General features: G+C 43.7%; 1 protein-coding gene across 1 annotated transcript; it reads right to left on the reverse strand.

The window, feature by feature from the left end:
* Positions 1 to 431: 431 nt before the first annotated feature.
* Positions 432 to 76605, reverse strand: carmil3 (capping protein regulator and myosin 1 linker 3). The gene is given in 41 exon segments (XM_041949602.1): positions 432 to 644; positions 2604 to 2723; positions 3038 to 3109; positions 3390 to 3603; positions 3694 to 3800; positions 5507 to 5873; positions 6890 to 7058; positions 8102 to 8221; positions 11458 to 11537; positions 11993 to 12043; positions 12312 to 12499; positions 13207 to 13273; positions 14382 to 14507; positions 16624 to 16717; positions 16829 to 17004; positions 17744 to 17857; positions 20603 to 20722; positions 20837 to 20935; positions 23479 to 23572; positions 24042 to 24110; positions 25118 to 25290; positions 27280 to 27334; positions 27423 to 27519; positions 30076 to 30157; positions 30268 to 30337; positions 33189 to 33293; positions 37045 to 37121; positions 41781 to 41858; positions 42955 to 43064; positions 45515 to 45601; positions 47078 to 47172; positions 49781 to 49869; positions 50810 to 50885; positions 56557 to 56630; positions 56813 to 56883; positions 57312 to 57406; positions 59846 to 59967; positions 60052 to 60111; positions 61579 to 61629; positions 72671 to 72765; positions 76548 to 76605. Coding segments are annotated over 41 exon segments (4308 nt in total). The 3' UTR covers positions 432 to 603.
* Between the last annotated feature and the right edge of the window lie 67574 nt (positions 76606 to 144179).

Genomic DNA, 144179 nt, shown 5'->3' on the forward strand with positions numbered 1-144179 from the left:
TGGGAGTGCTAAGTGCATGAAAACACATTTCTCAATCATCAACGTCAGCATACACCAAAAGCATACTTACAAACACAGTTATCAAATGGGAGATCATCACAAATAAAAACATGGTTGTTAACCGGTAGAGTACCACAAGGGTTAGTGCAGCTTTATATTCAGTATTTACATCTCCGTCGGAATAAATAGAGTACAAACTCACTTAAAGTGGTCACAGATTGTCAGACGGGGAGGGGATGAGAAGATAGAGTATTTTCATTATTAAATGATTCTGCACAAATGCATAAAACAACAGTTCATGATGGGCATACTGGAGAGACATTGAACTACCGTGTGTGCTTGTGTGAACGGTACTTGATGTACTGCAGGTCAGAGCTTCCCTTATGCCTGAGAAAAACCATAGCAAGTGCAACCAGCTAAAAACAGAAAGCATACAGTACATGCATTTTCAGCGACAAAGGTTTAAATGGGTTAAAAAGGAAAAACAGCTGCTGTTGAATCTTCGTCAGTTGAGTCCGCAAAGTTTTAAAAGCTCGTCTCTCTCCAGTCCTCCTTGTTCCAGTCTTCCCTTCCCAGCAAACTTCTTCTGCTCCACTGGTAACGTCATAACGCGTCTCTGTTACCAAGCTGGGGGCTTTCATAATCTGGAGAAGCAAATACAGTGTCAATGCAGGACTAATCAGCGTTATACGTCAGCAATGGTTCCAGTGATTATGTTTCCTGTAATCTGAACGGGGTCACAAGCAGTGACAAACCTACAGTAAATATCACCCAAACCTGCACTGCACTCGGAATCTCCAGAGCATTTTAGTGTCTTTTAGCTCATCGTTTTGGTTTTACAACCCCCAAACTCTACTTTCCAGCAGCAGCCGCAGCAGCAGCAGCATTTTTCGGTAAAAAGACTCCCTGCACTCTGCCTGATGCCTAAACATGGTGAGGCATTCAGAAGCTAAAGAGCCAGATATTTCCCTCGGGAGTTGGTGGAGAGAAAAACAGAGCTAAAAGGAGAGCGAATGTTGGACCAGCAACTAAACATGACTCCAAAGAATGCTAATGCCTCTGTTTATCCGTGTAAATAGGCAACTGTTTGCTAACAAGTTCACAATATCAACTTTTAAAAGTTTTTTACTGTTGACCGCAAGTGGCCACAAAAAAAAAAAATCAGTTCTTGCAGGTTAAAGCTGCACTACTAAATATTTAATATCAACAAAAGAACAAATGACTAAACCCACAGAGAACAATCACCAAACTATGCAGCTGCCCTCAGCTCTGCACAGCCTTTGGTCTATTTTGGATCACTGATTTTGGATTTCTGGCACGCAACCCAGCTCTCGGCAATCCTCTTTTCGACCATGGCAGACAGCTGTTTTCAGAAAAAAAAAACCCCAACAACCTCTAAATAAGTGAACCAACTGTACCTGCTCAGGATCAAACAGCAGAAAGACAACGTGACTAACAAGTAAGCAAAGTGGAGCATTAAGCTGCTAAATGGTAAAAAGAGAACGAAAACTGGATTAACATTCATCAGGTGGGAGGCGACTCTGGAAGAATACTAATGTTCTGAGCGTGCTGGATGTGTAAACAGTTTGCCAACACATTTGCCATATCAATTTGATGAGGTGATCATACTGTATGTCAGATGTGTAGCTTCCACTGCCCCCAAGCTGTCTGTCAAACTTGGAATGGATTTGCCACAAACGAAATGAATCCCTCCAGCAGAGACCCTTTCTATTTGCTCAGGAAACACATGTGACAATGTGCCTGCTGTCCGGATTCTGAGGTCTCTGCTTGATGCATCAGCCTCCCTAACAGGGCACAGAGGAGCACTTGGGTTTCACACTTGCTATATAACTGGTTTCTATGCCATCATTTGTGACGTGTGGAGCCTTTTATCATTCTCACAGTGATGATAACTGAGTCCCCTGCAGCAGGTTTTTATATACAGTTCTGTATTACAGAGGTAATTGGCAGTGGTTTTGCCATGTCATTTGTGGCCCTTGAATTGCACTGCCACAGGGTTTTCATCCTCAGTGCCAGCTCACTGTAGAAACTGATGATGAATCAGCTAGACATGGCTGCCAATTATTGCAATAACGGAACATAGTAGTTTCAAAAAAGAATTAGCTCCAACTAATGCAGGAATGATAAAAGGTCCTTATTTCAAGTTCTCGTCTAATAGCACACTTATCCAGGCAGTGTCCGATCCGGCTGCCAGCTGCAATGAGACGTTTCTGGAAAACAGCCAAGTGACATCTTCAGATTTTGTTTAATGATCTCTTTCTTTGGTCAGCCATTTACAAAATACTGGAACAAGCATGCATTCAACATGTAGGGTATGACTGATCCATGTGCAGTGCGATGAAAAGGCTACACAGAGGTTTTGCAAAAAATGTTATGAAATGAAGCAAAACTTTCGTTCGCATTCAATTAACTTCATAAAGATGAAGTGAAATTCTAGTAAAACTAAGACAAAAATGATTTGAAATGATTAATTATTAAATAATTGTATTTTTTGTAATGCAATAACCCTCCAGGGTGCAAACCTTTCCTGTTCCATGGTTGTCATACCACACATATTTGCAGGAGGGGAAACAGATACATACACCTGGTCCCAGCAGGGCAGTCCAGAGATCTGTTTCTGTACTGGGGGAAACAGGGTTTTTTCACAGGGAATCTGCGATCTGAAGGCCTCTCCAGATCGTAGGGGCTGTCCCGTTCCATGCCTGAGGGGAAATGGCATGAGACAGACACAGAGTGGGGTGTGGGAACTGAAAAGGGGGTTGCAGGACAAAGCAGTGACGCAGTACACAGCCGGCAAACTCCACAGGCTATGGAGCACATCAAATAAAGAGACTGCGTGCTGCGTTCATTTGATAAAAGATAACAAAGGTATTGCACCATTGTCATGAATTATGACCAAAAACAGCACGATGTGCCCTCAGACAGCCATGTTTATAACTGAACAGCATGCGTATTGTGCATGTCATGTGTGCACAACAGCAGGGGTGCTGGAGCCGCAGCGTCAGACAGACAGTACCTATGTCAAACGAGCTGGACTTCCTGGTGTGACGTGATGGCGCTGGAAATCCATTACGACCCTCTTCCTCGCCTGGTTGTAGGAATAATCACAACCATCATCATTATCATCATCATCTGCACAATCTCATTCTGCCCATATGGCCTTACTGACATCAAGGACATACGGTATTCTGTCTCCTACATGTCTGGAAGTTTAGTCACACTAGAAAAACGTATATATTAGCATTAGCAGCTACCAAGAAAATTACAATGAAGTGCCAAACACACTGTTTTATTATGAGCGATCTACCACATGACAATGTCTGACTACTGCCACTCTCCTGTGCTGTGATGCAACATTGTTAGAGTACCTTGACTGACAGGATCTCCTGCCTCTATCCCAGGCTTGGCAGAAACTGGTGAGCTTCTCCTCTCAGCGGCCCCCTCCTCTTCAATGATTGGCTGAGCAGGAGGCAGGCTCCTCTGGTCATTGGTTGGTTCTTCACTTGGACTGAGGGGTGAGGTTTTGGGAGAGGTCACGGCCTTTTCTGGAGAGGTCTTGTCTCTTGCAAGGTCGAGACAAGGCTGAGGGAGGAACACAGCATCTATCAGAGTCTGCTGTGTGAGAGTTACTATAAATTTTTTTTCTTTTTGTTTTACATGCTGTACACACACCTTATTGGGTACAAGGGGACGCTGCCCCTCTGGCCCTCGCGCTCTCTGCTTCTCCTCATGCTTTCTCTCACTCTGGTCTTCTTCCCCCATCAGCCTTCCTGCCTCTTCTGGCAAGACAAAAACCAGAGACAACACAGTCCTGACAACGATCCAGCAAAGCTCTGTTTGAGCATGAAAAGTAAAAACCCTCACAAGCAGCAGGAACACACATTCCATGCGCATTCTGTATGTGGTAAACTAAGTCTTAACTAGGCTGGGGCTGAAATCACTGCCAAACAGGAGAAAGTAAACAAGTAAACAGTATTGGAGCAGATTGCTGGTACATATGTGTGTTAAGTGCTTGCTACAACCTCAAGAGAGACGAAAAATGATATGCATAGTATGCTGGCCAGTTGTTTATATGCTAAACTCTCCAGTTAAGGGGGAAAAATAGCAGCAGCTCTTATTCATTTTTTTGCTGTCCACATACTGCAGCAAGATTTTCAATCAGAGGATAAGGGTGTACTTTTCTGTATCAGTTCTCCATTTTTAATGCCAATCTGCAGATTTTTAAAGGCCTGGAGCTTTTGTACTGACCTTTTAATTCCCTTTGAGCCAGAGTGCAGTCTATAGATACCCTTCTCACTGAGGTGGTTTGGCTCATTACAAAGTCTAGTCTTGAAACTAACAATAGCCCATAACAATGGCTCTCTCTCTCTGTGGAGGCCTCTACAGTTCAGAACAGCGTACCTTTGGGACTAAGCCAATCACATCTCTGTCCACTACTTTATCTCTCATTAAACTCACTTTGAGAGGCTTGTTTTGAACAAATGCTCTTTTAATGATGTTGACCTGTTTTTTTTTGTAACTGTTTTTACAGCATGGTGAGTGTTTATATGGCGTCCTCTGTGCTTTTCCCCATGAGTTTAAACTCTATAACAGAACAGTGAGGCAAATATGCATCAGCTGACATTTCTTTGTACTTGTAGATCTGATAAAGCGTCGATAATGTAATGTTACTGAAAAAGGTGCCATATGCTGCATTTCAATGTGTAATTACACAGAGCTTCATCATTTGTTTACAGCATTATACCAGAGGTATCACAATTTATCTGACTTCTTCTAAACAGGGTTAAGCAGGGTAAATCTGCTACACTATGTTCTAAACGCTGTTTACAGCACCTCGCTTATCTGAGCATCACAATATTATGCTTATCACAATTATGTTGCTGTAAATTTAAAATATTGTGGAATTCTTAATGAAATGGTGTTTATTAAATGATGCTGTCAAAAGTACAGTATATGATTGGCATCAACACTATGCAATGCAGTCTGCAAAGGTCATTTCCTCGAGATTATACAAATTAGCAATGGAAATATTCTGGAAATTTTCAAGGAAAAATTCTGCAATAATATTTGAAACAATACAAAGTAAGAATGTGCTTTGAAAATTTTCATTTTCTGTATTAAATATACTGTATTGATGCTCGTAATTGTAATCACTACATCACTTTACTGTTTGTCATTTTATCAAACCTGAGAAACTGAAATTACTTGCATGTTTAACCATCTACTGTTAAATACAGTGAGATACAATCATACTGTAAAGCAGGAAAACATATTAAATTAAAAATCAATCTACTCTGCTGCAACAGGTACTCAATACATTGCATTTCTTCTATGGCAGCAATAGTGAAGTACAGTATTTAACAATTAAAATAAGCAGGCATGCCTACATTTTATTCAGTTTTCTGCACGTTTTATAATAATATTGAAACTAATACGAGAAGATAATACTGCAATGAAACTTAAATTGCTGTCTACGTTGCAGTACCTAAACTCTCCTGCAGGTGTCTCTGCCTCATCGCAGCCAGACTGGGCTTGGTGCTCTGTGGAGGTGGCTCTGGCCTCGGTCCACAGGGGGCCACGCTTCCACCGCCGCTCTGTCTGTCCTCCTCTATCTCTGTCCGTGAGTCTGTCAGGGGTACGATCCTCTCCTGCCTGCCCGTCTCCATCTGTCTGTCCGTCTGTTGTTTGGAGGACACCACGTGGCCGTTACTCCGAGTATCTGCAGGGGCATCTGAGATGGTGGTTGATCTGTCAGTGTCGTCTGTCACTTTGATGTCACAGGTGCTGCTCCCATCTGAGTCCTCGATCTCTGCCCCGATGCAGCTGTACACCATGCTGACTAGGTCTGTGGACTGCACAAAGACAAGAAATAGATAAATTGAGTCCACAGCCCCTTAAAAAGTCAAATATTTGACTTCACATACCTTTGCATGAGACAATATACTGACCATGATTCCCTGTTGTTAATGATCTATTGAATCATTTAACTGTCTAGTCTGCTGGTAACAGTGAAGAGAGTGAAGGATATGATTAAAATGTGCAATTCTATTGAATTCAATTATACCAAATTTAAATTATCCCTCAATTTTGCTGAGGATGTCCTCAAATCCCCAGAGAGGATCCCTGGACTCTGCTTTAAGAGCCACAGGGATTTGGATAACTCAAACTCCAACTGCGTGTGTGCGTTTGGGCAGAGATTTGAAACAGGCTACAAAGTCCTCCACACCTCTGACGAGCTGCAGAAGCACAACACAGAAAAAGGCTGGGAATAGCAGGTGGTGGGCACAGCAGGCACTGTGATGTGCCATGTTAAACTATAGGAACTGGAAGCAGGATGCTCGCATTCTGGATACCTATTTACAAGTTAGACTGGAGGCAGACAGAAGAGATGGGATTGAAACAGTCACACACTTGCATTTACTTTAAACTGTTTGCTGTGCCAGATTGTACACTAGTCCACAAAGGGAATAATGCAATGTGTGCCACAATGTTTTGGCTATTTGGAAGCAAAGATGATCTTTAACAAAAGATGACTCATTACATGCTCCACCAATGGTAGGAAATGGTGCACACTTGCTGTCTCCTAAGTGGGTGCAGTTGCCTCTCGCCCCTCCCATCCCCACTTTTTAACACGAACGCATTGCTGATGGACTACTGCTTGTCCATGTCAAAACAATCCAACACCAGATACAGTACAAACTGAATGTTTGTGCTCGTTTTTATCAGCTAGCTTGATGTGCTCACTGCAGACCTCCAGAACTTGTGAGAATGTGTTGCTGAGACGGAGACAGGTCTCGAACAAAGTTCATTTTCTGCTGCTTGGATTTGGATTTCTAGTTGAGCAGTGGTCACACCACACTCTCTGTACCTGTCTTTGGATGAGGCAGGGGGGGCTGGCAGCCCTCATCCCGTGGACAGGTACACCCTGCGTTGGCCGAGGTGAAGGCATGTTCCCGTTCGCTCCAGGAACAGCGCTGTCTGGCCTCCCAGCGTCCTTAGGGTGCTGAATCATTGAGTACACGTTCTCTAAGGCGCTGCTGCAACAGACAGAAAAACATTGGAGAGGAGTGAGCCAAATGTACGTACATTTACGGGGTTTGAAGTGTGAGGGGCAGGATGTGAGGTAGGTGTTAGGTGACCTAACTTGCCCTTAAATTGACTTACTGGCTGTATTAATATATTGTGCATCAGCAATATGTATTCATTATTAATAAATAGATAAAATGCACAGAGTAGTACAAGCACATGTGTCCTATGTCTTCAATTTGAACACATCTTTGGTCCAGATGCTGTTACACTTCCCACACTCACCCACTGTGCTGTTATAGAAAGATCAAAAAAAGAAAGGATGCAGAGGGTAGCCAATTCTCCGACAATCTCTTTGATTGCTTAGCAACAATGTGCGGGTAAAACACAACAAAGCAGAGTAAATGTTTTTAAAAAGCTGCTTCTATCTATGGCTGGCGTTGCGATGAGTCATCTGTTCTTTTATGATCCTCTGTCAGACAGCTGTAGACTGCTGGCCGCCGTGTGAGAGTGTAACTCCTGCGCCGCGGCCAGGCTGTTAACCGGCAGAGGCGATTGCGTCACCCGTTTTTAGCTTTTCCACAGTTCCTTTAAGTTGAATTTGTAAGCGCCTCCGTCAGCTGAAACACACGCTGTAGCTCTCACTGAGTGCCCTTTTCTCCTCCATTTTGTGTAGCTTAATGGCGAAGTTTACACAGAGTGCCCACTGAGTGCTAGTTCCTTCCCTCAGCAATTAATCTGTGTAATTCATTTTTTTAAAATAGGTTTGCCACCTTGAACATTTTCCTCTTTGCAATGCTGCCGTCTACTTTTTAACTATGATGCCGTTATGTAACAGCAGCTTAAATGTATGCGACGTCAGGAATTCGGGGCAAAGGAAAACAGTTGGAGACAGCGAAATATTTTCTTCCATTAAAATATTTATGAAGCTATGAAGTGACATTAATGCCCTGTGCTGGATTAATGTAACAGCCATCTCATTCTCTGGGTCTGTGCACTTTAACGTTAACTTTCCTCCCCTCCTTCCACTCCGCCCCCCGTGCCGCATCCTTACTCCGAGTCCTGATTAGAGATGGTGGAGTTGCGGTTCTTGCGGAAGCCGGAGAAAATGGACAACACGCTGCGTCTTTTCTTTCTCCTCAGTGACTGGGCCTGATGGAGGGATGACAGCTGACTAAAGGGTTGAGAAAGAGGGGGAGAAATGCGGGAGGTTATTGGTGCAGACAACAAATGGGTGGATATAAAGAGAGGGATATACAGTAGGGTCAGAGGTACGTCATTTTGGTGAGGTTATACAAGTCATCATTGGCTAACGGAGTCCAATGTTAACAGCTGACTACAACATATGTGTTATAGGTTATGCTTAAGTTCAAGTTCTTTTTGTCATATGCTCAACAATTACAGTGCAGCAGTTGTTGGCAATGAAATTCCCGTTCATTCCTGCCATGCTAATGAAACATTTGACAATAACAGACTTCACTCTGGCTGGGTCTGTGCAGATGGTTTAATATATTTGACAGAAGGCATAGTTTCTGCTCCCTCAGTGAATCTTTTTTTAGCACACACTGTCAGCCTTACAACTGTTTGGGTCGTTTGGGTCGTCATACTTCATCATCAAAATTTCTGAGCCATGTGTTATTTTCTTATAATCTCACTTAATATTTTTAAGCAGTGATGTTCCCAAATTAAGTAAATTGCGATCTTAAAAACTGAGCTTATGTTGGTGACATGCTAAAAGCTTGCACGTGCAGTGTTGCTTTACACTGGCAGCGGCTGATTATTAGGGCAGTGGAAACAAGCTGGAAACACAACGTAAATGTTAACATGTAATTACCTTTCAAGTTGACACGGAAAGCTCGTTAGTTAACTGTTTATACATCCAGCATACACGCGGGCACAGTATTATTATTATTGGAGTTGTGTTTCTGTCCACTTAAAGAATGACAGTCTAATATATCCATTTTTGGTTTCCACAAACTCCCGAAAGGATTATCTGACTTTTTAAGCCGCTAAATACTTCAATATGTTCACAGCTTGTCACTGACTTTGTCTGCCTGCCATTTGGTGCTGAGCGTGCAGTGTACAGTGTGTTTTTATAGCTCATTCAGTGAAACTAGCCACCTGCTGGGGCCCTGAAAACCAAAACAATGAGCTAAACGATGCTAATTATCTGTGGATTCATCACTACAAGCGACCCCTTTTCACGTACAAGCAGTCATGTGACCCATTAGTTAGTTAAAAGCGTGGATTATAGCCACTTTAAAGTGACCCAAAAGGATAGAGCCATCACTGGACCACGCTATTAAATTAAACAGTGCTTTTATTGGAATTGCATTGATTATGTTTGCAGTTCACGATCACGTCTTGTGCCACCGACAACAAATACTAGCGTCTGGGTTAAATGAGTTGTTTTAATGAAAAATGTTTTAATGATCTGTATGTGCAGACAGATCAGAGAAAGCGCACAAACAATGCTGCGTGACCACCGTACAGGTTCAAAGAAAATGTGTCCGAGAGCAGGAGGCTGGGCTTTTACTGTAAACAAGATTATTTTCTACAACGGAACATGTTCTCATTATTTAACAATGGGAGCTACTAATGAGCCTTCAATTCAGCACAAACAGAACCTCGCCACTACATCTGTGCCCAAACACTTTCAGAGCACGCTGCTCATTCATCATTGATTGAGGAACAAAAACATTTCGGAGAAGGGCTTCTAATAATCCTGTTTTTAAAGTAGTATGAACTCTGAGTAGCATACAGGAGCAACACTTGTCTAATGAAGGATTTTTTTGGTAGTTTTTTCTTTTTTTGCAGCAGGTTGAGAGGTATTATTCTGTGTCCAGAGCAGTAAGACAAGTGCATCTCACCCACTGAAACCAATTTGATTCACATCTTCATACACAATTAATTTGATGCCTGTAGATACATGTTAAGCATCCACAGTTTTTCTATCATTCATGTCAGCGCTATCTGGTTGAAATGTATGAAATGATTCTGTCCAATTCAATACAACGCGATGGGCCACTGATAACATTTCCTTTCTAATTATACTGATAGAGCATTGAAGCACATCACATTCATGAAAGGGGAAAGAACCCTGAGAAGCATTTTCTCATCAGTATAGATTCTATTTCTCATGATTATGACTCAGCAACTCATGATTAGAATTTAGTGTCTTGCAATCATGAGGACACATTTTCATAATTAGGAAATCTTTAAGTGATAATTATGAGAAAACTATCCGATATAAATGACAACAGAGATCAGTCACCATTTGAGAAGATGGACTGTGAGGACAGTTGCTATTATTTACTTTTGGTTTTCTAGGAGACACAGATTCAGTCACTGACTAATCTTCATGGTAATATTCATAATGTATGTCAACCATGCCCATGAATCTTAAAGTTACTGGACTCGTTAAGGTGAGGAAAACATTATGATTTACTTCAGCCTGCATTAACATGGTTTTTTGCCTTCTTGGAGGCAGCAGTATGGTTGTATTGTCACCTTTCAACCTGACAAAGCTGTTAGCAAACACTTTCTTATTCACACACCTAGCAGATACTTAGCACTTGTTTTTTGTTGTTGCTTTGTGACGGCCACCTGGTGACTGTGAGTCTAATATTAACCCTCCTTTTAGCTCTGTTTTTAGTTTCCGCTCACTCTTGAGCAAAATCCCTGTGGGGTTTTCTTGTCGAAAACATTCAGTGTTACTCCAAACATGTGTATTGTGTAGCGTTTTTTGGCATGTTACTGCCTCCTGTATGTGCACATGTGTCCTTGTGTTTGAGCACAACAACAAACAAAATAGGGACCTAGTAAAACACAACAACAAACCTAGGGCCCACTAGTCCTACTAGTGGGCCACCTTTAAGAGCTGGGTGTACAGCAGCGTGTGGTGAGTTTTTACTTTTTCTACGGTTAAGCTGTGGGTCGTGAAACCAAAACAATGAGCTAAAAGAGGCTAAAATGAAAAAGAGCTGAGGGGAATTTCATGCCATAATCCATCGTGGGTTCACCACTACAGAGAACCCTTTCAATCATTACTCATTTGATCCATTTTTCATAGAAAAATATTGACCCTAGCTGCTTTAAGGTTGCTCTAGTAATCTACCAGTTCCAGTCACCAGCATTGTTTTGATTACAGTTACAATATGATCATCAGTAAGAGATAATTTAGACTAATGAGAACTGTCTAATATATTTAAAAGATCAAATTCTTACATTTCTGCTTGGATGTCTGTTTAAGATGCTCAAGAGTAAACTATCAGGTTTTACTGATCCACCTGTTTGGAGTGCAGGTCCCTTAATATTTGTGCTTTCACTCTTGTATTTGTGTCGTGCTCATTGGCCACTGTAGTAATGATGGCCTTCTCAAACTTAAATTAAACCGATTCTATGAGCTACCTGTCGGGTAGAACTCTCTTGCTGTAGAAATCAGGCAGTCCATCCTCCAGCATATTGACTCCTCCGTTCTCTGAGCAATGCTGCACACACACACAAACAACAGGAAAGAGATAGAATAACAGGATAACAAAGATCAATCCACCATGTCGACAAAAAGCTGAAAGGCTGACAAAAGGTATTATCATTTCAAATGGTTGGCTGGCTGGCACAACCGAATCCACTGCCAACAGAAGTCTGTTTGTAAAACAACTCCTCATCATGCTGCCCTAACTGAGTTTGTACCGATTTAGAAAAAGCTTTTACAGAGTCGCAAAACAAACACGTTGCTAAGTTAGAGGCTGCCCCGCAGCCCCTGGGAGACGGTTGCGCATGATTAACGTTTGAGTCACAAAGACACATGTGACAGCTTCCAACTTTAAAAAGGACCTTATTTTTGGAAAGTGCCACAGGCATGGAAAACAAGATAAATAACAAAAGTTCACACAAAGCAGTGAAAAGATAAAAAATCCCATGCATGTTGGGTCTACCGTCTCACCTCCACACCTTCCTGAGCTCTTTTGTGGAAACACATGGACTGAACTTAATGCTCAAAAATGGGGCAGTTAAACATGATGTCACTGGCACAATAAAAACTCCTTTACCTTCTAGGCGCCATAAAAAGGGGCCAGATTCCATTTTAAAAGTGGCAGCTGTGTTAGAATGAGGTGAGGATACAAATCTTATTCATCTGTTTATGGTGGAGCAACTTCGCTGCAGAGTTTTCCATCACAGGAAGCTTGAGGGAGAAGGTGATTCCTGCCTACTGAAGCTCATAATGAGGTCAATGGTCGGCGCCGTGCCATGCGCCAACTTACAGATTCTGGGGGAAGGTGCCCTGCTCTGTGTCTCCGTGGCGGGCGAGGCCTGACGTGGGTCACGTGACGCAAGGGCGAGCCATTGGTGGGGAGGGTGGACAGACACTCCCACGATGCCGAGTGGGCAAGAGGGGCCGAGTGTGGCGGAGCAGAGGGGGTGGGAGAGGGACTGGGCTCATCACCTAGACCTACAACAAGACGAGAAGGGTGTGTGTGAAACTTCTTTTCATGGCACTTCACAATTTGAGAGCACATTAACCAGTTTTAAGCTCCTGTTTGATTCATTTAGATGACTGAGGTGCAATCAAGTAATTACTTATGAAAGAGTTCTTATGTTCCATGTTTCTAAACTCAGACATTAGAACCTTTTACATGGCCTTTATTTTTGTGGAAAAAAATAAAAAATAAAATAAAAATAAAGACCAAAAGCCCCTAGCCACACTAGCTGCTCCGTGAGGCAGCAAATAAATGTAACGGAAAGGCGACTCCGCTCGTCTTGGACCACCAGCACTAATGGGGCAAAAAATGTCAAGTTTGGACTGAGGGTAATATCAGAGACGAGGCCGTGCTCTTAAAAAAAACAAAAACCAACTCACTAAAAGGTTTTAATCCTTCAATTCTAAAGAGCTGACGTGCTGGACTAAATACATTGACTAATAAAACAATTACAAAATAAATATATTTACTTAATAAAGTGCTATTAGCATTAGCATTAGCTGAGAAAGGTTAAAGCCAGCTTAAATACTGAAAGACTTAATGATTCATTCCATTATGGTAAGCTGCACACCACGTGTGCCTGAAGAAAGCACAGTACTACCCTGCGATTACATTACATCCATCATGCTATAGGAGCACTTCAGGGCAATTAGCTGCGAGCTGTGACACAAAAACTCACTCAGTCTGGTGGAGACGGGACGAATTCTTCTAGTTCTGGAGCTCCGCTTCTTAATAGCCATTGTGTCCTTTTGTTGAAAGAGATAAATGAATGATAAACGGTGTTTTTTTACATCCAGTGCCTTTTGAAGCATTAGCATAAAAGTCTTTAACAACCAACAATAATAAAATGCTGTGCCTTTATTTCACAGGAAATCACTTTGGTTGAATTACAACACAAAACAGGAAAGTGGAGAAAAGGGGAAATTTGGGACAAAGTGAAAAGCCGATGAGGAAATCACTCTCAACATGTCCGTCAAGGAAAGAACAAGTACAATGCACAACGGTGAAGAGGGAAAAATCAGCATCTTCTTTGAAGTGGGAAGCTAAAGGGATTATGGGAAAAGTGGTCTTCATTTTGAGAAAGACTGACACTAAAAGCACAACAAAAAGAGTTTGGGGACAGAGGATGGTAATCTTATTGACCATGGTCTATCTTTATAGGCACTACAGCATACCATGCACTGGTGAACAACAATAACAAGTTAATGTGAATAGATGTGGCTCAGGAGGTAGAGTGGTCATCCACTCATCAGAAGGCCGCTGGTTTGATCCCTGGCCCCTGCAGTATCTTAGGGCAAGATACTGAATCCCAGTGTGTGTGAATGGTTATTGTTCATGGTGAGCAGGTGGCACCTTGCCACCAGTTTGTGAATGCTGGCTGGTTGTTGTGAAGCGCTTTGAGTGCTCGTTGAGACAAGAAAAGCACTATATAAACACAGTCCATTTATCCATTTTAATGTTGGACTGCAACAAATGATCATTTTCAGATAATGCATTAGTCTTTGTTTTGATTGATGATAGATTGAAAAATGTCCATGTCAAGTTCTAAGATGCCGAGGGGACATTTTCAAACAGCTCAACATCTAATAGTATTCAATTATAGAGTTTGCTGCAGAGGGAAAGTAGCAAATTCTCACATTTCAGAGGCTGAAAATGATTTTCACCTTTGCCTTGAGAAGTGAATTAAACCATCAACTGATTTTCTAAATTGTTATTAATTTGCTGCAAATCAACTAATTGATTTAACTGTATCAGTTCTATATTTGGGATCAATAATCATACATGTGTACCTTGGAATAAAAAGTCACTTTCCAAGCACACACACACAGTATTGGCATGTGCTCAGACACTTACTATTCCCAGGTTGACGCCGAGGTCCTCATCGGGAAATTCTAGAGACTCGATTATCCTGGACTGTCTGACAGTGCGTCTGCCCGTCCCGACGTCATCCCAACGCTTCGCCTGAGACACTTGCCGCAGCTGATGCAACACACACACACACACACACACACACACACACACACACACACACACACACACACACACACACACACACACACACACACACACACACACACACACACACACACACACACACACACACACACAGTGATGACACCTGGAACAATCTCCTTCAACGCAGTCTCAGAGGAGACTCTGAGCGTCTGCCCTTGTAGCCAAGAAGCTCACAAACAAAGCAAAGGGTGCTTTGCTGTAGTTTGCAAAGACCATGAAAACTATGAATAAAATACAGTAGCTTGGTTATCAAAGTGGAGTGAGGCATGATAGAGGACAAACTGGCACTGCAGTGAAACAGAGATAGGAAAATGAAATGTAACAGTAGAGGCGGTGAATGGAATGCAAAACAGAGCAGGGCAGGCAGTGTTATTGCCAGAAGTCTATTTTTGCCTCCTTTTCCACTGGCTTCATTTTAAACAATTTAATTTTATGTAGAGGAGAATCTGCAGGGTCTAATCATGACTTTAACAGCCTCAAATCGAGCTGTTATGTTGTTTCTAAGTGCAATAATCTCCTAAAAAAGCTGCTCCATACTTACAAAGCTTCATCCTGATATGCTAATGACACACAGCAGCTCAAATACGGTGCCTACTTCGATACTACAAATCAAAGATACACAGATTTTAATAGGTCCTCCAAGTCTTCAGTAAGAGCCCATAGAGTAATAATGAGCTTCTGCACTTGAATCTAATTTCACTACGACTGTTTCTTTACAAAATGATAACATTCATAACATTTACTAAGAGTGTAATCTGGAGGCGTTTCTGAGCTGGCTCTACAGCACTCTCTGCTCTGCATTCATGTGTCTGTAGGTCGAGTTTACATTCTATCAATAATATGTGCGAACTGTAAAAAAGAGAGTCTTTCTGGTGCACTGGTGTGTTAGAGAAAGGCTGGAGGACATGCTTAAAAAATTCATTTTTGAATGTTCAGATGAATCTATGACTCATCTTATTACAGAAAAATATTGACTCACAAACTGAAACCATATTGTACACACACACACAGACACACACAGACAGACAGACACACACGCACTGCACAAATCAGTAAATGTAGATGGTAGAGAATGCTGCTGCACTTGGTTACTCGTTGATGATTATTATTTATGTAAAAGCAATAAAAAAAATTTGTTTTTGTGAGCAGCAAGAAAATATATTAGGTTAGCTAACACACAGCCTTTTCAAAGCATGGAAACAATCCAACCAATGAGGAGAGGTCTGAGGCAGAGCGCGTGCAGCATCGCTTCTATCCTACCTCAGGGGTGGAGCTTAGATCAACAGAAGTGTGTCATTCTTTCATTTTGATTAAAGTGCTACGCTTTCCTCACACATTTACATTGAGATTGCAGGTTTTTGTCAACCAGCTTAAAGAAATAGTTTGACATTTTATGCTTATTCACTTTTCTGCTGAGTCCTGTCGTCACTGTGAGGTTGCCAGGTAACCAGCGGAGTTCTCCAGGAAGTCATTGCTCTCCACAAAGAAATTTTCCACCACAACACATTTTTAAACTTGAGTTTTGTTAATTATGTGCTTCGCAGGTGCTGGCACGCAGATAACCTTTTGACAGAGATGGTCTGTATGCTAAGCTACCATCTCCTTGCTCAGCTACATATTTAGTGGACAGACAGAAATGAGGTATCGTTCTATCTAACTCTCAGCAAAAGGCAAATAACTATATTCCTAAAATGTTAAACTATTCCTTTTACAAAATCATTTCAATTTCTGAATTTAAAGCTGAAACCTGAAGTGTTCTGTGATTAACATACTGTCATGATCCACTGTTACTGTAAAGCATCATAGAACAAAAATAAATGGAGCATTTTCTGTGGTTTGTACCACACTCCACTCTTCAATTTGTTGAGAAATGTGGATCATGTTTGTTCGGGAACAGAGCAATATTACCACCACTAAATTTCATCATGTCCTTAAGTAATAAATCAAAATTAAGGTGAAGCAATTTTGTAACCCCCCATACTTCATCATCTCTGCAGTGAAGTTATAGATTTCAGCTTTAAACATGGAAACATTCTTTTCTACATATCTACAAAGAAGTCATGCAGTGAGGTGATATTACCAGTACCAGGGTTTTATGAGTGGTATAGAGCTCTTGCAGAATCTGATCCACTATGGAGTTGGTTAGATAGGAGACCACAGACAACTTCACCTCCCTGGAGAGAGGAGAGCAAAGGGAAACAGGAGGGAATACCAATTAAATCAGTATGTTAGCATCTGCTAGATCTCGGCTTGACCTGAACTGTTTCACCAGCTCCCTTTCTTACTCCAGGGCCCTGTTAATATCCTCGGCTGCTCTCTCCATGAGGGCGTTGCGGATGGCGGAGCGAGGGATGGAAACTTGTTCGGAGATGGAAGAGAGGGGCGGGCTGAGTCTCTCGGCGGCGGAGCAGGACATCGGACACAACTCGCGGCACAAAGACACCATCGAGTCCACTACCACCTGAGCACAGTTGACCCGGGACATGCATCAGCACACATACATTACATACATTCTTTCTAAATTCTCAACACGTCCAGAGATATGTTTCCAAAGCATTTCATTATTCATGCACAGTGTTTCTTTTTTATCTGCTTGCTTAGATTTTCATCCAGCGTCTTTACTCTGGTTGTCATCTTTTATTTACATGCATTGCAGCAGTCCATTCATCCATGTCTCAGCCAGTAACGATTCATATGATCATTCATTCGTTCACAACTTCCTCCAGATCTTTAATTTTAACAGTTCACACCAAAGCCAGACATTTGTCATGAACACGTTCCCCAGCTGATATTTTTACAACTTAATTGATCTTGAGCTAAGCAAATTAGAAATGTAGCCTTGTGCAATTGGAAGACACAAACAGAAATGTAAATTATGCTCAAGTAAGTTGAAATTCAATACAACATATCCCAGATTTGTCCTGAGGGTGTGCTGCTTTTTTATCGTTCGACTGCACCGTGCTACTGAATCCCAAAGGGAACGGAACGGAACTAAAAAAAATGTTAAACTGTTCCTTCCCTGTGAATTTAAATGCTACATTTCTTTTGAAGTCAGCATACCTGCGCCGCACACACAGCTACATGCTATTAATGGGCAATTTAAATGCAACTAGTCCAGAACTCCACTACTGTTTAAAATACGAGCGCATCAGGGAATGGCCGTTTGTGCAATTATGTCCACAATTCCACCTCCAACCTACCTGCAGTTCTTTGTCTGCAGCCTTGGCAAGTTCTCCAGCAAGAGTGTCCAGTCGCTGTTTGACGGGGCCGTCCACTGACAACACATGGGCCAACTCACACAGAGAGGGATACAGCTAATACACCCACACAGACAGACACACAGGAGGAGGCCGGGAGTGAGAAGATGTTAAAATCATTTTCCAAAGGAAAAGTAGCTTAATAAAGTCTTATCTTATCTTATGTAGCTATTAAGCAGAATATCCATTTTCTTAAAGTTTTAACGTTATATATATCCAAATAGGTACCCAGTTATTTTAAATCATAAAAAAATGTATCTAAAAGCCATTAAAAACAACATAGTTTGTGTTGCCAGGTTGTGGAAAAGGTCCTATTTGCTGTTGGCTTTTCGGAAAGAGAGAAAATTGTGACCCTTATTATGACGTAGGTACAGGAAACTGGAAATGTTGAATTTGTGGCTTCAGGGGTGATAATAATGTATGCTGTCTTCATTTCCTGGTTCAGACGCTGGGTTTGAAGTCTGACCGGCTCTGTTTTATCACAGAGAAAAAGCAGGTCCAAAAAGGAAACACTGCTCCACCTGGGCTTCTCCTTTGATGTGGGATTGACAGTCATTAGCCTAGTGAGAGCTGACAGGAGGTGGCTTCTCCTCTTCTGTGAAGTGTTGGACAGCTCAGGACTATTACGTGTGAAACATGTACATTTGGAGGATTTTTCACTACAAAACTTCCAAGGAGTTTAATTCAAGCGACAAAGAGAAAGGAGGTTTGTGCTCAGTGTGAATTTCAACATGAACTGGATACAAAACAGCCATAAACTATTTAGTTCAGGAGGGGGTACTGCTCAGCAATTCTCTGATGAGTTTTTCTCTAATTAATAGTGAAATGGCAGCAATATATATTTGTTACATCCACATGTTTTACTGTTTCAGCTGTTGGGATGCAACATTAAACAGCTTGTCACTTTGTTAACTCGTCTCTCTCTCTCTCTCTGTCGCAATGCAGAACTTGTTTTGTTATTTTTGGGGTTGTTGAGTGGATCTGTGTTCTGATCCTCAGGTGTATTGGTACTCTCTTTGTGTTCAGCATAAACACATTTTTCATTTGGTTTCTGGTTGGGCTGAACCTGGTGAAGCTGCTCTGTCGTCTTTTCAGTTCTATTTGCCGAGGGGCTCGTACTGGTCTAACATGCGGTTTATGGCAGTGAGAGTTCTCCGTTACTATACGTCCAGATTATAGTTTGCCATGTGTCCATGTTTCCATAGCAACCTATGCCACATGGGTTTCTAGTTTTGAGGGTTGTCACTGATCTTATTATTTCTCGCTGAAGCGCTCATACCCGGAATTCTAGACCTCATCATGACAGTCATTGGTGATTTTTAGATGTTGTTTGATGTGTTGTGTAACTTCAAATACTTCACCCAGTATGCCACATCTTCTCCTACATTAAAGATATGGCAGAAACACAACTCAAGTCTCTTTTCAACCAACCTGATGCGTTTTTGCAAAACGCAGTGGTTATAACTTATTAACCCTTAATGAAGGGTGCCTCAATTTAAAGTGTAAAAAACCTGCAAATAAATATGACTGCGTATTAGGGCATTTGTAGATAAGAAAATACATAATTTAATATAAAAATTGGGGAGACAGAGGATTTAAAATGGTAAATTAACGAGAAGAAAGTCAGAAAAAAATTAGTGAGTTAGGATATGGCTTCATTTTGCAAGTTTGGATCAACCTCACAAACCACAGAGGCCGCTGCTGGCCGTGTATTATACCTACTTTGCAATCGGATGTAACAATAAGGAAATCTCTTGATTTTAGCCCAGAATTAGCATATCATCATAAACCTTCAGATTTTGAAGCGACACTGCTGTAACCTGGGCCTATTCAGAAGAAGGTAGAGCAGCTGTCCACTTATCAGAGGGTCAGTGGTTCGATCCCTGGCCTCGGCAGTCTACATGTCCAAGTATACTTGTGCAAGATACTGAACCCCAAGTTGCTCCTGATGCTGTGCATCGGTGTGTGAATGTTTTAAGGCTCGTAATGAGCAGGTGGCCTAGCTACCACGTGTAAATGGGTGAAGGCAGGCTTGTGTTGTAAAAGCGATTTGAGTGGTTGGCAGACTAGAAAAGCTCTATATCAATACAGTCCATCTAAATTTTATCACATTTTCAGTTGATATGGTGAACTTTACATGTATTCACCCTCCATTTAGATGTTTGTAGACTCTACCGAATCCTGAGAATTAAAATATTTCAGCAAGCTGCAAACTTGGTATGTCTGTCATTTGATGCTTCATCGGGTGAAGCAACTGTCAATCAAACTGACAGAAGCGTTGTGTGTGTGTGATGCTGGCGTAGCGAAAAAAGAAAACAAAGAAAAACGGCTGTGGATGCGCTATAATATTAAAAGCAAATGCAAGAGGCACTGAAAACTTCAGCCCATTCAGTCATTACTTATACATCTTCTCGCCAGGCTGCCAAGTGCTTGCAACAAACATTTCCTGTCTTTCGCTGTCCCACCAGACAGCAGCAACCTCAGCATCCCTCCTCCTCTTTGCCATGGTGACTGCGCTGTGGAGAGAGCACCTGATTGGTAAACGTTTAGGAAGATGTTGTGGGAGACGTCGCACTAGCCGTGACATGGCATGACATGCTAGATTTTTTGTTAGGGAGTCGTGGGCCATCCCAGACGCTGCACGACAGGTCGTCTAGTATGTCACCCAAGACAGGTATAGACACATGATTGTCGTTCACGATTGGCCACGACGCTGGTGATTGGCTGGCCACGACAAAATTGCCTCAAAATCGGGCTAGATTCGTATAGTCTGAGCCTGGTTTAAGGCGTTATTCTACTCACAGCTCTCGAGTCCTTGGCTTCTTTGAGGATTTGTCTGGCCGTCTGGACCTCCTCTCCTTCCTCGCAGCCTTTCAGGACACACACCTGCTGCTGCACGCGGACACACAGCCGCTCCATCACCTGCACGCACATGAAACACATTCAAACAAACACATGAATGCACATTATTATACACAATAAGATGTCAGTAAAATACACTTGCTCACCATCATGTGCACAAATACAAACACACACCTGTTCGGCAGTGCTGGTGACAAGGCCTTGGTGCAGCCGGAGAGCCTGTTTCTGAGAGAAACGCTGAGTCTGGTTGTTTCTAAGCAGGGCACGTTGGATCTGTCTCACACACAAGCACGCACACACGAGCACGCAAGCACACACACACACAAACACACGGAAAACAAACAAGGAGGGAGAGAGGAGTGGAGATGACAGGTGTTTACAAAGCACAGTGTGCAGGAGACAGGAGACAAGTCCATTTGCATGGTAATAAGGAGACTGGAGAGAGAGTTTTGATCGCTAGAAATAAACGGGATGCCTTTGATTTATTTTCTTGACTCAGCAGGTGGGAGTGTTCACTGCTTAATCAGTTTATGTTAAAAAAAAAAAAAGTGGAGGAAAGGGTTCCTCAAGGACAGACAATGCGCGGGGACCCCAACCTAAGTTTCAGCTTTGTACACTACATACACACTCCAGATATGATGCATTTGGCTAGTTCCACAGCGGATCCATAGCTGATGCTGGAACGAATCCACAGTCAAAATATCACATTAAACTGAGCAAATATACAGTGGGTATGGGGTTTTTTTTGTGCTAGTGGAAACGACTCAGAAACGGTCCTTTAGCCTCCAGGCCTCTGGGGAGGAAAGATGCTGGTCGGGTTTGACTGACAGCTGAGGCGGCAGGGAGACGGAGTTTGACATGCGATGTAAACAGACTTGCTCTGTTAACTGCAGCTTACAAGCCAAGTGACAAACAGCATTCAGTTAGTGGTGGCACAGAGGAGAAATGACCACACCATTCAGTATCTAAAACGACAGATCTTTATATTTAGCTACAACCAGCTCTCCTGTCTGCTCAGCCCACCTTTCCCCTTACGGGTATCTGTTTGTGGATTTGAACAAGGCAAGGTGCAAGATAAGATATGTGTCCAGACAAATATGGAGACAATATGGCCAAAGAGCTGTTGTTTGCGGACAGTGTGTCTCTTTTGTGTTTTCGTCATAAGCTGCTGTCTGGCTGGCAGTAATTGTCACTGTCATGCCACTGAGAGAAGGTTATTGCTTCATGTAAATGTGGCTTGTAAGTAAAGGTTTTCATTGTCTGTATGAAAAAAAGTCTCCAATTACATAGCCAGATAAATGCACATGGACAGATACATGAAAAGACAGTTGTAGTATAGTCGAACCACTTTACATTAAGGTACACATACTCACCATTAACTAGTTGCTTATTAGCATGCATGATAATAGCAAATTGGCTCTTCATTAGTCATTATAAAGCACTTAAGCAGTGAGTAAGGAAGCTGTTGTACCTGATCTTAATAACATAACACTAACCTCCAGCATAAGGCATTTATAAGTGCGTTATAATGATAAATAAACAATATGCTACTAATATGCGTGCTAAGAAGCAACTAATTAATGGTGAACATGTGTTCGGAGGACAAGAAATAATGTAATTACTCTCATTACTGTCTTTAAACCATGTAACCACATCAATAACTGCAAAGGCAACCACACAAATCAGTATTAAAAAGCAGCATGTTAGCTGTAAAACAGACCCATCACTTGCCAGGGTGAGTTTTTACAGGATTCACAACAAGTTATAAAAAGGCAGAATAGCTGATATCTGAATCACAGATGCAGTGTTTGGAAAAAATCATCGACTGACAAACTTCTCGGCAGTCTTGACAACATATCGTATGGCAAACAGTGACGCATCGCGCTGACAAAGAGGAGCACTTGTTGCCTGTTGTCGTCCACTGACTAACATACGGCTGTTGTTACAAAAGCAGCATAAATGGACCCAGGATTGAAAAACTTGTTTTACCAAGGACCTAACCAGGTTCTCAACATGGAGCTGACCTCCACTTTGATACTCAAGCTGATAGTGAACATGGGCCTTCCAGCGTGTGTAGAGCTACAACAAACACCTTTTTTCTTTTTTTGATTCATTTTCATTTTTGATTAAATTTCTTTCTCTCATCTTAAATCCCAAGGTGCACATCTTCTTTCATTTGTTTGCTGTTGAACCAACAGTCCACAATACATTCAATTCATTATGCCATAGCAGCAAATGCTGCATGTTTGAAAATATTGATTTAGGAAATATTTGCCATATTTCTTATTTTAGGATGGGTGCACATGAATGTACTGTCAATCCACTCTTTTCATTCATCTCCAAGAATTTTGCATAAATTGGGGGTCATTATAGGTTGTGTCATTTGTACTATTAATAACAGCTTTTTTCCCCAAGGAAAGTCAACCTATCTTTCTTAATTAAAGTAGGTCTTCCTTATCTTTTAAATTGGAGGAGAATGAAATACTATAAACTGAATCACTATGACAGGTATTTAGTGGTTCAGTTTATATAAAGGCGTTTGTAACCTGTTCTGTATTGTTACATATTGCAACTTGTTCAGAAGGCATGAGAAATTGCCATACAGTGTGCAGGGTTTCCACAACAGCAAAAATAATCATTTCAAAAAACGTTTATCATCACCTCTAATGCACATGCAAATGAAATCCATTCATCAAACCCATGAATCACTCTGACCCTAATCATCAGGTAATGCTGTTATTCACCATCTGCATTTTTATAACATGATGCAGCAAATTTAGACATCACAAGGCGGGGGAACAGAGGTCCTTTCTCACCTTGGTCAGGGCCTGGTCCGTCTTCTCTGGGGCGCTGCGGTACGCCTGCGTGACATCGCTGAGGGGGAGGGGCATGTACTGCAGGGTGAAGTTGCTAGAAGTGGCGGGAGAAAGAAAAGAACGAGGGAAGAAGAGATAATATTACCCTTGCAATAATAAACTGGAAGATGTGTTATGATGTTAACAAGAACAAACAGGAAACACCAGGAGCACTTTTAACAGTTGTCTCCAATTCCCTAATACGCAAATGCACCCACACACCCTTGTTCACAGACACACACACAGACACACGAACACAAACTTCACACCCACACACAAGGAAAAAAAAAAAAAGAGTTTGACTGGCACGCACGTCAGAGGACTGATGAAACGCCGTGTAATAGTAAACATTGTACAGAGATGGTTATCTGCCTTTCATATGGGTGGGTGTGTGTGTGTGTGTGTGTGTGCGTGCGTGCAACTGATCTATCTTATGTGTGTATCCCTTCTTCAAACGTTTTTTTTTTTTTTTTTCAGAGTGTGAGTGTGCGTGTGTGTGCATGCGTGCGTTGTGTTCGTCTTACTGCTCCAGCGCTCTCGCCACATCTTGGAAGCCTGTCGCTGTGGTGTTGTTGCGATCCCACGTCACACTCCTGAGAGGGATCAAACCGGCAGGAAATAGGGGAGGACAGGCACAGAGAGGAAGAGGAAGAAGATCAGTCACTTTCTAAAGCTCCTAGCACACACACACACACACGGGACACAGTATCATAGATACAGCACTTATCTGACCATGCAGCTGCACAAACACATCACAGACGGATTAACAAGACATCTGTAAGGACTTCTTTCTGCTACATGCACAGAGTGAGACCACATCACAACATTAGGAATGCCTGAACAACCGCCATGCAGCTAATGAGCTTCTGTTATTTCACAGCGAAGGTACTCCACCTACACTCCACACTGTCTAACTCCTGTTTTTAATATATCAGTCATTTTCAGCCCCACTTTCCTTTCATCCATCCTCCTCCTCCACCTCTCCTTCCCCCGACTCACTCTGCCCCAGAAATTCAATCAGCTAAACCCAAATCTCACTCCTTAGGTGGTCTCCCTCTCCAATCCCTTCATAACTTTCTCCCTCTCTTGCCCACATCCAACCGCTACTCATGCTAATACTTGCATCCTACCACCTGCCTCGCTTCTGTCCTCCTTTCCCCTCACTTTCTCTGCGCATCTCAGGAGTTTCCATCTACTCCTTCCAAACCTCCACCTACAACACACCTATAAAACACACGTGCACACACATCTTCACTCAGTCCCTTCTTGTCTCTAACATTGTATGCCTGAAGGCCATTTTCCCTCCCTCCACCGAATCTCCTCCCTATCCCTCCAACCCCTCAGTCTTCCCTTCTTATCTCCTACACGGTTCACTTTGAAGCGCTGCATTGAACTCACTGTTCTGCCTCTCAGCAGCCTCGGTATATCCTCTCCTCAAACCATGCCAAACATATTAATTCTCTCTCTGACCCTATTCTTTCATCTGTCCTCCAACACCTCTCTCATTCTTGTCTTATCCTCCTTTCCTCTTCCGTAATGATGCGCTCTGATCTGCGAGGAAAACCCTTCTGCCGAGTGCTGTTTTAAAACGCGTGCGCACCTGAGGGTTGTGTTGATCTGCAGGGCTTTGCTGAGCATCTTGGCCCCGGAGTCCTCCAGGAGGTTGCCGCTCAGGTCTACCTTGCGCAGGCAGGCGTTGGAGCCCAGAGCGTTGACCAGCACAGTGCCCCGCTGGCGAAGCCTCGAGTCGGCCAGGGAGAGGGACTGAAGGGCCTGGGGGAGGGAGGAGGAAAAGATGGAAGATGATTTAAAAATAATAACTGTCAGTGAGGAAGGGTTTTCCCTGCCGACTTATCTCAAATACTTTGTACCATTGGCCACCAAATTGAAATTCTGACAAAAACACAAAGGCTTTTTTGTTAATGACAAAACACTTGTGGCTTTTAAGGAACTGCTTTGATTAACTTACGCCAAACACGCTAACATTAGGTGCAGTACTCGACTGTGCAGGCAACGGGAAAGATTTCTGCAGGATTGAGATAATTGATGAATTGCTGCTAGTTGTGAGGTTAACAAATATGGACTTTCACTCCAGATCCATCAGCATCTTCTGACTCAGTTCCACCCAGTGTTGGCAGTAAGAGGGCGGTCAGCTCTCCTCTGAGCCCTCGCTCTGAACCACAGTGGTTTCACAATCAATAAATTCACATTTGAATGACAAAAAAAACAACCTCCTTTTTGTTTTGGATGTTAATGCATCCTTCATTTTATATTATTATTTTTTTTTTAGGTTTTCTATCACGTGACCCACCTCTTGATATCTGTTCACTGGTCACATTGCAAAACTCTTTTCCTTCTTCATTCTTGTCTTCACTTTTTCCCTCAGGCTCTGTGCCCGTTTGTCCTTTTCTGTCCCTTCACCTTGTCTGGCCTCACGTTGGTAGGAAAAAGTGAAATTGTGATTTTTTTCCCACTGAAATGCGCGGCACTCTAAAGGTGTGCGCACAAACTGTGTAAATCGATAGAATATCACTACAAGACCCTGGATGAAAATCTAATTAAAAAAACACATTTTCAGCTCAAAGCCTCTGCAGTTGAATCATTAGTTTGCTTACTTAGAGCCACATAGTGCATAATAATCAACTGCTTACTTGAAATTCCTCCCAATTGTTTGTCGACTGACTTTTATCAGAAGTGCTTTTTTCCTGAGGGCCTCATATTCTAGAAACTGTGGTGAATTTTTGAGAACATGGGGAAATCATTTCAGTGTTGGTTAAAGCCAACTAAAAAATAAATTAAAAAAATGCTATTCAGTGAAAAAGTCAAATTTTTGAATCCATGATATTTTAGATCTGAACCAACATATTGATCTGCAAAGCAATTCTCCCATTACGAATTATGTCAAATTCTTATGGATTCACTTTACAGGCAAAACCAATCTCAAGTCTGTAAGCTCAGGTTGGCATACAGCCTGGAGGAGAAACTTTTTTGAACACCTTAGAGAAACAAGATATAAAAAGTTGGATGAAAGGTGGATTTGTTACCTTTGGGCAGAGCCAGGCTAGCTGTTTCTCCTGCTTCCACTCTTTTTGCTAAGCTAAGTGAACCGTCTCCATGTTTGATTTTATTTCTCACTTTTTAAGCTCGCAGCCTTCTGTGACTCATACGCTGAAGTGTTAGCATGGGGCACTGGACCAAAGCCGTGCAGGGGACACACATATTGTGATGTTTATGTTGCCGTGGCTTGCTGGGCGAGATGACTAACAGGCCAACCTCTGACAAACTCGGTGTACTTCCTTTGAACTTGCGTACTTACAACTGTCTGTGACTCTGTCAGTGGGCTTGCACTGCATGCATCAGATCGTACTCGGTGCGAGAGATAGTTGTGAGCTATCACCATCAACAGTGGTAAATAATTGAGTAAGCTACTTGTCATGCTGGATTTGCAGAGCGGAGAGCAGAGAGAGCCCCAGGAGCCCCGCAAATAAACTGAGACCAAATGAATCATTCGAGCCCACAGACAACATGACTTGTGCGCATGTTTGCACCTTGTGTGTATGGCAGGTGGGAGACTGCGCTTAAATGCACATGAATTAGGACACAAGAATTTAAACGTGACAAGGGTGTGTACGTGCGTGCACAAGATGTGTGTGTGGCTACAAATCTGTGAGGCATGTGTAGGCGTGCATCTGTGCAGAACGCTACAGAGGATTTGTGTGTGTGTGTGTGTGTATACACAATATGTTACATAATCCAACTCACACACTCTTCCTCTTGCACCAAATGAACCAGTTTCTGCAGAATTTCATCCAGCACCCTGAGGAGGCAGAGAGAAGGGGAAAACATTCATCATCAGCATCATCTTCACCACCATCTGCACAGCTGGTTTCCCGCGCGGTCCGTACCTGCCCTTGATGTTGAAGTTCTTCCCCAGCATCAGGTGTTTGAGGGAGGGGTGCCTGGAGAACGCTGGGATGACAGCCAGCATGTCAGCATCCAAACCTGCACGCAACACAACACACACATCACTGGAGTACAAGTGCAACGCCAGCAATACTACACTCTGCGGAGCCCTTTGTGAAAACTCACCTACGAGAAGATTTTTAATTACATCCTTTTAAGTACCAATCAAATAAGACAGCAGGTATGAAATTTAAGGGAGTTTATCTTTAGCACAAAAAAGACAAGACGTCAACTGAAAAAGTCATATTTTTACTACAGAAATTTTTTCTGGGCTGTCACACCAGTGACTCATCATTTACTCTGCTGGGTGCTACCATCTCTGGCTTTCAAAGCTCAGTTTTTGTCTCCTGGTCTGTTTTGGAAGAAAATCTCACTGCCCACTGAAATTCCAAAATACTCCCAATTAAAACCCCCCCCCCCCCCACACACACACACACACACACACACACACCCACTCGCATTTTCAAAAGCTCAAGGATGGATGCTGCTGCTAAGAGGAAGTCGTTACCATGGCAAGATATTCCAGCAATGAAGACTAAAATGCTTCATCCAGACAGCAAAAATATCTGTGATTAAATAAGCTTAACTGTCTCTAATATGAAGGGGCTTTATTCTTGTGACAATAACAGGACACTATGACACTACACAGCAGGAGGGGGGAGACCTTTTGTTAGAGGAGACACATTAATGTTTCCTCTAACAATACCGGTTCTATTAAACTAATGAGATGCTAAATGGCGACTTAAGAATTAAGGTAGAGGTCATCTGCTGTTTCAGTCAGTGGGAAGTGGTTGGACGTATAAACGGCTAAGACATGACACCGTTAGGAATGTATGGATTTGGTTTTACCATCTGCAGTGTTCGGGAATAAACTTGGTTAAACGGTGGTTAAGTGCACACTGAATGTTAGCCAGCAGTAGCTTTAAGGGGAAGAGAGCTCCAACAGAATTTTTCAACTGATTCAGGTTTCAACATTCACATTCAGCACAGAGACCGCACACGTCAAGTCACATTTGGCATGACGCGATCCCTGGCTCATTCATCATCAGCTGCTTGGCCACCAGCTGACAAGTGACGTTCGATCACATTCAAGCGGCTGTGCAGCTGTGACAGTTCTCACTATTCCTCTGCTGATACACTAGTGTTAACACTGTTTGCTGTTATGTTGATTTAACTAAGCTTTAATGTTCATGTATGTTCACTAAGGGGGATTTGCTCTCCCAGCAGAACCCCCGGATTCTTCCAAGCTTCCTCACAGAGCAGAGCCTTCACAGACAGATCTAACAGTACACGCATTGCCTATAAATGATCAATTCCTTGGCATAGTGAGTGTCTCTCACTTAATTCTTGTTGCTGTGTTAGTAAAAACATTTCACAAATTAATTCGAAAAGTTAAAGACCTTTTAAGTTTCTCTCTTGGCATTGATTAAACCTCTAAAACTCACTTGGTTCCCCTTCATGCCTTACAATGGCTTGAATGTAACTCTACACCTTTGCCTTTGTTTAGTGTGTCTGATCTTGAAATATACAGATAGTCCTCACCTTTATCTCCATCCACCCCTCCGCCACTCGCCTGCAGCTCGAGTATACGTGCTCACCTTCTACACTGCTCATCAAACGCACAAACGGCGCTTTCTGGCGGAAAGCCCTGAAGGAAAACTTCTCCCACGTACCATATGCACTTGAATTACCTAACTTTACCTGGCTAACACTACACCAACAGCGTATGAGAACAGCCTTTATCAGGACATGCTTTCTTCATGAACGACTCAAAGTTTTAATATAGCCAGTTAATTAATATTGCCATCCTGTAATTCAGTAGCATAGCTTAGCCATAACTTTCTCTCATTTTCATCTTTCATTCATTAATTATCATGGAATATGGCAAGCTAACGTAGGCACACTGCAGATTTGTTGGACACAGTCAACTGATAAAAAACAAGAAAAAATAAACTTAGCAAAGTACCAAAGTATGTCTAAATGCTTTGTGGCACTGGTAGGCAGGCCCATCCTGTCCCATACCTTTAGAGCTGTCCTTTAAAGGGATATTCCAACAATTTGGTATTACACAGCAGTTTGTGGTAAAAAAAAGAAACATCAAAATTTGTGCAGCAGAGGCCAAAATATCCTTAATTGTGGAGTCCAGCATGGGTCAAGCTCCAAAATGCTGCAGTTCCCACAGTGCAACTTAATAGCATCTTTCATTAGACACCTGCTGAGATAACCCTGATGACATCACTATGATACCATCAGGGTTAATTTTTTCAAATTTTGGAAAGCTCCTGCCAGAACTGCAGAAGATAGCAGAATGAGTAGAACTTCACATGAGGCGTAAACTGAACCTCGTGTGAAGACTTTAATTCGAACTATTGTACCGTAAAAGTTACAGGTAATGTCGAGATCGATACTGATTCATAAGTTCCACTTTAAAGTGATTCATTCCAGATGAACATGCTGGATTCTAGACCACGGTGGCCAGGATCAAAAGGGTCTCAAATATTTGACATCAGTTAAATATGAAATGTGTCCTTATCTGAAAACTACAGACCATCTCAGTCAATCCCTTGTGGGTGAGTGTGCCGGCGTGTCTCTTACCATTATCAGTGATGTCTAAAGTCCCCACGCATGAAACTCTGGGAAACAGCTCCTGAATCACCCCGGCACCTGCTGACCTCAACTGTGGGAGGAAGACAGAGAGGAGTGGGACATGATGGGATAGCCACGAGCACTAATCTATGAAGAAGATGACTGAATATACCTAGAGCAGCACAGACTGACAGAGCGTACCTCACAGCTGCTGATGTCCAGGTGTAAATCAGTGATATGAGGGTTATTGGACAGACCTAGGAACAGAGCCCTGAAGGGAAACACAGGAAGGGTTGGATGGGAAAAGAGAGACAGGACAGAAAAAGGGGGAGAGATTAGTGGAAAAGCAGATAAGGGAAGAGTGGAGTGAACACAATGATAGGTACATAGGTAGAAATGGGAGAGAAAAAAAAGGTAATTAATGGACAATGTCAAGGCAAAAATGAAGTGGTGAAAAAAGAGAGAAAGAAAGATCAGTCCCACATAAATCCAGTTGCTTCTTTTCCTCCTTCTAACAACCTGAACAGATCATGCGACCCCTTCCCGCTGCCCCATCCTGCCCCACCTTCTCCTCTGCACACCTAAAAGTTTTAGAGCCATCCTAAAGGATTTAGCGAAAAGTAGCTTAAAAAGAAAATTCATAGCTTACTAACACCCCACCAGAAATCACCTTAAAAACCTTCAACATTTATTCAGGAGAAGTAGCCAATTGTTGCTCATGCGCACGCATACACACAAGCCCAGCTGGGTGCAGAAAGAAAACTGCATTTGCACATCAAGGCTCGGCTGGAGGCTGTCCTTGTGCACTGAACACACATTTAAGAGTTATGCACAATGAGGAGGTAATGAGGAGGAGTGCTAAGTGGGGAGTCCGCTCCGTCCATTCTGGCTGAGATCCATCATGCAGCACACAATCATCTCAACTGTTGGCAGTTTGCTTTGTTTACTCTGCTATTGATTGTGTTCTTTGGCTATGAGAAGCTAACAGCAGGCTACACATCTAACAGAGAACCTGTAGTTTACCAGTATTCCATCCATCCCCGAAGGGAAACACGCTTTTTGCTTGGCCGCTCTCTGAGCCGGTTTAGCTACAGATCTCCCGAAGCTTGTGAGGATAGAGTCCTGCACAAAGACACGTCAGCACAGTGGACATCAGCCAATACGGGGGCTTCAATCTATCCGTGTCCTCTGATTGAAGGCCAGTCTACTAACCTAATAGAAAATGACTCCACTGTCGAGGAAAAGCGTTTGAAACCTAGCGCAAGCCTTGATGATTAAATCTCACTGACGTTTGGGATGAAAACGACACTCCGTATGGTACAAGCTATTTTAGTTTTTCTGACACACTAAAAAACAGAAAGAGTAGTTGTGCTTCTACTGATGCTAGAATACACCAGCGTCCTCTCAAAGCCGCTGGGCATTAGCGGTGCATTAAGGAGCTTCAGCTGTTTTGCTGAAAAAAGGTTGAATATAAAATTTAAAAGCCTTGGGTGTCATTTAAACAGCACCTTAAAGCATCACGAGTGGACGCATTTTAGCCCAAGTGGCCCCAGTGGACATTCATCCGTCACAAAACATCGGTCAAAACAGCTAGTAACACACCACAAGAGGTGGAGAGGCAGAAGTAGTGGGCTGCATGACTCATGCCATTCAACCTGCGTCCATCATAACCATTATTTCTCCACCAGTCTCCACATTTATTGGAGCATACAGCTGCCTGCTGGACAGTCATCTGAGAAGGAACACTGGCTCCAGTATTAGATTTAGGGAAACATGTCTCCCACTGTACCACCTCCATACTGGCTCATTTAGAGGATTTCATTTAATTGGATTATTTTATGGATTTCATTTACTCCTACTCTGTGTGAAATTCATTATAGAAATGCTGGGAGACGTATTGTAATAATTCAACAAAAGATTTTTCTTAAGCAATACATTCATTTGTTCAATGATTTCAAGCCCTGTATAATATTCATATAATATTCCAATTCTTTTAACACATCATATAGTAACATAGTATATGATGTGTTATATTTCTCACATAATATCAGCATAATACTACAAGACTGTTTGCATATTAGTACATCCTCCTGGCTTTTACGGCACTTTATTTTGCCAGCTCAGTGTGTGCATCCTGTCCAGAGGTTCTGCGAATGAAGGGGAAGTCATTGTTTGCCAGTTGGCTGTCACAGGTGGTGATGCGCTAGTCTAAGCTGATCACTGTCAGTGGAATATTCATGACATAACCACATCGAGGACACCATGCTGCAGTAAATACAAACACAAACAGAAGATTTGGTAACCAAATGAGTGAGTGCTGGGGTATCATCCACTCATTATACTAGTCTAACATTGCCAATAGGAATGGACCGATCCAACTTTTTGTCCCTGAATGCTGACTTCTACTTTATTTTAGGGTGTTTGCCAATACTGAGTACTGATCTGATACCATTGCTCTGTCTTGCCAAATTGTACATCTGTAAACCTAACATATTTTAAACCTCAGGGAAGTGCACCTTTTATTATGTATTGCCATCTCAGCCAATCTGGGCGTAAACCTAATGATTCCTGAGGACAACATACTGTATGTGTGCATATTCCTTATTTATAACTTGAATACATCCTTTGAACCCCTTTATATGTGGACTTAACATGCTATTTGGATTTCCAGGGGGCCTTGGTACCTTTATTATAATCGCACTTGACACTCAAATTGCTTTTAAGAAAATGCATTTTTAAATGTTTGTTTTGATGCACTTCTTGGACTTTATTTTGCATTTCTATCTGATTTAAAGAGATGGATTTTGTAAGCAGCATGACCAGATGCACCTGTTATCACCTCCCAAGGTTGTTTGGTGATCACGTCTTTATTGCGGCTTGGGTGCATTTACATATTCATTTCATTCTTTCTTGCTGCATCAAATTAGAATCCGATTAGTCTACATATATATAAATAATGTCACATGCAAAAGGAGTCGAACTGAACGAGGTTACTGTGAGATGAGCAGCTGCTCCTTCTTCATCTGCTTGCAGTTCAGACTTTTCAAGTGATTTGCATCTTGCTTAAGGCGGTTCAGAGTTTCAAAGGTCCCTTTAAATCCTTGCCTGTGACAGTGACTCACCTCAGTGAATCAGGAGGGACCTTCATAGAAGCCAGGCTGACATGGGTCAGGCTGAATGCTGAGCTGAAGAACTGGCGGAAAGTTGGCAGAGAATCTCTCGCTTTCCTGGAAAACGAACAGCGAAGAAAAGACAGCTGTTGAAATGTGCAAGAGCGGGAGAGAAGAGCAAAACACAGGGCGAGCATTAAAGATGGATCCCAATCAGTTCGACAAGCTGTAAATGAAAGGAGGTGAGAGAAAGGCGAGCACGGATAAGAGAGTGATCAAGGCAAGACAGAGGATGACAGAAGGGCTGGACATGTTGATAGAACGTGACACGAGATGAATGGAACAACATGAGCGAGAGAGAAAGGAGGCAAAAGCAGACAGATGCCAGCTGTGACATTAAGGTCAGTTTTATATCAGCGAGACACCCTGAAAAGGTGAAGTTGGCATTAATTACTGTCACCAGTTAAAAAGGTAACACTGACCAATTATCCAACCATCTGCTTGGCATACACAGTACATTAGCCTGTCATCAGGGGAAGGACAAAGAATGCATCTGTGTGTATGTACAACATCCCCCTGAGTCATAATACATAAGGACTGCATTCACAGGATGGATGTACTACACTGCCACAGATCTGTTTAGAACTTGTCAAAGCAGCCAATCTGCCATCATAGCCTGCACTGCACAAATAATTCACCACAGGGGAGGCTGAGGAGGGGGTCTGCAGACAGCAGAAGAAAGTGATGAGAGGCAGGGGAGGGGAGAGAGAGAGAGAGAGACAGGGAGGATGAATTCATCTTCCAGAAACACGAGGATTGTTTTTCAGGAAAAGATTACGTGCTACCTCTCCAGGCAGCTGATATGTTGTTTATTTGTGCAGTGCAGAAGCTTTTTTTTTTTTTTTTCCTTTACAGCTCTATTTTTTCACTCTCATCCTGATAAACAATGAGAATTGTTTCAGTGATGACGCACTTTCAGTAGCTAGTTAATCTGACATTCATCATTTTAGCTCCTCAGAAATAGCAATGCGAAAGTCACTCTCATCAATAAATCCATGACTAGCGAAAAAGAGAGAGAACCATGATGTGTTCATCTGATATTTCCTGATTACTGTGCTACACTTTGACTCATCATAGCAGGAAAGCACAGGTGTAGCTCATTTTGTTAATGAGCGTTCAGTTCTATAACTGGAATGCAGTCACTAATGTTATTCACTGCAGCTGTGTTCTCTGCTATGACATGCCAAAGTGTTCTCTTTACTTTTTAATTAACTTTTTTCATTGTACTAAACTTGCTTTTGCTAACCAATCAGATTTGTTGTTCATTTGTCTCCAGCTATGCTAGCGGCTCTGTGAGGCCATACTTTAGCACAACAGTGCTTTGAGCTAATTGCCATCATCAGCATGCTAAAACTCTCGCAACGACAATGCAAAATACTGATCGTATTTTCAAGTTCAGCTGCGAGCACTCAGAAAATGTTGCCTTTTGTAGTTGCACTAATTTATTATTTATTTATTAGTGACAGAAATAGTGAATTTCACATGGTAGGGCTGCATACATTTTTTCCACAACAAAACTCTACGTCCTTACACATAAAAATATCTCCACTAATGCAAATTCAGCCTAAAGCATACAGTATCACCTGCATCCAGCAGCATATTGGTAGCACATCTGAACGTCTAGGACATCAGTACTGAAATGCTGCTCTGCTCTTTGAATACCGAGCCAACTTTGTCATGTGCCCATGTGGTTTGCACAGCTGCTTAATACGTAGCAGTAAAGTGACAGGCCTCCAATTCTCTATTCCGCCTCACCAATTTCCTTTGTGCATAGTGCACCGTGAGTATGCTTCGGCCTTATTGTCCTGGTGCACATGGGCAAATGTTTCATTCTGATTGTTAGGATCATATTGTTAAAATTAGAAGGACCAGAGTTTGAGACTTGCATGGTTGTCTTATAACTTATAATAACAGCCACAATTTGGTTGCTCTACATTTCTGGCTCTGTGCACACACACACACACACATACACACACAGGCAAAATAAATAAGTAAAGTACAACAATTATTTCCTTGAAATACAGCAAATAATGCAAATGCAAATACATGGTTGACTGAGTCACATCTTTCATAATGCCCTGACATTCATCCTACACAGATAAAACCATGTTAAACTGGTTAAAGGATAAAACTGCAAGCAGCAAAGAGGAATAATGAATAATTTAAAAAAGTGAGATAAAGAAGGGGGGAAAAAAGTGAGTTATGAGGGGTAAAAAATGGAAACGGCCATAAGGGTGTGAAGGATTGAAGATGAAGAGATCAGGACAGTAGTTAGGGGAAACCAGGCAGCTGCATTACCAGCCCCTGTCATTGCTATTTTGATAACCTCCCAGTGTGTGGAACACCAGCTCTTCTTTGACCCATTTGTAATGATTAGCATACAGCCTGTCAGGACTGTGCGGATACAGAATGGCTTCTGTCGCATAAGCAGATACTGTGTCACTGTCTCTCTCGCAAAACACCCTCCAGAGAGCTGTATCAGCAACTTGTAACCACACGTGTGTGTGTGTGTGTGTAACAGTATCTACACGGACCGTTCATTGTTTCTCCAAATCTGTGCGCGTGTCACTCTGGTGTGTGTCTGTGATGGACGAAGGTGTCTGAGGCAGTCGGTTCCATATTCATGAGCGGCAGCCGGGCGGTTCTTATCAGCTCGGTTCAGCTTTGTGGCTCTGTGTTGTCACCGTAACACGGCAGCCGTCTGACCGGCAGCACTGAGCCAGCGTGCTTTTAATACCAGGGGGCCCATGACCGGCAGGAGGTGTGGTGAACTATGAACAGGGGGAGGGAGGGGAGGAGGGGGATGACATGAGGAGAGTGAGTGGTGGTAAAGGGGATGAAGGCTGGAGGATATGGAGAGAGAGGGATAAAGAGAGAGGAAGAGAAGAAGGGAGCACGAGGAGAGAACGAGGAGGAAGAAAAGAGGAGAGGAAAGAAAGAGGATGACGCCTTGAAGGAGGCAGTTAGCAAGAAGAGATGGAGAAGAGAGGAGAAAACAGCCACGGAGAGAGGAAGATAAAAAGCAGACGAAGAGGACGGATGGAGCGTGAGAAATCACAGAGCTGTGTGTTGAAGAGCTCCACCAAGAGCAAGAATTCCCATCATAAAAATAAAGGATGAAAGAGGTGAATGAGAGGTGCGGCCAGACAGATGCAAAGAGTAAAAGATGGATTGAGAGATGCAGCAGATAGACAGAAAGAGACAGATCGCGAGAAAAAAAAATGCAAGCGAGGGAGCCTGGGGATTGGAACGATAATTCCCGTCTAAAATTAGTCTCATTTTTCACCAACTTCTTTCTCTGTAATTCTGTAATGTAATATGCTGAGCAGGGAAGCTCCTGGGCTCCTGGGAGACACGACATGATGAGAGCCGGAGCTGCTTCTGCCTGCTAGCTAGGTAAACACAGACGAACGCATACACCCACGCACACATACGTATTGTAACTCGCAGAAAAAGACTTATGGGCATGGAAACAAGTGCTTGACAGATGGGAAACTTGTTTGCAAACAGAGACATGTTAGATAAAGACGAGAACACACATACACACACAAACACACACGCGCGCGCAGTGAGCCAGAACAAATGAGGGGGCAAGCTGAGCGCGCACGCTAATTCAGTCATTGAGGTCCTGGGCTAAACACTAATCTACAGCAGAAAATAAATGATGATGCTCTGCTCAGCACCTCCTGACTGGAATTCCTCTTGAGTTGTTTGGCTGAGTCAGAAGGAGAGAAGAGATGTGGGTTTGTTTTTCCCTTTTGAGAAAAAAAATCATTAGGAGGGATTTACACTCAAGGTGAACGCCCACCTGTGAGAGAAGGAGTTCTTGGACAGGTTCAGGTAGGAGAGGTCAGCACAGCAGCCTCGCAGCAAGGCCCCGAACAACTGGCAGAGAAACAGAGAGACACAGGTGTGGTTGTGTTATGTTCACTACAGCGAATGTGACCGTTCTGTCTAACAGTTATTTTGGCTCTTGAACGCTGCAGAAATGGTTATAGCACAGATTAAAGCTGACACAAATGTAATCTGAAAGCACTAAAAAAAACAGGCTACTGTATTCGTTTCTTGGATGGAGCATCGTCAATAAAAATGTCCCTAAATATATCATGCGAGCATTATAGATGGCCTTCACAGAATTTCACAGAAGCCTGACTCAGCAGATTGCTGCGTGTGAAAATGGACCACAGCAAAATGAGAATACTGGGGGTCAAATGAGGACAATCAGAATAGTTTCTGCAATTTGTTTTAGGATTTATTTGATCCTTTTTTGTGCCATATGGTCAGGGTTTGTACACGATAATACGACGTCTGTCATTTAGTTTGTACGACCACACACAAGCGTATAGAGCATCTACATACAGTATGTAACTGCCAAGGGACATGGAATCATCTGAGGTGGAGGACAGTATATTCTCTGAAATGGCACTTTCGTACAGGTTAAGACAGACACATATCCATTGTAACTACTTGCTCATGGTGTGCTGAGTACTAGATAAGATGCTACATTATTACTGTCAGCACTTGAGCAAGGCATATAACCCCAACGTGTTCTTTCGTCTGAGAGTCTGAATCATGATGTCTCAGTTGGTGCCTATAGTTTGGGATTAGCTGTATGCTGTGGTGCAAAGTAACATGTGGTGTCCTGTTCTCTACTTCCATTCCATTTTATGTTACATTAAACTCAGACTCCACTACATTTCAGAAGGAAAATATTGTAGTTTTTACCCCACTACATTTATCTGACAGGTAGTTATTTTCAGATTCATATTTAATATGAAACAACAGAAAACCGAATGATTTAAACCAGTAACATTGTTGGCTTCAGTGTTTAGTAAGCATGCAATTCAGAAAGGTCGATGCAGGGTGCTGTTCGATGACCGGACCCCCATCAAGAGAATATGTGTAAAGGTGTAGTTGGGCTTCACGTCGTCATTGGACGACATTGGACCTTCCACTGCCAGTAAGATCCTGAGGGTTGGGGGTTTTCCTCTATTGATGGCCACACAACATGTTTAGTTATACAAATTTTAAACTGTTCTCCTTGAATGGAGTGTTAAGCAAGACAGACGTATATGGCCATGCTAGAAGCTCTGTGAGGCTGCACTGAGGCACAGCAATGTCAGCATGTTAACACGCCCGTGTTAATGACAACGTTTATGTGCTGATGCTAGGCAGTTACGTTTACCGTGGTCACCATCTTAGCTTAGCATGCCAGCATGCTAAAATTTACCAAAAAGTACACCTGAGGTTGATGGGAATGTCACTGCAGGCATATGATCATTAAGTATTGGACAAAGTGAGCAGCTAATGGTGCTACAGAAGAGCTACAGGAAAAGGGATCACCAAAGTGTTTACACTTCATCCTGATGAAACCATGAACGTGTGAACCAAATTTCATAGCTATATAGACCAACGAGTTGTTGAGACTATTCAATTAGAACCACAACTGTCAAACCTCATGGTTGCAGCTAGAGCATAGGACTAACAGTCCGACATTGCCATCTATGGAGCTGTGCTGCTCACACCAAAAACATGGATTTAATTATTTCAAAGTTGCTATATGCACTTTTTTTAACGTATCTTCTTAATGGGCAATGATGAAATGAAAAATAAATACATATTTGATTTCACAGGAAACCATTATTCAGGCACTGATAGCTTGAACAGAACAGGGACTCATTTTTTAATTATTGCCAATTTTAGGGTTAACGGCTCCAGCAGCTGAGTGAAATAAAGCAGACAGCGTTTCTACCAATCTTTCAAAGTGTGTACGGAAAGTGCTCATCTGTCAGAGAAAGTCTACCAGTTCCCGATAGCAGGACCAAATGGGCAATAAGAAGTGTAATTGTATTACACTGAATCAAAGTAAAGCTGAAACCATACCAAGGAAAAATGAATGACTTACATTCTTCAATTTGTTATATGGAATATCCATCAAATGTCAAGTTTCACATTAAATATGAAAAAAAGTCACTAAAAACTTGTGTAGGCAATTAAGTATGCTGTGTCACCTACAGTTTCCCTGCTATAATGATCAATGTAACATTATGCAGCAACACAGCCATTCATCTACCATCCATCAAAGCGCATATCCAATCAAGCTCTCATCTTGTGAAGATATGGCTCATTTTCAAACTATGGGGCTTTGAAAAGTACCAAAGTGAATGGACAGGAATCCGTGACCCAATTAATCTTGAAATAAAGATGATATATGTGTGTTTGTTAGACAGGAGAGAGCGCTCCAGGCAAATATGATCGGCATGAAAACCCAATTTCTTGTAAGAGTTGAAGTAGCATCTCATCGCTTGTGAGAGGTTAAACTATCGGACAAATCCATTTTTCCCTGGCAGCGCGATCCATCACGCAAACTGACTAATCGACCGGTGTCGGTACATTGACGCAGATTAAAACAGGAACTTATTAATAATTCAATCCAAGGGGCCAACACTAAAAAAGACAAATTCTCCCTCAGACAGTTCCTCTCTAAAGGATAAATGACAATTAGCAAAACAGGACAGGACATGAAGCAGCTATCACAGAGAGCACTCTTTTAGTCTCAAGGGGAGTTTTAAAGAGAAATAGGGGAGACAAAGTTTGAGTACTTGCAAATAAAGCAGAACAGATGCAATGACTTCCATTCATGCACATAATTTAATACAAAATTCATGGCCCACATTTATGGGAAGGGAGGAGGATTAGTTTCACAGAGTGGACTATTCCTTCCTGAAACAGATACCTGCTTGACATGCTGCCTGCCTCCTAAGGGTTTAAAACTGCTCGAGTGAAGTACAGCAAGGAAAGAAAGCAAACACGGGCACGCCAAAGTGCGATGCACTGTGGTGAGGAGAAGCAATAAATTAAATATTATATGCATATACATGCATTACAGTATTATCACTGTTGTTTTGGTCGAGGTGGAGCTGTTTTTAACAACTTCAAGAAGTATTAAAGGTTTAATCCCTTTAATTTTCATTAAACAAAACCCTGTTTTTTTAATACTAGTTATATTCTGAATTTTTCCAAAATAGCCATTCAATGTATTTACATTCTATGATTCTCTGTATACAACAGTTTCATTGTGAGCGGCAGAGTTCGTTGTTGCCACACTGGATTAAAATTGCCTTCACGTGTACAAAGGGACTCAAAGGTAATGATGCATGTAAGCAATCCTTGTTGTGTAGGTCTTTGTCCGGTTAGTAATTTTATCTTGCTGATATCAGCCTCTCTGCTCCACTACTCATGCTGCTACAGCTGTATCAGAGCGGGATTAGATTACTGCTAATGCAAACTGAACAACTCAAACTTTAAGAAGGACTCAATACCAGAGTGAAATGATTTGCTGAGAGAGAGAGATTTCTTTTCAGTGAACAATGCATCCTGTCCTAGAAAAGTAATCTCCAAAATATGCAAAGTAAGTAGTAAGTAGGGAAATGTACTGGAGTAAAAAGCACAAAAATGTAGTGGAGTACAAGAATAAAGGAGCATAAAGTGGAAGTACTTGAAACTGAGCACAGTACTTGAGTAAGCGTTCATAAATTACATTCCCCTGCTGGGAGGACCACTGTACTGAATTAGCAATGGGATTAAATCAAGCAGATGAAAGTGTTGGTGTAAGACCTGCAGAGCAGCAAATATGCTTGATCTGGAATATGACGAGGCGTAATGGCAACACAGGGAGTTCAGACACCACTCTCCATGTCAGCAAGCACCCGCCCTGCAGAGGTGACACTGAGCGAGAGCCGAGCTTAGAGTACATCTCTAGTGGCCTGTGACCTCTGACCTTCCAGCAACAGAGCATTTATGACTGTTCTATCCAACCTTGTACATCCCTACTGCTCGTTATCCTGCCAGCAGTAATACAGTCCTGACAAAGCGGCGGCGACTGGACATAAACAATAAATGTGACCTCCCATTCTGCCAGCACTTCTCACAAACCTCTACATCTTCCAGAGGGAGACAGACACTAAAAACATCCTGAGCACAGCTGTAACTTTGAACGGTTTTCCACTGAGTCTTGTATAGTCACAATGAACCAGGAAGAACTGCCATCTCAGCAGCAGCCAGCAGGGGCAGACACAATCGAGCGTGGTCACTGAACTCTTTCAGAGGAAGCTCTGTCATCCTTACAGCTGTTAGCTGCTAATGCGGCAAGACACCGTTTTGTCACACTGGCAGACATGCTAAATTTAGACACAGCAACAACACAGACAAAGTCATTCCTCTGAAGTGACTGATGTGTACAAACGCATGAAACACAAGGCTCCTGAATGCTATTCATACAACGTATCTTTTGTATAATTCATAAGCAGCTATACATTTCCACTGTGGTGCCTTACGAGAGCTTTTACCATCACTCAGAGCATTATGCGCACAGGAGCTCTAGGAATGCCTGCGAGTCAAGTGATCTAACATTGTTTTTCTGTCGTGTGCGATTCGTATTCAGGGCGCAACCCCTTTCCATTTCTTGGCCTGAATCCCAACCTGGAGATGAGATCAGACAACGATGGGTGGATAGCGACTCTAACAGAGATGGTGATTACAAACCGAGTCCACGGTGCAGTCTGTCCCAGACAGGTCCAGATGCACCAGGCAGTTGGGCTGGGCCAGGAACAGGTACAGGTTCTGCATAGAAAGAAAGAGTGTCTTTTGGAGAATTAATATGAAAAACATACATACATACATACATGCGTACAATATATATACAAAAATATACAGTGCTCATAAAAATATTCACCCCCTCCTGGAAGTTTTTGTGTTTTACTGTTTTATAACACTGAATCAAAGTAGATTGAATGTGGTGGTTTTGACACTGCCCAACAGAAAAAGACCACAACATGAAGACAAAGAAATAGTCCAAGCAATGCCACAAAAATGTGGTTGAAAAGCACAAGTCAGGAAACATTTCCAAGTGACTCAACATCCCTTGGACTACAGTTCAGTTAAGTCAATCGTTAAGAACTGGGAAGAATATGGCAGAGCTGTAAATCTGCCTAGAGTATGCAAAATGGAGTCCACTAGGAGACCTCTGCCAACCCTGAAGGAGTGCCAGGTCTCAGAGGCTCAGGCGGACGGTGTAGGAGGCAACAGTTGGCCAGGTGCTTTACCTGTTGCAGGTTTATGGGAGGGTGGCAAAGAGGAAGTCACTCAAAAAAACTTAAGTGTGAAACTGTCATGTCTGCTGTGATCTGCCGAGAATAAAGATTTTTATCCATCACATCAACATAAACATGCTGTAGCATCACCAGTGTGAAGCATGAGTGTGGCAGAATCCCGCTGTGGGGATATTTCCCTGCAGGAGCCTGTATCTATTTTACTGTAAGTAAAATGAACGCACAACAATACAGACAGATCCTGGATGAAAACCTGATGCAGTCTGCATAAAAAATAGATAATTGGGACGATATTTGAGTAGTTTTGCAAAGAAGAAATCAATATTTATGCAGCTATGTATTATCTATTTGATTAATTTAGAATACTTTGTAGCAATGTTTTCACTCTAATTCTAAAGGGTCTTTTTCTGTTGCCACATTAACCTTCCCTTAGTCAGGTTTCCATCCAGCTGTGCAAATTTTAGCAGACTTTCCAAAAAATCTGCAAAAGAAAATGAACCATTGTGTGTTTGCATCCACTGCCGTTAGGTTAGGCCATTGAGATAAATGGTTGGTGGTGCAAAGTCCCCAGTCAAGTGTGTATGTGTGTCTGTAGGTGTGTCCCTCACGGTGGCGTCCTCTCCAGACAGAACCCCGGGGTTTTTGCTGAGGTCCAGATGCAGAAGGGAATTGGAGTAGTCGTCACTTGAACACAACGCCTGGGACAGAGAAACCACACCTAATGGAGGGGCGGGGATAGAGGGGAGGAAATGGAGGAGAAGGCATAGAAAGTTTGGATAAACAAGTTCTATGCATCCTTGAGTCATTTAATCATCTCATAATGATCCTTTTTTTCAGTTGGCCAATTTAATGCTCTGGACGTGACTTATTAGCAATTGATGAATACAGCTACATAATGGAAGATGGTGAGCAAGCTCGGTGGCAAAAAAATAATTGAGCACAGACTTGGGAGCTCATATGGCAGGCTAGTATGAAAGGAGCTTTTGGAGGAAGCCAGCCATGTTTTTTCCCCTATCCCAGTATCCAAGTGTATCCTGAAAGCCAAAACAAAAGATCATTCTCTCAAATAAGATCACTACAAAATTACACCCACAGGCCCGATGGAGCCCCTCATTAAAATCCTCATCCTGAAACACTGATGCAAAGCACAGCACGCTGTGGCAAGCTGAGGATTAAATATAGACACAATAACAACACGGGAACAAATATCTAGCTGCAGCACAAAAAAAGTTGTCTACAAGCATGGTTATTCTGCATGCTATTCACTCTACCATATATCATTGATTACAGCCAGCAGTAACAGGACCTGTTTTTCTCCTGTTCTCTAGTATTGGGGAGTGCGTGTGGAAGAAGCCGGCTACTACATGTGCTGCTCTGAAGGCGCTAAGCTCTTCATCCCTAATTTGTAGCGATTAGGAGGGAAATGAGGGGAAGAGGGGACAGGGCGTCTAATCCCCCCTCCATCCATCCATCAACTGCTTGATTCAGCTGGAAGTGGAGACTTTTAGAAGCCATCCGGTCCGTGTGACGATGTCAAGTGTGCGTGGGAGGAAGGGTGTGACAGCCCGCGTGATATAGCTGCCTATTTGCATGTCTGATCACATCTAAGAGATGGGGTATGAATGTGTGTGTGTGTGTGTGTGTCGGCATATGTTGTGTAGGTGTTTTAGAGACAGACAGAAGGAGGGGGAGAGGGAGAGAGATCTATAAATATTCAACAAAAAATGCTCAGCCCCTGCAAAGTCATACCAACACCCTCTATTCAAGGTCAGTGCCATCACTGTATCCCCCCTGAATCACTGTGTCAACCCACTGCCTTTCAAAATCGCACCTCGTGTGGTTCACAACGTACACCAACAGAGTATCGAGGTCGCCGTTTGTGGCATGTATATAAAACACTCCGCTTTCAGCCTTATAATTACATTCAGCACCTCCTCAGCTATGCTGCCCTACAAAGGCAGAGAGCAGTAACGGCCGAGGCAGAGCTGTTGATAAAAAGGGCTTCGTTTTCAAGCTGGCCAGCTAACTGTGGAACAGACAGAGAGGTAATGATACATCCATTTCATGCCTTTTGGGCTGGTTATTTAAGATCCCAAAATAATGCCGCCGAACCTAAGAAATTGGCTTAATGACATTCTTTTAGCATGTTTGTCTTGTTCTTAGGAAAAGAAACTTTTCTGTCTATAATCAATATAACAAATTTTTTTTTGCGATTTCTTTTCCCGTCACAATGAGTGGTTTCAGCTACAATCTCATTTAGATGGCTGATGGTTCACACAATAACAGTCAGCTAAAATGAATCCAGTAAAAGTATTTTAAGTTTCAGTAAAGGCTAGCCGTGGCTATCTCAGCAGCCAGATTCCACCTCTTTAGCTAGCTGTCTCTCTGCGGCAGGCTTTTTTCTGTTTGTTTGTGCAGTTCAACATCTCTTTCCAGAATCAGTGCACAATACAATGGAGGTGAATAGATAATCCCTTGCATTGTGAAGGCAGAAATCTCCCTTGTCTGACATAGGCTAGGCTCACCTCCCCTCTACGGTAAAATAGACGCTCAAAAGTCAGATTGTTTTCTTAAGATGGTTTTGAACAAATCTGTAGTTTGTGGTTGTAGGGCAGCTCCTCTTCTACAATACAAGACTAAATAACTAAACTAACTAAATTCTGTCAAGATCAGGCTATTAATGTATAGGTTTACATCCGTATCAATATGAAACTCTTGAATCTGCTGTTATACTAGTGGATAGTTGTATTGTCTGGGATAAAAGCAATAGAATTGGGACACTGCACTAATTCCTGCGTAGGATTTTAGAGGAAAAAAAAACAGATCAACTACTTATGATTCTGACCTGATTATCATTTGGTAGATGGATCATAATGTACATGCACGGGTCTGTTTATCTATGAGAGTAAATGCCAGCCCAAATAAAACTGCATTTGGGGCAGCGCTGTGGTTTGAGAGAGTGTTTCATGAATAGAAAAACATGGGCTCAAACCCAGATTTAGCAGAAAGCTTCCGCTCTGCGAAAGTGTCTTTCAGGGAGGCACGCCATTTTTGTACCAGCTCCAAAATTTAATGGGACAGTCATTTACTTTTAATAACAGTAAAAATGTGTGTTCGTGTGCAGGGCCAACCACTAGAGGCTGCTGGAATTTGGAGGAGCCCTCCTACCCTTGGAGGAGAGGGAGGTCTTGGAGAGATTGAGGAGGCGCAGTCCCTTGTTGAGGCGACACACTTGTTGAATCAGGTTGGAGACTCCTGGTATGAGGGGAAGGTGGAGAGGGGGAGACAAAGAGAGGAGAGAAGATAAAGGCCTCATTTAAAATCCTAAAAACAAACAGAGCCAAAACATTTCACTGATGACTTTACTGACAGCAAAAACATCAGCAACTCTGGACTATCTATTAAATGCTCGAGTTGTTTTTTTAATTAAAAATGGCAGAGATTGAGTTCCTCCAGAATGTCAATGTGAATATTTGCTGGCTTTCTGAGCTATTTCTGATAAGTCAATTGCAAATTGTTGCTTGGACAAAACAAGACCAAACGATTAATCAATTAATTGAGAAAATAGCTGACTAATGAAAATAATCTTTACTCCCAGCCCTCCACCTATCCGCTCTTGAAGAGTAATGAGCCCACACAGAGCTTTTTCACATAACATCAAGCTAAAATGCAGCCTCTCTCAACACACCCCCTCCAAAACATACACACATGTACCCACAAGTGCACTACAGCTAGATAAAAAAAAACATCACACCAACATACTTTACAATCTCACTTTCTCCCACATACCCAGTGCAGAGACAAACTCATACGAACACCATATGCCAAGCTGGATTACATAACAGCTAGTTTCAGCTCTGCAGTTTGATTAAACACATTACAGCCATGATGATAATAATATGAACCGCTCAGCTTTATTAAAAATGGAATTCATTATAGTGCCAAACCTCGTTTCCTGGTCCCTACAGCTGCCTGACTTTTGTATGTATGGAACTCTTACTTTGAAAGGCATAAAACTACACATTGTAGCTGCTGCAAACAGGCAAGGCACAGAAGGTCATCCTTTAGTGAGACATTATTATTATTGTGATGACTGTGAAGGCTGCAGCACATTCATGGCTGTAATCACAATAAAGTAAGTCTGCACACTGTCAATACACACACAAAGAGAGGGCGGTAAGTGTGAGCACAAAGAATTTATTGAAGTGAGTGGAAGTGACACGTGTCAGACAGGAGGACAGAAATTAGCTAAAGAGTGATACTGGCATGCGTGCAAACCCTCACTCTGGCATACAAACACATGTACACACACTCTCCCTGTGCACTCGCACTCATGCAACAAAGCAGAAAGGTGCACAGTGGTTAACATGCTACACCAGCAAGGCAGACGGAATTAAAATGTACGTTTCTCTATATGTGCGTGTACGGACAAGCATGAGAGGTTACAAGAGTTTGTGCGGCGGGTTGTGGGCGAGATCGAAAAATACAAGCTTTCTCTAAGGAGAAGGCCCACTCATAGACGTATAGCATGAAAGACAGATGAGAGAGGAAAAGGAGAAATACAAAGAGAGACAGAAAATAAGGGTTCTGTGAAGACAGAAATTGATTTTGAATTCTTTGAGGGTAAACAAAAGCCGCAGCAAAGCAAAAGCCAAAGAACAATCAGGGTTGTCCAGAGAGAGAGAGAGAGCAGGAGCAGGGAGAAAGAGTTCACACAGTCCAGGCCGCTACCTTGGTTGTCCAGCGTGTTATGAGCCAGGTTGAGAGAGTGAATCACAGAGGCTGGGTTCTCTGACAGCGCCGACGCCATCTTCTGTGGAAAATCCCTAGAGACAAAATGTTTAAAAGGAAAATTAACTTCTCTGTGAAAACCGGTAGCTCAATACTGGTGTTAAAGACTGAGAAATCTGCTGGAGAGGTTTCCCTAATTCAGTCGAATGAACCTGAAAGTTTCACCATTGCACCTCTCGGTAATGATCTCTGACTCAGGCTGCTTTTTTGTGACTTTGCAGAAATGTTAATGGAATTGAAGTACGTTTGTGCTGTGAATGTAGAACGTAAAGGAAGCTGATTTGAAATGCACACGTATAGTAAAAGATGACTTAGCTTTTAAAAATGCACAATAAAGTCACTGTCTTTTTGACCTGGGGTGGGAACACATGGTGGAGCTGGGAATCAGCACCGACAGAGTCTTAAGCAACAAATATCGCAAACGTACCGAAAAAGTTAAAGTATTGAAAGACTGGTGAAAGATTGGTCTTCTATGACAAGACATTTCCGAATTTAAGCAACAATTTTGCTAAGTTGCTAACATTTGCAATAGCAATTACATTGTGAACTAATTTATTTGAGGTGTTCAAAAGCAAGGTGTTCAAGCAAAATCATAAAATCAGCCTGAAAATCCATGATGATAAGTAGCTGGCTACCAATAAGCATTGCAATAGTAAACATTGCTAAAGATGGTGGCTTTAAAAGCAATCAACTTAGGACAAGACCGACATGCCGCTCATTAGTGAGGCAGACGGCGAGGGATTCAAAGAGCTAGTTCAGTACCTCGAGCCCAAGTATATTATCGGCCATCAAGAGCTACTGTGACTAAACGCATTGAAAAACACTTTGAGAAGGGTGATCTTAAAGTCAAGCTAGTCAGGGCAGACGAGCTAGCTCTGTCCACCGACTGCCAGACATCTCCAACAAAAAGCTACATCACAACTACCTGTCACTTCATCAACGCTGACTGGGAGCAGAGTGTCCTTTATGTGGTAATTAGCGTTTTATACTAAGAAATCTGTTGAAGTCCAACATATTTAAGTCTCTCTAGTCATAATGTCTGGTAAAAAATTCTTGAGTTACAAGTGAAAATATTCTGGCTCTACATGTTGTTTCCCCCCGCCGCTGCTTCTCTGATGTTTGCCCTCTGTCTCACTTCTCTACTAAATCAGTGAATTGAGAGTTTATTTCAATAGAGTTGGTGGTGATTGATGGAACAGTGAAAGAACAACAAAGAAGGTTCGGGTGAGTTATATTCTGGTTCTGTCAAGTTTGAATGGAGCGTGTTTTACAATGAAAAAAACAGTTTCTGTAAATGAAGTTTGGTGGCTTTGTTTCTGGTTAAACAAAATGGACTTTACTTTGTAAGAAAAAGGGACCTCTGTAGGGATTTTTTCCATAATGCTGTCAGACACTTAGATTAACAATCCGAGCCTGTCAGTGACAAAAACAAACACTTTTAGTGGACGTATGGAGGGATTACATCGCAGAGCGTTTCATGCCTGCCAGGTGCAGTACTCTCGCTCAATACTGGACCAATTTAAAAAACTGCTGTCTCCATCCACCCTGCTGCGCTGGGCTGACGTGCAGAGTCAAACCGAGTCAAGCCAAGCCAGCACGTATGGAGAAGAGCTGGACTTAAAATACTTTGTGGACAGAAATATGATGCTAATGTTGCTGTGCGTCTGCCGGATGTGTAATGGGAAACTGTTTGCTAACATGTTACTGACAACACCTCCATGAGATTATTATTATTGCTTTAAGTAACGCAGGTTAGTCACGTTAAAACCATAATTTAGTGTAGTTCACATGGATGTATTTTGGTCTGATTCCCCTTCAGTTTGAGAAAAATCTCCTCCAAGCAAGAGCAGGTAATGCTTATGAATCCAAGACTCGCATTTTCTCTTACCGTGCTGTACTTTCATATTTGTGCTTGCAAATTCCTTTGAAATCTTTTCAATCAGATATTTCAAATCACACATCAGAAACGGTTTTTCAGTGGGAGTCAGTCATATGCAGGACTATTTGAGTATCCTACTTACTCACTTGGTATAAGGTATTTGGGTATTATTTTCACATCACTGTCGGGTTTTGGTGCAGTGCTTGCGGAGAGCCTTGAATAAAAAGTGCCCTCTCTATTGGAAGAAATTTAGCACAGAGAAAGTACAAAAACTTGGTAACTTTATCTTTATGCTGCAGTAAATCATCTTGCCCTGAGGCGGCCAATTTATCTCAATTAATGCTCAATAAGGAAACTAGCTTTGCTAAATGACACAAGCAGTGCGTAGAAGGTGAAACGTCTTGCCAGGTGAAGCCCAAAATTTCACTAATGGTTCAGTGGAAAAACAATAAACCCCGCCACAGGCAAACAGGAGGGAGCTTTATTGGAGCATTATTGAATGAAAGAGCAGAGGTTAAGAGAGGTGAGAGGCAGAGAAAAGGGAGGAGAGACAGAATTGGAAATGTCAAGCCAGAAGAGGAGGGGAGGGTGAGGAGCAGTGGAGAGGTGAGATGAGTTAGGGTGAAGAGGTGAGATGAAAGAGATGGAAGTGAGAAGAGAAGATACAAGCAAAGGAGAAGCAAAGAAAGGACCGGAGCGAATGGAAAGGACTAAAGAGGAGAGGTGGAGTGTTTGAGAGGGGGCTGACGACAGAGGAAACCTACGATTTGAGTCCTGCATTCTCCAGAGTGAGCTCCTCCAGACTGTTGGACTTGCTGACTGTGTGCAGAACCTGGTCCACCACCTCCGACCCCTGCAGACAAACAAAACAACACAGACTTGGTGACTAGAGGCTTCCATCTCAAACGGAACAAGAATCAACATACTGCATTTGTTTTCCCACTGGTTTGACGTGGGCGGATAAAAAAATCTGACACCACTTGTCGGCTTTTTGAGCGCTAAACTCTTAGAAATCTTGAGGACCGCCAGCAAGTAAAGCTAGACGTTAACAATGCTGCTGCAGCTTTACAGATGTTTTATAGGGAAGGAAAGGCATTTGACAAGTCGGTTGACCTTAGGGATCCACACATTTGTTTTTGTGAGTGACACTGAATATGAACAGAACTTTTGTTTGTTTACAAGAAACTTCCACAAGGCATCTTTTAAATTCAAAACCAAGTTCTGAGGAGCTTTCATACATGGATACATTCAATACCTTTCAAATATTTATTTGTTTAACTTTTTGAACAGACAATTTTCATGTGGTTCACCTCAGATGGATACCACTTACTCTAATGCATATTCTGAATATTTAATGAAGATCGACATCATCTTAAATAGATACATAAAACTATGTCGAAGGTAACTTGACTCTGTCCTCTTTCAGTCTTGCTTTCTTAACTTGTTTTTCATGTAGGATTTAATCTCAACATGTTAACTGACATTGCAGTGAGGATTTATGTGCATGCATTGGTAATAAACCAACAGCAAAATGATTAAAGTTGACTTAGAAAGTGCTAACAAATCCCAGAACCATCATTTGACAGATTTCTTTCTACACATTTGGACTGCAGTCTGCCAACTGAGCAGCTGAAACCAATGCAACCAGTCTGAACCAACAAAACCAATCTGATCCAAAACATGTAATCTGATAACACACAGCAGCAGAGAGACAGAAGAGAAGAAAAATGATTGAGAGTCTACATCTGGCAAGAAGTTTTAAAAGTGAGGAAGATTAAAAAGAAGATAGTTACTATGCGCATGTCTTTGCAGTACAGCTTGGTGAACCAGGTGTTGTATGCGATGGATGCCACGATCACCGCCAAGTCCCTGGAATGGACACACACACACACACACACACACACACACACACACACACACACACACACACACACACACACACACACACACACACACACACACACACACACACACACACACACACACACATTAGAGATAAAATTCCAAACTTTAAATTAGCGAACTCCATCTGCTCAAAACCATTTGATGTCATTGATCCATAAATTCACATTATCGTGGGCCAAACTTTTTCTTTGCTCGCTGTTTGGTAAAAAGCAGTTTATCATTGTGACAAGGAGAACACTATGGGCAGGGCCGCTTTCTAACAGATGACTGATACTGCAGCCCCGCTGAGGAGAAGCAGAGAAAAAAGAAAGAAAGAGAGAGAGAGAGAGAGAGAGAGAGAGAGAGATGTAAAGATCGATGGCTGGGTCAGTGGATTATTCAATAAAGCCACAGTTTGATCCCGGCTACAGACCTCAAACACTGGTACATCCACTGCTACATAAACAGACCCAGAGCCCACAGACCATCCTTTGTGGGTTTGTGACGGAGAAAGAAAGAGGGAGGAGAGAGAGTTTTAGAATCCTCCGAGGTCCAACTAAAGCCACACTGCTGCCTACCTGCTATACATCATCTGACAAACAGGCAGCAACACAGAGAGACGGAAGGCACGGAGGAAGAGAATAAGCCCAGAGAGAGGGAGAAAGAAAGGAAGAAAGATATAGGGAAAATACAAAGTGGAGAGAGGAAGAAAGAGGGTAATCTAGCCAGGAAGGGTCCCCTTGCCAGTAACTGCAATAGCCAGGACATTACAGTGTATCTCAGAGGAGTAAAATGGCTACAGGCTGTGTTCCTTTTTCACTACCATGCCAGCCGTCAGACCAGTCTATTCTGACTAACGCAGCTGAGTCTGTGTGTGTGTGTGTGTGGATGATGCACGTGTCAAAATTCATCATCGACACTGACTGTTGATTCAGGTTTTGACAGCAGGACATGTAATTGACCTCTGTGATGTGTCACTCAGTCATGCAGTGTGTGTTGGCGTTCATGTGTCGACTTGAGGACGAGGACGCGGTGGCACAGCGGGACAATCTGTCGCTGTTTACTCCTTCGCGCAGATCAATTTAGGTTTAGGTGACGACAAGACTCCAGGAAGTACTTCTTGAGCTTTAGAGGTGCTGCTAGGTGGATTACGTCACCGTGGACAGAGTCAGGCTAGCGGTTTCTCCCCTTTTCCACTCTTCATGCTAAGATAAGCTAACCCGTTGAGCCTTCATATTGACTGTCCAGAAACAATGAAACCTGCCCATGAAAAAAAAACTGCATTCAGCCAAAATGTTAGGACCACGCAGACTACATGCTTGGACTGTGCATGTGTGAGCGTGTCCACCTAAGCAGACACCAGATGAGGTAGTGAAGAAAAAGAAAAAAAAACAGCTCGAGCGTGCATTGCTCACATCCATCCATTTTGGCTGGGTAATTCAATAATTATGCATAGCATAAAGATAACTATATTACGATCTAAATAAGACTTTCTAGAAAAGCCTAAAGGCTCCAACATTTGCTACAGCTTCCAATATGCACAGCTTAGGCCTATTTCTGGTGAGGTCTAAGAATATCAAAATCAGAGATGAGAGATGGGAGTTTGTCCTGAGGTGGTACTGGAGAAAAGGTCACGGGGTCATTCAACTCAAAGTCTCCCTGGGAGCATGAGAGTGCTCAGAAAATTTCATGGCAATAAGTCTATTAGATTATTAAATAGCTTGTGGGTAAAGTTGAGGGAAGGTCATGAAGTGTCCACTGGGGAGCATGAATATGCTCAGTAAATTTCATGGCTATACGCCCATTAGATTCTCATATTTCTTGTGTACGAGTGAGATATTCAAAAACATTATTCACCCTGTGGGGACGATGAATATTTATAGCACTTTGCGAGAATATCCTAGCCATGGAAATGAGATATTCTGACCTGATTGGTGGCACAAGAGTGAAAGGTCAGGCGACACTAAAATCAGGAATCATCCCTCTGGGGATGTGTTGCTGTGCAGTAATAAATCAATGCCACAGTCTAACCCTGTACGGACCAAGACTCAGGTCCTGTAATAGTGACAGGTGAGGCAGATGGTAGCAGCGAGCTGTGGAGCTGCTGTCCTGCTTCAGTAACAAACACAACTACGCAGACAGAATGTGGAAGAAAAGTTGGACACTGCATCCAGACTGCTGTTTATTAGTGAGTGTGTGTGTGTGGAGTGACTGTCAAGCCAAAGAGGTGCCCATAGAAGTTCTTGGGGCAATAAGACATTACAATTCCTCTCTCACACACTAAACAAACAAAATGTATGCCAGCAGAAAATCTCTAGACTTCAGCCTGCAGAGTGTGTGTGTGTGTGTGTGTCGTGTGTGGGGGGGGGGGGGGGGGTCAGAGAAAGAGAGACGGAACAAGAGAACTGAGGAAAATGAAATTGTAGGAAATGCAGGAAGCGGATAACAGGAGGAGGAGACAGGGCCAGAGAAAAAGGTGTCTGCTTTCAGTCTGGAGGAATGAGTGGAGGCGATGTTGGAATGGACAGCCGTCAGCAGAAAAAGCATGGCCCTGTCGCTCGCGGTAACAGTAGATGGGCTCTATCGGGGGAGATCGAGGGGATGGAAATGTGGAAGGACAAGGAGGAGAGGAAGAGAGCAATGCCCCACAAATAGTAACTGGCCCACGATCATGGAAAGACCGATTCTTAGATTCTTTCTTCGGTCAGTTGCACCCTTTCTTGATTTGTTTCCCCTGCGCTGTTTTTTTTTTTTTTAGATTCCAAGTGTATTTCTGCAAAATCCTTGCTTCCTCTATCAATTTTGACTTGATACAACCTCTGCAGAAGAGCCGCAAGTGAGTCTTTAGCGTTGGATTGTGGGCTCAAGGGAACAATATGTTAAAAAACAGCATGGGCAGACAGCTTCCCCTGCAACGGCTTTCTCTTTATCACACGCTATATAAAACCAGGAGGAAAAACAACAGCCATGCAGTGATTTTGGCTCTCAATATGAAAGACATTAATATATTCATGAGTTGCTGCTGCAATCATTCTTCTATGAATGGCTATTTGATTTACCAGCATAGCAAGGCTTCGCTCCTACAATGAGATATGCATTTTTAAGTGCGAATGTAGCCTCTCCAGTCGAAACTGTTGTTCCTACATCGAAAAGTAGAAAGAATTCCAAAGGCCTTGGGGTGTTCTGAGGACAAAACATTCCTCAAACAAAAGACAAGTCAGCCAGGTTGAATTCTCCATTTGCCTGTCAGCCGTCAAATCTGTTGTGATTGGCAGCACTCGAGCGATATGTACACTCTTCCTCAATATGTCTGGGATGGGAAACTGGGGACGTAAAAAAAGATACCGGCAGGGAGTTACAGGAGAAGACATGTGGCATCTTACAGCTGTTTCCAAGCCCTGGATTCTGCCTCTGACAAGCGTATCATTCTCCTCCTCTATGATCTTCCCAGACTTCTAACAAAACTGAACAGAGACATAGGACAGCAAGTAAGCCAGAGAGAGAGAATGAAAGACTAACACACTCAATATTTCATCCAGGGAGGGTCTTGTTAGACAAACAGCCACTCTAATTTCAGATAAGACCAGGGCTGACAGATGATGGTCTGGGAAACATTTTTGCAAACCATCGTGATGCAGAATGAGCAGGAAAACTCTTTCAAAAGTACCGCATAGTCAGAAAGTATTAGAACAAAGATATGTTTTTATTGCTTTGGGTCTGTACACCAACACAGTGGATTTGAAATGAAACAACATTTCAAATGTTGGTTACAGGTCCCACGACATGTGCATCAGCCACCGGGGGCAGCAAACACACCTTAAGCACTGTAAGAAATGGAACAGAGCAACAACTTTTGAATAGGAAAATGCACCCAAACAAACTGAATTGGCAGGATGAAGCACATCACATTGCTTTAATGAAGAAGGCTAAAGAGAACAGTCAATAATTTAGTGCGACACTGACTGAATTCATGATCAAGTTACACCAGCATTCTGCTACACGTCCTTGTGCACCTCTCCTGCCAATGCCTTGTGCGTAAGGGTGGGGGGAAAAATCTATTCAGATAAAATCTCTTATCTCCTACAATTCTAAATCAAATTTCCAGATTACAAAAATGTATTTTTGTACATTGTTTGTGACATTATGGGTTTCCCTCAGTATGCTGATGGACTGGAAAAGACAGAACTGTTCCACAAGAGCAAAGTGTAGCTCCATGACTGTGTATTACGTTTACACACTGTAGTGAAGCCTTTGGGCACATTCTGAACGTAATAATTCCTGGGGTAGAATTAGTGACTTGTGCAATATCCAAGCCTTGTAAAAGATGTAGGTGAAGTGTTTTGGTGTGTTGCGAACTTGATGGGTTCACATACACCAACACCCAGAGACCACCGCTAGCAAACTGGAGAGCTTAACTCCAGAAAACTTTCCACCAGCATTTTTGTTATACTGTATACATTCGATCCAGTTAGTTTTGGTTTCACATTGTGAGCGCTCTACACGACAAACTTCCATTCTGTCTTCATCACTTATGCGGGCTGCGTCTCCCTATTCTCAACATCGATTGGTTTGTAGACGGGCGCGTGTCTGGCGTTGGCATGTTGTCAATTTAATTCCCCTCGCTCTCATCCAGATTTGGTCTCCTCCTCTCCCCGTGTGCTACTGTGGAACTTTCCCTTTTCAGATTCTGATGATATAATGCCAGAACTTCCTGTAATTGGTCAGAATGTCCAAACCATCCAGAAAAAAAAAGTTTTCACACTACGAAGGAACCAAACCACGTTGCCAATTGATCTGGACCAGGGCCCCCTCTTTTTCTTCAAACCGTGCTTCGGCTGTTTGGTCTGAACCATGGTACGGGGGGAGATTTCACACCTCTACTTTTGGTTTGGATCAAACTGAAAAGTCTTAAAGTTCAGACCAAACAGGGAAGGTGTGTACGTACCCGCAGGGTTTTGTGTCTAATATGCAACTTAGACAAGCATGATGGAGAAACTTGAAACCTCCGGCACTCATACATTGAGAGTGTCCTTGTGTACGACATCTTGTGTCCAGCATTTAACCTTTTAAAAACATTTGCATATTTATACCCATCATTAAACTGAGCTATACCACACTGAGCCATCCAGTGGAATGCTCTTGACTGGCAAAGTCAGGCACCAAAAAAACCCCAATGCAAAGTATGTGTTTCACTTTCTGAAGACCAGACTGAAGGAAAAAAGCCCCTAAAAACAGAAAAAAAAAATTAAAGATGGCTGCAGTACAGCTCTGGCAAAGCATCACAAAGGAGTATGCCAAATGTCTGCTGATGCTTGTGGGTTACAGCCAGACACTGACTGCAACAGAACAAATATCAAATCTAATGACTTTGTGTTAACTTGTCCAATTACTTTCTGTCCTATAAATGCCCCCTGATGCAGATGTAAACACCCTTAAATGAATGCTGAAAGTCAGCACTTTACTCTCATTTTCATTGCTTCATTTCAAATCCAATGTGCTGGAGTCCAGAGTCAATACACACACTCTGGCTGCACTGTGTGTACCGCTGCTGTCCAAGTCTGACATACATGTGATTAGATTGTGCCGTTCCAATCAGTGCATGCAAGCATACTGTAATCAGCCTGGGTGTGGTTAAGATGGCAGTAAACTATGTCACCTGCTGTCGAGATGGCTGAAATCCAGTAAATTGAATTCTCTGTTGTCCTGAGAGTGGTAGATGGTGTCAACATCCTGGAGGAAAGAAAGAGAGAAAGAGAAGAAAGATGAGAGAAAAAGAAACAAACTGTAACAGAGAGAGAGATGTGGGACAACTACATAAAAAAGATCCCATTATTTCCACAATTGTACATAAGACAGAAGTATATTAAAGAACCCAAAAAAGTACTTTTCTACAGCCTGAACAGTGTCCTCACCCACTGCACTTCTTCTTTGCAGCCAATTCCGTTGTAGTCACAAAGAGCTGCATAGGTCTCAGAAAAACCTCCTGATAGATGGAGAGAACAAGACAACAAATCAATCAAAACCAGTGCATTACTGATAAGAAATGACAAGGATAGAATAAAGATATGCAGAGGACATATGAAGGAGTGAAAAGGAGAAAGAGTGCAGGCCAGAGATGAAAGAGGAAGTCAGTAAGAGCGAGACCCAGATAGTCAGAAGAGAGGGAGAGAGATTGGCTGTAAATATTGAGGTGAGATGAAAGTATTGCAGCTCTTCTTGTAGATTAATAGGATTACCAGGAGAAGGGGAAGTGCATCCAGCAACTTTGGGTCCTCTGACCCACTTAAAGATGTGTCTCCAACATGATTTGGTGTGAGTCGGTGAGTCAGCGAGTGGATGGACTGAAGTGCAACTGCGTATATGTCTCTACAGTTGTGTGTTTGGTGCGAAATAAACAGAAATGTAGCTCACCGCAGGTTTTCTGGGGCTCTAACGACGATTCAGAGTTTGGTGAAAACTTGCGACTTCCATCAGTCAGGTCTCCCTCTGCTCGACAAATAGGAGGACTGAAAGACAAAGGGGGAAGAGGTTCAGACAAGACAAGAGTCTACAGTCAGAAGATCTGAAGCTGGGCACGGAGGGTGAGACGTGAGGCAAAGACGTTGCGAACAGCTTGAAGTTACTGTAGTTTGGCCTGCTGATTTGGCCCACTTACAAACACAATCAGCCTTTGCAGAAGTGGCTGTGAGACAAAGCTCATTGAGGCAATAAAGGTATGTGAGGTAGGAAATGAATACAATTTTTGAAGGTCACTGCAGTCTGAAACTGCAGGAGCCAAAGCAAAACAGGAGTCAGAAAAGACCATGAAGAGTTCCTCCAGCTGGGTTTATCTGGGCTGGCTCAAGTGACACAACTCAGTGTGTGATTTGTAAAGGAGGGCTAGCTAATGATAGCATGCAACCTGTGCCACAAACAGAGAGAAGAGGGGTGGTGGAGTTTAGCAATGTGTGCATGGGAGGGGAACTATGGTCTCGAGGAACGAGTTGCACCACAGACACAGCAAAGGTGTTTGTCCAAGGGGATGCCCACAGTGCCAGGATTTGAAAACAGCTGTTCATCATCACCTGGGCACCATGAATGTCTGTACAAAACGCAATCTGGGCAATCCATCAGATCGCTATTGGGATATTTCAGTCTGGGCAAAATTGGTGGACGAACCAACAAACAGACTAGCATCCATTCATCTGCTAGCATGGATGAATATATTATCTTCATCATCAGTATTTTCATTATCCATATTTGAACCTTGATTTTAGATAGAGGCAATGTCGTGATTAGGAAGCCTCTGCTCCCAATTACAGGTTGGGGGAAAAATGGCTGGTAAATATTACTGAACTCCCAGCTGCATAAGTGGAGCACTTCAGTGCCCAAGAGACAGAGACGCTAGTTTAAGGCTGGTCATAACCCTCCTGCTACCTGCGAGCACTCTTCCTGCGAGACACATAAATAAAAATAAAGTCTCAGACAACTTCGTAAAATAAGGCTACCAAAAGGGTATTTGACTTACAGAGATTCAGAACCAAATTTAGCTTATGCCTACTAAACGAAACACATAATAATATGCATAATGTCTTCAAAATGGTAATATGGTCTTATTTGCATTGGCAAGCTGCTAATTTGCAGCAGACTTGTTTTTCATTGATTATAGCTGCTCCAGTCTGAATTAAGATGGAAAGTGAACGTCTCCAATGCCGAAAATGCTTATGACACGGCTTTGGTCGTGAATAAATAACACATTAACTGTAAAATCGGATCCCTGGGATGCTGTTTGAAGCTACCGCTGCAATTATGTGAAAAGAAGGGACAAGAAGCAGATTCCTTGGCTTACTGACTATTTTCTTTCAAATATTTCTTGAACAAAAAGCATCCAGAAAGAGTAAGGACTGCAATCACAAAGTAAATACTGTGTTCGCATATAATACTGTGCTGTACCTGCTTTGGCTTTTTGATGGGATTACACCACGATACTGTTGCATTCAACACACACCACCCTTAATCCCATTTGTCAACAAATAACACACAACACCTAACCACATTCGTGACCTTAATCCCCACCTTATCTCCACAATCATCATCCGCCCCTGGAGTGTGCATGTATGTGCCCGTTATCTTGGCACTATCTGCATTATGTGCTTCAATGCAGCGGCACCAATCAGTTACAAGGCTGCACAATCAAACCCACAACAGCATCCCTCCCTCTGTCCTCCCGTCTCTCTTTATTCTCTTTAAATGTTCTCACTGGAAGCAATCATCTGGCGTGGCCCTAATGGAAAAGAGCCATTCTGAAAGATGATAGAGTGCGGAGATAGCCTTGTGCAGGTCAATAGTCAGAGCACAGTCAATCCCATTGCTCTTAGAAATTTCAGATGAGACGCAAGAGAGTGGGAATACACTCTGCCTTGCTTGCCTGCTCACCCATACGTTCACGTGACCGTGGGACAAGACATTTTACAACTTGAATTCTTGCCTGTCTTTTCTTGTGTGTGCCCTCTGCACTTCCCTCTCCGGAAGGTGCAGAGGACATAGAACTGTGTAAGACAGACCTTTTGAACGAAGGCACAAGTCAATTGCTCCATCAGTGACTGTGTGTTCTGCTACTCACTGCTTATACTAAATAAGCTGATTTAAAAAGAAAAAAGAGCCAACACAATGCCTTCAGGTAACAGCCTACTCAGTGTCAGCTGGCTGATTTAATCCTAGTGGATTGCTGGGTTTTATAGTCTACCGTGACATAGAAATGGGTTGGATGCAAACTACACCGATACAAGAATGCATTTGGCTGCTGAAGAGGAAAGCTGCCCGAAAAGTGAAGCTGCCAACTTGCCAACGCACTGTCGAGTGCTGTTAACGTCGGCCAACTTGTCTTCGCTCCTCAGCACATACAACATAAAAAGAGAGAGAGACTTGTCTCTCCGCTCGAGGCGAGGATGCTCGGAGATGCTTACGCGTAAATGGAGTTGTTGAAGACTCGGGAGAGGGCGTAGTTGATGTGGCTGACCATGTGATCCAGCTGGTCCTGGGACTGTAGTCTCAGCGAGTATGTAGTCTTGTCTGTATCGATAACAACCTGTGTATGGACATGGCAGTTTTTCAATACAATACTTTATACTGCTATGAAACAGCAGGAAAGCAGTTAACTTAAGTGTGTCACCTGGTGTTCTGGATAGGTGTTCATTGCTCGGATTTCCAAGAAGTTGAAGGTGACCTCCATCTGAAAAAAAGCAGAAAAACATCACTGTGGTCCACATTGATGAGCTGTTTTTATACAATAATCACATTGTCTTAGAACTTGGGTTTTTACTTTCTTGGTCTGACCCTCACTTATTTTGCACTCAACAAATAATATACTGAGATGGGGGAATGCAGCAATATCACTTAAAGAATGTTAGTTGGGGCAAGACATTCATGTTTTAATCAAACCCCAAAGTTAGGCGAACAGCAGTAAACTTTAATCTCAGGGTACAGACTAACTTGTGGTTAAACATAGACCTACTGTACTTAACTATAGTTGCGCACACAACTGTGCAAAGAGGGATTATTAACATTTTGGGTGCGCTCAGCTTCAGTTTCAACGACTGACAGGATTGACAGGATTGGCGACAACTCTATAAATCCTGGCCAAAGCAAAAGTCAGATACACCTATGGCAGTTTTGTGCAACAGATCACTTGCAACCAAACATTTGTGTCGAGGACAAACAACCTAATGTTATACAAGTTAATGTTGCACATGCCTCCAGAGACACCTTAAATCTGGCCGACACGGAGAAACTACTGCTGGGTCTGGAAAAGAAAAGCATTTCCAAATTTTCAAAACAAACTCTCCATGCCATGATAGATGCCATGATAGATCAACTGGAATCCACATGACACTTTAAACAAAGAAAATGGACTTGAACTGCTGAATTATTTACAGCCTGTCACTCGTGTTGCTTGCCCTTGCGGACTTCGTTGAAGTGATGTACCCAATGTCCCAGATACCAGAAATTATTCTGGTGTGTACAATGCTAGCATGAAAATTAAAAAATGATGGCAAAGACCACATAAATAAGACCCAAGTTAAAATAAACCTGAATTATCCTTTAAGAAGTGGTTTATCATTTTAAAAATATGCTTATTCGCTTTCTTGGTGAGAGGTAGATGAGAGGATTGTTACCACTCCTGTGATTGTATGGTAAGTATAAATCTACAGCCAGCAGACAGTTAGCTTAGCTTAGCAAAAAGGCTGGAAACAGGGAGGAACATCCACCAATCAGCACCTCTAAAACTCACTAATTAACATGTTCTGTTCATGTATCTTGTTTGTTCTGTGCAAATACCAAAGTGTAAAAATACCAAGAGCTAAGCTAACAACTGCTGTCTGCAGCTTCTTATTAAAATATGACAGTGGTATTGATCTTCTCGTCCAATTGGGAGCAAGAAAACAAATAAGCGTATTTTCCAAAATGTCACACTATTGCTTTAAGCCACTGACTTCACGCCACCTGCCGCCTTATCATTTTCACTCTGAGCGTGTCATAGCTCCTATCATTCTAAAACATCATCACCACAGTCATCATCGCTATCTGTTCTCTCCTGCTCTGAAAGCTGCTTTTTTGTCACATCTCTTGCGAATTACCATGAGATCAAGGCTGGCAAGCGAAAGCCATAAAATTCCACTGAGAGTGGGGGAACATTTACCTTGGTGGGCACTTTGACAGCAAAGAGATACAGCCTCCATGTTGCCAGGACCTGAGGGGAGAACACATTCATTTTTCTGTCACAGAGCAGGAAATGCAAAATGCTAATCGCAGCAAAAAATAGCACGGCACAAACACCCCATAAAGAGAGAAATCATCTCTGCAGCTCATCCCAATGGCTCGTAAGTCATGCTAAGCACTCTAGACATTAGCAAGCTAATGATGATAGCGTGTGTGAGTGTGTGTGTGGAAGAAATATTATGGCGAGACTGAGAGTCATATGACAGTGCGATTCATCGCGCTAAGTTGTGTTGATGGAGCTAAGTAGCACAAATTCAACAGATGCTTCATTGCGTCAGGGAGAAAAGCGATGGAAAGATAAGAGTGAGAAAGAGAGGAAGGAGGAGAACGACGACAAATGAGATGGGAAGAGAAAGAAGATGGGAAGAGTAAGCAGAAAGAGAGGTGTGCTATTGGCAAAAGAAAGGCATTACCATTTAAAAGTGTCTGGGGTGAAGTAAGAGAAGGGAAAAGTGAATAAATTCACATCTGCCTATGTAATTAATCTCATTCATAATTCAAAAATCTGCAATTAGCATACCCCATGCATGCACCGTGCATCCCTATCCCTCCCTAGCTCTTTCTCCAATTCTTGGCCACGCTTTCGTTTTGCTCTTTTTTCTGCTGGCTCAAATTCCACTCTTGTCTTGTCCATAATTCTCTCCCTTGCATCCCGTCATTCCTCTGATTTCTCACGTCATCTCCATGGAAATCTGTTCATTTTCCCCATCTTCTTCCTTAATCCCTAATCCCTCCATCCCCCTGTGTGCCACAGTGTCCTGTCTGGTTTGCTCCCGCCTTAACACCTCACTCCGTCCCCTCCTCCTGCCCTCACCCCCTCCCTTCTCGCAACTCCCATGTCTCCTTCCCGTTTCAGTTTTTCTATTCTTTTTCTGCTCTGTCGCTTTCAATTCCTCAAGGCCTCTCTGTGCTGAATGGCTAATGGCGCCCTGCTGAGTGGCAGTGAGAGGAAGAAAGAAAATGAAACATACAAAGAGAGAGAGAGAGGAAGAGGGAGATACAGAGGAGGGGACAGAAGGACAGAGACACTAGATTTTCTCCTGATAATGAAGTCTTCGTATACTACACCAACTCCCGGCTGGCCTCACAGATCAGCCCTGTGCCTTAACTATATAGACATCCATAACAGACTCCCACAGCGAGGAGGCCGAGGACAGGGAGAGGAATGAAAACAAGGGACTGAAAAGGAGGAGACAGAATGACCCAACCAAGAAAAAAAAAACTCGCACTAAGCTGGTGGAGACACAGAAGATTGTTAGTCCAATCATTGCTCCTTGACAAGTTTGAAAACTCTGTTATATAAATGGAGCAAGGAGCGAGGGAAGTGTAATGGGACCTTGAGGCAGACAGAAAGAAGAAAAAGAGAGGTGAGAGAGATAGATATGGTGAGAAAATGAAAGACAGAAGCATCTTCTCCCTTCAAAAGCCCTGCGAGATGACAGAAGGTCTCATCATGTAAACAGAGGCATCAATAATGCAGGCTCTCTGACGGTTGCTGATTTGATCCTCAGATTCTGAACAGGCCCTGTTGTGTGTGGTTTCTTCTCTCTTGATACATCATTTAAAGCCAATTGAAGTATCAATACTTAAGATGGTTATTTTTTGCCTATTTGGATAGGGAATGTGCAGCAGTGGTCAAAAAATTCTGAGGGATATTTAGTCAATATATGACATATACCAGATACGTGGTTTCAGCCTGAGTGCAACTGCAACAGCTACTTAAAATGTCCCTTCACTGCAACCTCCCTGAACCCAGCTGTCCCTCATAATACCAAGGGCAGGATCTATTCTGTTAGGAGGCTTCTCGTTTTTACAGCGTGTCAACACAGTGCAGGTCAGTGCCATCCATCTCACGCAAGTCTGACTTCCATTTTAATTGTGCGTTTGACTCTGACCGCTGTCAAAAACGCTGGTGGCCTACACTCGGCAATGTGACCGAATGCATCCTGTGAGGACGCAGACAGAGGATGGAACGGGCTGCTGTTTTCATACATGGGCTGTTGTAGACAGAGTTACAACCCCAATTCTGAAAAGGTTGGGACGCTGTGTATAAGATAAATACAACAGAATGTGGTAATCCTTTTTGACATATACTCAATTTAAAACACAACAAAGACAATATATTTAATGTTTCACCTCATTAACTTCATTGAGCATACACTCAAACAGCAGTCATCACTAATAGCCACCTTTTTTCATCCATAAAATGCAGCTTTCACAGTCACCAAAATAAAATGTTTTTAAAAGTATTGTCCAATATCAATGCTAATACAACTTTAACATTTTAATGCTGGATGGAGCGTTAACCCCCCAAAAAAAATCCTGATCATTCTCTGTAGATAAATGAACCATCTGAACCAGGTTGGTTTTGCAAAAGTAACAAAAAATTGTTCCTCTCTCTCTAGCCTTCTAAAGTCAAGCCCCACTAGCCACAACCAAGACTTCTTCTTCTCATGTGGCATTCTGGCAACCTTCTCCACAGATCAATCATAAATCCTAAAAGCTGCACACAGATTCGTTTTCCTCCAAGGAAATCCTCCAAGATGAGATGGTTGACTTTTCTGACCTGGTCAGCCAAGGACACAGCAGGTGACAATCTCAAAAAGTGATGAGGAAGTGGCGAGAGAGAAAGACTGGTAGGTGAAGATGATGGGTTGGGGGGTACAGAGGTGCCCTTGCTGTGACAGCACAGTGTCAGAAGCACTAGTTCAAAGAGCCTGCCAAGCCAGCCGGCCCCTGAAGCAGGCTGCGAGGGCAGGGTGGGAGTGTGTGTCATACAGAGGGAGTGCGTGTACCGTACGTGCACGAAAACAACAAATTTATCTCTTTCTGGATGCACGCGTTTGCATGCACACGCAACCAAGAGGGCAGAGGGCGGGGGCTTATATTAATCATAAGCTGTCAGGCTCTGGGTCTTGCACTTCAAACGAGATGGTGCAAATCAAAGTGTGTCTCTGGGTCGTGTGTGTGTGTGTTGCAGCGCTGCCTCTGAGGGAACAGGCTGAGGATCAGTGCCAGATTTGGCCGCCTGCGGTATTTCTGGCTCGGCCACAAGGGCATTTTAAACACACACACAAACAGCGTAAAATCAGAAACATTCCGATACAGACATTAGCATAAGTCCGACATGCTAGAACAGCACACACACTTCTTTTTGACTGGTATGAACGTATAATGATGCACAATAGCTTGCTAAGCTGACTTTGGACTACACTCGTGTGTCTCTCACACACACACACACACACACACAGAGTCAGCTACCATCACTCAAGTGAACTGGGTATCACAAAAACACAACCCTGCCATCAGTCAATCTGTCAGCTTACGTGCGTGTGTGTGTGTGTGTGTGTAAGTGACGGGGGTTTGAAAGCACAGATGCCCCAGGTCCAGCTTTATAAGTGGACTTTAGAGTGGTTGAGAGAGAGAGAGCGAGAGACAGCGAGAGCGAGAGAGACAGAGAGAAAGCACCAAATGAGAGGAAAGAAATGCAAAGCTCAAAAACACATCTTGTTCCAGATTCTCTCATAAAAAGACCAATGCGTCTGAATCAAAGAGAGAGCAAAGCGAGCGCTGTGAAACCCAAAGGACCTCTTAAAATAAGAAAAAAAGACGGGGAAAGGGAGACGGATAATGGGAAGGGGTTGCAAGGTTGTACCGTAGATGGGAGAAAGAGATGGGACAGAGTGTCTATAGAGGAGAAATAAGAGCTGAAGACAGGTCATGATTGGGTGAACGGGCTGAGAGGAAAAAAGGGGAGGGGAAAATTAAAAATGTGAGCAAATGTGAGAATGTTGGATGAGACGGATGCAAGCAGTGAGTGTAGCAGAGGCCAAAAGGATGGACGAAAGAAGGGAAAGAGAAGAGGGGTGGATACAGGAGCATGAGGACAATGAGAGTGAGGGAGTAGAAGAGAGAAAGAGAAATGAATAGGATGGACAGATAAAATAGAGGTAAAGATACCCTGAGCTGCCTCTCAGCACTGACGATGCGCACACACACACTCATTCAGATGTTCTCGCCTTCTCGTGGGGGAAAAGAGAAGGTCAGCAGTCACACTTTACAGCCTCTCCGCCACAGGCTACTAACATGTGTAATGATAATCAAAAGAAAGCACAGTCCTAATTACAGCACAGAGCGCTCGCCACGCACCGTCAGATGGTAAATCCCGGACGCTCGCAGAGAAAATGACTCCACGCTGAGCAGCTCGCAGCGAAAAGCCATGAAAAGAAGATTGTGGATGACGCAGTGGTAATGTTCGCCATCACGCAAGCATATTACACAAACAAATGGAAGTGTTGTTGAGAGTCTGAAGGAGTAGAAGATTCTGCAGCCACCACGGGCCGTCTCTGCTTTACTGCTTTGTACGCTTTGTTTCACCGTTCAATGCAGTTTAAGTCCCTCTGCAACAGAGAGGCATCTGAGCTGAAGGCAAGGCCCAGTCTCACGATTCAAAATGCTGATTATTTATTAGTATTTTATGACTTTCAATTTGACTTCGTTTACCACCCACAGGTTTTTGATAAAAATCAAGTATTCCAAAAGAGGGTTAAAAATTGGCTCAAGTTTAGCCCCAGTGATCATCTTCTCACTGTCCTGCAGGCTCAACTGTCTTTTTAATTTTAATTAAACCCTGACACACACATACAACCCTGAATCCAAATGTAAGTTCTATAAAAACAGAATGCAGTGATTTGCAAATGAACTGTGTTTACCATCTATTACCCAAGCTTATGCAGTAACATCCTTTTCACAATCATGTGCTCACAAAGTGGTGAACCTCGCTTGTGAACGACTGAGTCTTTCCAGGATGCTCCTTTCACACCCAATCATGATACTATCACCTGTTACCAATCAACCTGTTTACCTGTGGAATGATCCAAACAGGTGTTTTTGGAGCGTTCCACAACTTTCACCCTTTTGCAGCCCCTATCAAAACCATCAAATTCAGAATAAGCAGATATTTACAAAAATCAATTAAGTTGATGAGGTCAAACATTAAATATATTTCCTTTGTACTTTTGTGTCCCAACTTTTCTGGAATCGAAGTTGTAGAGCACAAAATGAATCTGGACCTGGACCTTAAAAGTCAAAAATACTCTCCGTCCTCGAATCTCATCTCCCTGGTTGCATTATGTTGAGTCATAAATGCCCAGAAAGAAAAGAGCCTTTGGAAATCTTCCACGTTATTTGAAGCAGTTTTGTTGCTTGGCAGTGTGCCATCTTTCTCTATTCACCTACAAATTTAAGATGCTCAGACACATTCTCTCAGAGTTCTCAAAAGGTATTCTGGGAAATGCAGCGAATCAGTAATTGAATACATGAGAAAAGATCCTGGAGAGTAGTTCACTGAGAAAGTAAATTACAATATGACAACAATCTAACGCAATGACCACAAATTGATTAAGACTAATATCGCAAGTAGAGATGTGGAGGTATGCAGTGTGGTAGCGCCAACTTCTATTGCCATTACTACCATGATTATTGACGTTTTCAGAGGGCACAGTGTGCACAGCACGGTTCTCCTGTCTTTATTAGCAGTTTGATTTTAATTAACCACAAGGGAGTACCTTTCATTTGGTCAAACGGAGGCAGAGCAACAAAAAGGAACAGCAGGGCCCAAGAATACATCTCCTGCGCATCTACCTCTAGCTATTCTGGCCATGAGTTGCTATGCTACCATTAGCTAGTCCACCTACTGAAGTGATGCTAGAAATGTGAATTGAGAGCGAGCATGCATTTTACATGACTGACGGGAGATTTCCATCCCGTCAAAAACATGTGATCATATACTAGTGCTGACCAACAAATCCTAATTTCATTGTCATTGCTGTATGAACGTGAGCGATAAACACATTGCAAAAGACTGTCTGAACGAGATGAAAAGAAAGAATAATTTTAATTTATATGCACTAATGCTCCCAAAATTACCACCTGCCAAGAGCCAAATGCAGTTAGACTTTCCATTTGGCGAGCAAATCTCGATAGGCTATACACAATGGCAGGTAAATAGTCATGTATTAAAAAACTACGTTGAGAGTCTCTACAGTGTTTTGGTGTCGTTCATGGTTGCACTGCTTCAGTCCTCTGCTGGAGTTTGACACACATGCAAACAAAGGGGGAGGGACTTCAAGGTGCATTCAGGCACATCTTGTAAATTCTCCACTCTACATTGCTACATTACAGCAAACGTATGGGTACCAACCAGAACTTCACGATGCATTCAAGGGCAGAAATCTATTATGAATCTTTGAATTCATGGACCTAAATCTGTCATTACTATCTTGTTCTTTCACTAGAACATTTTTTTTATTAAATGCTAAAATAATAGCAACATCACATTCATTTCTACATACCAAGTTTTACAACGATACCAAAACAAACAATCTTTATCGAATTGTTATCAGCAATATAAAACATATTGTAATCTGCACACTTCAAAATGTATTCATCGGAAGTCACATCGTCATTACAATGTTGACCAGTGTTATTGCACAGATTTTCCTCACATCATACAGGCCTATCAGATACTCACTGATGGAAAAAGTGGCCATTTACAAAAGGCAACATCATCTGTCATATCATACAGGGCTGTCAAAATTGGCCCAACATGACATTCAATTATTCCTTTAAAAAAAAAAAAAAAAAAAAAACACACACACACATTGGTTCCAATCATTTGAATATCTTTTTTGTGCCCAGAAGAGGGAAAAACCAATACAACAAGAGACATAGTACTGGCATATTATTTCAACAAAGATGTGTCTTATCAAAGATCTGCATACCTACAAATTGCAAAATAAACAAATAAAATAATGTCCTATACTGTGGTTTTGAATTATTTGCATATTTCAGCTTGACCTACATTTCATTTCCGTTGGCGTCGGTCCCCAGACAAACGGCAGGAATTCCGGTCAAATATTATCTAATCATGGACCCTATATTACCATGTTTCAGTGTGTAATTGACTAATGGAGACAACAATTTTTGAAATTGGTCCAGTATTGAAGCAGAGTGCTGTAGCCGAAACGGGCTGAAATGTAATCCTTCTGGGTGTTTGTGCACCATCAATGCACATCCATTAAAAGTGTTTGGTTTTACCACTGACAGGCTCAGATTGTTATAATAGTAACATTATGGAAAGAATTCCTTATTGTTAAAGAGTAAGATCCTTTTTATGTAACCAGAAACAGATGAAATATTTCTCTCACCAAAGCCACTACACTCCATTTACAGACACACTTGATTTAAACTCGACACAAACAAAGTAAAACTTACCAAAACCTTCTTGGTTCATTCTTTCCACTGTTCAAATAATCACAACCGACTCTGGTCTGGTCAAAATAAAGTGTTAATTCACCGAATCAGGAGAGGAGCAAGAGAGAGGGCAGGCATCAGAGAGGCAGTCGAGTCGGAATACTTTCAGATCTGACTCGGGAATTATTTTCACCGGATATTCTGACCAAGAGACAAAAATATATCAGACATTAAGAAGATTTTTCCCAGTTAAAAAAAAAAGGATTACTGGACAATGTAAACACATAATGTAACCAATAGTGTATATTCATGGACCATCTCTGCCCGATAAATGTCTGTCTTTCAAACTGTATGCCTCTGTTTGAAAAGCATCTTAAAATAATGACCATGATGACATCACCATCAAACTTTGGAGAAAATCATTAAACGCCACTTCAATGTCAGTTCTCTTATATAAGAATCCTGACTATGCAGACTTGAATTTAGCACTACTGAATGACCTCAGGATCTGGACAAGTCAGGTAAGCACAAGTCAGTGATGTGGTTTACACGGGACGGAGCGCTGACGAACAGAAGAAATTTAACAATTCCAAAGAGCGATAAAATTCAATAATTAAAAAGATGCAGAGAGAGAAGATTGAGAGCACTAATTCATGCAGATGAGATTACAGATCCCCAAGGACTAAAAGAAACATAGAAGCATAGCAACAATAAAAAATGAAAAAATAAAACCAACAGCGACAAAATTACATTAACAAGCAACGACAACTCAGTTACAGAAAATGAGAGAAATCTCAGAGAAAGATGCTGATGATGCATGAGGCAGATATTGAAACCAGTGAGCTTTCCACTACTTTTATTTACTTATATTTATTTAGTCCCAAAACACTGAGTGAGCCAAGCATACACATTTGGCAATGGTATTAACTGCTACAAATTTAAAGTCAAATTGATTAGATTTACAGTAATGACCACATAAGCACAAGTTTACCTCATGGGGCTTTATAATCTGTCAATTCTTTAAACCCTCTCCTGAGACAAGGAAGAGCTAAAATAAAAAAAAAAAGAATAAAATACAGGAAGGATGTCTCTTCCATGTACAGAGTAGACAAAAGTAGCAGTCACTAAATTTTAAAATGCTGAAAGGGCTTAGGAAAGTATGTTAGTAAGTAAGTAAGTAAGTAAATAAAGAGGAATGAGCATAATTGATTTTTGTGCAGAATAAAAGGTCTTTAAAAGTGATTGCTGACCGTAAATCATTATCATACACTGCTTCCACCAACTTTCTAAAGAACAGTCCTGCTGTGAACATCCCAAAGAGGACACAGCCACCGAGCATGCAACGACGACTAAATCTGGAAATGCTGCACCACCGACTCGAGCTCAAACCTCAGTCCTACTGGAGTCTCATGAGGGGGACGTCCACACAACCACAGAACCTAAGTGGAAATAACCGTCTGAAGCACCCGAGTGTGCTCAGGACTGTCAAACAGTGGCAGTCTCAGCCAGTAATAGGCCCATTATTAGATCGGAGTGAGGGAACCGCAGAGTCAACAGAGGATAACACAGAGCGACTGATCAGGATAAATAAGTGGCGGAAGAACCAAATCGGCAACTGGGGCATCACAGCACATCAGAGATTCCTTCCCCCTCTTCCCCCTCACTCCTTCCTCCATTCCTTTTCCCCTTGTGGGGTGCCCTCCCCTCCTCTACCATCACACCCACCCACTCCTCCCCCTCCCTGTCTCTCTCCTCCTCTCTGCCTTTGAAGATGCTTTGTTTTCTGAGTTGCCTCTAATCTTCAAATGGGGTGATCTAATAATGGCTGTAAGAGTGTGTGCGCAGGCAAGTCCTGATGCACTGAACCATGTGTGTCTGCGTAGATGCCTCCCGCACATGTCAGACTGTCCGCATGAGTGTGTGTGAGTGCATGTGTGCGTGTTTGTGCGTGCAGGCCCCGTGATAGAAACATGAATGTTGACGCTCCCCAACGCATTGCCCTGGGTGCCGTTTGGATGTCATGCCGAGCCCTCCATGTGTCTGTCTGAGATGGGTGGGGGGAGTCAACCCTGTGTTTGTGTGTTTGTGTGTGTGTGTGTGTGTGTGTGTGTAGCAGCATGATGGCTGGTACAGTCAACACGCACAGACAGCTGGATACCAGCAGTCTCTGGAGGGAAAAGGGGGCAAAAAGAAATCGCAGGATGTAGAACAAAGACTTTGATACAGTACGTACAAACTTGATGGATGACAGAATACAAACTTCTTCCCACAAACTTAAAGAATCTAGATGAAAACGATGATGCTGTTCAGATTTGACCTGCTTAAGCTACTTCAGCCGTGAAGCAGGGATCCACATGAAAGGGAGGATGAAGGTAGAAGAAGGCCTCACCTAAGCCTTCAGGCTCAGAAAAATTATTTTCAAGACTAAGTCTGATAGAAAGCAATCCTAAAATATTCCACTTTCTCCAGCTACCATGTATGACATTTTCAAGCATGAGTGAATATTTTGTTCACAATACCCAGCGAGACTGAAACAGTCTATTTACAAACTCCCTCATCTGTTCACCCTTCATACATCCAAACAAATTTATCCATTAGAGTGAAAAGATTGCCTTTTAGAGGGGGAGACCTTGACAACGAGCTAGAATGAATGCTTATATCCATCTCCCCCCTTGTATGCCTTCCCCTGAAAGAATTTGGAGCAGTGGCAGCAGCAGCAGCCAAGGCCCATTTGGATAGTAAAAAAATTCTCATAAGGCAGAGACCTAATTGAATTGCTTCTGATGGAAAGAGGAGCTCAATACCCTTTTACAGGTTTGAGTAAAGATGGAGGGAAGAGGGAAGGGCATAAAGGGGAGAGACAGAGAGAGAGTGCGAGAGAGGCGACTGGCGTGGTGGTGGTAGAGGGGAGGAGGGGGGGTGATGACGGGGAGGAGAATAATTGAGATGGACAGATAAGGAGGGAGGGAGAGAGGAAACAAAGAAAGGAGATGACAAAAATAGAGGGGTGTGTGGTTACAATGGAGATAGATGGAGCGGGAGGGAAGATTGGAAAGAAATAATGGAGATGGAAAACTGAGAGAAGTACTGATTAATAGTTTAGATTCGCTTATCAGCTTGTCTTTTTTGTCGCCTTCAGGAGAGCAAATGAGCTCACCCTCGCACGCAGCAATTGCGTGTGAGTAACTGATCAGTCAGTAATGTGGCTGACTAGTTGACAATTTCTCATAACAGAGGTGGCCTTGGCTCGCACTGGCTCTTTGAACACATCACAGGCTGCCCACACACCCTCTGGCATACAGTCACAGAGGCTTCTTCTTCAGGGGAAAAAAAAAGAAACAATAAATGATGCCCCTGTTGGTACACCATGTCAGGCTTACACACACATACACTCACAGCAAACTCTTGCCTGTGGCATTAAGGCCATCCTGCCACATCTAATAAACTCTGAGGATGGACTCAGTAGGCCATGGCATGGTGTCCACTTCGCTGTGCTTAGGCAGCATCTGTCTTAAGCCTGATTTTCAACGCGTCTGTTGTGTGTCCCAGGATGCGTAATCTGTGACTTCTTATGACTCTTTCAATTTGCCACAATTAACTTCCATTGATTTCCACTTTGTCTGTAAGGAGTCAGTGCCATTCTGTTCCATATTCAACGGCTCACGCTTTCACTGTAACAATGAATATCTCTTTCAGGTGACCTGGTGTGACAGCAGACGGGGGTGGCGGTTGGGTGTGAGGGTGTTGGCGTCTCTCACCAGAATCCTGTCCTCTGTTTTGCCGCTCCTGGTGTCCTGCTTGATGGCTCGCACAAACTTAATGGCCTGCTTATCCAGCACCTTCCTGATGCTCTCTGGAGAGAAGAGCAGAGAAAAGGAGGGTAAACTGGGAGAGCTAATTAAATGATGTAAACACATAAGAGAATGAAAAGCACTATCCTGAGATGCACTTAGAAACACTGTAAAAAGCTTTTATGGGGGAAATCTATAAATTCAAATACACAGCTGGGTGATAAATGAAAGGAAAAACCTGAATAAATGAGTGGAAACATTAGGGGTGAACAGATTTTGTCCCCCAATACCATTTCTGATACCTTACCTGGCTCATTCCACTATGTGTAAGCTAACATGAGGATATAACTACATATGATTTTTAACTATAACAGGAGCCTGAAGATTACAGAACAGAAAACAATAGAGCAGAACAGAAAACAATGGAGCTCCTGCTGTGACAATACAGTTTAAGTGACAAGGGTGAATGCTAGCAAATATGAATATATGTAAGACAATACTGTGCACAAGGGTTTGCTGTAGTGCTAAAAATTCTGTCAACAGTCTAGTGCAACTGTGTATGAGTGGATTCATTGAATGGTATGATGGCAGTGACTAAAAAGTAGATTTTAATGCCAATACCTGATTCGCTTTATATACTGGATGCATACATAACACTGATGGACATACACCTATGGGAGATTTTGGAGTGAAGCTTCAATCAGTGCACTCTCCACCACCACTATCAAACTCAAAGAACTCTGATACATGGTCTTCATCTCATCAGCAGATAAAATTTACTCAAGGTCAAGAATGCCAGATCAACATTTAAGCCAACATGCATGACAAGTCTTGTAGTAAAAGCCTTCAGAAATAAGGAAGGTTTTAATGTATCGAGTTCCATGACAAAAGAAATTTCTGCTGCTGATGAAGACCATGTGATGCAGTCAAAAGTACAGCTGAAACTGTCAATCAATCATTTAGTCAATAGACAGCAAATTAATCAGCAACTATCAGGATAAATTGACTTCAAGGATTAATCAATTAAGCTTTCTTACTCTTATATGAGAGATAAATATCTTTAAATATCCTTGGATTTCTGAGAGTTGATTGGAAAAAACAAGCAACGTGAATACAGATCTGGAATATTTTCACTGTTTCCGAATGTTTAACAAACCAAATGATTCACTGAGAAAATAATCCAGACCTACTCAAAAGCAAGTAAGTGGCCCCTGAGTTGAGATTGTTTCGTCAACCAATAATATTGTTCATCCCTCTAGTAGAGTTCCAAACACTTAAAGGGGAACACCACCAATTTTACACACCTAAGTGTATTACTGAATATATATATATAAGGTTGTATCAGCCTTTAGTGGCGACAGAGAGAGCCGCAAGTCTAATGAATTGCCTCAAATGATATCACATGAGTCAGCATTGGTTGGGGCTGAAGACTACAAGTTGGAAAATGAAACAAAATCTGGGGATGTGGAGCTTGAAAGAAGTGAGCTCACCGGACCTCTGCAGCCCGCTGCTCATCTCTGCTTGAGGCTAGCGGCTTGAAACTAAATTTGCTGGTGCTAACACATTGCACAATAGCACACATTGTATATAACATGACATTCCCCAAGGAACAATCAGTGGTTGAGTTGCACCGTGGGTAACGTAGGCGCCAGATTTTGAGAAGGAAGAAGAATGCATGGAGTAAAAAAGATGCTATCGAAGGTTCTTCTGCACTGATTTTTATCCTTTTCCCCCACTAAACCAGTGGAGTGCTCTTAAACAAGCTACGCCAATGAGCAATGAAGCCGTTTTATGGCCAAAAACCTCACTAAGACACTTTGTGTTGGGTTTTCTTTTCATTTGTCACCCACCTGTACTTTGTGCACTTTGTGCTACAGTGATTTTCAATAGTTAAGTAAGCTTCGGAATATTAGGGCACTGACAGGGAGACTTTCTGGACATGTCCGCATGGACATAATTTTGTGACTCTGTTATCTGTGAGCTCTTGTTTGAAATCTTCCATCCAAATTAGTTCTACAGTACCTGAATATAGCTGTGTATCAGAAAATGTGCCCATCTCCCAGTAAAACCACCATATTGATGCTGATGATGCAGTCATCATGTTTTGTCTTTCATTTCCAGCTTAGGGATAAACTGGTGGCTTATTCCTTTAAAGACAGCCACACAGGGGTGAACAGTCACAGAGACAAGTAGACAGCTACAAAGACACAAACATGAGGACAGGCAGACAGGCAGACACACACACACACACACACACCCTCCATGTGAAGAGGACTCATAACTGGGCTATTTTTAGCCTCAGAGAAAGAAAGAAAGAAGCAGCCTGGCTCATCTCAATGGAACCGACCACAAGACCCAGAGCTGCAATCTTTAGGGGCCTCTACACCACCACACACGACCCTGCTGAAGCTCACTGAACCGCACCGGAGGCCTCCTCCATTTACACGTCCTCCACAACAGCCGAAGCATCCTGCTCTTCACAAACACAATGTCAACCTATACCGTCGGACTGCAAATGAGCACATATGCCTGCAAGCTGTGCGATATTCACATTTCAAGCGGGGCCACCCATGCTACATATGAGCCCACCAGATGGAGATACAGCACGTCATGCTGTGTCATGATGCTCCACTGTGTCACAATCTCCCAACTCTCACTACCGCACACTCATGATTCTCACTTTCCACATCCAGCAACAACCATGAAGTTGGCTCTCACACTTGAGTGAGCAGCAGCAGATGCGGAGAGGACGAGGCGGGTATGGGATGGGGGTGGGGGTGGGGGAAACCGCACCGGCAGATCGAAGGAAGGATCAGCCGTAGACAAACAGAGAGTTATTGACATTAAGCTGGGTAAGACCCAATCACTTAAACCTTTTAACACACTCTGTGGCCCCCACAAGGCCTGCTAATGACCTCAGCATCTGTTCCCAAAGGGGTGAGGGGGAACAGGAGGAGGAGGATGAACAGCCAGGATGGGTCATTCTCCCCTTTTCCCCTTCAATTGCCTCTCATATCCCCACTGCCTTTTTGACACTTTGATGGATCTTCTCACTCACCTCCCCCCATCATGAACCCCCCGCCTCCACCTCTTGTCCTCAACTGGCAGGTGTGTGGCCTAATGCCGCCTGGCTCTTATCACCAGGCCAGACAGACGGGGCTTGACCAGGTTGAGCTGGTGCACAGCGGGATTTAACTCGCCGCGCCAGGATAATTAGCAACGAGAGAGACACCTTCTACCTGATCATCCAAACATGCTGGTGTGTGTGTGTGTGTGTGTGTGTGTGTGTGTGCGCGCGCGCGTAATGCACTGTACTGTCCAATCTCCCCGGCAGAGAGTCTCAGTCTGCGTGCAGCTGTACCCATGCTGCCTGCTGCACGCGACGCGCTCCAAGTCGCGCAGTAACTCCCACGCGTGCACACGCAGAGAGAAAAGAAAGAGGTGAAAACTCTTAGTGAACGCACGCCAATGCCGCGACGCGCACGCATGCACAGCAACACTTAAACAACTCTGAGTGCACTACAGGACCCCCGTGCGCGATAAATGTCACGGCACATCTTCGTGCCAAATCAATACGAAACCGAACGCTTCCGCTGCGTGATCGACGGGATCGCAGTCTTCACAAGCTCCAACAGCCATTAACTCTGCTTTTGCCTTGGGAGACATTTCCTGCGCTTGCCTGCGGTAATAACTCCACTCAAATGAAACGCGCTGAGATGTAAAGAGCAGCTGAGTGGAGACAAACTAATCCCCAACGCGTCCTAAAGCGGGTCCTACATCTCCGCTCCCGTTCTCTAAGATTAAAACATACTTCCTTAAAAAAAAAACTCGTGTTCGAGCTCACCTGTGATTTCTCTGCTGACGTTGGCGAAGCCCGCCGCTGTAGTCTCCTTTGAGGCCATGGTGCGCTCCTGCCGCCGGTCCGGCCCCTTCTCCTTCCTCTCCTCGCCTTCCTCCGCTCTCTAATGTCCCCGCGGCGCACTACTTCTTCGCCCTGTTCTCGCCTGCAGGTGCTCCGAGCGCAGCAACAGTCCGTGCGGCGTGATGTGGAGCGATGGTGTGGTGCGCACTGGCAAAAACCCGAGGAGCGCGCCTCCGACTTCAGCACATGAGAGAGAGAGAGAGAGAGAGAGAGAGAGAGAGAGAGAGAGAGAGAGAGACGGGGGGATCATACAGTATGGGATTGAATACAAAGGGCTGAGCGGTCCAGATTTAGTTGTCATTCACTTGGCTCAGCTTGGATACAAAATTTGATCTGTGGTACTGGTCAATGCTTGAATATGTGCAAATTACTACTGGATGACCCCAAGTTGACTAAAGGGGAGCGGAGATTACATAATAAACATAACACCCACTGATTACCACTGTCAGCAATGAAGCTCTGAAAGATCCAGTCAGCACGGCCACCACAAAAAATCTCAAAATGACACTGATCAGTCGATAAATCATCAGTCAGACACAAGCGAGGTTCATCTGCAAGAACTGCTACCCCAGGAGATGCTTTATAATCCCTGATTAACAAGATACAGCACTGACAACATTTAGTACAGGTAAGTAAATCTGTCCAAACTTTACTCATTTTAAGAGCTGTTTGTAATTGATGTTGATATGGAGCCCCAAAATATTAAATGTTTAGGATTAAATAAGTAAACTAGAATTACTGCCTGGCAGGTGTATGCCTCCGCCAACCACTCAAGCTGTAGTTTACATCCCTGTCTGTCCAGACAGATATAAAGTAGTGATGGCTTTTAAGGAATTTAATTAAAAGTATTAAGTGTATTTTTGGTGAAATGGAAGTCATCACTATATTGACACTGATTCCAGTGAATTATTTCCAGTGATAAACATGCTGTCTTTACTTAGAGACTAGTTTTCCAGAGGAGCACAGAGGCCTGATAGAGAGCTTCATCACATGGTGCAACAACAATCACCTGAAGTCCAATATCGGCAGAAGTAAGGAGCTTATGGTGGACTACAATGACTCAAATATTGATGTTGCTGCAAAGAAGCTACAAATTATAAAACATGGATGTTTCACACACACATCTTCAAGCAGTCAGCACAGAAGATCTCAACAATCAGCACAGTTTCAGGGGGGAGATTTGTGTGAAATTTTGTCATAATTAGCATTGAATTAATGAGTTGTGGCCAAAACTGTGTTTTATGAGGTCACAACTGGACTTGAGTCCAAATGGACGTTTGTGGCAAATTTGAAAAAGATCCCCTCAAGGCCTGAGATATATAGATATACAGTATATATTCATGAGAATGGGCAAAAGAAAATACAACCCGAAAACATAATGCCTCCAGCAACAGCTGCCACCTGCAAGGAGGCATAAATACATAAATGAACCAATTAGTTGTGAAATATGTGACTGTTTTAATTACTAAAAAATGTTTATTTTCGTTTCTTTTTTTATTTTAAAGAGTCTTTTTCAAAAGTTCTCAAAAAGTTTGTTCACATTTCATTCATTTTTCCTAGTGCCTCTTTTCAGATGTCACCCGCCCCCCTCATATCAGCCAATCCCTCTGCCAGCTTGCTCTCTGTTGCTAGAGCAACAACTGCAAAGTAAGCTATTCTGAACTACAGGGTGCTTCTCTCAGTAAACAAAGTCCACAGTTACAGTTCAATAACCAACCTCTCCTTTTATCTGTCTTAACAAGGCCACACACGCTACCTCGCTAACTAATGATAGCCAGCTAACTAGCTGTCAGCTAGTACTCAGCGTTATGTCTCAACATTAAAGTAAAGATCCAGTGTTAGCAACAGAAGCTAGCTGGCTAACTTAGCGTTACCTCGGCAGTGCTGCGGTCCTAAAGATGTTCTCAAATCAAGACAACAACTGAGCAAAAACACACAGAGGCTATCTAAAATCACTCCCTTGTTAACTCATCATTACTCCGTATTTGGGAATTATTTCTGACGTCTTTTCTTCGGTGGTAGTCGCCAAAAACAAGTAAATTGACTAGTTTGCTGGTGGTGTGTTAGCTGGCTGGCAAGGCTGATGGTAGTTGTGATTGGCTGAAAGGTGAAGGGGGCGGTCACCAATGGCACCTGCGCTGTCATGACGTTAAACAGACTATCGAAAAAGAGCATATTGAAATAGAAGTGAACTCCAGTAACACTGATAAAATGAAAATAAGAATGCTGAAATAACATTTCATATATATAGTTTTTTTGTTTTCTTATTGCCTATATTTTACTTCATGTATTCACGTGATTAGTCTATTTATTTCGTAATTTTGTTTTACTTATCTAGCTAATATTGAACACTTAAAGACCACATATTGTTTATTTGTTGTTTGTTTGTTTTTTTCTTACTCTGGACATCCTAATTGAGGTAACAAAAAAAAGTGAAAAAGAGAGGTTCAGACAAAAAGGCAGAAACAGATAATTATATGCAACAAATTTTTTCTGAAAGACACCACATTTTGCAATTTTAGATCCAACCGCAGAAGGTTCCAGGCAGAGGGAGCAGCATACATATGAAGCTCTTTTCTGTAATGGAGCTGTAAGTCTGATCACCAAATGGACCACTGATGACAATCTGGCCATGATGGCCCAAAATTCTTCTGCCAGATGAATAGAAAGGTACACATGTACTGTCTGGATGAGAAGAATCCAAAAACATAATCTTTAAACAATCCAGGATGAGATTTGAAAGGCATTCATGTGTTGGCATTCAGGTAGATTCTTGTATTTCTGTGACAGAAAATAAGTAATTATTTATTTGAAACATGTTTAAACTATAGCTCTTCACAGGAATGTAGTGGCTTTGTTGTGTCAGAGCAGAAAGCTGATTTGATGCTGTTGATAAATGTGTTTTCATGGCAATATTTCTGTAATGATGTGAGGACACTGCAGGAATAGAGCCATATATCAAACAGTTTCATTCAGTGCCTTTCTCATCGGAGCTGCGAGATCACCACTCATGGCTTTGATAGGATTTGGGATGGAGAACTGGGAGGCCAGGTTGAAGCTCAAGCTGTAAGTAACAATGATATATGATTCACCCACTCATCTGAATGGCTGCTACTTGTCAATGTCATCACTTATGCAACACAGTTCAGCTGTTTTTCATAGATGCAGCCAAAATTAGACCAGGATTTTTAACCCTTTTAATCCCATATATCACTTTCTAATATGACAAATGTTCTCATAAAGACACAAATGAATAAGCTGTGGAGGCTGCAGCTGTGTCTGGTGTCATTTCCAAAAATTGGCCCTCACAGCAACACAACAAAAGTGCAGCATCTGCTACATTATATGCATACATGCCTCTGTGTATGCGCATGTGCGCGAGACACCTTTGTGTCTGCGTCGAACTGATACTTCACTCTGATGAAAAGAAGACTCAGTGGGGGGCATCATGCCAGCGAGAGAGGGGGTGGGGATGTTGTAGGAGAAAGGCAGAGGGCCAAGGCAGCTAGAATAAGGGGTTTATAGTCTGGGGCACTGTAGCTGTCTCCAGGTTTCATGGGGTTAAAAACTTCAGCACTGTTCAAAGATGCACTTGAAAAGACGTTTCATTACTTATTCATCAATGCAGCATCTCATAGACAGGAGGCGAGATGCTCAATATGCCTTCAATTACTTGTCTGTCTAGGTACTGTGTGTGCATGAATCTGCTTACATAAAACAATGCCGGAATAAAAGGTTTTTGCAAAGGCGCTGCTATCCAGACAGCAATGTGTTTGAAGGAGACAAAGCTCATGTGCAAAAAAAGAGGAAACACTCATTTGTTGAAAATCTGTTGTCTGCTCCTACTTCTGCAGACATTTGGAAGTCATTTGGCTGGCAATAACACAAGACAACACAACATGTGTGCACAGAAGAAGTGAGACAATCCACACACCACACAAACACTTGAGGCAGTGAGGGGGAGAGCGGGCGAGAGAAGAGAAGACAAGAGGAGGGAGTCACAGATAATACGCTGCCAACCACACGCAGTCTGCAACAGCCAGCGGATGTAAAAGCGTTAACACTCGCCATCTCAATGTTGTTCCTGATGTCAGTAATAACTCAAGATGATGCTTCAAAGCAGGCTTCAGATCTGATCCCAGTATCCACCACAGGCTGGGATCTCCTCATTGTGGAGAACGTGCTGGAGACACGCGTAACGTTCAGGCTGTGCAGCAGAGCTGTGATGCACTGCCCTCGTCTGGTTGAACACAGTAAACATCAAACCACGGACAGAAGTTTCTACTTCATGTAAGCAGGAGGATGAAATGCAAAGTAGCATGGGTCAATCTGGATGGCTGTAGCAAAATGTAGAAAAAATGGCTCTAGTAATTCTGCTATTTCATTTATGACTTTTTCACATTGTTGCTGATGCATCAATGCTAGTAATTCACTTTTGTAGCTGGTTGAGGTGGAGCTAGTTTTAACTAATTAATGTGCCTTTATGTTGTTTAGTCCAGTTGTTCCTGATCTAAAGATTTGACTGAGACCAGGTCGCCTAAAATCTTTCCCTCAAACCCACCCAATTATCCTAAAAATGTGTTTAAAGAGCAATAGAAACACCTATGAAAATAAGGAACTGCACAAAATTCTGCAATGTTTAGAATCTCCTCAGATGTGTATTGAAATGATCTGAAGTTTAAGATTTAGTGTTGTGTTGCATTTCCTCCAATTTCTCTCTTTGTAGAGGAAAAAGTGGAATATAGCCTAATTTTGCATGAATGAAGCTGGTCAAATTGTACAAAAAGTGGTCAAATTATTGTTATTGATAATAATAATTGGAATGAACCTTATTTGTATATCACCTTTCATAAAATAATGCACCAAAATTCGAGGTTTGCGTCTGACAAGTTCTGTAACTTTCCAAAGCCAACAATCGACATTCACATCCACTTCACACTGTGCCTGGTCAGCTGTGCGGAGGTGAGGTCTGAACTGCACTCTCGACCTCTTTTTTTTCATGGCTACGCAACTATTTGCGGTAATTTCCATTATGCAGGACCAAGTGCAACACTACGAATGCCTTCCAGGAGGGCAGACTGTATGACAGACTGCACTATTATAATTCCAGTCCTCATATTTAAACAATATCATGCCCTGCCTCCATAATCTGACCCAAACAACTCAGACAGTGTGGTTTTTTTAATCGGCCTCCATCCAAAAAGTTAACTCAAATGGTAGAAAGTAGCCTCTGGTTTACAACACAATGCATTGTATTGTATAAGCTCATTGTGCTTTTTTGTGTAAAATCTTAAGATGAAGGTAACAAGTCAAAAAAATGATTATTCCATCCAAGTTGAGTTGCTCAAAATACAGTGAGTGAATGTACTTGGTTACTAACCACCACTGCTATCCCAGCAGCATTTTCACAAATGTGCTTTAGGGTTTAACTCCCATCTATTTTTGGGGGGCTTCCCAGGAGCATAAATTTTAGTTGACCTTCACAGCAATGACTCTGCTTGAGAAAACTGAATCCACGGCAGCCAGTTGCTAAATGAGCCTGCATACAGATTAAGAGGGAGTGTAAAACAGCTGGCTACACAGAGACAGCTTGACTGCCTGCATGTGCTGCACTCCACCAGAGGCTACACACTCTGCTTTGTCAGGGCTCCTGCTGTTACGAGGCTTTATTTTGTCTGATTCCTCTCTTTACTGCATTGGCGCCTCAAGAAGAAAATATAGATGGTGAGTCAGTGACTTATTGTAAGTAATGCGGAAGGTCCCTTTTAAGACCGGAGAGTGGATAACAGCATGGGCTGAACTCTCTGGCTTTCTATTTCATGGCTTCACTGATCTGTTAATGTCACACACCAAAGCTGAAAAGAGTATTGATTGGACATGATGCCTAAAGGGCTTCACTGTCCTTTTCCAGACATCTTTTAGGTCTTAGATGTCTCATAACAGACAGAATTTGACATCATGCCAGAATGAGAGGAGGGATGAGACCTTCACTTGAATAATTTTCAGCCGAGACACTCACATCAAGGTTTTAACCATTTATTGCAGCCATCATTTTGAGTTTGGCGGTGCAGCTCTGCCCCCTGAAAAGAAGGCTCGACACAGACTATCTCTGAGCTCACAGGCAGACCCTCCGGCACAGCCTTAGATACAGCACAAAGCATCTGAATGAACACGAACCCATGGAGAAAAACATCCGGAAATCACACAAATCTAAATGCTAATGCAGGAGGAGGCTGAGGAGGCGGAGGGAGCGCGAAGAGGTGGCGTAGCAGCAAGGATCAGTGCTGAGCAATGGAGTATGCAGAAGGAAGGAATGTGGTAGTTAGTAGAGATATAATAGCTTGTGGCCATATATGATTGGACATTCTCAATCTCAGTCTCCATTTAAGGCCTGTGTACTGTCACACCTCAAAGTCTTCATCAGCAGATAGAATTTGCTTGCTGTTGTGGAGATGGCTCCTAACTGTGGTTCACATGATGACAACTTAGCTACCTTCCAGTCAGACTGTGAGAGTCAGTGGAAAGCATGGGACAAAGGTTAGTAAGATGACTTTGAGTTTAGATTCTCTTTCAAGGTAATTGTGTTTGTGTAAACCAGCAGTTCCCAGAGTGGCTGATTAGATGCGGCACCCTGTGGTGCCTTAACGATGGGACAAGGACGCTGCGAGATTAGTTCATTTTCAGTTTTTACAGTATATTTTTAATGATATTTTACCATGAAAAAAATTAGTGGATGTATACATTAATTGTGCTGCATCGCATGCCCTCACACAGACACATACTTAGCAGCAATGACATTGTTGAAAGTCACATATGCAACAGGCAGCCCAGTGGGGAACACTTGAATCCACCCTTGTGTTGGCAAATTAGCTCCTGTGTCAGGTTTGATGACTTTTATGGCCCCTTTAGCAACATTTTTTTTTTCCAAAAAAGGAGACTAGTGACAAATCTATCGATTTTTGGACAGATATGTGCTGCTCTCCCTTGAAGAAAGTCAATAAGGGTGCAGATCTGCTGTGCCTCATGCTGTGCCTCAGCTGCACCCAGAGAGCAGGCTTCTTCAGCTGAGCACGCAGCAGCCACACAGACACAACAAGAAGCATCCACAGCATGAGATTTACTGGGCCATGATCACTGTGAAGAAACACTACACATGCTCAGTATTGACTGATTAATTCTTGTATATGACCAGGCACAACGTTTGCCTACAAAGACATGAGAAGTACAGACAGCTAACAGCAGCAGTACATGCCTTTTTCTTGTTCTCAGAAGCCTTTCGTGTGCCAAAGAAATGTATTCTTCTCTGTGATTTTTATCTATTTTAGTCGATCAAGACATTTTCCTCGAACAAGAAGGTTATCTGATCATTTCCACCCATCTGTGTTTGTTTTCTTTGTCTGTGATCAACATATTTTGAAGGCTAATGGCCGAATTGGCGTGAAATCTGTTGTGTACATTCACACTCCCACCAGTAATCATCACCATCAGGCCACTCTTTGGCTACTCTTATATAACCAATATGTCAGCGCAGTGTTGAGGCTTTAGTGGATTTCTGCACTCTGTTCACTGTGTTCTTGTCTGGTAACTTTGACAACAATGGCCAACTGTTTGGTAGTCGAACAGACTCGCATACTGAGTCATTTCAGTTGAGTCAAGACCCTGAATAATTTTGTGGGTTTCAGCAGCAAGCCTTGAGTTAAATATTTGTTAGATATGAAATGTGTGGTGAAAAGTGAATAACCCGGGAGACAGAGTGGTTATGATGGCTTTAAAAGTGCATAAATGTATTCAAGCATCAGGGTTTAATCTCTGCATGCTTGCGAGAGTTGAGGGTAACAGTTCGAGAGTGACACAGTTAAGCACACTCCATTTGAATGAACAGCATGGTTTTGAAATAGCTCAAGTGGAATAGTGGGCAAATGTTTATGCATTTCAGGACAGAACTCATGGCTGTGTGATCAGCGGCTGTTGCAGAGGATGATTACCACAGCCGCGTTGCAGAGGGTTATGACAACACCTGGCGGCATTAAAAAGCGTGCATGCAGTACTCATCTGTCCGTTCAGCTTTTTTTTTTCTCTATGGAGAACAGTCATGCATTAAACAAACACAGTAACCAAGCAGTCAGTGATACTGTATGTGTCATTTTGTGCAGCTGAATGTGGGGTCATGAAATGTATTACATTACAGCAAAACATTTGTGTTCCTTGAAAGCAAGCTTTTCATGTGATACCTCACAGTGAACCAAAGTGGTATTTTGCAGTAGTATTACATACATGCACTGATCTGAAACACGTTTTCATAATTACAGCTGGGAAGAATATAATGTAAAGGTATTACAATGTACAGCTTTTAATATTAGACCACAGACGGATACATTTTAAGTCCTAAGTGTTGAAAATCAGTATTCCCTCAGTTCTTAAGAATCCATGAGCAGCCTAGTCAAGCGTACCTGCAGGTCCTCATTTATTCAGTCATTAATTTTCTTTGCCCATCTGTTCCTTCTCTGGAGCAGGGGGGGTGCTGGAGCCCATCCCAGCATGGACTGGATGGGAGGCATGACTAGATCACTTAGAAAATGAGTAATACTCAATCTAATATAATGTGGGTGAAACTGAGTGTAGTTTTGTTGTAGTGTGTTTGAATCCATTCCAGGTAACAAACACACGCCGCATCGCATCAGGCAGAGCATAACGTTGTTCTGTTAGAACTGAATGATGCGCAGTTAATGCAGTTTGAATCTCTGTGGATCTGGATCTGCCTCCTGAAGTTAAAAATTCACTAGCACAGCAATGAGGCACGTAAATGCCAAAACCAAAGTATACTTCATTCCACTCAATAAAGCCACACCAGTGTACCTCTTGACAGCAGGAAACTTCACACGTCGACTGAGGCTCTCACAGGAATGTTGACATTTGCAACTGTTAATCATTTGCAGCGTCAAGAGTTTGCAGCATTGTGAATCACGTGCCTTTTAAAGTAGAACCACTGAAGTATACTTCAAAATTATACTTGAGTACACTAATTTAATTCGGTTGTATTGTTTCTAGTGTGTGAGTGTTTTGCAGCCCTCCTACCTTCTGAAGCCCACCACCTGAATAATCATGCACTATTCAGGGGTTAATTATAACTCCATGGTTACCTTTAAAAATTATTTCTAAAGTGATTTATTAATATTTTTTTTGTTTTATTCCATTAGCTAATTTACTTTGTCATGTTCAATCTGACAATTAACTCCTCTTCTACTCTCACACTCGTAGTGTCTGTTATGCCCTGACTAATCTGGTCTCTGTCTCTCTTTTGAAGACATCCAGCCAGTATGACAGGAACAAATGAATGGACAGTCAATGCTCCTAAAACAGCACTGAGCAATGGCGTGTCTTCCAGCTAGAGGGTCTTTGAGTTGAGGCTGCATCATTTTCTGTCCACAAGGTGGCAGAAAAACCCCAGAACAAGCAGACAGACACAGCCCCGACATATAAAGTAGTTAAGGCTAACATGTCATCTAAGTAATCTGTACAACACAGAGCAACAGTACTGCCTCATTAGAGTCTGCCCACGTGGTAAATATAAGTCCAATATTCACTGTATGTAATTTATTCGTTTTTTTCTGTCACGTACACCCCACCTCTCCCGCTCCCACTCACCCGCAGTCTCTTTAGTTTAAATTACTGCGAGCAGCAAAAGCTTCCCACATGGTTTCCTGTAATATTCAGCACAGTGTCCCGTAGTAATTTGTCTATAGACCTATTGATCTGTTGTGGCTGTGGGTTTGGACCGGATTCCTGCAGCCTCCTGAGCATCAACAATGCACAGTTCAACTGCTGCTTTCAACCATCAGATGCTGAAAGTGAAAATGTGGTTTTGTCATGGGTGACTCTGTGCTCTCAGTGAATTTATGATGACTGAAGTAGCCAACATTTCTTAACCGTGCTGTTTTCATGCTGTCATATTGTTTCTCTGACAAAACGCCATATGGTTCTGTCGAGATGTGATGTGTTGCAAGGGCATTATGAAAGTCTTTTGCACCAAAGTGCGATTAAGTCTAGCTGTTTTATTGGCTAAATTACAAATGCATTGCGTGCTTCAAATAAGGCCTCATCATCAACTTAATCAATTCTTCCCCGCTGAACTCCAACCAACAATATGTATATAGAAAATGAAATATGTTAGATAGTATATAAATATCAACAGTATTTCCACTATTTCCATACTGTTTTTAATGATTAATGGACTCCTGGGGAAACCAGATCCCCGTCCAAGAACTTTCCTTGGGCGTCCTCTGACAGAAGTGAACCATGCAGTTCAATAATTAGGATTTTCACACACATGAATTTGTCAGCATTCATCAATATATGCAGCGTCCTTTACATTAGGATGCTTTCACAGGCACAAACAGGATTTTCTGAGCAATCATTTAGTTGATCTCATTTACGTCACTCAGAGAACTAGCTCAGCTGTGGAGTCTTTTACCAAGAGGTTTGTGCCAGTCAGTATCTTCAAGGTCAGCAGACTGACGTCTTTTTATATGTTCATCCTGAAAAGAGAGCGAGACAGAGAAATGCTCAGTGACAACCTGGCCAGGTTGGTTTGATCATTTTGTCAGGACGCAGGCTACCACAGAGGACTAACAACGTCAGAGTTTGCTCTCTTTAATGAATTTGAAGTCGTTCTGCAGACATGCAAACGTCCTAAAGGACGAGCAAAGCTGTGACTCTTTCTCAGAGAAAGTAAATTTTTGCAGGAAGAGTGATGTCCTTATCCACCGTCAGAGGGGCACTGTCAGAGTGTTTAAGCAATGCTTTGTATCTTACAGGGCCGGAGGAAGAAAGAGACATACTGTAACAGCACTGTGGGTGAAGGGTTGACGCACCTTTCATTCCTTTCAGGCTGGTGTGGAGTTTACCTTTGAAAAACACATCACACTGTAACAGTAAAGAAGGTCTCTGACACCCCGTCTCTGCACAGCACAGCACAGAATATTTGATATGACAGAGCTTGGTGGACACACTTGGCATCGAGGCCTCGTGAGGTGTTGCTGAACGCCAACAATAAGTTCTTTTTCTTGACTGAGTAATAAGATTTTTTTTTTTTTTACAAGAAAGCTTTAGTTTTCTCTTTTGGTCTCTGTCTCTTAGGGCTGTTGTGTTCCTTCATTATTAAAATCAGTTGTACATAAACTTTGTTTTCGCATCCTCACTATGTTCCTATAACCACATCTCTTTTCTGCAGATTCACAAACTGTGTTATTATTTCTGGACATCCTTTCAAAAGTTCCAAGTCTTTATGACCTTTATTTAATCCCATACGCCATCATCTAATGCACTCGAGTGGCTGTGATAGAAATCTCCAGGTGGGAACGGAAGCCGCAGGAGTTTTGCTGGAGCGAAAGTGATCCGTTGGTTTTTTTTCTGGGGGTATTTTTGCTGCAGACCCCTGCCCCGATCTGTCCTTCAGGCTTGTCTGTTGCTCAGAGAGAGCCGAGTACATGGCGGGTGTCTTCTGGATGGTAGTCAAACTGGTCGAGCTGAAAGAGAAAGGAGTATACCAGAGCCGTCATTCTATAGGCGCAGCTCATTCTCAGGGTTTTATGACATGTTATCGCGTATTCAGCCGAATCCGATAAGATCTGCCACTCGAGGGAGGAAAGCTCAAATAGAGCTCATCACACATATCCCGAGCAAAACAGTCATCTGTCCGATTCAAAGCAACTTCACTCCAGCTCTTGAAACAAGTTAATATGCACTGAAAGTGAAAATTTCACAACGTATTTCTCAGGGGTGTTCCAGACTTCAGACAGGATTAATGATTTATTAAGGTAAAGATTTATATGCAGCACAGCCTTCGCCACTTATTTGAGCATCAAAGTAAAGAAAGTGAGAAGACGGATTAGTAGTTTGCTAGATGAAATATCACTGCCACAGTTTGAGGATTTCTGGAATAAACAGCGATACTACATGCTGGGACAGAGCTCATTTTAAAACACCTTTTGATATTTTGCAGGAGAAGCAGAGGTGGAACACAAATTCATTTATCGATCACAGTCTCCAAATCAAATTGCTTTTCAATAACAAGCAGTCGACCAAACAAGCAGAGGAGGAATTGTTCTCTTAGGCTTTGAACAGGTGACAAATGCTTTCCCTTTATTCTCTTCACTTTGACTTCAGCAGAAGTTGAGCAGAGGAGCAGGGAAGACGTGAGAATTTTTTTTTTTTTTTTATGTGTCCTCGCAATGACAACAAAACACAAATTCGACCAACTTTTCAGCACCCCCTTTTTTGAAAGTTATTCAAAGATTACCTCTTTCAAGGACTCACCTCCTGCAGTGATCATTAATTCTGCACCTCCTTTCAGCATGTTTCCAGAAAAGAGCAATGTTTTATGCAATGATCCAAGATAATTAGCTGTATCCTTGAAACCAATATCAAAATGTAAAAATAAACTAATTATCTCACACGGCTTCTTGTGTGTGTGTGTGTGTAATCCCCTACTTAAATGTAGTAATCATTAGACAGGGTAGTGCATTAATTAATGGTAAGAGTTGATGGATGTATGCCTAGTCAGGCAGTCCATGCCAGTGAATGTAGAAGACATATGCAGAACTTTTGTTAGAAGAGAAAGAGCAAACAAGAGTCTAAAACCTTACAGGCTGAAATATTGGAATGAACACTGCGCTAAAGTCTTGGTATTTTCAGAGCACAGTCTGTAATGAAGTGAAATGATTCATCTTGAAGGTGGTGCTGTAAGAAGGGTCATTATAACATTACAGTTAAAATGGTTTATCCCCATGGGAGCACTATTGAGCTCAGCAAATTAACTGCCAATCTGCCTCTTACTTTAGGAGATACTCCGTATGCTGTGGAAAGGTGACATTGTTGCCTAAAGGTGGTGCAAGAGGACTGTTGATGGCACGTTCACAGTGGAGAGGATTCATGCTCCCCAGTGGATAAATACATCTGTATAACTAAACAAACTTTCATGGCAATGCACGTTGCATTTAGATTTTTTTTTTTTTTTTTTAGAAGAAACTCCCAATGTGATAGTGGTGCTCAAGGAAAGGTCACGTGGCACCAGGACCTTTAGGAGTCATCTATTGAGAACCAGGAAAATGAACCATTATTGTTTTCCATAACTTGATCATCAACCAAATGACCTTTGTCAAGGTGAGAATTTGACCTACAATCACTAGGAATTATCTTGTACGGTTATTTGACCTGATGTTGGTCCAACAAAATGATTCGAAGTCTCCAGGAAAGCTGGACTCGTCCTCTAAGGGGCAATGAAATGTGAAACGTTTCAGACTTAATTAGAAAAATGTTTTTTCTTCAACTTCATCATGGGCCAAAGTGTCCACAAGGAGATTTTAACATGATGGTGTAACTACATGAAAGGTTAGAAAGTCATTGACATTACGAGGTTATACTGCAGTATGTAGGCTGGACCTGGATTTAGGTGCGTAAATGTTACAGTATGTCCTTGTTAGCTTATAGTTCTGTAGCATAATGTCAGTCAGTGAAGGGTTTGACAAAGATTGGAAGAGTAAAAACCTGATAAATAAACATGTGCTAATTAGGGAATTAAAACTAAAAGACTGATTGCACGCAAAGATCCCAAAGTGTTCCCTTTTCACCACTTTTAGAGAACACTTTTAAGTATCCACTCTCAAAAGATTTACTGTGCCCCTAATTATGGTCCAATTGCTGCACTTTTATTCCATTCCTTCATTTAAACTCTCTCAGTGCCCATTCAACAGTTCCTCCTTCTCTGCCCTTAATTTTATTGACAGCTCTGTTTGCCCATCCTTCACAGGAGCTATCAAAAAAGCAGCTGCGGTCTATATTTTCCACCGCAGCATCAGCAGGGGACTGATGACAGCGATCAGAGTAAAAGGATTTCAGACAGCTGGGTTATAAAACCTACTGAGTCTGTAAAATATATTAAATGGTTATCTAGAGACCGAATGGGGTATTATCTTTACTTCTTTCTGTGCAGAAGTCTCACACAGGAGTGATTGTTGACCTCTTGTAGCTACCACTCAATAGGGAATTGAATCTAATATGGAATTACTGTGGCTGGAGGTGGAGAAAAGTGAGTATAATACAAACTGCTAATAGAAAGAGATAAAGATTCTCAACCCAATTCTCTTTTGTACGCAGTGGAGAAATGTGATTGGCTCCTAAATCAGTCATAGTTGTATTTTTGTTCACAAAGAGTGTCGGTGTCACCAAAAAAAAAAAAAAAAATCAGTCCATATAAAATCTCAATTTTCATGGTATCTTCCATCAGTAAAGGTACAAACTGGAACATAGCAATTGTGCAAAAAGTTTTCCTGTATCATGCTGCAAAACGCCTGAGGAAACCTCACATGGTCGTGTCTCAGCATGTCCCAGTTTATGTTATTTGGAAGCAGCTCTTGAACGTGATTGTTTGAGATGATGGCCAAAGCCGGGGGGCAAAGAGTAGGAGGCAGAGAGGGGTTTGGAGAGGAGCACACTGATGGACCTGGGATGAAAGAGAATGATGACTGACTGGGAGGCATGTGAGGAAAGAAAACTGAGAGAGAAAGAACAGCCCGTGGTGAGCACAAAAAGTATTTTTTTTTAACACAAAACTGTATCCAGCTGATTTCTTAAGGTAGAGCACATGTACCTGCAACCACCTGAAGTAGCAGCAGTGGTGCTGTTGTTGTTGTAATTTCACTTTTGCTGAGCGACTGTGGAACTCAAAGAAACTCAGAGCAGTTTAGTGTTAGGAGCACGGAGGCTTGTGAAACACCAGTTTGTATCTTAAGCTGTATTTAGTCAGAGAGCAAAGGGAAAACAAGGCTTGAAAGCTTTAAAGGTTTATGATTCGAATGTGCACAGATCTCAGGTTTGAAAACAGCTGTCACTGTCAAACTGACTGACAGGAGGTGGCAATGACAACAAGGTTTGAGATGTTGTCAAAGTGTTTTCATTAACCAGAAGCAAAATATCAGACAAGAAAAGCACAAATTTAGAGTTTTGATCTATTAGTCAGATCTCCTTTTATAATATATATCTGGTTAAAAATGACTGACTGGACCTTTAGGGTACAGTTTAAGTGTGATGTTCCCTCTGAGGTCCTGTGGACCCTTCCTCAACAGTTTAATACTCAGCTTAATACTTCATAACGTCCTCTAATTGTATGAGAACTGCTTCTAAACATGACTTTGAGCTGATGACATGTTCCAGAGGTCCACTCAAGGAAACTGTATTATTTAGACCTGAGCAGTTAAACATGGTTAAATACAGTGGACTTCTGTATATGCTCTGCTGTACATCTGTCTGTAATTTCTGTCACTGGAGCTGATTTGTTCGCAGCAGGCAGGCAGTATTTGTATTTTGTCACTTTCATCAGATGTGCCAGTTATTCTTAAACTATTATCAGGGTTTTTGTTTGGATGATCAGATTCACTAATAGCATTGTTTTCCAGATACACAGTGGAAATGTTGTTATCAGCTGTCTCTCTAGCCACCCAAGACACCCAAATGAAGCCACGGTTCTGTATCCTTTGAGCTTTTGAATAAACATGACAGTGCGTTCTTCATGGTTGCCTTTTCTCCACACAGCGTGCTCGTCAGAGACTTTACAGAAAGCCAATAAAACGTGTTTAATCTTATTAGAGCTGTCATGCACGCGTCACACGCAAACTGGAGTACTTTTTTTTAGTTTCACGTTGCCAAAGCTGGATTACAGCTTCATGACATCCATCCCATCTTCAGGATTTCTAAAGTGACTTGATGCCAGTTTCATGAGCTGTTGTTCAGCTGGGGGACACTGTGCTGAAAGTTTAGAAAAGTCGTTTTATACAGACACTGAAACGGCAAAGAGTGATTTTTTTTTTTTATCATGCAGCAGAATCAACCAGGGTGATTACAGATATATGATACATATAATGAAGCTCCAACTAGCACATCTATCCTCTACAGTATCCTGCAGATATAATCCCTTCCCTCCCTTGATTTGATTCATGCAATAAATCATTTTAACAAGCTTTTCAACCAAATTGAACCCCTGGTGTGTTCATCTACAAACGAGAAGTTGTGATTCCTCAGCCCAGCCTATTCCTCCCTGAGGTCCGTGGGATTCGATTTCCCCCCCCGACATTCCAAAGACATGCAGGTCAGGTAGACGGGAGAATTTTAATTGGCCAAGGGTGTGAATGTGAACGATGGTCTGTGCAAGTTAGTTGGCTCTGTAATGAACAGATGATCTGTGAAGGGTGTTCCCTCTGAGCACGCCGGTTCCAGACAGCCTCTGAATGAATATGAGCAGGGAGGGAAACTCAGCGGTTATTATTCCAGCAGGTGGCGGCAGACACAAACCAATGAGGACTGCATCAGCTGGATGGGCCTGTTCATGGAAGTGTGACTGCACATGCTGTTGCAGCTTCAGTGGGAGTGTGGCTGCCCTGATAGCATGCCCTTTTTTCATTGGAGCACCACAGAACAGAGTCGGTCTGTTGTTGCAACTGTCATTAATTCATTAATAATTTCCTGTCTCTGACTTTTGGCTACTTGAGTATTTTCAATCACTCATATTTTGAATGTTATTGATGAATAGCGGCGTAGCCATTGTATCCTCATCTGATATCCTCAGTGTTGCGTAGGCGTCGTCTTCAGTCCCTTTGTCCCACCAGTTAAACACTTTGTAAGAAGCTATCAATCACTGCGAATTTAAATTCCCGTGGAGATCCCGAAGAAACCACCTAAGTCAAGTCAAATTTGGAGGAAATTAGTATAAAATGATGCGTAGCACAAGCTGATACGCAAATGATAGTACCAGACGGAAGATTTAAACAACCTCAAAGGTACATGAAAAAGAAAAGTAGTCTAATTTATTGTGGTACGTGTCTTTCTGAGAAATATTCTTCTTTGTATGAGGGCTTATTATACTGCATTCTTTTCAAAATATGACATGATTTTTGGATCCAAAACATTGTTGTAAACATTTGAAATATTTAGGATGAATTATGTGTGTATGGCCATGTAACACAACAGGTAATGATATACAGAGACCACAGAGTCATAGGCTCTATGATAAACACAATCCCAACTAGAAGGACAGTCGGAGAGCGCAGACCTCCACCACAAACAATAGTCCACTCTATGATATGGAAATCTGCAAGTGTAAACTTCACATTCACTTCACTATTAGCCTATTGCTCGTCCAAAGTTCCAACATTTTTCCTTAATATCTCTGGTGAAACACATTTGGATGTCTGTGTTAGCTGCATGATGTGTGTTTATTTAAGTCTCCGTAGACGCACCTTAGTTTGAGAAACAAGTATTGTTATAATTATGGTAATGTGACAATTGTATTCGTTTTCCCCATGAAACCACTGTCCCTGAGTGCTCCATGACGACTGCTTTCTGTGAGGAGTTTGAACAACTACATGTGTCTGTAATCCCCAGAGGATTACTGGATTGTGATATTATTGTATTTCTAAAAATGGCTTTGTTTGGTCTCTGTTGAAGTTCGCTACCATGTACTGGATTTGTGAACGCGACCAAAGTAAAAAATGATTCATGCGTCCGCCCTGTGATTCAGATCTGCTCCTAAATTTAACAGCTTCTTCCTTGACCCGTGCTACACCCTTCCACCCAGTTTCATAAAAATCAGGCCAGCAGTTTTTCTGTAATCCTGCTGATAACCTGACAAACAAACCGGACCAGAAACACAACCTCCTCGGTGGAGGTAATACTAGAGAATAAATAGTATTACAAATGAAGTGATGGGCAGCGTATTACATCACCACCAGAGAAGTAACAACTCTAAGCAGCCCTATTTCCTGGCCTACATTATTAAAGCCTTTGAGCATAAATGAGTCGAGATAAAAGTGAAAAAGCATCACAGGCAGAAAATAAACAGAAAATAAAGTAAACTATGTAGAAATAAAATGTTTAGACAGGAGCTGGATAGTGTGGATGAAAAACGAAATATGCATCTCTTACACCAAACTGCATTCATTTTTTTCTTTAATCAAACATTGGAATTAAAATCCAGCGTGGCGCCTATCTGATGTCTGCACTGCATCTGGCTGCTGAGGGTGTCACGTTTGCACTGAAGCTGCACTGAAGAAAACAATTCAGTTCACTCATGTGGACAGATGGGTTTTATTTGGTGAGGGTCTCGTGCTGCATTGAAAAATTCAGTTTGATGAAGAGGGGATTCTTGACGGTCACACACACTGTTTGAGTGTCTGTTGGTATTTAGTGGCTGGGCAGTCGACCAAACACTGTCTCTGCCTCCTCTGCAGCCCTCAGATGTTAACGTTTCTCCACGATCTATGTAGGACAATAAGAGGCACAGCTGACGAGAATAAACCCCCATGAACATTTCACTAATGGCAATAACATCCGCCTCCACTTATTATTCCACTCACTCCATTGAACAATTAACCAATCTGACACAAAGGGCTAATGAACGTACTTAACTCCCTCTGTCTGTCTCTGTGTTTTTGTGTCTGTAATTGGTTATCATGTTCCCTTTTTCTTTTTGTCTCGAATGATCGCCTGTATAAATCGAGCCTGTCGCCTCCCAACACACATCCACACACACACATCCACACACACACATGCACAGCCTTCTCTCCTGAGTCTTGAACCACCGCAACAACATTACTGCAGATATGATCACCCTGCTCGGAGCGGTCGACCAGCTCAGCTCCCAGGAAACCACGCGGGGCAGATAAATAAAACGCAGGTCCAGACACTATCTCCTGGCCTCACAGTTTAGAAATATTCCGCCGCCACGTGCATCTGCAAATAAAGCAGCAGCTAGACAGCTAAACAAATAATGTGTTCTGAGGGGGGGAAATGCAGTCTCACTTGGACCAGGTTGCTGCTTCCTGTCACAAGGTCCTGGGCTAGCTGAACTTGCCTGGTTTCCCTAAGGCAAAAATCTCCTCTCCTCAGCTCATTGCCTCCACAAAGAGGACTGCAGAGGGATTTTGATGATTTCCTGATAGGATAGCTAACTACAATAGAGCCGCAGCGAGGGAAGACATCAGTCACTGAAGGAACTGAAAAGAGGCGCTGTACGACGAGTGAGTGTCCTTCTTTCATTTTTAAGAGCGGCATGCATATTTTAATTGTGCTGGACCTTAATTGTTTTATTTACCAGCCAATCCCTGCACACAGCAGCTAAATACTGTGCTGTAGTATGCAAATGTGGATAAGAGAGGGAGCATTGGGCGGCATGCTTAGCAGTGTCTTTGAATGATTACTGTCTGGTATTAGGCAAATGCTCTATGCTTATGGAAGCATGATAAGGGATTATGTCGCCTCAAGTAACACCATGTCACCAAAAAGCAAGACAAGGAGCAATTCCAGTGACGATTTCTGACTAATAGCGTCCCCTTTGACCTCCCCTCCCCTCCCACTGAGCGCCAGTTTGCCAACAATGCAGAAAGCAGAATTGCACCCCACACTTGTTTGACTACCATTCCACTGTTCGCCATCAACCGGCGGGCCACTTTAATAATCCGCCTCCTCCATCCACCCCCCTGCCTCTAAAAGTGTAAATACCTCTTGTGTAATTTACTCTGAAGCTCCCATTCACTAATTACCCCCGCTAATCCTCCCCCCACCTTGCCGAAACCAGCCCCTGCTCCAGGTCTCCCCCCGTTACACTATGGATTCCCTGTCGGCTTGCTATGGGGAGATCGAACTCTAATTAAGATTGTTAATGAAGATTTAATTTTCCACTTCAAATGAGCCAGTGAACTCGGAGAGCGTCCCGAGCGAAACGCATGAGCGAGAGAGCGCGAGAAGAAAGAAAAGGAGGAAGAGAAGAGGAGGTGAGGAAGAGGAATGGCCCGGTGTGGAAACTGCAGGGACAGGTGGTGTTAAAAAGTTACTTAGGAGGTTGCGAGACGTTTAACTACAAGTTGCACTCGCTTTGAGTTGCAGGGCTGTTGAAATTCACCTCGTTCCCCTACACTTTCCTTGTGTTTGGAAGCTGCCTTTAAAGCCTATATGTACTTGAAATGCAAAGATGCACAGGCACAAGTTCAGACACGCACTGTACACACACACACACACACACACACACACACACACACACACACACACACACACACAAGCATTCACACTGTGCTGAATAGCCAGAGGGATTCTGTGTGTCAGTAAAGTTCAAACAGAATGAGGAATCTCCATGTACTTGAATTCACACACACACACACACACATGCACACACACCGACTCATGTGTTCTGTGATGCAATGATGCAGCACATCGAGTGTGCATGTAGCCCTCCAGTTCAGAGTATAGTCAGTCGTTCCCATGTGCACGGCTTTAACAGAGCCCATTTTATCTCCAGCGCTGCCATTATACTATGATCAATTATGCATGCTGTAATTATTGACAGCACCATGCCATCGCATCTCACCTAGAATACTGCATTGCGGTGTTGATGCTCGAGGCAGACTGATAAACGTACATATAGGAGTCATAAATCGATAAGAATGTTGTGTTGGTTACAAGTCGGTGTGTTTTATCAGCTTGGCGGTGGAGGGCGGGGGTGGGGGGTGGGGGTGGGGGTTAAAGCAAGTCAAAGCTCTTTTGCCTCCAACTGACTTCACATCCTCTTTAGATACAGGATGTTGCCTCCGTAGGGGGCAAGTCAGCCCCATGAATCTCAAAATTAAGGGAATGCACAGACACACATACAAGAGACGGCGAGGGCTTTTTCCTCTGCAGTCTGCAGAATCAGCTCTAACCCAATCACAAATACACTTTTATGTAACGCAACAGACTTGCATATTAACTGCTAATATGGTTCTCTCTATCCCGTCCCTCTCCCTCTGTTTCTCTCCCTCTCCTTGACTTGAGGCGGGTATTATCATTGTAATCAAGCGGAGACCCAGCTAACACGATCATTCTCTAAGCCATCATGTAGAAATAATCCCCTCCTTCATATTTGATTATTGTAATAAATCTTTTTAACCAGCTATTCAGTCACACAGCAATGGCGCACATCTCCCCGATCCATCATTGAGCCGGGACGAAGGCTGCAGAATACAGGAGGGCTGCGAGGGTCGGTAAAGGGGCCTTGTATTATTCGGTCGCAGCTGTCAGGTCTGCTCTATTTGGTGCTGCTCTGGAGTTCAAAATGTCCTTTTTTTTTTTTTTTTTCTTTGCCGGGGAACAAACAGAGAGCTCTCCCCCTCCATCTAAAAGCGTGATTGCTCTGCAGAACTCTCCGTCTGTCCTCTATTACTGACCTCACATCCCCCCATTGGGCTGGATCAGACCAGACAAGGTGTTCCTTCATCCTGCAGTCAGACACACGCATGCATGCACGCACGCACACACAGCCACACACACACGCGCACGCGCACAGTCTGTGGTTTGGAAATTTCAAGGGGCCAATTTGACATGGCACACCCACCTACTCACAACAAGACACATGCTCACAAGGTGTGCACACATTTGTATGCACTGCACAGCACATCTCTCAGTTGCTCTCTGCCTCTGTCTCTTCCTCTTGCTGACACACACAAACACACACACACACACACACACACACACACACACACACGAACAGAAAGTACACGAAAGCAGCAGAAGTCTGATTATCCAGAAATCCGGGAGACTGTAGAAAGGAGCACAGAGCAGGTCTGACTCATCTCTTTGAAATAGTTCCTTTTTTATTCAAATTTACAAAAAGAAAAAGTACAACAGAAATAAATACACTTTGTTCAGCACGCAATTGTGGAATTGTATCAACATCGTGCAGGAGCAATGAAGTCACTGGGGGGCGCAGAACCGACACCTGTTTGGGACTCTTGAAGCCAGAGCTCGTGACCTTCAACCCGCACCCTTAAGCTACATATCAGCGGATCTAGATGCTGAGATACCCGCTCTTATCCTTTGAGTGTGGCTTCTCCATCCTCAGCATATGGGCCTAAGGTTTCTCTTTTTGACAGAGCACTTGGCAAATGACCTGACAGGACCGCTTTCGTCTGTCACTGTGAGTTGGTGCATCTAAGCTAGCTTAAAGAGTGAAAAAGAGCTGTGGAGTGCTGCCGGGACTGCAGGCTTTTATTCCATTTAAAACAACTGATTCATCTAATCACGCCTTTGATTGAACCAATTTACCGGGCTCAGGAGGTGGGATAATCAGCTCCGTCAAGTGGTTTAGTCGGCGCAGCACTCCAGAACTGTGAAATAAGACAAATCAGGAGAATCATCACTTTGATTTTGACCAATCAGCCAGAGCAGAACTTTGAATTAGACCAATCAGCAGAGACGAAACACCTGGAGCCAATCAAGACTGTGGAATAAACCATATAATTAGATAGCAACAAAAGGTCACTTATTGGTATACCACGCTAATTGCTTTTGCAATGGCTGCCCCAGAATTGGCAATACTGTTATGAAAATGGGGACATTTTTTTGTGTGTGTTGAGAAACACAGGGGTTCAGAAAGTTGGCACATTCCACATAAATGCTAAGAAAAACATCGCCCAGATGATGCATCTGCAAAGCAACACATTAGTGCGCTTAACATCAATACTTATTCTCATAACAAAACACTTCCAGGTTCTTTGGCAGTCATTTTAGGTGTACCAGTGAAATTATCATCTATTCCCTCGGCCCATGTTATATTGTTTGACTCCAATAAAAAGAGTTTAAAGGATAATTCTGGTTTATTACAACTTGGTCTAGTTTTTGAAGTTTTGACCATCATTTCCATCAGTTATGATCATGCTGTGTACACCTAATTGCTGAGAACTGGGGATATGGCAACACTGCTACAACAACGTCAGGCAAGGCGAGAAAGACAAGAGATCGCACAACCCGAGAGATTATCTAAACCAGTCAATGTGGAAGTAAACTAAAAGAGAAACCATCCTAGGCTCAATTTATACTTGTCATTTCAAGTGTCTCGCATCCAGATTGTTGTTCTCATGCTGCAGGTCGGCCTGCCTCCAGGCAAAGGGTGGTGCTAATGCACCTGAAGCTGTAGAGGAAGCTGCTGAAGAACAGCTGAACATTAAGTTTAGTTCCAACATGAACAGTTTAGCCACCTAGCAAGTGAGGAGGGTTTGACCATTACGGGGTCTCATTCGTGCTGCTGCTTCACCTACACAGAGCAATGAGAGAGAACAGCAGCTAATATCAGTTTAATATCAGTGTCACAGGACAGACCCTGCAGATTGCTCGCTGAGTGAAAATTACCAATGCATCTTGAGGCGGAAGCAATTGGGGAATGCCTTTTCGACATTTGCGTAGAATGTGGTGCGCTTCGATTTGCATGCATTTTCACTTAGCCTTTTCCCTATCCAATAGCTATCTGATACACCCAAGACACATCTGATGTAACTGGGGTCAAAACGTTTCACCTAGGAACACTGTGTGCATGCACAATTACGGCAAGCACAGCAGATCAAATTTGAAGCAGAAAGTTTAGAAACTATAAACTTTGCTGGCCGCTTTCAAATAAGCCCAGCTAACCTCGGGGTCATTTCAAGAACGGTAAGTTTGTGTTTCTTGCCCCACTGGACTTCCTTAAAGCAATGTTTGCCAGGCAAACACCTAAGCAATTAACTTGCAGAGTACAATGTTGTTAAAGCTGATAGAAATAATGGCAAAAACTACGAAAATAAGACCCAAGTTGTAACAAACCAGAACTATCCTTGAAGGTTGGCACACAGTATATTGCTATGAGGTGTCACACTGACTGGTAGACAGCTGATGAAAGCTTTAAGATGCTGAGGTATTGCTAATCAGCCAGAATTAATTAGAACTCAGATCCTCCCCAGGTTCTGCCCCCCCCCCCCCCCACTCTTCTCCAGTTATTGTGCAGTATTTGTACATTGGTCCTGACACCATCCAGTCTGCACAGTGGCACTGTATGGACGAGTCTGTGGCTCAGGTAAAGGGTACAGAGGCGTATATGGGTTTCATTTCGGTCAGTGTGAAGCCTGACTTCCTGATTGGTTAAGTAAGTGTTGACAGAAGCAGACCTTGACAACAAGATTATGGTGGACTAAACTGGTGGACACTAGCAAAGCTGGCAGCTTGACTTATGTGGGTGGCTTTACAGTGAACCAGTGATAAAAGGTGACATTTCTGCGATGGCACACCAAAGACATCCACATTCAGGTTAGAGCATGTGGCAAAATTCCCCTCGGGACTCAGTTTGTTTTAGTAAATTCAGCAGATTTGCCTGTTGGGTTATTATTCCACAAAATTGAGAATTTGCTGACTAAAGATACAGTACATGTAGTGGTCAAGGTTCAGCATAACATAATATCAATATGTTTGCTGAGTTGCATTGCCTGAAATGCATGAAAAATTAAGTTTGATGGACAGTCACTTCCCTCTACTTATATTAAAAATCTTACTCTTAATTGTACAGTGTATTATATTTCTAGAGATAAGTAATTATCTATAAAACTTTGTTTCATATCTCTCAGGCAGTACAACACTAATGACGGAGATGTCCATTATTACAGATTCCATTAAAGTGTATTATTCTGCGTTTGCAGAGTAATAACACAGATTCGAGGGGAAAATGTGGATTTTTTTTATTTTTGTTGTATGGCTACTAGGGGAATTTCTCCTCACTCCATTGGATTTTCATCAAATTGGTTCCTCGCTGGGACAGGAAGCTCTGAGGCTTTCTGTAACTAATATGTTGCGCAACAAACTTCAGCCAGAGGCCACATGTATAATTGGATCCTTGGCTTGTCCATCTCAGGCGAGAGCTACCACAAGACAAACCCAAACCTGTTCAGTTACTACACAGATGTTGAATACATGGTGTTGTTTTCAGTCCAGGAAGCTGTTAAATCCAGCTCAGTTAATCCATTTCTAATCTACAGTACATACAGATAGTCCCAACAGTGCTCCATTTGGACATGTAAATTCTGTTTTAGATTTTTTTTTGTACTCATTTTTCATTTTATATACTCTCTTTCAGCAATAATATTCAGTGGTATTTACATTTGAAATGCTTTTACATACAGTCAAACATTGTATTGTTTTCTTTAATTGACATCTTATAAAACAAATGTAATCTTTGACATTATTCATGATCTATTATTGAACATCACACAGTATAAAAGTGCATTCCAGCTGAAAACTTCAGCTCATTTGCATCCTGACCTTTTACAAGAACAAAAAGCCTGCGGTTGGAGTCTCTGTGGTGTCGTTCCCCTACAGTTTCAGTACAGATCTATGGAAATTTTCATTTGGGCAGCGCGGGTGTTCAAAGTGGAATTGATTGCCTTTTTAGGTTTTTTTTTTGTTGTTTTCAAAAATCATGCATACTTTGTCCTCAAGACGTGTCACATGAGACTAAAGGGGGGATATGCATAAAAAATAGGAGACTTCTTCCATAAAAACATTTAAGTGATCAATAATAGAGTCGTCATTACTCCACGTAGCAGATAGAACACTGGATGGTTTTGCTTTTATAATTCACTGTAGTACAATCAAAGCCTTATGGTGTTCCACAGTTCTCTCGTGTCTAAGTGTGTGTTTGTGTGTGAATCTTTGTAAACATACCAACACACCAACTACAAAAAGCCGGGGGGGATGAGAGAGGTGGGGGGAGGGGGCGGGCGGGAGATCACCTCCCGAAATCATTTAAATTTTTCACAATGTCTGTTATCCTTGTGGGCTGAGAGGAGGGAGAATCTTTTGCAGGATTTAAATGATTCATCATTTTCATTTGGAATGAAGTAGTGAGCTGAATAATTCACTTTTCTGCCACTGCAGATGGAATAAAAAAGTAACAGATTCTGTACAATCGTCGCTCTTCCCCGGCCATTTCTCTCTATACATCCGTCCCCGTGTCCGTTCGCTTTGTATTCAAATATATAAGCCATCCCCTGTGTGCTATCCTAGTTTCTACACTTGCTTGTTATATGTTTAGTCTTGCACATTGTCCCAAAACCTGATTCAGCGTATGTATCATCAGTCACCAGTCTCGTCTTTAAATCGTCTCTGGGCGTCGTGGTTTCTCCCTGCCACTCTCCTGCCACTCCTGCTCCACCTTTGCACACGCATACGCTCACGGGTGCGAACATGCGCTTTTGCCTGCACCTCCGCATTCCCTCGCTGACCTTCCTCACACACAAGCACGCACGCAGACGCAGAGAGCGGGCCGACACACGCGTCGAGAAGCGTCTTCCTCCTTGCGTCCTGCTGTTTCTCATTCCATATGTGAGAGCTGAATTAAATCGAGTCTGGGATGTTTGGGTTGTTTTTCTTTGTCCAAAGCATTTAACAAATTGTCGCTGCCCCGAGCAGAAGCAGCCTCTGCATTGTCTCAGTATCTGTGCTCAACCATATCAACGTTTCAACACTTATTGCTTTAAATTACATCAATCACTCCCTCCCCTGCCCTCGCATTCTCCATCCTCCCTAGGCTCATTTTTCTCTGTCTCTTTTTATTACTTTGCCTCTTCATCTTTCTCTCCTTTAACTTCTCCTCGCATTATTCTAGCTCTGGTTGCCTTTTCATCATCCTCCTTTTCCCTCCGTTCCTCTCTTACCCCCTTTGCCCCTGTTCATTTTGTTTTTATCCTTCCTCAGTCTTTCCCCTCGTCTCCAGCCGGCTCCCCTCCCTCTTTCTCTTTCCTCTCTGGCTCCTCTTTCTTTTCCTTCTCTTTTTTGGCACCCTCTTCAACTTTCTCCTTCTCCTCCCTCTCTTTCTCCCTGTCTTTGAAGAGTTGGGCTAATTTCTGGAACTGGAGGCCCCACTCTTCCAGTCCTGCGCCCCACTCCTCTTTGTCTGCATCCTTCTCTCCTTCGCTCTCGAGTGAGCTGAGGGATCCAGCCCGGGACCCTGTGCCCTCCAGGCCGTACACCTGCACAGAGTCGTACGGTGGCTGTGATGGGTCAAAAGTGACCTGGGCGAGACGCAGACGTAGGAACTCCCCCACCCTCAGTGCCAAGGAGGGACCCACGGGCCCTGGTGCTCCTCTTGCAGCCTCCATTCCTGGAACCCAGCCAGCCCCAAAGCCCATCACCCCGCCGTACGCTGCCCGAGGCTGCCCCGGGAAGGGAAAAAGCTGGGGGGTCATATCCCTCCTTCCCAAAACATAACCCCCCAGACCCACCCGATCGCGCCAGTCCCCAATAAAGCCAGCTGCTTCTGGATAGACAGATGAAATCCCTCCCCCCTCCCTGTCTGGCCTCGCCACTGTAAAGTTGCTCCCCATCTCCAGTCCTCCTCTCCCCAAGCTGCCGGGGTAGTCCCTCTGTCCAGACACCTCCCCCTGCAGGACAGTGGCGTAGTTACATCCACTGGCAGGTTGCTGTTGTCCATCTGTGGAGGTGCCCCCACTTCCATTTCCACCTCCGCTTCCCCCTCCCCCACCTCCCCCTCCACCTCCACCTCCACTGGAGTCAGATTCAGCCTGCCCAGAGCTTGTGCGTTTTGGGGACAAGCCGGAGCGGGAGGCCCTGCGTCCCGCCATGGGGAGGGTAGCCGAATCGCACACCCAGCCTCCGGCGCCGTGACTCTGGCCCATCATGGAGCCGGAACGGGTCATGACGAGGTTGTGCTCCCTGGGTAATGTCTCCGACTGCACCTGGAGGGAGCGTAGGCGAGCACGAGTGGTTTCAGTTCGGGGCTGGGGTAGGGTGTGGCACTGTTAGGTTTGGTTACAGTAACACAAGATGGGATGAAGGATCATTTAAAAAGAGGCATAATAAAAGCAGAAAGATGGGGTTGAATGATGAAATGTGCCCAAAATGTAGGAAAAGCGGGAGATGGCGGGTGATGATAAAACAGTCATTGAGACAAAGGAGAGACAGAGCAGAGCAGAACAGAGCGGAAGAGAAGCAGAGTTGGAAGAAGCCAGAGATATTAATTGAACACTAAAATGAGCTAACACTGCACTGTGAGAGGGAGATGAAGATGGAAGTGATGGAGAGATAAAATATTTGAAAATTAAATAAAGGAAGGGCCAGAGAGCTTTGCAATGGCCTAATAAATAAAAGAAAACACGGAAAAGATAATGAACAGCGGGATATAAATGTTCTGACATGTCTGAATCATTATCTTCTCCCAGCTTTGTCCTGGACATTCCTGCTACTGCACAGAGATGAAAAACATTAAACTGTTTCAATCCCTGCAATAATATCGTGCACGAGGTTGAAAGCAACCTTAATAATTATTTCATATTTGCTTAATTACTTTTTTACTTACTCGTTTGCTTATTTTATTGAATAATTAAGTAATTCATTCATCTTTGATGCTTTCTTCAATGCAACCATTTATCATTACTCTAGTCATTTATTAAAATGTCATTCATTATCCAATGCAACACCTATTGCTTCTTCTGCTTCCTGAATGTATTAAGTTGTGTTGCAGTACAGAATGCATACATGTGCCAGTGTGCATCATGTTCAAGTGTGCATCATTTGCATGAGTAGCTTGCAGGACGTCATTACCTAAAGCACTACAGCACAGAAAGCTAACCTGGATGCTATGGACAACATTGCTATGTAGACAATAAAAGCGGGGTGTGTGTAATCCTTACCCAGTCCACATCTTGACTGTGGTTCATTTTGTCTTCACTGCTCCCGTCTGTGCAGTTGCTTGCAGTCCCTGTCCCCCCTCCTTTCTCCTGGCTGTCGCTGGTCCTCGGCGTTCCTCCGTCCGACGTGCTCACCCCACTCTGGGGTGCCGTCCCGTCACGGCTCCCCGCTCGACTCCCCGTTCGGCTTCCTGTGCTGAGGTCTGTGGGAGCTATGTACACTGCCCCGGACTCCATCGGCCCTACCATGGCCCCTTGGTTCTGGATTACCAGGGAGTGGTCCGGCTGGCCTCCAGGAAAGCGGTACCCCAGCTCTGCCAGGCCTGGTTCAAATGTTCCCCCCGGTGTGCGGCGGAGAACGGGTAACGTGTGGCTGCTGTAACAGAGGCGGCCATAGAGAGGTCCTCCTGGTCCTGTGTAGTTGTGATCCACACCCGGGTTCTGAGCCCAGCTGTAGGTGCGAGCTTTGTCTTGGCTGCGATGAGCGTAACGTCTGCAAGACATGAGGCAAAATCTCCATTTAACTTGGGCCAAAAACTATAGAGAGTAACAAGAAATACAGGTCTCTGGTGTGAATCAGAGTCTTAACTTGCTGGCCCTTCAGGACACACTATCCTGGTCATTTAGAGAGTATTTCTGAGACCATGGCATAATGTTGGGAGACTTCTGGCGACAGAAGTTAAAAATCAATTCCAAACAATCAGAATTAATGCAGCTGAGGTCAAGATATCCTGACTTTTAGCGCCTTAAGCCCAATCCAAGGTATCCCTGACGACAACAACAGGACTACATTCACAGACTTAACGAAGCTCCTTCCAGAGACCACTACTGCTCCCCGTGACAAGCAAGCAGAAATTCATGAGTAAATTTGGTGGAAAGTTTGTAAGACCATACCAGTGCAACACAACAGAACCACAAACTACAGCTTCAAAGTTACCATGAAGTTTATCTCTCCACTCCTCCGTGACACAGTGTCAACAAAAATGAAACATTAGAAACTTCACAAAGGTGCTATTTATTGCAGGGATATTGCAATGGGTTGCATTAGATTTAGAAGGTTTTTCATGTTGCTGTGTCCACCTCCATAAATTGCAAGAAACAATTTTCGATAAACTAAAAGCAGCCTTTGTACTTGTTTATGGCCTCCCCATATGGTTTGCATGAATTCATCTGAGCTAATTATTAGTCCAAAGGCAATAACAGTGTTTCACAGAAACATCAAAGTCAGTGCAAACAGCCCTCTGATGCAGCGGAACATAAACGAGCTTTAACAAAATGACCACAACAAAGTGGTCTCCGGGGACTGCGAGGCTTGATAGCCTTCTGTCTCAGCATTTTGATCTGTGACTTATATGACCTGGGGGGTACGGCTTGATCACTTACTTAAAATGATCAATTAAGTGCTCGACTGAGATAAAGCTTTTACTCTGAAGGAGCAAATTTGTTTACTTTTGACTTCCATGACACATAACACGTGAGCAAACTCTCCCACACGCTCCCTCTGCATGCTTACACGTTCCTGCTGTCCAGCGTGCGGTAGCCGCGGGAGCGCGAGCTGTGCGGGGCGCTCTGGAGTGCGGCGATGTCAAAGGCGGCAGTGTCGGCCTCACCCCCGCCCTCGTCGTCGTACGTTATGATGTTCTCGCGGACGTCGTCCTCCTCCAGCGGCGACAGGGAGTCACGCTTCTGGCGCCGTAGCGACAGTGACAGGGCGCTCACGGCTGCGGAGGGGCGCCGGCGGGAATAAAGGATATTGAGGCATAGGAGATAAATTGGAAAAAGAATGATGAACAAGGCGGAAGGGGGCAGAAGTCACAGGGGAAATAAAGGGAAGGCGTAAGGGTGAGCGAGGGAGTGAATTTCAGGTAGACAAAGAGGTGAGACAGAGACAAAACAAATAGAGAGGAAGCTTTGGGTTAGGGGACCGGTATATCATATCAGCAGGTTGCATGCCTCCACTGTGTAATTGACTTTGAGCTCCAGCCAGGCAAATGGACGCTTTACTCTCCCATGACTTCATGACTCTTATTCCATATTCCCAAAACAGAGAGCTATATTTGACTCCAGGCTGTGGGCGAAGAACCAAGCCATGGAGGCTACCTGTGACAAAATCCCCCCCCAAAAATGGATTTCGTCTCTTACAGTCATGCACTAGTTGACAAGAACTTTTGCTAAATTCAATTCAAGAGAAATCTCGTGCTTGCAAATAGTTAACATGGGGAACACCTGTCTATGAAAGGACATGTGGAAAACCTACCCTAACATGAGGATAAGTGATCGACTGATGCCCAAAGCAATTTTTCAAGCAATGGTTCTTTGATATGACACAAAAGTTAACAAAAGCTGCTCATTCCTGGGGTAAGTCAGTGCTAAAAGCTCATGAGTTGGTTTAAAACTAATTTATTTAATGTTTGTCCAGCTGAATCAATTTAGACCAAGAACCCTGTAAAAATGTCGCTTTCATTACTCGCTGATATACTTGCTTCCCGCTGGTTGGATGTTCCAGCTCTTCTAAAGTAATCTGCAACATCACAATTAAAGCAATTAGCTAATGACAAGCTGCTTGCTTTTGAAAGTAACGCTAGGTGATGACTGTGAGTTGGTTAGTCAGGAATATGTTTGCACATACGTTGCTCCTTTTGGTTTTAATAACGTCTACAAAAAAGCAGTACAAACCTTGAGAGACCTGCTGTGCCTGGTTACGATTGCTGAGCTATGATTGGACAATCACTGTTTGGGGGCGGGCTTTAGCAAAGAGTCAATTATTCTGTTTGAAAGAACTCTGTTTCTATGTGTTGCTGTATGGATGCGCACACTGTGCACACACACACACACGTGTTTGTGTATATGGACGCACCAAAGGTGTTTAAGCTGCCACAGTAAGTAAATCTACAGCTTTAATACTGTTGGAGGTTGCGTTATTAGATTCCCATGGAGCTAACGTAATCTTCCCTGAAAGGAGTGGGAAAACTCTAATCTTTCACAACAATTTGAGGGATCACCTTCCAGCCGTGACAAGCTCGTCTTTCTCTCTTCGTAAGAGCCTCTATCCACAAGGCTTGCCTGAGGCGTGGCTACCAAATGGCTTGATATCCACCTTATGTATGCCAAGCTGCCTTTTAATAACCAGATGGGACCCTGATGGAGCTGTTGTCGAAGCTTCTGTAAGAACATTTGGCATTTGGTGGAGGGCCTAGTTATACTGTTCGGGATTAGCGTGGACCTCTTCTAGACAAGAGAAGCTAAATTATACTGGAACAAAACTTCAAAATTCTGAAGCTGCAACCTTGAGGTGGAGGCTCTAACGTTGTGTGTATTTCCGGGGACAGTTTATGCCCTTGTCACTTAGAGAACTAAATTCTAAACTCCACCGAAAGCCACTCTGCGTGATCACCTTCACGCCATGTTGCGCTTCTGTCTTGATTGAACTGGCCTCTTCCAGAATGATAATGCCCCTATCAACAAGGCATGAGTAGTGATCCAACAGGCTGAATAGAAATGACAATGACGCTGGCCACAAGCCAAAGCCTTCTCAGCACCTAGACATTATCCAGTCGAGCATTTGGGTTTCTGCGAAGGTGGCAGTGGCATTTTATTATGCCGCCATCAAAGACCGGAGGGCCCAGATAATCACTCAGAATTGTTATTTTAGCAGTGATTAGCAGCTGACCTTGCCAGAGGAGATAGCTGGACCAAAATTGCGAGGAAAAGTAAACCCAGTTATTGAGCAGCTGTGACTAAGAGAAATATTTACGCTGCTGCTTCCGTTATTTTCATATGCAGATTAGGCATCCAGGGATGTAGTGGAGGGTAAATAGCCTTAAACACTATTTACTCATGTTTTTATTTGTAGATTAGCATTAAACTCCTTTAAAGGCAGGAACTGGTAATGATGTAAATAATACTATATGCTGTAGTAACATGGTGGTTTCATAAGTGAGGGTCTTTAAAGGGACAAATTACTTCACTCACGGTGACTTCATCACTATGCATATTAATGAAGTCTTTATGTATTTACCCAGAAGTGTAGCGACACAGGCCAGGATGGCCAGGAGGGCGGCGGTACTGAGCCCAGGGGAAGGTAGTGTGGACTGCTGAGGGAGACACACTGCCTCTCTCTCCCAGTCCCACTCGCCCTCCGTCTGTTTGTCCTTCTCTTTCTCCCCGGCCCGCGCTCCTCCTCTCAGGCAGGGGCAAACGGACACGGTGACCGTCCCGGTGCTGGTGAGGCCCGATGTCCCGTCCCTCAGGACCAGCGGCACGTACAGCGTCAGGGTGGAGGAGGCGGAGCGGGACAGCGGCTGGAGCTGGGACAGCAGCACCAGGCTGGCCGTGGGGCCTGGAGGAAGACAGAATTCATCCGTTGTTAACTGCATGGTGTAACTCTTTTTTTTTGTGCTAAATGGATGCAGGACATTACAATAGTGAAATTATCCTCAAGCATCACTGTGCTCATGTTTGCAAATTTGTCATTTCAATCAATTGTTGATTAATTAATGCCACAAACGATTGAGGCAGGGAACAATCTAACTTTGATAAATCATTCTTCCTCTGTTATTATTAATGTTTCTTTTCATACTTTCTTTAAGAACCTCTTCTACCACTCTAGCCATGTCTTACACAACTACAACAATGATACTAATTTGTGCAGGATGGATCTATTGTAGTGTGACTCAATTAGAGCATCCTCCACTGTACTGCAGCCACACGTCGTGATTAATGGCTCCCAATCTACTACAAAACTTTAAGTCTGAAATACATTCACATTTAAAACTACTGACATTACATCCATCTGCTTAAAGCACTGTCCAATATTCTCCCACCTGTCAGCTCACACCTGTCCCGATTGATTGTGCCAATACAGTGTGTGCAGATCAGAGCCTGTGCAGCCACAGCATCGCCATGTTTGTATGTTTAGAAGGATGAAACTCATCAGAAGTCCACATATCTTTCAATGGGTTTCAACGACGAGAGGCTCACAGGAAACCATTAAGGACAGAGAGCAGCGACTACAAAGCTAAGCGAGCTCATGGCTTCTATTGGTCTGACTCCTCTTACTTTTGGGCAAAAAGATCTGTGAAGTGTCTGTGTGGGAGCTATTTTTAGATTTCTTCACAATGAAATGCACGAGGCTACGAAAAATAAGGCCACAGATGAGGGGGCACTTAAACACAGTGTGGAAAATATGTAATCAGCGTGAGAGGCACTGCTAAGTCGTATAAACGCGACTCAATTATCAAAACAATCTTCTCTGAACCAAATCACAGATCAAATCATTATCTTTTTTAACAAAGCAAATCATGTAGCATGCCTTTGTCAGACAAGCTGTCCATGTGAGAACAGAACATGTTCTTCCTCTTCTCTGTTCTACGGTTGGTTGGCACATCAAAGGGGCCTTTGATTCCACATGTCAGCGAGTTTATCCTCCTGATCCACAGTCCAAACAGAGCAGGTTCGCTCCTCCTGGTTTGGCAAAGTTTAGGAACAATTAACAGGCCAGTGGTGCAAACGCCAGCCAATGAGGACGTGTCTCACCAGCGAAAGGCACTGCAACGACTTTTTCATCATTTAGAAATAGTGCAATTTGCTTCACCTTGAACTAATTCATACTTTACAGTGTCACTTGTACTGCAGAGCCCACAGACAATAATAAACCAGCCCTGCAGCTGCCCTCTGCACTGTTTTAGCATATATTAGCTAACTCCTTTGGTTTTATGGCCAGCGGCTTTATTGTTCGGCTCACTGTCGCCGCTTTCATCAACTCATTCTTCAGTGAAGAAGAATCCACATTTCCCTCGCTCCTGTCTTTTCCTCGCGTCTTAGCCAGTCCCACGGAGGATGCAGGGATAAATGCAAGGGAGGAGAGAAGAAACGAGGAAACATGTTTTCAGAGAAATGAGATGTCCTTTCCCCTGAAGCATCATGTGAAGCCTCGTCCGTTTCTGATGACAGCGGCGGCTGATCACAGCTGGATCAGCCGCCAGTCGGCTTTAACAGCCGCAGAGACTTTTGATGAATTTGTGTCTGCACACATGTGCACTGTGCTAATACCAGTAAAGGTACACAGTTATCAAAGCCGGAGCAGCAGTGTTTTCTTCCTCTAGCCTGTTACCTGTTTAACAAACGCCTGCACATGAAATAACAACCCGCAGTCTGTATTTATGCTGCGCACCGTGTCCTGCTCAGAGGCACGAGAACCAAATCAACTGGCAGAATGTGTTTACATGATTTATTCACATATGAGTGAGTGGAAAAGAATCTGACAGTCAGACTCTCCAATTCTCTCTGGCTATGAAACTCCGATGATGTTGCGATGTATCAGATCAGTCTGATCAACTGCAGCGTCCAATCAATAACTGATATCCAGTAAGGGGCTGCTGTCAGCCACTACTTTCATGAAGGCTGCTCTCGAGTAGCCTCCCTCGTGGCTCCTCGCCCCTCTGCTCCTCTTTCGGATGGGCTGCAAGATGCAGAACCAGAACGACTTCCAGTTCAAGCTAAGAGACTTGAGGTATCAGCAACTACCTGCCGAACATAGTGGAGCATTTAGCTGTTAAAGAGCCATAAACTCACCCTCAGGAGGTGGTGGAGACCAAAATATAGCTAAAAAGAGAGTCAATATTGGACATTCGTCAGATGGACAGAAAGATTTAAACAAATGCTATTGTTGTGCTCTGTTTGCTGGATGTGTAAATCAGTAAGCTACCAACACATTCACTATATTGACTTCTAAGGGTGATGATTTCTGTTGTGATGCCCTAAAGTGGCTGTTTTTAAAACATTTAAGTGAATATATATGGAACAAATCAACTAGCTTCATTCACAGCTGGCATCCCAAACTAACACGTTCCCTCACCGCTGTCGGTGCACTGTTTTGACCTGCGTTTCAGACAGCATCCGAGGGCAGTAATGCAAATGTGCAGTGCACGTGAACTGCAAACCTCATGCTCGGCCACTGATTGACAGTCTGTGGCTGTAAAGCCTCAAAATGTGCAAACAGCAAAAGGTGAAAAAATGAACTAGACCACTTCTGAGTTAATGTACCACTGTAAGGTAAACGTTAATATTTCAAAACTAGAGCTTTGCAAATGTTTCATGTTTTATTCAGTATGTTTGTTAGGCCTCAAGGATGTAAAACGTGTGTTTTGTTGTGCATCATTGACTGCAAACAACTGTTTGATTCCACATGTGATGCATAATTGCAAAAAACACATTTGTGGGCCAATTATTTTGTTTTATATACAAATAATTGTGCATATTATATAAGTTACAAAACGCCTGAATGCATATTTGTTTGTGTACGCATAGACACTTGCATTTTATTTCATCATATATTTCTTTATTATATATAAGTTTTATTCATCAAAAATAATCCACAACATCTATGATTTGATGCTTAGACTTCAAATAATCAGTTAGTACATTACTTGTATAGCAAGCCCAACATGCATGGACATTGTTGTGTATGTTAGTGTGTACTTAGACTCTATATGCAGCACGTGTGTGTGTTTGTGCAGGAAATGGGGCCCAAGAAAGCAGTAGAGACAGAGAACATACTAGGAACAAACACTAAGCTGCTAAATTCAATTGAGTTGAAGTGAATTAAATGAAGCAGGTCCGATTTCTTCAAAAGCTTTTCATTGGAAACAGTGAGTGTGTGTGGTTGTGTGGGGGAGAGACGGATGGGGTGGATGCGGGGAGGCAAACAAGAGGGATGAATAAAAGAGAGGACGATAACGAAGCTAAACAATGGGGTCAACAGAGTTGGGAGATGGATGGTGGAAGAGAGAGGCAGAGACAGAAAAAGGGAAGGGAGAGAAAGAGAGAAGAGAAGAAGAGAGGAGGGTAAAAGAGAAGGGGAGAAAAGGCAAAGATGGAAAGAGAAAGACAGGAAGAAAAGCCAGATTAAGAGCCTTGAAAAGGTGGGGGAATAACTGTGTGTGTTTGTTTAGGGGAACAGGAAAAAAAGGAATTAAGAGAGATACAGAAAGCGGGAAAGATTGAGTGCCTACCACCACTGTCCCTGACGCTGAAGTTGAGGGCAGCGCTGGACTCCGGGGGGATGCTGAAATACACAGTGCTGTCATTCCCTCCCTCATCTCTATCAATCGCCCGCAACACCTGCACCACCTGAAACACAGAGATAGAGAGAGCCGAGGAGATTGGTTAAAGGGAGGGTGTGAATGTGTGTGTGTGTGTGTGTGTGTGTGTGCGTGTGTGTGGAAAGTGGAAAGCACTGGGAGCAGAGAGAAAGAAGGTAATGGGAGAAACACTTACACAGAGAGTGCTTTTAGCTACAAACCATTAGCCGACGTCAGCAGGAATCAAAACAAGCTAAACAATTAGTATGGAGACACAAGCCAACTGAGTCTGATGCTCACAGCGGATAAATAACAGTGTCTGACATAAATCGCCTTTCACGAATACAGTGCAGCGTGCCTTCCAATTTAGTAATAGCATCTGCACAAGTCTACAGTGGCAATCGTAGCAAAATTAATCTAAAAAAGAAAAAAAGAAAAGTCTGCCGCAGCCTAAGCTGATGGGTAATTTCTCTTTAATGAAAAACTCCGGTCGTCATTATGCAAGCCGTCCTTTCAGAAATGCTTTCGAGTGCTGGTTACGAGACTGAATGCGAGGATGAAGGGTGCCGCACGCTCTCTGAGTTAGTCAGTGTCTCCAGGCCTTGAGAAGATTTGTTATGTACACCCGCATAATGTTATCAGTCGCTGTGTGTGAATATTCAAACGCGTTTTGGCTAATGACTTATCATACAGAGACGTGCACACACAACCCTGACGCGCTGGAAGATATCACAATCTTTCTTCCTTGAACTGTCTCCCGATCACTCAAACAACAGCAAACACAAACATGAACATCACAGGGAGAAACAAATCAACGCCGTTGCCATAGAATCACAGATTTTAGTGGTGAAACAACAAAGGCACAAGCAGAGCGATGAAAACACCGGCAAAAAAAAACAACAGATGGGACAAGACACCAAATTATGGTGATGGAGCCAGCGTGGAATACTGAGGATGGAGGAGCGAGAGAAAAAAAGAAAGGGAGAGCAAAGGATGGTTTCCAGGGAGAGATTGGGGAGCGCAGAGATGATTTCTATAATTGAGATAGGATCAAGTAAGAACACCGGGATGCAGGAAAATAGACACAAATAAAGCAAGGCGGACGGCGGGGGCGAGGGAGGCAGTCTGAGAGGAGCCTCGTGTTTAATTACAATGTGAATAGCTGCTGCGTTCTGATAACAGGCCATAGAGGATCCACCTGCCTCCATGGTGAATGGGCACACTGTTGTGGTATGCTGCCATATCTGAACAAACAGAGCTTAGTTCTGCTGGACTGTATATGCTCCTATACTTGAATAGGCATGGCTTTGTATAACGCGGTGCCTTACTTGAATGGAAACAGCCTGAAGTTACTGTAGGTTTGGGCATAGGAGACATCACTGTTTGATGGGTATCTAATGTAAGTCTAACATAGTGTTGGATTGTAATTCTAAGAATTGTACATGAGCATATACTACAATATACTGTATGTGTTCATTATCATAATGATATTTGGGCAACTTTAATCCAGATTGATTGTGAATACTTGCATGTTTTTTTCATGCAATGCAACATACTATATGGTTTATACATGAGATATAAAATATATACGTTATGTGTAAAGGATAAAGAATACAAAGATAATCAAAGTCTAAAAAGTATAAATTCATGATTTAATGTAGAAGTGCTGAGGTTATATATAATGTACAAAAAAAAGGCAAATACATTTTAATAGCATGGTACAGCAGCATAAGCATATCTACTTTTAAACAAGAGTCTTCAGCCATGAGGCGTTGAAGCTAAATGCTAACATCATCATGCTAGCATGCTTACAATGTCAGCGCTAGCAAGCTGATGTTTGCTTTAAGGTTTACCAAGCTAGCATGCAAGTGTAAACACCGATACAGCTGAGGTGTGTGGTCAGTTGGTCATGAACCAAGTGTAGACGGTGCGAAGTGAAAAGTGAAGAGCTCAGTTGGAATTACAATTCATTGCGAGCGGGAAATGAATACGTGTAGCAAGTTTCATTGCAAACAGGAGAAAACGTCACAGAAATGTCCTCCTCATGGTGGTGGCAGCGCAAAAATCAGGTGATCATTCAGATCATTAAGGTTCATCATCTGGGGATTACGAATCTCTGTACAACATTTCATGGCAATCCAAAAGCCGTTCCTGGATGAATGTGATGACTCAAGCTTGACTAAGAAGTATATTCAAACCTGCAATGTGATGTGACACAGGGACACTGACATGACTGGTTTAAAAGTAACACATACAAATTCACCGCCCCCGACCTACGGCTTCCTACCACCTGAGCTTTTAAAGAACCATGTGAGGCCTTGGTACCAGCTTCTTTTGCATCTTCTTGACTAATTACAAACTTTAGCCCTGCAGACAACCCTTGAAAGCACCTGGAACTTGCATTTAATGCCACCACATGAGCAGTGCCAAAATGTAGTCCCAGGAACTTCTCCCAAGGGTGGTGGAGGAGCGAGGAAACAAAAGCAGGACCTGTGACAATGGCTATACGTCAAATGCTGTTTTGTTATGTTCCTGCAGTGGGAAAGGACTAATAGACTGCATCAATTTTCACTGGGATTGTCCCATTGTCATACAAACAAAAGCGTGTTCCGGCAGAATAATTTACAAGATGCCATTAAAAATCATTTTTTATACACAGGGGCTTTAAATTGAACAGAACGCTTCATGCAGACAAATGCACTGACATCAAAGGTCGCTTAAACACATACTGACCTGCCCGATGGAGGATGAGTCACACATGGCTGTTGTGTATTGCCTGTCCAGTTCAGGTGCGTTGTCATTCAGGTCTAACGTCTCTACTGCAACTACGACTCTGGACACCTGGCTGGGATTGTCTGAAAGAGCCAATCAGAAACAGGCAGTTTACAGCACAGCACAACACGCCCACAGTCGGCTGTATTTGTAAGAATATATGAATGCAATTCCCTAATGCAACAAACACCGGTGTGCTCGCACACGCAGGTGTGCATTTTCACTCCATTAAACCCATTCAATTGTCCTCTCAGGCGAGATCAAGCATTTCAGTCTTTGTCCAAAAACTTCAACAGCCCTCAGATCACATTAGCGAGCGTGCATTGGCTAAATATACAGTAGTACATTTGGTTTCATTTGGCTTGTGTTACAGCTCACAGGCTCCCAGCTGGAGTACGACTGATGCTTCCATAGCAGTCAAATTTCTCCACATCAAACTGTTCCGTTCTTAGCCAAAGCATCTCGCAGCATCAAGTGTGTGTGCGCGAGCGTGTGTGTGTGTGCCTGTTTCTAAGAAAGAACGAAAGAGAGCAGAGGAGGGAAATAGAAAGTGGTCAATCCGCATGCAGTTTCACAAGGGCGCAGTTTAAATGGATTGGCAGAGGGTCTCCCACACCCCATTCATTTGGATATGCACACACTCAACATGAAGTTCTCACAGCCGCGCTTGAAACGCGAGTCACACTCTGAGCTGAACATCCAACATTACATTTCAGGCTGCTCTTGTGTAGCGCTCGCATAATCCAGGCTCACCAGCACACATCTCCACTCATTTATCTGAGCAGGCGACCCTGCAACACAGCGGGCCACACTGTCTCCAAACTAACACGCACGAACACGCATGCACTCCCACACCATGTTCTCAAACTTAGAGCAGTAACACTGTGTCACGGATGACAGCGATTGGTTCCCACCGCTGAAAAGCCGAAAATGAGCTCTTGCTGTACTGCCACTGGGTGAGCTGGCCTGCCCGTGGCCATGGCAGGGCTCCTACTGTGCTGTGTGTCAACACAGCCTCCAACAGTCTGTTTATTAGATAGAGCTCATTATTCAAGACAGGCACTCACTGCGCTGCCTCCACAGTCCTACCAACACTGCTGCCACGAGGAGCCCTGAGAAGATTTTAAGTAAAGATTAACTCTGTCCAGATCAAGACTTGGCAGGAAAGCAGCTCCCCTTCCTTGCACACAGCAGCCTGCTGGGCAGCTCTCTACAACAATACTTTCACACCGCCCAGTGTGATTGAACTATTTAGGGCTGGGGAGAGGGTCCAAATAACATCTCGTCACCTGCCAAACATGACAATTAGAACTTTGCCAGGAAATAGCAGGAGGCTGATGTTAATTTCAAACGAAACAAAACAATAGGCTGTCATCGCCTCCCAAAATTACCCATATGAGCATCTTCTGCTCTGGCATCCAGCTTCATCGTCAAAAACACATATGTCCGTTAAGATGACTGTTTTCTGATCTGCCGTCATGATGGTTAATGAGTAGTTTGAAGCACAAAACGGATTAAGGAAAGGTCAGAGTTTGCTGATCTGGTGATATTTTTTCTTATTAGAAACACATCAATGTCCTTTCCATACTGTGAGCATGGTTACTGTCGTTCATTTTGAGTCAGTCCCACATACGCCTGCTGCCACAAATACTCAGAGCGCCATGTGTGTATTGATCCACGGCTGAAAATAGTTCCCAACAAACACACGGTGCAGTTACTCGTGCTCGTGGAACGTTCGCCGGCTGTTTCAAGAAATTCTTCAGCCGTTTTTTTAAATCTGAAGCTAATGCATTCACGGCCCTGTGTTTCCAGCAGGGAGCAGTGGGTTTGAGAATGAGTGCCACAGACGGGTGAGGGCAGTCAGACAGTACAGTACTGAGGGATGCACTTACGCGCTGTTATTTTTAGCCTTTTCGTGACATTTGTAGACGATAATAAACAGAATATTTCCAGCTTTATCCTTTGAGTCAAACCACATTACCTGTTTAGCCTCTCATGCTGTCACTGTATGCACTACCATCCCCCCACCATCACCCAGCTAGAGGAGCTCCAAGTGGCTGATTGAGTTTAACACTATGAACTGACGTACTTGAGCGGGTCAACACTCAAGTTTCTTGATGCATTAATATAAAGCATCTATATCTCTCTGTTTCACAGTTCACTCTTAACCTTAGAAACAGCACGACCTCACCTTGATCATGATGAAAACCTGACATCTGCATGTTTGTTCACTTTAAATCCAGCCTGTGAAGTGCCTCTGTGTTTCATTAAACTGAGTTTCGCTGCTTGGAAACACAAAGGTGTTTACCGTTCCCCTTTGCAGCCCGTGAAGCACTGGCTGTGTTCGATTTGTTGCGTTAATTCTTTCTTTCCAGTTGGATCCTTATGAGAACAGATCTATTGCAGCATCAGATAGCTCACACAATATGGATCAATTGATTCTCAGGCACGCTGTAACAAACCATTTGTGGCGCCGAACAGCATTCCCCTCACGGCCTGATGAGTCCGGTGCTAAGCTGCTTAGTGAAGTGCATCACACGCTGGATACTGTGCTTTTCAGATATCGTACAATATCCAGTTCACACTTCTTTAAACCTCAGTGCTCGTCAGTGGGTGCAGGTGTCAGTGGTGCTAAAATGCTGGTTTCATCCCACAGTTTTAGCTCTGAATAACAAAAATAACCCAATGGACGAGCTCTAATAGAGTTAAGTGGTGCACAAAGAGAGACCTCCGACCTCTCTGGGTGGCGATGACGGTAATGTTGTGCCAATGCTCGCGTTCCCGGTCCAGTTCCATGGCTGTGGTGATGAGGCCGGTGTCTGGCGTGATGCGGAACAGAGCCTCCGGGTCTGACTGAGGATCAACGGAGAACCTGGAGAAGAGAAAGTAAGGCGGGCGGAGACGGTTAGCGGTGTCGAGGGGAGGAGGGTGAACTTAAATGAGTGAAATGAGGCAGGGGCAGAGAGGAGACGGGGAGAGTGAAGGGAAGAAGCGAGCAGAGATGGCAGTGGGGCGCAGAGTGAAAGAAGCAGACAGGGCAAGTGTGTGAGGGAGCGATAAGGAAGTCTGCATTCAAATGTCCAAAGAATTAATATAGGGAGATTATCGCGGCTGATAGGGGCTCTTTTGAAGTGCCACCGATTATCTACATATCTCCATGAATATACAGACTATCATTCCTCCCCACACACTCACTCTTAGCACTTTTGCCGGTGCTAATTGGGACACGGTTTTCTGCGGTTGTTACAGACAAATCACTGGCCTCCCTCCCTGAACCGTCTGAGACAAAACCCACAGCAAACACAAGTGTAAGGCCTGAACCTGCAAACGCGTGTGGTTACTGCCGGCTCAGGGGAACACTGACTGGGCATTTGGCTGGATTACATTTATTTGGGTAGCTCTTACTATTGTGTCTTCTCTCTTTCAGTTGAGTTTGGATTTCAGTGCAAAAAAAAAAAAAAAAAAGGCTACATATCCGTTGCTTAAAATGTTTCTGCTATAGATTCAACAATCAATATAAAGAAAACTCAAATCCTATCCTCCAAAAACATGAAATAAACTAGTAAATGTAGCTCTCAGCACCATCAAGTGCAATGAGACCAGCTCTGTTGTAGATAAAAACAGGATTGTTATGATTTCATAAACAGTGAAACAGAGCATTGTGGGAAATGTGCTTATTCGCTTTCTTCCTTAGAGTTAAGACAAGAATATAAACTTAGCAGCTGATTAGCTTAGCTTAGCACAAAGACTGGAGACCTGTTATCTAAATGTACAGGAAATATTACAATGTTAGTGAAATTCTATCTGCTATGTCGAGCAGGAGGACTGAGGCTCATTAGAATACCTGATATTATTGGTAAGACCAGTATCGGGGTCTACAGCGCTGACCCTGCCCACAGTGCAGGCCGGCGGGCAGTTTTCAGACACGTCCATGTGGTATCGGGCTCTGGAGAACCTCGGAGGCTCGTCTGCATCCAGCACGGCGACTCTGATGGAGGCCCGGTCCTTGAAGGGGCCGCGACGCAAGAAGCGAGGATCCACTATGGGGTTGAGCACCTCCACAGAGAAGGAGTAGGAGCTCCGGCTCTCGTAGTCTACCGCCTGGGGAGGACAACGGACACGGGTGAGTTAATAGGCTTAGAGATATTTAATGTTGAGGTGTATAATCGTAGTTTTCGATACGCACTTTCTGTGAAATGAGTGATGGTGGCACTTTTTAAAAGCAAGAAATTATGCAAATGTCGCTGCTACGAACATCAGATCCGATGAACTGTTTTGTGCTTTCATTTGGTCCAATTCTCACACCAAATTTTCCACAGATGACTGCTAAATTACATATCAAAAGCAATGAGATGGCAAATAATGAATTATTCCAACAGATAAGTGCTCGCAGAGGCTGGAGACTGGTCACATCCAAAGTCAGCGGAGAATGATTTGGAGTAAATAATACCGCAGCTGCCTTACATGTTGTGACGTCTGGAGTTTTGAAGCGATACTTTGAAGGCGGCTGTGGGCGGATGCTGAGATGGTGGGTTTTGTGTGAAGTAGGAAAAGACATTCATGAGGTGTTGATGTTACAGCATTGCCAATGAGATTCCCGACGCTCAAAGAGTTGAAAGGATTCTGGAGAGCTTCGACACCGAAGTAGCTGCGCGTCTGTGTGCTGATTTGACATTGCTTAAGGTTGATGTGGGGAGCCTTTTGTCATGCTAAGACAAGAGGATCCGCAGTATAGCTGTAGGGAAGTTGAATGTTGTTGACGTATTCGTAGGAGTTGGGCAAGATTAGTGCTGCTATCTACATGCAGCACAGATGGATGCGAGCATGTGGTACTTGGGGTATTTGCATTGAACGCTTTATCTAGCTCCAGCATTGTTTGGTCGCTGCGGCGTTGGCAGCACCCTTGGAGCTGTGTTGGTGGGTACCTGGCAGGTGCTGAAGTGTGTTTTGTTCGAATGTTACAAACATGTTGGTAGCGGTAGATTCAGCCCATGTGAAACGTCGTGGGAGTGAAACTTGTTTTTGTTCTGCCCCGCGATGCTGCGATGCGGACGAATAATTCGACAGACTTTCCGGTGATGAAATTGAAAACAAAACTAGAGTTTTTCACTAGTGTTTATCATCTCCATCACCACGGCGATGGTGTCCTGTCACCATGGTGACCTGGCTGCATGAAGCGTTGAGATTCCTTTGTATCCTTGCATCTACACAGGTAGAGGAGATTTCATTTGGGATAGGGGCTCAGGCTGCGGTGATTGTTTGCTACAGAGGAGTTATGAAGCCTATTTGTCTGAGGTGACTGTGGGATTGCGTGCCGGCTCCGGAGCGATGAGATGAGCCTCCGATCGGGTTTGCTGAGATGATTGTTAGTGAGGGCAGAGGCACGGGTCATCACATGCATCCACTCGCTCTCCCTCTCTCACACACACACCCTGACATTCACCTGCTGTTGATTAAATTTCAGCAAAGCAACATGTTTGGGTCTGCTTCAGAGCACCTTTTCGACATGCTGGTGTGTGTTGGGTGGGCTTGTATGCAAGTGCAAGTGGTTCTTTTGAGCCTGTGTGTCCTCAGATCCTCTGTCAGTCTGTGTGTGTTTTTAAATTAAGTGTGCATATGAATCATCTCAGTGTGATTGGCACAGAGAACCATGTTGGACAGAGGATAAATAGGCTCCCTGACTATGCAGAATATTCGCTGTCAGATTCAAACAGGGAAAGAAAAATCATTCTGAAGATCCCAGCGGCAGCGGGAATATTGATATCCTCTCGCTCGCGCTCTCTCCTTCCTTCCTGATCTCTCTTTTTCTTTTCCTCCGTCTCTTCTCTTCCCCCTCTCTAAGCCATAAACCAAAATAAACTGCTTTCCAGAAAATCAGCAGTTTTAGAAAGAGGTGAAGATTGATTAAAAATTATGCAGAGAAAAGGGCGAATTGAAAGGCTTCGAAATGTAGGCAATTTGGGGAATATCTCTGCAGGAAAAAATAAATAAACAAGAGGGATTGTCTGTGGAGATGGAGCGTGTGTGTGTGTGTGTGCATTTGTTTAGAAGGGTAGACTGAGGAAGTGGGTTCTCCAACGGGGTCCCTGTTAGGAGAGAGAGAGGGAGAGAGAATCTGTCTGAGGAGGAGAGGTGTCACTTACACTGTGAGCACACACTCATCACCCCCACCCTCCCTCCATCCAGCACTCCATCACTCCATTCCCCCTCCTCCGCTACCTAACACACTCCATCACCCATCTTTTTTTTCCCCCCAAGTGTGTGCGCGACGGGGCGTCAGCTCTGACAAACCACAACACACACACTCATCCCTCTCCCTCATTCGCCCTTACAGGAAGCACTTATCACACAGACACCTGCACCTTTTCTCTCTTCTTCTTCTTCTGTGTTTTTCTGTTTTTGTGAACAGCTTCCTCACAAAGGGTTTCAAACCCAAGTGATCTGGCAGCTCATCTGGAACTTTCACACACACACACACACACACAAACGCACACACACACCCCTTAAAGAGCACCCTGTTTTAGCTTGAGCGCGCCCCCTTCAAAAATTCAAACAAAGCATTTAAACCTCGACACACACCAGCACGCTCGCATTACCCCGAGACCACTGACACTCCCACCCCCTGCAGTTCCGTCGCATCATAGCTCCAGCGTTCATCTATCTCTCCCACTATTATATCCAAAGGTCGAGAGTTTATAGAACAATGGCTACACACCATAACTCTCATTTTTAACCCCCCCACACGATCTTTACTTTAGCTTAGCGAGGCTACAGCAGAGGCAGTGGAGAGTGACAGGGTAGGAGACGTGGATGAGTGGTAGGGGTGGTGTAAATTAGCCACAAACACTGTAAACTACGAGCTTTCAAGCAGAGGCAGTGTTTCCAGCATGCTGTCCTGAGCTGCACGCTGTCAGTCTTTCATACTTCACACCGGCCGCAGTGCTGAGAGCTGATTTCTTTATTTATATGTCTTGTTGCATCATAATAGAGGCCCATAGTGCATCATAGATTTCTCACAAATTTTCGGGCGTCTAAAGGAGAGAATGAATGGATCTTCTCGGGAAGAAAGAAAATAGCTCCTGCTGCACAGTATAAAAAGGAATCACGATCAATAGATAGTGTAACAAAGTGACTGTAAATGTAATTTACTACCACAAAAAAATGGATTTAATGTTACCTTTCACTCTTTAACCACACTCTTTTTGTTGTCTCTTTTATGCAGCTGCTGAAAACATGTGGACATGCATGAGCTTGAAAAATAATTAACTACTGTGATAACTGACTTATCAAGAAAAAAAAAAAAGCTTCTCAAACGTGGGATTTGATGATTTTCTCAGCTTCATATCATTGTGCGTTGAATATCTTTCTGTTTTGGACAGTCGGCTGGGCAAAACAAGCAATTTGAGATCTTAATCTTGGGCTCCAGTAAATTGTTGTCGTTGGCCATTTAATTGACACTGGAAATAATCATTAGTGCGCTTTCCCAGCCCCTTATCTCGAGTTGATGTTGGCCTCCTCACACACACACACACACACACACACACCCCACGTGTGTAACCTTCTCTTGCCCTGCCATGCGGTGCTCCTGTTTTTGAAATTTAAATTTTTCCATACAATCTCCCTTTCAAATGTGCCTCTCAGTTAGCAGAAAAATTAATTAGCTAACCTGCATGCTAGACTGGCGATACATAATACATCTCCACTCAACGAGGCCGACCCCACGGGCGTGCACGCTCAGCTGGCATGCGCGCGCGTGCACTGCGTGACAGCAAACGCACGTTAGCGCTCCTGCCTGGCTCCTCTGTAACTGCGCGTGCGAGCAAGCGAACGCACGCACTGGCGCGCTCACCTGCAGGATGAAGGTGCGCGCGCTCACACGGCCTGCGTGCTCGTGCGTGAGTTCGGCGCCCTGCTGTCCTTGGCAGCTTGAGTTCTCTCTTGATTTTGCGCGTTCTTAAATCAAGATCACGCATCGCTTTTGTCTGACGACAAACGCGGCTTTGGACGTTTCTGCCAACAGGCCCGACTGCAGAGTTGAGCGAACAAAGACTCTTAAATCTTCCTTTTGACTTTGTTCTTCCTCTGCCGCCGTCCCTTCCCTCTGTCACTCCTCTCTTGTCTTAGTTCTCTCACATGTCCCGTGTCTCCCTTTTTCCCCTCTTTCTCCCTCCCTGTCTCTCTCTCTCTCTCGCTCTTTTCTCCCTCTGAGGAGATTAGCACAATCTCTCCTTCGCGTGAGAAAACAAACACAGATAATCCTGGGCGCGCTGCCGGCGTGTGACCGAGGATTAGCCAGCCGTTTTAAGTGAGAGCATATGGAAATAATAACGGCAGGCTGACACACGCGCGAGCGAGCTCGTCCCCCAGGTAAGCGCAGCGAAAGGCGCGCAAACAGCAGGCTTACACAGCTCACGGCGCCCCGAAAAACACACCTCAAAAGGGAACCACCTGAATCGGGATACCCGCCGGATTGGTATTAATGATGTTGTGACATTCCTTGTGTTGCATCCGGTGATCCGACTTTGTTATAGACATGCTATTAAATGCACGCGTGTAATGAGGTGTTGTGAAATCAGGGCATTATCCCAGTTTGCTTCACAATCAAAACACACTGGGCCTTAAAGTTAAATACTAAACCCTCACATGTCTGATTTGCATGCTCTGATCTGCGTCCATCACATTCTGTGTCTTTCCTTTCTCCTCTAATTGCTCTTCATTTAGATTAGTTTGTTGATTTCAAGGAAACTTCAACCACCTGCTACCAGTCAGGGCTTCCATGAATGCTGCCCTCTGGCCGTTAGGGGGCACTGCTGCAGAGCACTGTCAAGGAGCCACAGTGCTGCAGAGTGAGTTATGCTAATTCTTCAATTACCTGCTACTTACACCGTGGCCTTGTTCACATGCTGTATCAAAAATCTATTAGCAGCAATATGTACGTTCATTAGCAGCAATATGTAATAAGTAAATAATTGGAGTGGAGCAGAACTTACTGGTCAGGGTAAAAAGAAAAAAAAAGGAGAAGTTATGGAATCGAATAACAGACCGTAAAGTAAATCAGAAGAGAGGAAACGAATGTAGAACGAACTGAAGAATAGTCCATGTGTGTATTAGTATGTGGCTGATTGTGTGTGCATGTATCTGTGCCATGCATGTGTGTGTGTGTGAGGATTTGAGTGAGGCAGACCTGGGCTGAGCCAGAGCCACAAACAACACACACTGTCTGACATGGCCTCCAGACACAAACCAGAGCGAGGACGAGGCGAGGGAGCGAGCAGGAGTGAGAGGGAGGCTGTGTGTGTGTGTGTGTGTGTGTGTGTGTGTGTGTGTGTTTGCATTTACTCTCATTTTAGCTCGTGCGTCTCCCTGCTCTAAATATTTGGACATGTGTGGGGGGGGGGGGTCAGACAGAGAGAGAGTAACGAAATGCAGAGAGACAGCGGCGGATGATGAGAGGAGAGGGGGTGGAGGGTGGGGACGGGGTGTAATGGGGTGGGTGTAGATAGAGGATGGGAGAATGGGAGAAATCTTTTTATTGCTGGGGGTCTCTGTGGGAGTGACAGTAAATAAGCAGTGATAAGCAGCAGGCGGCTTCAGTCGGCACCCTGACTTGCAGGCTGTTAATGACCCAGCTTCCCTCTCGTGTCCCCGCCTAACCCTCGCCTCTCCGTGCCCCCACCACGTCCTCATCCTCCCTCTGCTCGTACAGGCACGTCTTCCACGCTCTTCCTCTGATTCCCTCTGTCTGCCTCCCTCGCCTTCTCCTCCATTTTGTCACCGCATTCTCTCCCCGTCTCGTTTTAACCGCCTCCCAAGTCCTTCCTCCAGCTCCCTCTATTGACTATATTTCTTCCTAATCTGCTGTTACACTCCCCCCCACACACACACACACGCACCCACACACCCTCCACCCCCTTCCCCTCGGCTTGGGCTCCCACCCAACTCCCATCTGACACATCATTCCGAGGTGAAGACGAGCACAGCATCCCTCACCGTCCTTAAATAAGAAATCGCGCCTCGTTGCGGCTCTTTTCCCTCATTCTTCACAGTTTAAACACAGGGAGCTGCAAGGTCAAGTGCGTGATATTGATGTGTGCCTCTGTATGTATCTCTCTGTGGTTTATTGGTGCTTGTGTAGGTGTGCGTCTCCGCTCTGTGTGTCTGTGCCTGGGTGGGTGTGTGTGTGTGTGTGTGAATCGTAGATCAGTGGTTAAAGAGATTCAGCCCACAGCAGCGAGATGACCAGCAAGGTCAAGGCCGACTCTGTGGCAACACAAATTGTTCCGCTTGGAAATCCTTCCTTCTCCAGGGGCACGCCGATCATCTCGCTCCCCTGTTTAAACTCTTTCCAGCTTCAAAAGACTCCTGACTCGGGGGAGCGGACTCGTGTCATCATTAACGCACCCTAAGCATATGCGCGCATGCATTTTTTGTTTCATTTCAAAGCAAGGCTGTTTCATTTTTTTTTACTTGCCTATTTAATGAAGTGGAAACTGAGGGGGAGCTTAGCGCTAATTTTACGCTTTGTTTGCCTTAATTCTATTAGTTGTAGCCCATCTTCCGTGTTTTCGCCATCAGCCGTGTGTAGATTCCCTGAAAAGCTAAATCCCTTTTAACCTATTCAGGTCAGATCTCTTCCATTCATCTGAGGAGTTCACTGTAGCGCGCCCACCTGACGTGGCGCCTCGCAGCATCTGTAAATATTCATTCTGTGTTCCGGTTAGCTCGCGAGCACTCGCGGCGGGTCCACGTGTAACCTGCGGGTCCTCGCGTCAGCAGCCCCGGTCTGATCTACGGCTGCGCTCGTGGAGGGATTAGCACGAAGGAGGCCGCGCCGGAGCACTAATTGTGCGTTTTGTTTGGGGTCTTTCAGATCGCTGTGGCTGATCTGGTGGGAGGAATATTGCGGGTGGGAGGAGTCTATGCTGTTTTTGTTTACATGTAATTTCCCCACTAGCTACGCCGGGCGCCCTGCGCCTGTTGAATTGATCGATGCTGTTTTTACACGCAGCGGGTTGCTCACTTTCCCCCCTCCTCCCTGCCTGCTCTCACTTCTTCCGTCTCGTTGTTGCCACGCTGCCTCCCTCCCCATCTCTTCTTCATTTTAGCTCTCCATTATTTATTTTCTCATTTTTGTCTTTCTGGATGGGTTTTTCTCCCGTCCTGCGCCTCTCAGTCTCTAGCTGTGCTAATTTCTCTCTACGGCTGTCACTGATTTTGTGGCTCTTGCCGTCTCTCTCCCTCGCTCTTTGCATGTCTCCCTCTGGTTCCTTCGTACTCTTACTCCCTTGTTATACTGCACTCTCTGCTGTCACTGCCTCTCAGGACCTCATTTTAACGCTCCTCCTTCAGTGCTCCGCTCTCCTGCTTCATCCCTCCTCGCTCTCCTCATTCCTGGCCTTCAATTTCTTTCTTCTTGCACTTCTTACCGTATCCAGTCCTGTCCCTGCCTCCCTGCCTCTCTTCAAAGGAGCTCATACTGGGCTTGGAAATCCCGCTCTACACACCACCTCCAGGTGCGGATTGTTTTTAACGAAGCCTGCAAACCCAACATTGAGAGCTGACACAGTGATGAATTCACACACACTTGCACCAGCATGTGTAGCTGCCTCACTGCAAGAACACACACACACACACACACACACACACACAGAGGAATATTTCTGCACTCACCAGTAAAAACACATAAAACTCATGGGGGCTTCACTAATATGAGCTTTTGAATACAATTTTCTTGACAGATTTTGTTAAATTTATGTTATTTTTTGCAGATTCTCTCCTTCCTCTGACAACTCAACATTTCAGAAACTTCAGAAACATCTTTCCTGTTAAATTTTTTTTATGGCGATACGAGTTTGGAGGCTTTTCTTCAGCTTCAAGTTACGTGAAAAATTAAAACCCGCTAAATTCCTTTGTTTTCACTGTACACCAGCGAGGTACTGTTCCAGGCAGTCTGCGAGGCAGGATGGCTGACACCATCTCGACAGAGTTTGGCGCTGAAACAATTCCCGGTCGTCCGCTGCCTGTTGAGTTTTAAAGTCCCGCTCCAGTCAAAGACGTGTTTTGTGTATTTTGTGTGCCTTCACTTGGATGTCTGAGCGTCATTGTGCAGAAGGATGTACGTGCAGAGTTTGACACTAGAAGGCTGTTTTCACTTTCATCTGCTGAAGGAGGAAAGTCTCTGTGTGCTCACCTTAGAACGTGTCAATAACAGCAGGGTTTTGTCACAAGTTCGGGAGGCAATCACGGCCAAATATGAGTGTGATGTGGAAATGGGAAACCTTCAGTGCACATGCAATGAAGTAGATACAGCGTGTCCAGTGGTTAAACTTTGAAAACGAACGATATTTGCATGTTCACAGATTCTGCATTCTCTAATGAAGGAGGACTTGCTCATTTTTATTCAGGTTATTGAACTTCTGTTTTTGGAAATCAGATGCAAATTGTTGTTAAAAGGTAGAGAAGTCTTATAAAACTTTAATACGTCTTGAATAATCGCCTCATCATTTGAGTCATATATCAAGCAAAACTAGCATAATTTGCTATTTCCAGTTGCTCAGATGGAAGGATTTGCTGTTTCTAGTCATTGTAAATTGATCTGACTGTCTGTCGAGGAATAGCAAGGCACCACCTTGTGCTCTGGGACACCATCAAGGCCATTTTTTATACAGTTCTCTACAATTTTTTTTCAAGAATGTCTCTACAATGATTTTCTCTCCAATAAAATCTACAAAGCAAAGCTGTTTTCTTGCTGGTGCTGCAAACCCCTATCATGTCAGTTGTGGACAGCATGATCAGTATTCTATATTTAAATGATGAAGCTGGTAATATTTTATATTTTTCTGTCAACAAATCCCACAAAAGGAGTCTGTTAGTCCATCTCAAGATACTTTGACTTCCCTGCTGCTCCGCCTGTTGCCCCAAGCCCATCTGTCCATTACTGAAGATGAAAATCTTTAAAAACAGCTCAAAAACATATACTTTCCCTCTTACATGAAAGGCTGAATTATTTCCCAAAACAGACAGGCAGAAGCTGTAGTTTTTAGCTAACGTTACTCAAAAAGGATTAAACAGAGTGTTTGTCAGGGACCGTTTTCAGCAGCGCATGTGGTGCTGCTGAAAATACTACATCCTGGGTATTTGTGGCACCAGGACAGCGTATGTGGGATTGAGTCAAACTACATTATAGTGTGTATTCATGGCGATGAAGGAACATGTCACCCAGTGCAATGACTCATTTGTGTCATGGAGCTGTATGTGGCACAGAGGAATCTGATATGTTAGATCACTTCCTTGTTGGTTGTGGTGTTTTCCTGGGATTTGGCCACAATATATACTATAAAATATCACCTTTATTATTCTGTAATAAAGGCAGATAAACAGATCAGCTTCATCATAGTACAGCTACATGCAGCACAAGTGCACACGTGTGCACACACACACACACACACAACTTATATAACAGTCTGGCGCAGTGCATATGAGAAGCATGATGCACAAGAAGCGCATAAGCACACTCTCTCATGCTGACATCTCTCAGATCAGAGAGGTGGCTGACAGCGTTAATGCAGACACACTTGTGTTTTTATTGAAGTGTCTGAGGCACTTCTGCAGGGCTCATTTGAAATGAAAGCACCATATCTCAGACATGCCTCCCACACAGGGACCTCCTCCCCATTAAGTCTGCTTTCCGTGTCAGCGCGGAGGCCCCTTCTCCTGACACAGACACGTATGCACTTCAACAAGCCACACTGGTAACGAGCAGGTGTCGGCGCTCATCTCCGCACGCACATCCTCATAAGAACGCGATTATCGGAGATGGCGTGCAGCTTAGGGAATGACCATTTGAAATTGAAATCATCTAGTATGACACTGAAGGGAACTATTAGGCAGCTGAGCTCAGTGTGGAAAGGCAGAGCCTCATTGATCCCTCTGTACATGCAAACGCTCCGCAGGGGAAACCTCTGCTGAGAGGCAGCAGTCAAAACACCTCGACGCTGGTCAAAACATTTTCGCTGCAAATTACACTAAGCCGCTGCAAACATTTGCATTTGGATGCGTCATGCTTTGACTGAGCTTTGCACGGATGTTTCATTATGTTTGCTCTAAACAGATGGAAGTATTGATATGAAGGGAGGCTGGTTTTGCGGTGAATCAAGCAGGAAATTCACTTGTCGGAAGCCCATCAAAACACTCTCATCTGATGGGAGTCAAATGAGAAAAGGTGAGATGAATATAGATCACCTGCTCCCCAGAGAAAAGGCTGCAGAGAGATGGATCTCGTCAAATCTTGTGTAGTGTCTCTCTGTATTTCCAGGTAATTCTAAATTAATGGGCTTCGGCAGCATGTTGTTTTCTATGCTCTGCCTCACAAACAAAACTGCCTTCAAAACCTTCCCACGTTACTCCACCTGTGTGTGTCCTCCCCCTCATCATCTTCACCTATTCTTCCTTTTACCTTTACAAACTGATCGACACCGTCTCTCCTCTTCCTCCCCTTGCACACTCTTTTATAATCCCTCCCTCCCTCCATCCGGCCCTCCGTCTCCGCCATCCTTCTCTCACCTTGTTGAGCGTGATGACCGCCTCTTGGTTCACACCAGTGATGTTGAACGTGTCCCCCGTCTCCCCCTCCAGGATGGTATATTCCAGCTTGGCGTTCTCGCCGAGGTCGGCGTCAGTCGCCGAGATGCGCCCTATCTCGGCCCCGGGGATGGCCAGCTCGGAAACGGAGAAAGACCACATACCTGGAGGGACACATGAAGCACGTGTTGGAGCCAGTTAAACGTTTAATTTTGTCTTCTGACCTGCTTTCAAATTGCTGTCCCCCACCTGCGCCGAGCCAATATTTACAATATTTCATTCTGATAAGGACGGCGTTTAATTGAACAGTACTGAGAGGATGAAGAACAGAGATAAAAGAAGAGAAAGGCAGAGCTTGTGTTTGAGCACTCGGCATTGAGATGTTATTAAAAGGCAGGTAAAATATGGCCAGAAAACCTGCCGTTAAAAAAAAAAAAAAGGTAATTAAAAGAAGCTAGGATTAAAAGACAGAAGGAAGAGAGGAGATAAAGAAAAAGCAAAGATTACAGGTAAGAAAAGCTTCTCTGTCTCCCTCCAAACATTTGAACCTGGTGATATGAGCTAACTACTCATCACAAACAGCCACTTTTTAGTCTCTTGAGTCGTCCTTTCCTTCTCGCTGCTAACAAGTATTAACCAAGATAACAGGCCCTTTCATGTGTGGCTGCCATCATGTTTGGGTCCATTAAAGCAGCACATTATCAGAGTCCTTCTGCTTGCTTTGCAGTTTACATTACAGGGACGCACAGTACATTTCTCTTTATGATTCACCTGGTGCAGCTATCTGATGAAAATATGGAGCACCAGACGCAAAGTGGTACACCTGTGAACTTGCATTACTGCATTAAAAAGCACAGACATGCATGCGCACATAAATTCAAATATCCACCGACCACTTTATTCCAGCCTCGCACACACACACACACACACACACACACACACACACACACACACACACACATGGGCCGCCGGCTGCACTGACAAGAATAAGTACAGGGGGGAAGATAGAAAGTGAGCGAGGGAACAGGTAAGATATCACTATTTGGCTCGCACACACAGAACAGACAGGCTCATTCAGACAGAGCTGTTATCTGCCCAGCTAAAGCTAAGGCAATCAGATAGACCTGTAAATGTGAGAGAGAACAACATTCTGCGAGCACGTTGGCTTGACAGAATAAAAGATAGCCAGCACTTCAGCGAGACGGTATCTGGGCCAGCGCGCAGTCAGACAAGTTCTGTAAATCCGACGACATCACAGCGAGACAAGATGTGAGGTTATTTCACTTTGTGGATCAGGATTACAGTTCAGACATCAAAGAGGCAAAGTTATCACTCGGGGTGTTTGATTATTGCCTTTTTCGGTCTGCCGGTGTCAAATGTGTAATGTAGGCTTAACAATTAATTTGACAACAAACAGGGTGTCTCACTCCATCAAGTCCTCCGTCCGCAAAAAACAGCTTCCCGACCAAGACGGCTCAGCGTTCTGCTCTCTCTGATCTGCCACCTGTATGGATACCTTCGGTTTATACGATGATTTTTGAAAAGCAATTAAAACCAGAGCCGCAGCTCAGTTAACACGCAACCCCCCCCGACATATACACAACGTTCTTGACTATTTGTTCAGTCAATAAAAGAAAGTAAATGTCATGTCCCAGTATGAAAGGTCTCAAGCATAAAACGCTGAATTTATTTCTTATATAGAGCCGAAACACGCTGGAATCAGCAAAACAAATGCACGTCTAAGTTTGACTGTAAACTCCCTCAAGAGTTTCACTGAGTTTTGGTAGGACACAGGCTGTAAACAGTGGTCTCCAGTCTTCAGCCTTGTCCCTAAAGGTTGGTCCGCACAGGAGGCCGTGTCCTGCAGCCGTCCATCTCACAGGACAGACACGCCTCCGCTTTAATCAACACAGCATGCGTACCGTGACCCGCGGTGCATGTTTACACTTCAAGTCAAGCTGCTGCCTCCGCTAACGCGGTGCTGCCACCTGCGCAGACAGGCTGTAAGATCAACATCAAGCCATTTGCATAAAGGTTAAAAGGCAAATCACCTGTTAGACAACCACTTTTGAGAATTAACCAGAGCCTATGAGTGTTAGCGTGTGTTGATGACTATAACCGTGCATACTAATATCTAGAGAAACTGGCAAAGGATGGAAAATCCGAGTTTACAACAACTGGTTGTTGTATGTTTCATTGCTTCCATCTGTCTGGTAATATTTAGCTGTGCTTCATGCTGAAGAGAGGACGGAAATGTATTTATAGACTATATATCAAAACTTGACCACAATGGTGCAAAGATGAATAGAAATAAATCAAATCAGTAACTCTCCCATTTCCCCAGCTGACAGACTGTTGTCAAATTAAGAATCAGCGTGTTATTGCTGTGGTAATAGAGCCGCTGTATTAGCAATATAACAGCCATGATGGGATTTGATGGGATTACAAATTTCTTCTTCATCAAGATGAAACCACAGTTTTATGGTTTTCAATAAGCTGCCCTTTATAAAAAAGTTGATTCCCATTCTAATCTCCGTGTTTACCTGATTGACTTCTATTAATTGCCGTTTTACTGTCTGAGAGGAAGTCTCTTCTGGAAAATACTGCACAAATCAAATGCTTTATTGGTTTATTAGTGTTTTCCTTCGGTGATTGCCGCTGCCGTAATGGCTGTGGGATTTTTGCCAACCGATTCTCGATGGAGATTATGGAAGCGCACAAATGACACAAATTCGCCGCCGACATTCAAATGGGATTTGTTTTCCGTAGTTAAATATGCTTAAGTGGTTAGCTGCTTGCTAGCGCCGCAGCATTTTCTCCACACACGTTGCAAGCAGTAAGTGAGACAGCGGAGCATTAAGCTCACTCCCGGCCTTATGGCTCTAAAGGGCCATGAATTGGCCCCATTACCATATGCTGCACTCCAGGCAACTTTTTTTTTTTTTTTTACTTCATTTACCTCCAGGTGAACAACTGCTTCCTCCTCCTCCTCCTCCTGCAATTTACTCGAGGTGCTACACTAGATGCTCTCAAGGAGTGTGTCCCGCTGCTTTAAGTGTACAGCATGTTATGGCTGATTTCAATGCACTTACCATAACTTTCAGACCATTAGCTACTTTCTAAGAAGAACACACAGGAACTGGTGATTTAAGACTACTTAACTGGACTTACTTGCTCCAGTGTTCTGTTTTTTTTCTCTGGTGTTTCCCTCCCTCTCTTCTCTCTGAGTCTGTGTGATTGTCTGAGTGCAGGCAGGTGTACTGAAGCCACAGCAGAGCGCCACCAGCTGCATCCTATCCTGTAATCAAGCCTCCCACAAAGGCTCAGCTCCGCCACCTCCACCTTGCCAGATCGTAGTCTCGCCTACCAGTTGGTGTTGCTCTGCTCCAGCCTTGCATGTTGCTCCTCGTGATTAACTCTGTTCTCCCTGCCTTTATAGTCCTGCAGCTCCCGCCTCCACCCCCTCGCCTGTTAACGTCTGCTGCTCTGCTCACCCGGTTCCCCTGGAGACCTCTGAGGACCTGAGTCTCCTCAGCCTGTCTGATCTGCTCCACCCCTGTCTCCCGTCCCTCCGTCTCATCTCCCCTGTCTTGGATCCCAGCTCTAGACCGGCCCGGCTCATATTCAGTTCCCATTTGCCCTCATAATTAAATACTTTAAATATCATACCTGTCTCTGTGTCTCTGTGCCTGCACTTCAGTTTAGCAGTCAGCCCCTTAACACACACAATGACTTCCCACAGTGCTGTTATTCATACAGAGGAATGCATTGCTCATTATTCATCAATCTTTATGCCACAGAATTAATGTTATTATATCATTATTGCTCTCTGCGAAAGCCTTCTTCCACTTCATTATGTTTTTCTCCTCCAATCACCAAAAGTGTCAATTTCCCGACATTATTATATTTTAAAAACTGGATAAGTTGGCTCCAGCACTTGAGAGTGAGCACGGGCACCAAACAGTATTATTCTGCTTGATCAACCCTCTGAAGTGCAAATCATTTCAAGCCTGTAAAGACAACTTTTCATACAGCTCCGTCTCGAAAGAATTATGTTTACATGCTACTAATTTGCGATGGCAAATACATTTTGAGGGAAACATAATGCTGGCTGGACTACGTTTTAGCAACACAATGAGAAAACATTGTATAATAACATGCAATTTGTTTATATTACATATAACATCGGATTTCATTTGTTTTCCTACGACATTCGCTCTTGCAATGTAATATCCACTCATAGCAACTAATGCATCATTTGTTTTATGCTGATTTTCATGGGCTTGGTTTGATATAGAAAAAGTCAACAGTAGCTTGAAGCACAAAGCAGAGCATGCTCACATGCTCAACATTAAGCCCACACTGCAATCTTTCCCTACGTTAGCCATTAAGTGTTTTGCTGCTGAAGCCGAACCACATGCAAGATCCAGGATGCAATCTCACCGTACTGCACAGCTGACTTATGGTTCCTGCACTAGAAATAACTGCTATGTTCCAAAACATAAGCCAGACAGCAACTGACAAAACAAATTAGTTGTTATTTCTAATGTAACTTCTAGGAAACACAGTTGTTTCATGTGTATCTCAGTAGAGATCTTTCAAATCATAATTTTTTTTTGGCTCTTTCCAGTAAAAGGAGATCTTAATGCTGCACCATGCCATGATATTTTAGACAACAGTGTGTTGTGCAGCTTTGTGGCAACAGTTGGTGTTTGTCTCCTTCCTGTTTTAACAAGCCCCGTGCACAAAGCCAGCTCCAGCAAGAAATGGTTTTCTGGGTTTGGTGTGGAAGAACATGACCGGCCAGCACAGAGTCCTGACCCCATCCCCATCAAACACCTCTGGGATGAATTAGAACGCCGTCTGTGAGCCAGGCCGTATCAAAACCCATCAGCGCCTGACCTCAGTAATGCTCTTGCCGCTGAATGGGAGGGAATCCCTGGAGCCGTTCCAAAATCTGAGATGTTCAAAAATCACAAACTTGCCCTGCTTGTCGCACTACCTGCTGGAAGAAAACATGACTGGGCCCAAGCATGTTATCACATGAAGGTAGTTCATATTCGACCATTGAGTGTCACACAATGACACTTAAATATATTCTGCTGACAGAGTATGCCAACGCCCACGTGGCCCTGCAGGGGTCTGCCCACTGAAAGGACAGCATGTGCCAGTGAATCGACACTAAATGCCAGTTTATGTGGCATGACTACCATGCCTACCATCTGGGACTGACACAGCACCAGAAGGCTGAGACGAAGACAACTCGAACATAAACAGGGATGCTGCTAATGAGACAGCAAATTAGGAAAGTTATTTACAAGTCAGAGACTGTGTTTTCTATTGATCTAGCTATTGTGCGGGGAAGCAGGGCAACGCAAGCCTTTGCCGACAAAAAGGGGCTCTTCCTCTCTCTCTTCCTTGCACACACATCGACGGAGTGAAGTGCTCCAGCTTCACACTCTCTCACACACACTTGTCACACCCAGAGAGCGCCCACGAGGAGAGTGACAAAGGGGGTGTGATGCTGGCAAAGTAGGCTAGACCTAGTCATTATCAGCTTTCTGCTCACACGGGAGAGCAGCTGGCAACGCAAGTCATACATCATTTCCACCTGTGATGGACCAGGGACGCTATCCACTACCAGAGGGGGAGTCGAGGATGGTGAAAAGGTGAGTGGCAGGGAGAGATTCCCGGCTCGTTCTGCATCTAAAGAACCTCCAAAAGCAGCACAGGGCCCAGATAAAATCACACATCAGATGAAAATGGAGAGTGGCTGGGGTCTGTCGCCTGCCTTTGTTTGCAAAGATAAAGCCATTAGAGCGGACTGTGAGGAAGCAGCATGGGCGCACCGGTTGAATGCTTCACGTCTCACTAATATAGGTGCACCCCACCGAGCTGGCCATAATTGCGCCCCGGAAAGAAGATGGAAAGCCCTCCAGAGCTGCTTGGATGGTATGTCACAGACAAGGAGACACTCTTCACATCTCTTTCTCTCTAATTTCTGGTTCCTCATGAGTGGTGTCAAACCAGAGTTCACTGAGAGACGTGACAATTGGCCCGGGGAGCGCCAGTTTTTGCAGGTGATTGGATGAATAGGGCCACGCTGACATGGGGATTAGTCGGAAATGAAGTGAAATGACAGGTGGTGAGTGTTAATTAGGGAGGATGTCGTTTGACGCGGGTTTAAAAGTGCAGAGAAGGAGCTGAAATTGACAAACTGCTGGGTGGGGAGGGTGAGGGGAGGGGGGCCAGGGATGATCTGAAAGGGGAGCGCACGACTGCAAAAGGACAGATAAATGTGAGACGAAAGATGCAACACAAGGGGGACAGAGAGGGTGGGAAGAGAGGAATGCAGAGGGGGGAGAGCCCAGTGGGAAGCCACTTTCTGAAGACAAGTGTGGATCAGGGCCTGTGCTGTAAGAGCATAGAGAGGAAAGGAAAGGAAAGGAAAGGAAAGGAAAGGAAAGGAAAGGAAAGGAGGGGAGGGGAAAGGATTGAGGGGGAATAAAAAATACCACTCTGTGACTCCGCCACATCATATCTGAAGCAGAGGCAGAGTGTTACTTGTGACGGTGCTGGTGGTGGTTGAAGGCGTCGAGTTAGGGGAGTCATTAAAAAAGTGTCTAGCTGGCTAAAGCGCGAGCATTGGTTTTGAAAATAGCCTGAATAAAATCTGCATCCGTTTAGGGGGAGTCCATCACACAGGCACTCATACTCAAGAGGGCTTAAGGGAAAAGGCCAGAGAGACGGAAGGGAGGATCAAGGCGGGGGAGAGTGTGATTTAGGCATCATCACGGGGGATGAAGAGAGAGAAACACGGCTGCATTTGCTGTCTATGCGGAATTTTAAGTCTCCCAGAGCCACTACAGGGTTAAATTAGGCCGCATGCAGCGAGAGTCAAAGTAGCGCCTTCTGTCGAGTGCTAATGGGGTTAATAATGAAACAGTGTAGATCTTTTCCTTCACCAGCTCCAGGGCAAGCCGCATAAAACACTGCATGTTGCTGTTTAACTTGCCTTGTGTGCAGAGATAGGCCATTAGCCATTACTGGGCTCTGTTGTAATGCCATATGGAGTAGGATGAAAAGGCAGTGCATGCCTGAGTGCGTGTGTGCACGTGTGTCCATTAGTCCATTAGGATGCGAATGCCTGTGCTCGGGCGCTGGTGTGGGCGCACCCAGGTGCCTAAGTGCAAACCGTGCTAAGCAAAGTTGACTTTGACACCCGCCATCAGTCCTAAATGAATGCTGATCCTTTCAGGGACGGCTCAAGAAAAGCAGAAATGCACAAGTAACTTACATAATGGAGCTGTCTGCCGTCAGCTTCATTGAAATATTCTTGGGAGTCAGATAGCAGCAAGGTCACGAAGAGAATGCGTGCACCAGCTCCAGCCTTCCCATGATATCAAGTGGCTAAAGAGCTTTACATTGACTCACTCTGGAGAGCACTGACAAAAAGATAAAAACGATAAAGTGGCGGACGGGCTGGCTGGTTGGCTGAATGACTGACTGATATTGACTAAGAGAAGGGAAACTACCGTCTGCGGCCGGCTCAAACCAGTTAGGCTCGCCGCTGACGTTCGTCTCTACCTGTGAGATATTGTGTGAGAAGAGAGAAATGTAGCTCAAGGGGAGCAAAAAAAAGAAAAAGAAAAGAGAAATATGACAGGGGGCTGAGAGTGAAAAGGAGGACTGTGAGTGAGAAGGAGAAAAAGACAGAGAGAGAGAGAGATGTGACTGAGAGCAATGTTTCCAGCAGTGATTTTACTGTCTATTGAAGCAGAAAGCACTGAACTTTAGATGAAATATTAATACAGAGCAAGAGAAACAGAGGGATAGAGAAAATAAAAGAATAAAAAGCGAGCTGGTATTAGCCACTTCCATTTTAATTAGTTTCTCCTTTCATTTCAATTCCTCCATCTCGTATTTGGGCTCTGAAGATGTAAAACTTAATTAGAGAATAACAATTATTGCAAATTATCGCCTATTACCTAATTGTTTAGGTTATCAGGGTAATCATTATTAGTCCTCGCGACTACAGCCAAGAATTAGAGCCACGTGAAATTAGTCAAACGGCTGTCAGAATCAAACGCTCGATTTCCCCCCACGATGTGCCGGTGCGGAGCAGGCAAATCCAGAGGTCGGGCTTAATTAACACAAGGTGTTGTCCCAGCCTGGAGGCAGGCTGCAGACTGGAGGGGGATTTCTGCTGAGATGAGAAATCCTTCCTCTTGAGCATCAATTTGTGACCACGCTGAGTTTTTAACGACGGAGGACCCGGAAGAGCCAGAAAGAATTCAGTGAGACTGAATTGAGTGTTTTTGCAGGGACTTTGCATGTTGCGCAAAGTGATTTATAGTGATTGAAAACATTATGTAGTGCCGGTGGGTTGGGAAATGCAGCCAGGGCCCATATTTATCAACTGTCTCAGCATCACGCTTGGACTAAAAACGCTCACCTCAGTGTAGCTCGTGGCGTTGTGTTGTCGTTTCCCTCACAGCTGCAGAATATTAAACAGTTTTTCTGTGTAGGCTTTATGTGTACAGGCAAATAATCTACCGTAGACGCTGGGTTATCAAGGTCATAGCTCCGTCTCCATCTCCATTATCTATCCCGGCTCGCACGGCGAGAGGCGGGGTACGCCTCGCCAGTCAACCGGGCCGGCGCACATAAACAGACAGCATTCACAGTCACACGTACGGCCAATGGAGAGTCACCGGTGAACGAGCCTGCACGTGTTTGGACTGTGGGAGGACGCTGGGAGCCCACGCACACACACACACACACAGCAACGCTTAACATACAAGAAGTAATACATAGCTTAAATATCGCTGTGACATTTAGCAACAAGCTACTTTATGCTGCACGTAAGCACTGGCAAGGCGCTCCTGCAGATGAAACTGTGTCTTCATTGTTTTGCAACGCCCACATCAGAGCCACATCTCGCCCGTACTGTGCAATATTACTCAGCAATTAGGATGCTACACTACACCTCCTGATGTGCCCTTACAGGTGGTCCTTGCAAATTACTTCCCCCTGTAATGTCACAATGTGTTGAGAAATATACCGTGACAGTGTGAACACGCATCTTAAATATAATGCAGCTTGTTTTTCCAGACCTTCACACTGAGTGGTGCAGGAGTGAATGAGGCTGCTCATTATCTGAGCTACAGGCACATTAGGGCTTGTTTGCAGAGTTTGCTGTTTGCTGTGACAAACTCGTAGCGATGCAAAGTTATACATTTTTCCTGTCGCCGCGCGCTTGCCGGGCCTGTGTGCTTTCGTTTGCATCCCTCACAAGTTGAAAATAATTATTAAGATTTGCAGCAAAGGTATCTCTTAATAATCTCAGTCATCATTTAATATCCCCCCGCCGGCCGACTGTGCCTGTATCTCTCTGCCTAAAGGCCGACTCCTGGCAGGTTCGGACATTTAAGGAGCTCCCCTTAAAATCAGCAGAGAGAGAGGCCATTTCTTAAATTGAGAAAGTTGATGAAAAGCTTCGTCCTGAAAGTAGGACCAAAAATGCGACACTCTGAGAAGTTCTGGCCAGTTAATTTTTTTCCTACTGTGAAGTACAGAGAACATGATTTAGGACTGTGGAAGCAGGATTGAGATTATATTCATCTGATTTAGGGCTGAAGCTTCATACCGTGGTATGAACATTTGCTCATCTAAAGTATTGAATTCTGCTGTATTAGGTAATATCAAGTTATATGTTTGATGTCAGTGCATAACATATTGTGAAATTAAATTGTAAAGCATTTAAATTATAAAGCGTTTCTTTAAGAGTCATTGTAACTCATAATAATAATTGTAATAATAATATCACACAATGCATTGTAGTTCCTGTCATAGTCTTCAGGTAACTTAAACAGAACTAGAAGATAACCTGTTGCTGAACTATGCAGGAAAGTTCAGTCAAACTGGTGTTTTCATTGCAATTATCACTTAATAATTAAAACAGCAGCTGATAATGGGGCAGATGCTGACGACACTATGAATAGAAATGCACAGACTAAGAGCTGGATAAATATATCATTTGCATTAATGCAGATAAATAGATTTCTAAACAGTTTATGTGTAACAGATTACTTTTGGAATCCAGCCTTCCCCACTCTGCCGTTTAGCGTGCTTTATGCAAAGCAGCACTCTGCATTCATGCACTGTAGCAAAATGAGCCTGGTGAGAATAGAGCCCATAATTGCAAGTGCAGCAGTTACAACGAGCGAAACCACGCGGGAGCCTCCGTACGGTTCGGGAAAAACAATGACAGTGCAGGTGCACGGCTTCGGCGACGTTAGCGGAGAGAAAAACACCGCTTACAGAAAATATAGACAGACATTTTTATTTGAAGCCAGAACGTGGATGTTCCCCCTCCTCCTTCAAGTCAGTGAAACGATGAATAGTTGGGAGCCATGATAACAGTTTGTTTACTCCTCCGAGCGACTGGGCTATATGAGGTTATGTACAGGACGGGCTCTGTCTCCCTCCAGTCTCCACCCTTATGTTTCTCGCCATCACTCTTCCCTCGTCTCGCAGTTCTTGTTCCAGAACACAAAAGTTTTGTTTGCTTACATCAAACAGCAAGACGCTCCGGCTTATTGGTAACCTACTTAAAACAGCTGGAAGCCAGAGATTCCCGCGAGGCCCTGCAGGGTCCGTCCTGGCATCACGTCTGTCTCCCCGCACCCCCCAGAGTTTACTTTATACCTGCTCGGCTCACAGAATGATCATCTGTTTACTCAATATGTTGAGGTGTATTTATGATTTATAAGAATGTCATAAACTTTGGGAGCGGCTCGCAGTTTGGCCTTGCCAACCTTTATGTATAAGGGATGAGAGTGCAGGGCCAAGGCCATTCATTTTGCACCCCCGTGGCAGAGTAGTTTACCCACCGCCGGTTTTTCTGACAGAAACTGTACGGTGGATAAAGCTACTAAGCATATCTCTGGGAAGATGACGTGCTGGCCCTTTTCCAGCTGTGTTCAGAGGAGCCCAGGGAGAAGAGGGTCAGGAGCGCAGAGGGGGCAGGAGGGGATGGAAAAGACCTCAGGGAGCATGTTCAGCTGGCTGCTCAGGGATCATAGGTAGGGACTGCACATGTTCAAGCGAGTGGACATCAGTGTAGCTCCTCAGCGGCGGGGGGATGAGGGATTTTAAGAGACTTTCACAGAGTGTTCTTCGCTGTCCAGCTTTTTTTTTTTTCCAAGGCTCCATTTTGACGGGCTCGAGTTTGAAACAGGATTTGCTCTTGTGCATGCCAACTCAAGAGACTGGGCTAACTGAGAGGAGGTGGGGGAAAAGAACACCCAAACACACGCTGATGTGAGACAGCCAGCAATGGCCCGCCACACCCCGGTGAGGATGTGCCGCTCACAGTCCAGCGACTCCATTCATCAAGCTAGACAGAGAGGAAGAGAGTGCAAGAGAGGGAAGGAAGAGTGGAGAAGTAAACAGAGGCTGAGAGGTGAAAGGTAACGTTGCAAGACAACAGCAAAGGGATTGAGCGCTGGGGGACGACAGCAGGTAAAGGTGGGTAGGCACAAAATAGGCAGGAGGCGAGGAGGGAGTGATGGAAGGAAGGAAGGAGGGAAAGGTTTGGATGCTGCCGGGAAGGTTCCCATTAACATGGAAATCACTTCCTCTTCCCCGGCTCTCCATGGCTCACTGATGGCTCGGCAAAAAGAGAATGGCTTTAGCTCCTATTATTCTGCGTGAGGGGGCACACTGCCAGGTCAGATGAAAAAGTAACATAAAAAAATAAAGAATTGTCACCACAGTCTCTGTCTCCCTGCCTTTCCTGTGTGTTCTCCATGAGCAAAGGGACCCAGGCGCTGCCTGAGAGACTGTGATGGATTCACCTAATTTCCACAGGAGCGCCAGCTTATGCGCCAGGAAGAGAACAAGAAGCAGGGACACAAATGGCCCTGTTTGCTGGGGTTTAATGAAGTTTTAAATTTGCCTGTTTTTCCTCTGTGATGGCAGGGAAAGTTGCGAGGATGGAGTGTGGAGAATTTAAGACCCTCTCGGGCTTCCACAAGGCCGGATTACCTGCATGTAGGTCTACTGGAAACCTTGTGTTGTACGGGGGCGATTACCGCGCGATGAATCGCTCCTCACAGGCTCTTTTGGCTGCGCGGGATTGTGCAAAGAAAAGCTCATCAGGGGGAGCTCTGCCTGCGGATTCCTCACAGGAGTCGCCAATTTGATGTGGCTCTAATGTCAGCGCAAAGCCTCATTTGTTTGTGCATGTATGTGTGCAGAGGAACGAGAGAGGGAGGAGAACAAAAAGGCGCTACCCGCGAGGCTGGCTGACCCCGCTACTTCAACACTTTGTGCGCCCGCTGGACAGACAGCGCACACACACACACACACACACACACACACAATCAAGACGGTTAGTGGGCTGCAGCGGCATTCATACCCACGCAGGATAAAAGCCTAGAGGAATCTATCCAAGCAGAGCTCTATACTGTGCCACCGCTGACTCCAGGGCAAAGCCACTGCAATGGCAGGCCTAATTGTGCGGGAGCCATTTCAGGAAAGGCTTTTCATGCCTCAGCGCTATCTCCCACCCCTGAGCTGGCTGCACACACAGATTTTGCATATGCACTGTACGCGAGTCCATACAGTATGCGTGCGCAAGCGCGTGCGCGCCCGCTCTCCGAGGACGTCTTCAAACATACAGAATTAGCCACAGTTGACAACAATAAATCACATGCAGTCCGCTCAGCCCTAAACTCGTCCCTTTCATGTTCAACACACGAACATGCCCGCGTACACAAGCAGAAACAGACGCAGCTGTCTGCATCGCGGCCTCTGAACGCCGAAAACCTGCTTCGATCCGTTTCCCAGCATCCCTTCAGCTCTGTGTGAGATGAAGCGATATTCAGCTAGCCTGATTATGACTGTCGCTATAAAGCCATTAGCTTTACTCCTCTCCCTTCCACCCCCCCCCCCCCCCCCCCCCCCCCTCCATCTCTATCCCTCCATCCTGTCGTCTCCCTCCTCCCTCCTTCACGCTTTGGTGAACTTGCCCCCAGGACTCGCTTTCATGCATTCTAAAGAGCGCCGGCTTCACGTCTTTATCGTGCCAGTCCAAACAAGGGGAGACGCCGGCGCGTGGGTGGCGATCATTGGACAGGACGACAAGACGTGGGCAGCTGCGTTGGGCCGGATTGGCCTACGCGAATGTCCTTTAACTCTGATGAGCCCATCACCAGTCCTCCAATGCACATTAGTCATGCCATTTAACTAAATTCATTATCGATGCCCTGTTGAAGAGGACACAAGCTATTTTCGATATGCATTAGATTTTATTGAATGTGATGCGGCTGCTAAATAGAATATAACAGAAGATGACGAAGGCCAGCACTGGTGGCTGCTCCGTCTATATAAGCAAATTTATTCCACTGCTAGATTTCTTTGTTGTGTAAGTGTGCCATTGTTGCAAAGAAAGAACTGTGAAAGCACAAGAAAGGCAACTTACAGTACTCCCCTCACGCTCTATTAACATTATTTTAAGCATCAATATTGTATAACCCTTTGTTAATAATTTAAGAACAGTATTTGAAGAAAGTTTGATGGCCAGCATTAAC

The sequence above is a fragment of the Chelmon rostratus genome, chromosome 12 (assembly GCF_017976325.1).
Source record: "Chelmon rostratus isolate fCheRos1 chromosome 12, fCheRos1.pri, whole genome shotgun sequence".
Taxonomy (NCBI): Eukaryota; Metazoa; Chordata; class Actinopteri; order Chaetodontiformes; family Chaetodontidae; genus Chelmon; species Chelmon rostratus.